The sequence below is a fragment of the Syngnathus scovelli genome, chromosome 17 (assembly GCF_024217435.2).
Source record: "Syngnathus scovelli strain Florida chromosome 17, RoL_Ssco_1.2, whole genome shotgun sequence".
Taxonomy (NCBI): Eukaryota; Metazoa; Chordata; class Actinopteri; order Syngnathiformes; family Syngnathidae; genus Syngnathus; species Syngnathus scovelli.
Window position 1 is genome coordinate 6,253,334 of NC_090863.1, and position 102,178 is coordinate 6,355,511.

The window sequence follows — 102,178 nt, forward strand, 5'->3', positions numbered from 1 at the left end:
TCTTAACCAGCGACCAGCGCAACTCTGTTGTTAATCTTATGTCTCCATGGCACGCAAGGGCTTCATTATTTCTGAAATCCGGTTAAAGGAAAAAATGTGCAACTCATTTGGGAATGTATGCTATTATCGTTCTCAATTCAAACAGTCAATATTTCAGAAATATTGCGATAAGATCAAAAAGCAAACGGTTAACGATGCCAATAATGTGTTCCATCCAACCGGTATGCTAATCATCCATTTCTGCCATTTCTAAGAGCGAGTCCTATTAATGCCATACAGTCATCCATCTGTTTTTTTTTTTTTGCCGATGCACTTTTCAAAGGCGCATTTAATAATCTTGCTTACATCTGTTTCAATTAAACAGTGGCATCATTAGCGCAACAAGGGCACAAAGCTTGATTAGCATTAATGACTTGGCACAAAATGAACAACGGCAAGAGAAAGCCGAAGTTTTCCCAGCATGCTGTGGAAAAAAAAACGCAACAAGCCAAAGAAGCTGATGAGGAAAATGAAGTACTATGTGCGTACGTCTTTTCCAGCCAAATGAGCTGCGCAGCATGTGAAAACAAGACCTGCTGTTACACACTTATACAAACATGGCCGTCATGCTGCGCCCACAAAATCCTATATTTGGTCATGAAAATGTCCTATTTTGCTATCATTTAAAAGCATTCGGCGGGGATCTGCCAAGTCTAGTTTCATCAAATCTACCATAGTAACCAGACAGCCAGTTTGCTGTGATTTATATTTGAGTTTTTGCAATAATATCAAATGTAAATAGGAAACCTATCAAATCAAGTCAAACAAATCTCCTCAAGTCGACATATTGAGCCCATTTGAAGACTGTTGCTAATCAAAACAGCAGCACAGAAGAATTTAAACGGTTTTAGATCATTAATATGTGAAGACTTTCCTTATAGTGCAAATGAGTTCCGTGTGGGAATATTGTGAGAAATCATTAACATAATCATGTTCTTCATTTTAATTAATATAATTAATTGTTAATAATGACTACATATAAAGTCAGCATATGTGTAATTTCAGAATTGTATCAAACTGGAAGCCCTTCACAAAAAGCCACTCATTTGCAAAGAAGTTGTTGACACCTTTGCTACACTAAATTGAGTGTAATTAGTTAGCGTGGCAATGAAGTGCTGCATTCATGAGTGAAAATACAGTCCATGCTTTAAATTTCTATTTGGGGGTTGCGTCACAAGCCACACGTTTTACGATTTAGCGCTCCACGAATATTGCCGTTGTCCCCTCAAAATGGGCTGATTTCAGCGAGGCTCAAAGCAAAGGGGGAAAGTGTGCTGTAATATGTGATATTTGACAGAACAATGTTGAACTGATTAAGACACTGGGAACTGTTTGCAGTACCATCAACTGAAAGATTCCGCTCTATCAATACAATAATTTATCATTGGTATTTGTGCAGAGGCCAGAGGAAGACTTGGCTCAAAGTCCCAGTTTTGTGGTAAGGTTTTTTTTTTTTTGGTTTTAGTTGGGGTGAGTTTGCGTCGGCGTCATCCAGCAGTGGCCTCAGTCTGTCGTTTTCCCGGCAGTGCATCCTGTGGGAGCGAAAGCTTTGGAGTCGAGCAGCATGGCCACATCAAACAATGGCTTTTTGTTGTAAACAAAGCCAGGGCAGCCTGCCTTGGAGGGAGGGGGGAGCTCTGTCACTCGACCCCCCCCCCCCCCCCCCCTCCCTCCAACTCCACTTTCTCTCCTCCGGATGCTGTCTGCCTCCTACAATTTTGGACTGTCAGATAAATGTGTGCCAACGCATCTCAAGTCTCCTCATATTTGCACTCAAACATGAATCTGGCAGTCCAAAGGTGTTTGAAGAGCCCTGGCGCGAAACACGACGATATCCTGCTGTTTAACTGCCGCCGAATACGACACGCGCATATGCATGTAGGCAACACGTGTACATACATGAGCTTCAAATGTTGCCCGAGGTTGATTATTTTGCGTAATAGCGACGAGGAGACGGCACGCTCTCATCGCAGACTGTTGGCGCAAACAGCCAGAGTCTATAAATAAAATGCAGCAGCAGACGCTAGCTGCATTTCAAAGTTTGCCAAAGCTATAGGAGAAAAGATCTCTGCAACGCATGGCTTATGACTTCAAAATATTAGTCTGTGCTGAGTCGAACGCTCGACTTTATTTCATTTCTTGTTAGCCTGCGATTTATGGGCGTCTGGACTTGGACATATTGTAATATTCATGTTATCGTGAGATAAAAGGGAGCTTGGAATATGTCAGCTGATGAAGTGATGAGATCTTGTAGCGTAGAAATTGAGCTTCAGGTTTGATAAGCCAGATGGAGGTGACCTTAAACAGCATGTTACTTTTTTTTTGTACTAATGGCCGGCAGCAGGAAATTGTTAGCATTCCAAAAAAACGGGATGGCTTCTCAGATAAGCACACTGGATGGTTCAAGCGACATGATTGTGATTTTCTGCTCCCAAACGGAGGAGGGGAGAAAATGAAACCGGTGCAAATTGGTACTAATCTGGATTAACGTGCACATATTGGAACATGGGTCTATTAAAATTGTGAGGTATTGTTTTTTTTTTTTTTTACTCCATTCTCATCAAGGATTGAAGACTTGTGTTTTGCATCACCATAATACATTTGATTTCAATTTGAAATGTTTACTTCAAGCAGTAAAGTTACAAGAAAAAGCTGGGAAGTCGATTATAAGTTACATGCTTTTCTGAAAATCCCCAGACTGCGACCGTTCAACAACTCCCAGGTCAGTGGAATGTTTGTAGGGATGCTTTATGGGCTTGTAAATGTTACAAAGACATCTCACTAGTGGCATGTTTATAAGAAAAAAAGAATAGTGGCGATCCAAGCACTAAGGTGTACCGCATACCAGGAAAAGTACACAACTGTGTTTTTAGGATGCCCGTTCATCTTCCAACAACGTTATGAATCACGTAGACAACAAGAATCCCTTTTGACCCGTTAGAAGTAACAAACATGAAAAGCACAGCACCGTAACGGTGATTGGGCACATGCTTTCTAATTTTATTCCGCCCTATAAATACAATTGAGTCGAGCCTGTTAGCCGGTTAGCCGTTAGCTATATTGAAGGACATTGGTCCCCACTGGGGACCAATGTACAATGATCAGCCTGTTTGTCAAAATGTAAAGCAGTCCATGTGACTACTGCCGAAGGTCCCCCAATGGCACCATTGCGACAATGTTAGCTGCCAATGACGACCATAGCCGTCAATTTGTAACTGGGCTGGCAGTGAATAAATTAAACAGCATAAATACAACAACAAAAAAAATTTCAAACATTTTATCATGGAAGGGAATGCATTTTATTTCCAATTTTTTAGGCCCCCCTAAAAATGTTGTTGACCAAGATGGCACAGTTTTTTTCTGTTTTCAATCAGGATGTATATAAAAAAATAATAATAATAATTTAACTATCGGGAGAAATTGAATGTCGATTATTCACGTCTCCAAGCAATTAAGCCAATTTGGAGCGCTCTAATTGGCTGTAACCAGCACCGGCACTGTTGATTCGCTTTCGATTCCTGAGAGAGAAATCGAGTCTTGAAGACTGTCTTCCGATTAGCATGCTTGCAGTTAGCATATTGGATCTTAGCTTTGATTAATCGTAATACAGACTTGCTAACTCAAGTCGTCCTCTTGACACTTTTGTTCGAATGTACTCGCAAATACGTTTGAACGTACTTGTAGCTAAATGCTACAAACCTAGCATTTTAATACTTTTGCAAGCATGAGTAAAAAAGCTAGTTTATTTTGAATTATTTGGCCTTCATTGTAGTTGCGAGTAAACGTACTTGCCAATCCAAAATTTTCAACTCTGCAACACCAGGTTTTTGTCGAGAAAAGAGCGACCTCACATGTTTGTTGTTATTGTTTTTGTCTCGCACTTAAGTTCAGACATTGTTTACCATCACCCACCGAAGGCTGTAAACGTGAAAATGTTCTTGAGCTTAATTGAAATGCTGCTGCAAGCTGCAGCTGCGATCAACACTCGGCTATTAACACCAAGAATACTTTGGATTGAAAGGGAAGTGAAGGGTGGAGGGGGGGGGGGGGGGGGGGGGACGTGACCCCCCAGAGACTGGAGCCATGTGTCTCATGTATGTATATTTTCCCCATGCGAATCTTCAAGCAACAAGGCCGAATTTGAATAGCTGCTTATTTATGAGTCTTGCAAACAATTGTTTCATTAATTCCATCTGGTTGCCATTGTAGCCGGCCAGGCAGATGGGCCCGCCGAGCCCTCTCCGCTAGGATGGCAGACGGTTTTTAAACAAGCGGATATGGAACAACCTGCTTCACTGCCCCAAATGATCCCTCGGGTTTTTAGAGCGCTTTTCCCCTTTTTTTTTCCCTGACTCCTCTCATACCAAGCGAGTCAAGGGCACTCTTCTGTTTCCTGGCTTCTGGAAACTTGCAGAGGTCAATCACTCTCAAAGCCGGTGGAAATGCGCAGCAGGGGAGCAGATTTATGTACTCCCCTCGTATTTGATGAAACCATCGCCACATTCGTTTTCAATAAGAAGTGTGACGTCGTCCGGCGAAAAACTCTCCTTCGAAGAAAAAAAAAAAAAACTTCTGTTTGATTTGTGACAGAAAAAAGGGGGATTATCATCTTGTTAACATTATTTTTAGTGGCTCTGTTTCAGATGGAGTGGAAATTATAATGGAACCAATTCAAGTATGCGCCTGCTAATCACACACCGGTTTCCCATTTGAGCTCCACATGTCCGCTGAAAGGAACGAAAGGGGGTGCTCGGATCAATTGGTGAGCACATGCTCCAACGCCCAAGTGCGGCGATGGGAAGTACGCACGTATGAACCAGGGCAGAGGCCTGGTGGCTTTAATTAGGCTTGCTTCGGCACATCTGCACGAGGCTGACTTCAAGCCTCGGCCGCGTGGCCCCAACAGTCACGGACGGACGCGAGCCTTTAAACTCACTCCCGCAAAATGGAGTCTGTAAAACGTCATGTGCCACTGGAGCAGGAGGCTTATCTGCTGGCCATCAAGCGCAAGAATGCAACCACATGCGCCGATCCTGCAGATAAAAATCTATTCTTGCTTTTTTTTTCATGTCAGAGAATTGACTCAGCATATAAGTCCTTTTGGGTGTCTTTTGAAGAGGAACAAAACAGGATGGAGCTTTTCTATTCATGTGCAGTTGCAGGAAATATTTTTTGAAAACAAGAAATGGTGACTTTTGGTGTGATTCTTTTTGGGGAAATTCTGCGTGGGCAGACATCCTCAATAGTCTGTAATTGTTTTTTTTACGGTAGTCCCATATGAAGGAAGCAGTACAGCGTTTCTGGCCAATTACAATTGCACAGCACAATTACAGGTGTTATAACTCCTCCCACGTGACACGATTCAGCCAATCAAACAAGTTTATTCACAACAGCTTTGTGAGTGCAACAATTGGATGTCAAAGAAATGTGAAGAAAAAAAATGAAAGGTGAAAAGTTTAATAGATTATAATGTCTTACATGTTTTCTTTTTAAGACGGTAAAATATTTGTCCTTTTAAGAAATAGACATTTGGAATGACATGCTAAAAACAGCAATGAAATTTGTCATAGCTTTGGCATCATATGAAGAGCATGTTTCGATGCCTCCAGGAGACGCTATTTATTTTTATTCCTCCTAATACTGTAGTCACGTTGTCGTGGTGCCAGTTCAAATGCATTAACCGCTTTGACGTAGCGCCAAAAATCGTGTCAGCGAGCCAGAGGCTGAGCTGCGCTGTTTTTGGTTACGTGTGGCTCGAGCCAGCTCCGACATCAAAAGAAAGTTTTCTCCGTGAGACAAACAATGCACAAAGTTGAAATATGAAAGAATTGTATTTTGACATTGGATTGCTGGAGACAATATTTGGGAACGCCAGCTATATATTTTCCATATACTTCAGACCACAGCTTGAAAACATTTGCTTGAAGTGGATCTCTTTAACATTTAATTAAAGTCTTTTCCTTGAGCTGTTTTGATGTGTAAGAAGGCCAAGTATTTTTTTCTTTTTGAAGAAAAAAAAAAAACCCTTGTCATTTATTATTTAAATGAAATGAGGTCCAGCAGATGGATGTGGGAAAAGAGATTGTGGTCTTTTTGCATTGCTGCTGCTCTCTCTCTCTCTTCAGTTTCCACCTCTTCGATTCCTCTCAAGCCGTGACTAAATAAAAGTTCAAAGAGAATCAGTGACAGCATCTCATTTGCATATTTCCAATGAGCAACAGTGGAAGCCGCAATCTGGGGAGGGTGGTGGTGCTTGTTGGGCTACTGATGTGGCTTGGGATGGATGGCGTGGGTCATCAAGGAGGTTTGTTGTCTCCCGTCCACACGGGAGATAATCAATGCATGCTGTGTACACACAATGCTACTTTTAAGGAACAACAATAAGCCACCATTTGGAAGTCAGTCTTGCGTGAAGCACCGTTTACACAAGGCTGCTTTTAACTGGTGGGGGGGAATCGGCTGTTTGTTTATCTGACTAAGTCTTGCAATGCTAATATTTTGAAGCTAAGACTTGCTGAAATATCCCTTTATGTCTCTAAATTAATTAAATAAGACACGAAGGATCCAAAAGCAACTACAGCTCACAACAAAGTCTGACTTAATTTTATTATATTTTACGATAGAGTGCAAAGATACTGTGTCGTTTAAAATGCAAATGAGTTTTGGGGGAGGGGGAAAAAAGTTCAACTTTAAAAACCAAGGTGCTGTAATTAATAGAAACAGAACCTGATTTAATTTTTGGGTTACGTAAAAAAAAAAAAAACTCCCTTTAGAGATTATTAAAGAATGTAATTTGAATAAATTTGAAAATAATACGCCCTCGCTGCTTTGAAATTACGGGGAAAATATACCGTGTTTATCGAAGGAACGTGTTTCAGGATAAGACTCTTTATGCAGGATTGACCTTTTTTGTTGAGGCTTTTCCTGATTGTTAGAAAACAAAACAACACAGTGCTCATTTTCTTCAGTTCACACTTCCAATTGCATTGTCTAAACTTTTTTTCGTATTTTTAAAAAAATATTTAACACAGCCAGCTGACGTGACAGCCAGTGTGTGAACAGAGGCTTCGCGACTGCATGGCCACTTTAGAGCGCCTCGTTGTGGCGGCATGGGAAAGCCCCGCGACTACCCCGTGGGAGAGATTTCAGCCACTAAGAGCTTTAAATGGATATGTTTGTGGCTCAAACATGGAGTCATGTATAGTCACAAAAAAAAAATGGTGGAATTTGCAGTACTGGAATTCAATTTAAAAAAATGGCATCCAAAAACATGAAGTTTACCTTTTTGCATCACCCTCAAATGTTTGGGCTTAATTCAGTCGGCTTGTTCCTTTGACCGACATCCACGACACAATTGTGCACATTTCCCAAAATGTCCTTGTAGCGTGTTATTATGCAGTACAGTGGTGTCATGCCATTTGCCAGCGCGAGTAAGCGAGGCCTGCAAAACGCTGCCATGTGTGTGGTGAACAATCCCAGGCTGAGCTTGTTTAAACAAAAAAAAAAAAAAAATGGAAAGGAACCAGAAAAATCTCAAACTGGCCTTCACCTCAGCACCTGTCAGTGAGGTCACCGAAGTGTCATTTAGTGCCCCTCCCCCCCACCAGCACCCCAATCCCTATCCAATCAAACACGACGATGAAAAATAATGGCACTCCCTCTGCTTTTTATGTTTGAACTAGCGAAAATTCGAGAGTCTTTTTTGTGAAGTTCCCTGTGGTGCTGTTGTGTTGTACCGCAACAGGCCACAAATCTGGCAGCAGACTCTCCAGCTCAAAAAAAAAAAAAAAAAAAAAATTGTACAGAGTGGAACACCACCCAGTAAAAAGCAAGCCGAGGAATTTGGTCAAAGGCGGAATGCGGTGAAACGAATAAGTGGGCCCGCTTTGACTTCACGCAAAGCATCCTGGAATGTCGCACGATCTGACGAGGGGCTCGTAGGAACAAATGGACCCCCCCCATCTTTCATGTACTCGGCGGTCACGTCCCGCCACAGAGTTTTGGTTATCGCATAACATCGGAATGCGCTGTGAAGTGGAAAAACAATCTGTAGCCCATTAAATGATGAACTCCGTGGCGACACGTACGGCATTTTGAGCGTGTTTCTTTCCAAACGTACTTTTGAGTACGCGACATAGCAAGCACCTGGTTGGAGTGAGGGAGCCTCGCTCCTCGAAGCACTTTGCTGCCTTGTAAATTCCTCGCTCGTGCTTTAAAAGGGGCTTTAGTGCTTTGAAGAGGAAGGAAGAGACCACCATGTGTTTAGAGCATACCTTCACTCACAACAGGTTGCTCTTGTACTTTTTTTTTTTTTTTTTTTTTTTTTTTGCTGACCAGAATAGAAGCAGTACGCTGGCCCTTTTGCCGCTCCTGCTGCTGCTAGCTTGAAGGTGGCCCACCCCAGGATGCGACTGGTGAGGGACCACCCCAGCAGGCGACTAAAACGAAAAAGTCAGGGGTGCCTACGGCGGTTTACGACCATCACACAAGAAGGGTTGGGGGGGGGGGGTCATTGTTGACACTTGAAGTTAAATCTCGTGCAGGACCTGTTCCTCTGGCTTCATTTCTAAACCTTTCTCACTGCCTTTTAGCCATAGCGCTGTTCTGTTTAGTGGAGACCCCATAAAATTGCATCATCAGAGAAATCACACAAGATGTTTTTCCCATCGCTGCAATTTTTTTTTTTTACAAAGAACCAAGTCAAATGGAATATAATGAGGAGATATGAAAGAATGAGCTGATATCACCGCCAGCCTCAGATAGGATGTGAAACTGTGTCAAACGCATATCAAAGATAAAGAAAAAAAAATTGACAAAAATCCTGACGTTAAGCTTTCATTGACACTGTCAGCCATGTATTCATGCAACGACGTTATATTGAAAGCGGTTCGGTACTGTAGATCCCATTTGACTTGATTTCGATATATTACCAGGTCAGTTTTTATTTTAGGCTACTCTAAATATAAAGTGAGTCTAGACTATGCTCTTTCTATCGTTGACAATAATAACAGTTAATTGTTATCGTCAATGTGAGCGGAAGACGAAAATGCTACGACAAGCAAAGATAGGGGAGGCCTCCCCGCTTTCCTCTTCAAATGGTGGCATGCTGAGCTTTGCAGGAGAAAAAAGGGGGCGGCAGCCGAGGGGCACCGGGGAGTATTTGAGCCCCCCCCCCCCTCCTTGTCTGTTTTCAACGCGTCTTTCCAGCAGCGCGTGCACGCAAGGCAAGCCAAAATAGATAATGAAGAATGTCAAGCTAGAAAAGAGAAAATCACCTCTACCGAGACCAAGCTGTTCCAGAGGACTGGCTTGCATTCCGCCGCAACTCGGACTGATTTATTGCAACCCCCCCCCGCCCCACTCACTCGAGGAAGAATGAGTCTGTGGAAAAGCTCCACAGCTGGTTCATGCCAACCGCTTGCGACTTGCGATGACGAATGCCGTCCCTTTCTTGAATCGGCTGTTTTGTTCCGCTCCGTCGAAAAGACGGATGTTTCTTTTAAATCCGCTCCACACATGTGCGGATTCCATCATTCCGTATTGAAGCGGACTCTATAAGAAGCAATCGTGTTCTTGCCTTATCACGTTTCCTGCTCGTGTGGTCCCGAGCCACCGCCAATGTCCGCGCTGGGCCTCGGCCGCGTTCATCAACGCTAGATCCGGGGGTCCATGCAAACCCAATTAAGAATCAATTTGAGCTCGTGTCAGACAGCCTGGCGCCCGGAGAGGGATAAATGCTTTTAATATGAGCCCGCTATCATGGTCTCAGCGCCTTCCGTCATCTCTCATGTGCGCTCATGGCGTGCACGTGTGCAAGACGCTAGTCGCTCTCCTCTCAAGTGAAACAATCCCGCCACCGGGGCATAAATCATAAAATATCCCGGGACAAAGAGATTTTTTTTTTCCCCTCTTCTGCCCACTGTACTCATCTCATGAAATAGGCTTTTGAGTGGAGTCGCACGTTTGACAGGGATTGATGTGGCCACCGTGGAGATTTTGAGGGGAAAAAAAAATGGCCACCTTTGCTAGTCTGTCTTGCAAAAAGGTTTAAATCATTCTCAGTTCTTTTCACATCTGCCACAGCTTGCGCGCAGAAGAAAGGCTCACATTGTAGTCGAATTCACAATGGCATCTATTACGAGCTAGGCCCGCAAACCGTACCGCTAAAGATCCGCCATTAGCGCCGTCGTTTGAAAAGATTCGACCCAGTGTTCGGGATAATCCCTCGGACAGGTACAAGTGAGCGTCGGCATTATTGATTTCAAAATTGGGAGCGCTCAATTGGAAGGGAATGGATAAGGTATTGCGTCGGCCATTTTGGCTATCAGCGTCGAAGGGCTACGGTGATATTTTGTAGGAGAACGCCGGCGTGGGTAATGGCTTTGATTACCGGCTGCTGACAGCACACGCTCGAAAAACCAGCTCGCAGCGCAACTCGCACTCGGTTGGACTTCTTTTATCTCTCTCTCCGGGAAAATATACACTTCAGTCTCGGGCTACTTCTGAAAGGCACTCACATCTATTTCAGCTTGCTTTTTTTTTTTTTTTTTTTTTTTTTTTCTCTTCATTTCTTATTTTAACAGGTTTTCTCATGAGCTGCTTCAAAAAAAACATCTTCAAACCAAGCAACCTTGAGAGAGGATAATATCATCCTCTTTGCTAGATTTATTATTTATCGCCTCTGTGTTTGGTGTTAGGTTAGGTTTGTGCTCCGGGGCGCTAAAAATAGTGGCGGTCCCAGGCCGTTTGCTTGAATGACAGCTTTCCTTTCATGGGCATGCAAAGATGACCCTGTTTTCGTTTTTCCTTAAAGTTAAACCGGAAAAAAAAAAAAAAAATATATATATATATATATATATATATATATATATATATATATATATATATATATATATATATATATATATATATATATATACACACACATAATATAATTTAAAAAAAATGTCTTGAGTTCCAAACCCCCCAAAAAAGTGGTATAATAGCTCAAAATTTTTTGTTGTTGTTGTCTTTTATACTTCCTGTAACGTGCCTACTTCCTTTCAACAAAAGAACAATGAGCATTTGTTTCCATTTGTGGAATAGAGTCGACTTGTTGCGTCGGAAGCACTGACACAACGCTTGGATAAAGATAAACATGCGCCACTGGGGTACTGAATTAAAACAAAGTGCTTTAGTAAGCGTTTTAAAATGCTCCAGACTGAATCGCAATCCGTCCTCGCTCTGGATATGTTTATTTCAGGGTTGTTATTCTTCTAACAAAAGCGACAGTGATCCTGTGTCCTGTTTTCCCCAAATTTAAGCAAAGGGGGGGGTGGGGGGAGCTTCATAGCGTTGCTATATGAGCCAAAAAAAGACCTACCGAGTCTGGATCCTTGTTTCTTGTCAGACTTGATGTGCTGTAGTGAGCTGAATTCACCCTCTATATTCTGGATCTAACTTCTAGCTGTCAACTCAAGTCTCATGGGGAAGGGGCTTAGAAGGAAGCAAAAAGAAAAAAAATTTGAGTCTTATATAAAGTCCCGCTCCGGAAGCGAGAACATACTACGGCTGAACCCTCAAACCTCCTCCAAACAACCTCCAAAAAAACTTTAGAAATACACATTTGTACTGTAGGTGACTTCAAATCGTGCAAGCTAGCCGTTTGTGTTTCCCAACCATTTTCATTCTTAATTTAAATTTAAAATGATATTTAATCCTTTAGTGCCAAAGTCTCACGTGTGGCTTTTTGTGTGAGACATGTTTCCACCCCAAAAAATCTTTTGATTGGCTTCCAAATGTGAATGTTGAGGTTCCACTCTACATTTAACACAAAGTTCCGAATGTTTCCCAACTAAATTCCACTCAGTACGTGTTGACCTCAAAGCAAAGAAGAGCATGCTGCAAAAGGCAGATTATAAACATCCTTCAGCTACCGCATGGTGGCTTGGATGGAGGGCAATTGGATTTGATGGGTACCAGGAGATCTTTAATCTGTCATCTGCGGGGCAATTGAGGCCAGTACAGCGTCCACTTTCCACCAGAATCTTCCCAAACAAGCTATGTTTGCTCCTCTGGGCACACTTGTTGTTTCAGCAACCGTGGACGAAACAAGTTGGTAAACAAGCGGCCCGACACACATTTCCGATATTGCAGTTAATGTTTTGTGCTATCGTCAGCCAGGAGGATTTTGTTGGCCGGTAATGTGCCTGAAGTGTCGGTCAATTTGGTCCGGTTTAGCGATTAGCATGCTACCACGCAATTTGGTGATGATTTTGCGTGAACAGTGCATACCCATTATCTAGACATTTTAATTATATTCTATGTCCTGAAGAGATTATCTTTGATTTTTCACCGGTGTGGGCTGTGTTAAGCGTGATTCTTTTTTTTTTTTAACCTTCCTCATAAAATATTTTATACCAATCGCAGATGTTATCTGTTCAGGCGGGCAATGGACTGTCAAAAGGAATTACGGCCATTTTGGGCAAAAATAGAGGAGCAACAATTTGTGTTGAGTGCTTTTACAACACGTCATTCAGTTCATTCATTACAATGAAAATGAGACGATGAGTTTATAGCTGCCAGACAAGCTAACAGTTAAGCTAGCTTCTTGTGTTTTTTTTCTTCCACTATTCCTCATGCATTTTTTTAATTTTTCCACCAAGCTTGAACTTGTTTACATGCCGATGCACTCTTCTTGTTTGGAAGTTCATGAAGACAAATGACCTCCCTTACACTCTCAATAACAACTGAGAAGCAAAACACCAAAATAAAAAAGCTAGAGGAAAATGAATTATGTACAAGGGCAGAGGTGCATAAACAAAAAACTGACAAGGGCTATGATTTCAACTAAATCCTCTGAACTGTTGATGTAACATTAATTTGGATGAAAATAATCTTATCATAAAATATGTCTTTTCCATTCCACCATGGATGTCAAGATCGTGATCAGGTTGACCCTTTTCATCTGCCTCATTGCTGCGGCGAGCTACTCTAAACAAAAAGCCAAGCTACGCATGGAGAATTCCTCTGCAGAGAAGTCTGCATGGAACAAGAGCGTTTATCGAATCATCCTTTGATTCCCTTTCCCCCCCCACCCTCCTCTCTTCAATAAACGACTCCTCTCTTATAGGATGAGATGGCCTTTGAGTTTCAAGCGTTTGATCATAATGAGCAAAACCTCTTAGTAATGACTCGGGATGTATTCGCCGCAGCATTCCCAGCTCTACACTCTCTTCTTCTTCTTCACCACACCCCGCGTTTATTCCGCAGCCCTTGTCCACACAAGATGACAACAGTTTTAAAGGCGTCACGAGTGACTTGACTCCTCCATCTCCCCGCGGGCCTCAAACCCAAAAGATCACAAAGGAGCCCAAAAAAAATGTACTTATGTAATGACGTTCACGTTGTACTTACACGCGAGCTGCTCGTTTGTTCTTTGTCTGCTGATGATTTTACGTGATGTTACTAAGCTTTATTAGGCTTTTTAAATAAATTGATAAACCAGTGTAAAAGGATCCGTATGCTCAAGTCACATGTGACCGTTAAACACATTCCGAGCGCAGCGCAGCGACAAAGTGCGATCTTTATTTTTACCTGCTTTTAATTATTGCACAGAAACGTAATAACTTTGCGATAATGAGCCGTCATAGGTAATCTTATGTGGATGTTCCCCTGGTATTTACTCCCCTCTACTCCTCCCCCCCCCCCTCCCCCTTGCCAGCTATAGTAATTAAAATATATTGGGTGAGCAAAACCAGGAGGCAAATGTGGAAGCTACAGATGTTGGAAAGATGAAATGAAAATATCAAAAAGCAAGCTTACCTTACGTATTACTTGACTGCAGGCATCAGATCCGCTGCTGATTCACTCTCGACCATTTTGAGGTCTAATGTACGATATCAGCTGTAGGAAGTGCTTTAGATAAGCTTCAAGAGGACCTCCGCTACCACACTGGAATGGTGTTCAGAGAATTCAGAAAGCACTTCTCCTTTCCCATGTCATAGTATTTAAAAAGTACATTTATTTCTACACTTTTTATACAGTATGTGTAGCAATCAAGCAATTAATTCACTCTGATTTCCCCCCAAGCTCAATCAAGGAAATTTCACAACACTATCAACTGCCAACAACACCAGACGTGAGATATTCAAATGAGATGTATTGTGCATTCTTTTCTCATAATTCAGAATATTTCACGGGTGTTCTCATAACAGGCGTGGTATATTTTTTATCGAAATGACCCAAGGATCAGGAATTATATTGCCAAGTTCTCAGACAGAAAATATTAGACATGGTACAGGAAGTGCATTTATTTTGACATTTCATTTTCCTGTCTACACAATAAATGAGCAGTTTTGCATTTTGCAATTTGTTCCTAAACGTGACCTTAAAAAGTCTCTACTAATTTGATTGGTGTGATGTTTTTCCGCTTTGCCATTAACAACCACTAGGAGCGCTATTGGTACATTTTGTTTTTGGACACAACATAAAGTGTTCCTCACATTTCTTTCTTTGGCATTTAAATCAGCAGCAGCCTCTCTCAACATTTGCATACACTTTCCAAGGAAACTCCAATTTGGTGTTGTAATGATGAGCTCCTTTAAAACTTGTTATTAACTTGATGGGGCTCCGTTCCTGCGATGACAAGTCTTTCCAACCCACAAATGAGTCGGCAGGAAAAACTCCTTAAATTCTGAGCTGTTATTTTTAGGGGGTTTTCAACACAGGCGAGAATGACATGGTGCCTTGAAACAGCCAAGCTAAGCATTTTATAAAAAAAAAAAAAATCTCATTTTTCTCTGTGCGTGTATTTACATATACAGTGTGGTGACCACAATGAATAAGACAGCCAGCCATCCAGGGAGAGTTCACACTTTTGTTTTCAGGCCATACATAAACATGATTTCTCTCGGTATGATGATGTGAGCTTGTAAATTTAGTCTGCCTCACTCATCTTTTCACTTTCCACCTGGTGAGCATGACCCAAATCTCATGTGTGTGGCTCGACGTCTGTTTTGATACCAAAGCCACGGGTAACAGAGACCACTCACCCCGGCTATGTATTTTGGCTCATGAGAGGGAGCCAAGTGACATTTCAGACGTTAATAGATTCTCATTTTGCGGTTGAGTATTTGTACTTGGACTGACTCCACTTAAGCAAATACATCCTGAATTAAATGTCTGATTTCGCACCAGAGAGGGAGCTCTTATTGTCAATGCCGAGGAGCTAAAAATAGTGGAGAAGCCATTCGTGAGATTTCAAATGAGGACGCGACGTTACAAACCTGAGGAGAGCGTCGCCACAAAAAGGGCCTTCCGTTTCCCTTTGTACCGTCTGACTGCTAAGACAACTTCGCATGGTGTTTGGAGGCCTAATGACAAGGCGTACTAGACAACTCGTGTTGCCGTGACGATGGGGATGCACAGCATTTGTGTGGCGACCCAATAAAATATTTCTCATCCCCATTTTCATATTATTTTGCACCTAGCAGCTGGCGTATTCATAGCTTTGGTTCTTTTATAAGCAAACATTTTGTTGTCCGGTTAGCCATTAAGATTAGATCATATTTGCCCGCAAATGGAATTTTAATGCTCATGTGTTACAGCTTACAGTAATGCGCTCTCAACTTTGGAGTGGTAATTCCAGCAACAGAGCATAATCACGGTCCCAACAGTCAGTTGGGGTTTCAGTTGTAAATCTCATCAGGGACATAAAACAAAGTTAAAAATAAAAACAATCAGCATATCTTCTTTGGAACCACCAGAGGATGTGTGGTGTGGTTAGTAAACAATACATATCTGGGGTATTAATAGAATATATTTATTTAATATTACTATCCGATGGAAACTCAAAACCAAACATCCCCCCAATGTTATGAACGACTATCATGCTAACTAAATAATTTAGAAACGGATATAGTTATAGCTTGAAAACCCTCTGATTACCCTTATATAACGCTTTTACAGCCGTGGCTGTAACAAAGCACTTTACAGAACATATAAAATAATACAACAAGAACACATCAGAAGCATTTTTATTGACAGTCTCCAGTTTTAGTGCTTGAAATTTGCAAATAACAAAATAATTTCCTATCTAGCTTGATAACAACTTCCTGTTTGTCATGCTATCAACTCATCTAGCAAGTTAACAATCAAATTTAGCACATGAGCTAATAATTATAGTCCAGAGCTGTTAAATCCATGCCCAGAAGAAAATAAATAAATAAATATATATATAAAAGTAATTCAGGTCAAGACGCTCGACCCGGTCACGTGACATGTTTCCCCCAGTCGAGCTCGTAAAGCTAGCAAAAATGAGTAAGAATTTATTTTGAAAAATAGTAAAATTCTGCGATTCTCTCCTAATCACATCCGCCGGTGCATCTATGTCTCTTGACGCTCGTTCCTGTCATGTGACGTCACCCCAGTTGAGCCCGCGAAAGTAGCAAAAATGAGCAAGAAACAGACGTTTGGAAAGCTTCTTCAGAAAGGGAAAAAAGCCCAAGAAGAAGAGGCTACGACTTCTAAGTCAAGGTAAACTGAGTTTAAAAGCAAATTTCTGGAGTCCTACTTAAAATATGAATTTATCGATACAGGTGACTGACACCCTCAGCCCACTCGGCATATGTGGCGGCCACAGGCTAGCTAACGAGGCAATGAAAGCTTCAAAACTGCTTCGGAACATGGAGACCAAGCATCCTGCATTAAAAGACAAACCTTTGGAATTTTTTGAAAGAAAAAAAACGAACAAGAATGACAGAACCACAACCACATCAACAAACGTGCGACCATCGTTCTTAGTGGCTAACCGTATTGCTAAGACGAAGAAACCTTTTACCATTGGTGAAGATTTGTGAGAAACAAGCTTTCACTAATTCAACGTAAAGGTGAGTTTTATTTTTTTTATATTTGTTTGTTATATTTGTTATAAAGGCCGGTTCTGACACGTAACCGGTCCATGGCGCTAAAAAGGTTGGGGACCACTGAGTTAAAGCACCTGTGGCTAAAGCTAAACTGTGGCAGTTTTTACTTTCTGGACTTGGAATTGACACCTCTGGAACAACCTGAATTTACCTGAATCCATTCCGTTTCTGACAACACTCCACTCCATGTTAGTGCTGTCATTTTACACAACCTAACGAACTACTTTTCTGTCAAGATAATTAGTTCCTGTTTTGCCAACGAATCATTTCGCTAGAGAATTAATTACCTATGTAGGCTACCACAAGGGTTAATGACAGTTTGAATCCATTCCGAATTCAAAATGGATTTGAGTGAATTCCACTCCGGGATTTCCTCGCGTCTGTGTCCAGCCAGCTGCTGCAAAGCGTCGGTCCAATGCTCCTTGCTCGTCTGCTCGCTGCTCAGTTGTCGTCTTGACAGCGTTCGAGTTGTGTGGATGCGACATGCGCGTGGTGGCGTGCAACTAAATCCCGGAGCTCAGCGAGGATCCCATCTCAACATGACCCTGCTTGAGTGTGCCGCCGTCGGGCTTTAAATACTCTCCAGACCCACTTTGTCACGATCTGCACGGGACTTTTTTTTCTTTCAATTCACCTCCCCACTCCAACCGTTCTCTTTTTAAACGGTGCTCGCGGGGCTTTACTTTTGAACACCCCCGATCCTCTCCTCGCATATGGAGCTATTCGTCCCGACTTGGATGTATCGACGTGTGCGGGAGCGTCTACCCGCCACCGCCGCCTGTCCGCTGTGAGGCCACCCGAACATGCAGCCGAGCTGAGTCCGTTTTTGTGTGACCCGAAGCTCAGTTTGTGGGGGCCTCCTCCTTTGAACCAGGCCAGCCGAGTTGAAAGGGAGCAGGGTGTCGATCTGAAATTTCCACTCCTTCATCCTTCTGCCACAGTAAGTAGCATCTCCTCAATAGACCCAGAACGTTTAATTACAATGCAGGAGAAGTGGCTGACTTTAGAAAATGTTCTATAATCTCAAGAAAATAGCAATGTAGAGTTTATCGCGTTTGTTCTGACATTTGGAAGAACTGAATACACGCGTTTGTGTCTGGCCAAGTGCAATATCGTATTTTGGTAACATCTTTGAAGAGCATCTTTAGTAGCTGGATGTCACTTGCTGTCTCCATTTACCTCCATTTGCAGCTATAAAATAAGATCACTGCTCAGAGCATGTATAATTCACAGAGCTCCATGCCAGTCATGCGAGATGATGGCGCGCACACAGACGCACTACACAGACAGACGCACGCTTGCGCACGCAGACAGATGCAGAGTTTTTACAGGCTAGGGAGCAATAACTGCCAGCCCCCCTCTTGCATTTTTTGGAGGCAGACTCCTGAGAGCAAGGCACTGCTGACACATCAAGGTTAAAACAATTCTGATGAACGGCGTTCAATTTTGAGCTCGCATTGCGGCGTTATATAAGGCAAACCTCGTCAAGTAATTGGACATTAATTTAGAAGAACGTGTTCCGAGAAGATGTTGGAGTGAGCGTTTTTATACAGACCCATGAGGTCACTAGTCAAACTAGTCTTACAAGGTGATATCCTTGGTGGTCTTCCACGGCAAACTCATCCAATCATGCCTTTATTTGCTGTGGGGCTCCAAAGGGAAGCATGCGATTGTCCAAAATGTCTCGGTGGTGGACCATTAATAAGACGAATGTGCTCATAGTTAGTAATTGATGGAGCCCTGACTGCCTAGTTGTTTTTGGAACCAGAATTGGTATCTTGGACTTCATAAGTCCTACTAGAACAGGAAAAATAGAACCAGTAAATAAATGTAATAATGAAAAAAAAAAGCAATCTAAGTGAAGCTGGGAAAATTATGTTGGCAGTAATCATAAAAGATAAAAAAAAGAAGTGGCACAAAACGTCATGCCATTTTCTATAAAAAATTATTTTCACTGCAACTAATGTTCACATAGTTCATATTAATGCCTATAATAATTGCATAGTTGATTTTGTTGTTTGCTACCTTGAGTGGAAATGGACATCATGTGCCTGATTAGAAATGCAATAATAATAATGAAAAAAATATAATGTTCATGATTATTTATGAAGAAATTGATTTATTTGATCTAAGTAGCTTCATATGTGCAGGAGGGAAGTCAGTTTCTTTGAAGCTGTGTTGCTGTTTTTTTTTTTATTACTATATATGTGTTTATACAGTCACTGCGTAAGGATGTATCGTCCTTGGCTCAATTATTAATGCATTGTTTCATATGTGTAGATTTCAGTTTTGTTCAAGTCGTCTGAGTGCAAATTTGGGAAGAAATGTGAATGTGAGGTGAAATGCAAAATGGTGGAACAATTATTGATTCTTCTCTTTAAAGAGGATTTGTGTTTTTTTTTCTATGTTAGTCCCTCTGAGGTTTTGTTTGTTAGAATTCCATGGTTAGCCGTTTTAAATGCGCCAGTGGACCATTAATGGCCCAAGGTTCCCTCACCCACCCGGTGGTTCAATGATATCGACCTACTCATTTTAAGTAATCGATTTAAGATTTGGGAGGACTAAATGGTGTCTTATATACGAGGCCGCCATGGATCAATCCATTGATTAAGAGGTGTGTCCCAATACTTTCCAAGCGTGAAATGTATCCAGCAGCTGTCAGGGTATGTAAAAGAGGAGCGCTTGTACTTTTCTGGCCGATGCCAAGCCAGCTCATGCTTTTGTGTGACGTCATCTGCATGTCGAGAGATGACAAATTCGGGTTTATTTTTGAACTTTGACGTTTTGGTGTGAACCTAAAGTCCTCTTGGCCTGGTGGAAGAAAGGGAGGGAGGAGGCAGGTCCTCTGTTCTTTGACGATTGTGTGAAAAAAAATCCCTGCTTTTCAGCTTGCACTGTAGGCATTGAAAGAGAGCGAGCGGGAGGAGGACAAATGTTCTGCCCCCCCCCCCCCCCCCCCCCCCCCCCCACACACACACACACACACACATACACTCTCTACCTCCACTCCATCTCTCACCCGAGCCAGGCATGCTGCTCGAGTCCATTTGTCGGCGTCGTCCCGGGAAGGAAGTGCCATCTCATGTCGCCTGGCTGGCGCAAATGGTTCCAATGCGGACGAGTGTGAATTCTAACGGCTTTTTCTAACTTTCCATTTCCATATCAAAGTGCTTGCATTTCAATAGGGAGAACATGAGCCAGCAGCACCGCCCGCTCTCCTCATTCCTTTCTCCCTCCTCTTCCTCTCAAGCAGCCTCATCCTGCTGCTGGTTGACGATACAGCCGGCGTTTTTTTTTTTTTTTTTGAACAGTTTGTTTGTGATTATGATTCAGCGAGAGAATTTGCCGGCCGTAATCTAAATCATCAAACGCCTTTTATAGTCTTTTAGTGGGAACATTGGCCACCTTGGATCACCTCCACCCCCCCCCCCCCCCCCCCCCAATCCCCTCCAGCCCTGTAGCACACATTGACAAAGATCTGATCTTAAAGGGACAGAATAAAGCATCCAGTGTATGCGTACGGACTGTAAGCTGATGGAAATGTGTTTACTCACTTTGGCTGCTCGTTTGGCCACAGACATCTAAAATAGCTGGAGGGAATTTTCTCCTCACGCTGTAAAGCTTTGGAACTAGATGTGACACTGAGCAAGCGATTGTGTGCAGCAGAAATAATATTGCTTACACTTTGCGTGCAGCTATTGTGAAGAAAAAGACTCTGACAAGACTGTTTTTGTTTTCCCATGCTCATCATTCTTTTTTTTTTTCTCGTAGTTGGCTGAAGAGGAAAGTGATAACTCTTATTAGTTTCACAATGGGGATTTTTTTTTTTACTTTTACACGAGGCTCACAATGGAGGACTTGGAATTGGTTTTGATCTTTTTGTTTTTTTTCTTTTGGTTAGTGACACCACAGAAGTAAACCACTGATTTTCGTCATACAACCAAAAAGTGACACTTAAGTCTCGACCAATTTGAAAGTCAACCCATAATGCAGAACACGCATTTTAGTTTGTGTCTTTGGACTCCAGATGTGCAACTCTGCAGATTACCCGAGGGCCAAAAATCTCTTAACATCAAACGGCGACTTAAAGAACTAGAACATGTCCTTAGGTTTAATGCGGCTAAGCGTGTGTTGCTGTAGTCGCGAGAGCTCAGGCCTGCAGTCTTTTTGTTCGAAGCAGTTTGAGAAGTAGGTAGGGGAGGGTAGGGGAGAGGGGGAAGTGACAGATGCTCACCTGCCATCTTCACTCACCGGGCGTGGGCTTTGACAGCTGTCTTGTCTCATTCCCTTTGATGCTCTCGCACTGAAACGTCGGACAACAAATGGAGAAGAAGGCAAAGAGAAGGATGGCCCGCCATGAATCATCGCTGCCGGTCAAGACGGGACGCTTCCGTTCCGATCACAGGATGAGCAGTCACCCACAAAGCCATCCCCGGTTGAATTTATGTGTTAAAATGTTTTCCCTACTAGTTGTTGTGAATTGAATGGAGCTTTTTCACCTTCAAAGTGGCACTGTTGTAAAATGTTTTCCCCTCTTCTCATCTCTGGTATTGCAAAAAAAAAAAAAAAAGCCAAAGGTTTAAAACAGTTTGTGGTTGAGATACTACTGAAGATGAAGTCTCAAAAACTGTTTTGAATTGCATCTGAGTTGCGAAATGTCTAGCATGGTATGATTATAAAGGTTGTTCTTGAGGTTACACTCACGGTTTATTCACCCCACTTGTCCGCCATAAACGAACCCTGAGTGCGCAATTATCCACGACGACTTTTGACTTAACTCGCGTAGGCTAGCGTTCTGTCTTGTTTGTGTGGGAAGGTTGCAGTGCTAACAGTACAGAAAAGCATGGTCAGGTCATCGCTACTTGATTGTTTTCTTTTTTAAAAGGTTGCTGCTGAGCTACCGCTACGCTTCACGCCTTTTGCTAGCCCCACCCAGCGTCGTGAACCGGCAAGACAAAAACAACCTAGCAACATTTGTCACTTCCAAAATCAATGACAGCAGTGTTGGCAGAAGGTATTGTGGCCCAGGATTAAATTGTAAGTCCCGTAAACTATTTAGATCCCACTTAAGCACAGTAAATGTTACCTGGTGGCATTTTGCAAAAATCTCAGGAGGCGTGATTGGCAGCTAGCTTGATGGGAAGACAGATGTAAACACGCGCACCTTGGCGGAGGCCATTTTGTTTATTCACCAAAGTGCTGCCGGGCGAGCTTTCCATCGAACTGTGAATCCCCAGCACGGCTGTTATGTGACTCCCGTAGCCAAATACAAGGAGACAAATGAGCGGAGTGATTACGCGTGTGTGTGTGTGGGTAGTTAACTTGATGGATGTGCGCGTGGTGGCGAGGACATCGACGGCGGCAGGGGGAGGAAATCCTCTCCTGTACTACCTACCACCTTCCGTGTTCCAAACGACGGTTAACTTTCCCCCACTGCTTCTAAAATGGATATTTAATGATCAACAGAGCCTTAAAGGTCTTAAATCGGAGCGCCCCCGTGTACTCCCCCCACAACCCCCCTCGGTGTTGTCAAAGAAGGCGATACGCTTTAAAAACAAAAAAAGAAAAAGGAGCTTGTTGCCTTGAGTGATGGATGATCAGAGGTCCGTTTGGGCTGCGCTTTAACCCTTTGCTGTTTGCAAATCTCTCCCAGTTGGGGAGCCGTCGGTGGTGCGTGATGGATGTGTCCTGGGTCTTTAGGCTCCATCTATCACAAGATTAGCACTGACCTGAGAGTTGTCCGGGCCGCCCTCGCTTCTCCGTTTGTCCAACTCTCTCCCTCCTGCCATTAGCACATGTTGCTTTTGTCCCAAGGCGGGAGTTGCCAACGTGGGTCACATGAAGCGTGCGCGCATTTAAAAAAAGGGCGCACCGACGCACCATCCATCTTCCTGTGCTTTGTCTCGTCCCCCAAATTCCTAAATAATTTCTTGTAATTACCCAAGAAATTGACATTTCAGTTCATGCTCCACTGCAGAGGAATGTCTCCCAATGAGCTCCCTCCCTCCACCTAGCCCACCCGACCCCGCACCCTTCCCGCGGCATTCACCATATCATATAAAAATGTAAATCACTCGGCTGATGTAGTGTGACGGTATTATTTCTCATTTGGCGCAGAAAAGTGGGAAAAAATGGAAGCTGGTACAGTGTCTTTCATTTCCCACATGTGCAGTCCGCAGCTCGCTTCGACTTTGATTGACAGCCGGTATTCTTCTCTCGGAGCCTTTCGTGCGCAAAAGTTACTCAGTCGAATTAATAGCAAAAAATAATTCGACTGGTATCGCTCCTTTGCTTCCATATTTAGCGCACCGGTGCTGCCGTGCTTGAATGTCACCTCCCACGATATGTCATTGCTGACATTTTTAAATACTTTTGCAAATATAGAACGAATACTCGCATTGTTTTTATGCTGGTGCAAGAGAAGTCTTTTCGAGGTAATCCTCATAGAAGATACAGATGAGAATTTAGCTTTCAGTTCCTTGACATGAAGTGCTTTTTATTTTTTTTATTTTTTTTTTAAAAACTAAAGTGCAGCGTGGAATGGAGTGGAATGCCGAGGCTTCCAGCTAATCCTTTTCACATTCAAACCCGAAGGCCATTTGGAACAAACCAAAGTACCTCCATCTTCATCTTCTGAAGCTAGTCAACATGTGAATGTAGTCCATGAGCCCAAAAAGAAAGTTGCTAACTTTCTGTTTTAATTTCTTTAGCAGCCTGTTTAGGCTAGCGAATTCCAGTTTGAATAATAGCGCCCTCTGTTGGTAGCTGCAAAATAACTGTACGGCGAGCAATCAGTGAAATTTCACATGATCCTCCAAATTTTTTAACCATAAAATGAAGTCACAGGCCAGTTTATCACACCACATTTGACCTTCAATGTTATGTCAGATTTAAAGGTGCATGTTTTGTATGACATTCGAGTTACGGGTCTTATCTTGGCTTGGTGCTAGCAGGTTTTTCAAGGTGAGGGGTTATCTCCCAATCCCTTGACAGTTCTCGGGGGGGCCGTGATTGTCAGGTGTTGTCACGTAGGATGGGAAACTACGGCCCGGAATGGCACGGCTTGCTTTCACAACGCGTCAGCTCACTCAGCCGTCTTGCTAGCGCGACGTGTCGACGCAGTCGTCCATCCTCTGCGCCACAGGGGAGCAGCTTTCAAGGGTAATTTTGGCGGCTGCTGTAAGACAACTTTTAAATCTAGGTTTCAACCTATGAAGCATTAAGGCGACAACCCCCTCGAAAATAAACCAATGATTATGTGGAATCGGAATTTGGCCGCGCTAGCTGGGCTAATTTGTGATAACTTTGTAGCGGCTAAGGGGCACCGATGATCGGCATCTTGAGTTCTGATGAAGTTCTGTCTGCTAATTAGTTCACGGCGGGAGTTTTAATTAGGGGACATAATCATCCTGTCATTCAGTAGCTGTCATAAAAGATGTTTTGAAAAGTATGTATTCTTGTTATCAGGGCTGAACACAAGCTTTTCTTTTAAATTAGCGTGTTTTGTGGAATAGCCGAGAAGAGATTTCAGCGAATAAAAAAAAAAAAAGTGTGAAATTGGGGGCGGTTTCCCTGCTATTGATGTCTTTTCTGGACTTTTCTAAGCCAGAATACTGCATGGAGACAGTTCCAGTGATGGGAGCCTTGCTTGTTTTCAATAGGAAGGTGCTTCCAAGACCTTTGTTAGAGCGTTTTAATTACAGCAGCGCTGGCTGTAATTGATCCGGGCTTAGAGGGATTTAACTGTCAATGAGAGCGAGCCCGGGCGTTAATACAGCCCAGCCAACGCTTCCACCTTTGTGTGCTCTTTTTTTTTTTTTTTCATTCTCCTTCACGTCGTTGACTCGCATCTGTCGGCCTAGCGGTTAAACGGGCCTCACCGGAGCGCCCGTCGCCTGTTTCCACTCGAACATGTCTGTTGCCGGGGGTCGCCGCCGCCCTGCTTGGTCTTCTGGCAGAGCATTCACGGCTCCTTATGTTGTCACCCAGAAGCTTTAAACTTTCATAAGGCTGTTAGATAATGCTTCCCGATGAAGGTGAATTATTGATGGCCTTGTATGAGTGGGACTGGGCAGGCAAGCTTTTAACTCTCCAAAGCTGCTGCTGCTGCTGCTGCTGCTGTTGGCTCGCTTATCCGGTAACTAAGGGACACAGCACAAACACTCAAGGAATGATGTAGTGGGGAAGAGTGAGGCGAGAATAAAGCAAAGCAGGCAAAGAGGCTGAAAATAAAGGGGGGGGCTTGCATTCCTTACATTGACTGTTTGGTTGCGCCCCAGCTTGGCAACACTGAAAAGCTTTACATCAACGCAACTAGCCTGGGCCATTTTTCTAAAGAACAGAGAAGCAGTATGGTCGCCACCTTCCGCTTCTATTTGTTGATTTCACAGTCGTCTCTGGAACGACAAATGTTTCCAGTCGGGCACCTGAATTAAAACAAGAAGTGTGAGTTATGTCAGTTGTTGGTGCTAGAATGGGCATTTGTCAAAGAGGCCTTGTAAATGTTTGTACGTTCGGCCGCTTTAGGTTTGAAACGACTATTTAATCAAGTGCCTTAAGGAAGGTGCACATATACTGACAATCAAATGTGAACATTTGTCTTGCCTTGAAATCAAAGTCAACAAGTTCTACATGTCTTGGAAAAACTGTCCCGTGGTGTGGGTCCATTATACGTTGGATTCGATGCGCATTGTTCCACGGTTGTGGCGGCGCATGTTCGCTCTCAGGTCGCCCGATTTGATGCTTTACAAGATTCGATAGTGCTGACGCTAGAATCCGAAGTTATTTTCACGTCTTTCAACTACGCATTAGTTCTGAGTTTTCCTTTGTTGTTCGGTGTAATGCAGGTAGCCTTGGTGCCCTCCTAATGGGGAAAAATGGAGAAATCTTTTTTTTCTCTTCAATGTAATGGTGTGAGTCATTTGCTTTTGGATGAAGGTGCCATTCTGTGTGCCTTTAGTGTCATAATCTGATTTTAAAAAGAGAACTAATGCATTTTCTCAAACATTCTCCAATAGCGCATCATCGACCTGAAGAAAACTTGTAATTATCTCGGTTCATCGACGCTATAGCTTGTTGTTACAGTTCCAAAAACAGCACCACCCACATGGTAACATATTGCTAAATTAAAACAGATTTTGGGTTAAGTACACTGTTCCATGTAATACTTAGTACCTCTTTGTTTCTCCAAAAGATTTCCATTCATTTTGGTTTTATACTTCAGATTCACTTGATGAAAATTGTAACACACCAGGAACATTGTTTCCTATTGTTCCAAACAATTATAATAATTAAAAAACCTCCCCCGAGTTGAATAAATAAATGCCCCCAGCCACCATTTATGGAGATATCATGATTATTGTGATGAAGCTTCACATGTATTTGTCTAAAGTCATGCCACGTTATTAGCCGCTCGCTACCTGATCCTAATAAGCTCGTAGTTAGCGTTATCTCTCGTTGCTATTTCAACAAGTGACAGATTGTGTGATTACTCAACGCACCGGGGTCGTAATTAACACCGAGTACAACTCCCGAGATGCCGAGCGACGTCGTCGAAACGCGCTCACCATTTGGCTGAGAGCTTCCAGCCGAGCAAACAAAGTCAGGAATTGTGTTTTCAGCTGTTTCTCCTTTGCACAAACCAGTTAAATTGGCATGGAGTCAGAGACACGGTAGATAAATCTGCTCAGGGTCACCTTTGAAGAAGAAAATAAAGCAGTTTTAGACGACAGCTAGGGTACAAGGTGGTAATTTTGGTGCATTGGAAGGCAAAACAAAAAAAAAAAGGAGTCCGACTTGTTCAATTTCCCTGTGCTAATGCACCAGATTGATTGTCTGTGTCTGGTTTCCAAAGAAACGGCGAGCCGTTTGCCAAATTAATAGCCCATCAATGTCCAGACTAGCAGCATGTGTTTGGCTGCATATATTAAGTTTGTGCATCATTTCCGAAATACAAGCAAACTGTAGAGGCGGGCAATATGGCCAAAACAGTAATAGCTGCTTCTTGTGATTAAACACTAATGCATCTTTAAAAAGACCAGAGTCGTAATTCAGAATAATCACACAAATTAAATGCTATTAAATTGTAACACGCGGGTATAAATTTTGCCAAATATAATTACAAGGCACGTTTGGATGATGGGTTAATTTATCGTAATTTAATATGAGCAAAAATGATGAACTGAGCCCATTTATGTCGTCATGGTATGTTTTTGGGGGGTTGGAATTCTAATTATATTTCATGTGCAATCTAAAATTAAAAAAATAACTGAATTATAGTGGAATCGTTTTATCGCGGATGATTTTAAAGAAAAATAAGCATGAACCAGTAATTCTATTTGGAAAAGTCATTCAAGTGTAGTATTTATTTTACATATGCAATGCCGAAATAATTTTGAAATGTAATTAGATTAAATTTATACTAAGCCTTTTTAAACGAGGATTATTATTTTATGCATCGTTAATTTCATTAAAAAAAACCTTTTTGTTTCATCTTTGAGTCAATTGTACTATTGAATTATTCCATTGATTACTCAAAATATTTGATTGAAGTTCAATCCAACCAAACGATATACGTATGTATATATTAGTGTTGAACTTCGACCTGTAGTAATTTAATCTACATCATTTCTCACAGTGTTCAAACACTAGAAGACTGTCAAGTGTTAAAAAGCTCCATAATAGTCTTGGCAGCTGTCCCACGGGACTCACTGGGCCCGACGATTACTCCACACGGCCTCGTGATATGAGGCAATTTTTACATGACGACACCTCAACGCCTTGGTCCTGTGAATTAAATCCAATTCCGAGTGTGGTTTTCTCTCGTTAAATATCACGGGGAATCCTGTCAAGACTCACGAAGCGAGCGCGCCAATAATTTTCTCATGGGAAAAACCACACGCCTCAGGTCTTGTAGTTGTTCTACAGATATCGCTGTTTTTATTAGCAGGTGTTTTATGTGTTCGCTACCCATTGCTTTTGTGCGCAATACCCGCTGGAAACAAAACGATAATACGACTAAATTAACCCATTAATTATAGCTTATTTCTATCAGTTTTTAGCCAAAGCCGTTTTCGTAATTGAGTCGACATCACAGCCATTTCGGAGACTCTGGTTTTAACTGCTGATTAAATTGCGAGCGGACCGTCTCAAAAGACCCCAGCCCCCACCTTTGCGAAAAGTGCAATCGTGATTCGTACTGCGGCACTGCCGTGTTTAGACCTCAAATGTAATTGCGTGTTGATTTTCCAGGAACGCAGCGGCGTTACTAATTAGCTCGAGAGCGCCGAAATAAGGTGTGCGAAAGCACTGAAGACGCTTAATGAGCAGAGACCACACGTAGCCGCTCAATAAACTCCGTGAAGCTGATTGGCTCGAGCAGTAGGGGAAAAAAAACCATGGTACCCTCGGGTGAAACTGAACTTTGAATGTTGAACGAAGGCGCTGTCCGTCGAGGTGATGAAACTGGGCTGTAACTGAGATTGAGCGGCACGGTCGTCGTTAAATCATAACAAATTGCGCAAGAGGACATTTTGCAGAAACCTGATGAAATAGGAAAGGATAATCCAAACTCGCTAGCTGCTAGCTAGCCCATGTGGTCTGACCTTTCGCTTACTACTTTCCTCTACGGGCGTTCATACTCATTTTTCGCTTGTCTGCTGCAGAGGCGGAAAAATGTTATCGGGTCTGTCATGTCGGCGTGCGCTCTCGATTCTTCCTGGCTTGGATTCAAATTTCAGTTTGTTAGTGTTTTTTAACCTTCGCAAGTCAAGACTTTGTAAGTAAATCGGTGTGAGCGTGATCTGTTCGCTGATGGAGTTGAGGAGTTTCTTCATGTTGTTATTTTAGGCGAGGGAGGGAGGGAGGGGCAAGGGGCGGTCACATATTCCTTTTAATAATGCAATTTAACATCAGAGCGAAATGGAGGTGAGCCATTTGTATGCCCGAGAGGGAAGACCTTGATGTGGTGGAGAGGCAGATTGCTTCATGATGATTTGAGGTCATGATTTTTGGTAAAAAAAAAAATTGTCAATGATTTTTAAGACATCCTGCAGATAGATTTGTCCCCATTTTCAGCATAAAGTGAGCTGCTTATGGAAGCATGTGGCTGATGAGCACAGCAAAGCTTTTTAAGAAAGAAGTGTGGAGGAGGTGACAAATGCTTTTTTTTTTCTTCCATAAATATTCAATTGAAAAACAGTCTCCACTTTGTTATCCCCATGATGGCGAGGAGCAGCTCGACGCTTGTCTGCGGTGACCCTGCGGCGCTTCCAAGGTCAGCGCATTCACGTCGAGCGCGGCTACGGAGATCAGCGTGACTGGCCTGCGAATGTTTGTCAACCAACCTGACATTGGCTTTTATGAAAGGACTTGTTCAACTGCGGGCTTTCAAAAGTCTCTTCTGTCCGCATCACTTTACAACATCAAAATGATTCCTAATTTTTAAATAAAGTGGTAAGACTTTTCAAATAGTTTTGCTGGCTAATTAGAAGAAACCTTCTGCCTCTTTTTTTTTCGTCTTTGTTTGCTTGACTTTTTTTTTTGGTCACCCTTACTGTGTTTCTCATTGTCCATCTGGCCCGGCAGCTCTCACTTTGTCTTATCTCGGCCTCCATCATTTGGCTCAAAGCCTCAAAGGCACCAACTGTTGTGTGTGCTTTCAATAAACCAACGCGACTCCGCAGGCTTCAGGGGCTCAGCATTCTGGCCTTCGTCGAGCCACATTGGAGAACTTTTGACCGCCATCTCCCTTTCTTTGTGTGGAGGAAAAAAAAAAAAAAAAAGCACAATAGCTGCGAGTGTTTTTGATTTGCGTTGGAATAATGTCAGAACAATGTTGTGAATAATCAGCATTTTCCTGGAACATCCTAAAAACACCTGTTGGAATGTAATTTACTGCATTTTTGAGTGATCCATCAAAAGATCGCTTCAGATAGATTAGGTTCAAAGTAAAATTCACTTTGAATTCATATTTTGATTTATGTGCCGTGGCGTTTGTTTACTCAACTGAAGATTGGTGGAGTAAGTTTTTGATTACTTTTTGGATCCCGATTTAAGTGGCTTTTTTTGCTCACTTTTTATTTTTAATATTTTGTGGGTCCCAATTTTAGTGGCTTTTTTTTTTTTGCAACAATTTTTGCTCACATTTTATTTTTAATATTTTGTGGGAACATTTTTCAGTTTTTTTGAAATCACAATTGTAAACAATTTTGTCTACCTAATAAACAATATTACATGATAACGTGTATATTTTTCAACCCTTGAATAACAAGTCAAATTTATGTTTTGCAAAACTAGCCGGCAAGAACTTGCAGCGGAGTAGGCGGAACTAATTAAATGCATAGCTCCCCATAACATAAACATTGTGGAGCTACCAGATGTCAGTTGTGAAAGACGCCGTCTCCACAAAATGTAAAAATATCTTTAATACTGCGAGGGGAACACTTTCACAACATTAGCACCGCAATCCATATGAGGGATGATTACATTTAGATAGGTGCTGCTGTTTTGGTTCGCAAAAGAGTTCAGTTAGGTTCAGCAGTTTGCAAGACCCTCGGGGGTCTTTTTGCATCCAACCAAAAATCCAAAAGGCATTCGTCAATGTTAAAGTCAGCTGTTTTCAGTTTTGGGGTTTTTATTGTTTTATTATTCCAATGTGAGCAACGCTACACCGCCATCTACAGCGTTTGCTGTTGTTACGGCTCCTCCCTTACATAGACAGTATATCTTAGCAGCTGCCATGAGGAAATGCAAATTGACTTAGGTTTCTGGAAAAGTTGCTTTTGCTGGTGGAGACGAGAACATGAAAACCGCATCTCAGATGGCGCCGTTACATTCGTGACGTCATACGAGGAAAACTATCTAAGAGCTGTTTTTGCTTTTTTTCCGCCCAGTTTTAATATTTGGAGAAAATTTTCGGTGAATTTTTTTAAGACCTTTTTGGTGTCTTTGGTAATTTTTCATAATTTATGGTTTTGTGAATTTCTGTGCCCTAATTTTGTTTACCATTTAGATGAGTTTTTTTTAACAATTGTTACTTTTGGGTAATTTGTTGTCAATTTAGGGAAAGATATTTTGGTTGAATTTTTCTTCACAAAGATTACAATTTTTGGCATTTTGGGCAAACATGTTGATTTCTTGTTCACAAATTTTGATTTTTTTTGGGTTTGTTTGAAAAGTTTTGTTCCCAATTTTTTCAGCAACACTTTTTTAAACTTTTTTTTTAAGAATATAAATGAAGAGTCGTGAAAGACAGAACATCTGCCCATAAGTGCCAGCTGCATTCAGTTTACTTTTTCTTTTACTGTTGCGACGCTAGCAACCCTACACCGCCATTTACAACTGCGGCTCCTCCTCTGTAACATATATCTTATCAACCGCGATGAGGAAATGGAAACTGACGCCTGATGTTTCTGGCAAGTTCTCGGGTGGAGACGAGGAAATGACACCGCATCCCCCGTGGGGCTTGGAAGCTGCGGTCCTGACAGTCGTAACATGACAAAGGACTGTCACGGGAGCGTCGGGAAAAGAATCCAGGGGGTGTTCGTCAACCGTTTTCTGATGTTCCAGCTCTCATGTGTTACATGTAGGGCATTGGGGGAGGGGGTAGAATGTTATTCAAAGAGTGGAAGTTGAATCCGTCTGGTTTGTCTATTTCAACTGGTGTGAGAGCTGCACTTGGACTTGCACATTAGTTTTGGGCCTGGTCCCACTCGATTATGTATGTATGTGCTTTTTATCTGCCCCCCCCTCCCTGCTTGGTGCTGACAATTGAAAATAAATTAACATTCCCCAGGCTTTATTTTGGTCTCCTCTAAGCCTTTGGAGAAAAACTCTGAGGCGAAGCCAGGAGGGTCAGGCCGTACTCACAGGCTGTCAATCCTCCTCGGCGACCCTTCCGCCCCTTTTCTTTTCGCACCCTCCCGCCTCCGTTTTTCGGCATTCCCTCTCCCACCGCTAAGCCTCCTTCCCTCCTTTCACCGGACGCCTCTCCAGCTCAAGTGAGGCCAGGCTTTGTCTCTCACGTTAAGACATGCGGGGCCGTCTCCCCCGTCCAGGCAGTTGTTTTAATTATCGTTTTAAGCGCCCACCATTCCTCTTTTTTAAACGTTGATCTTATTATTCCTATCAGGTGGACGTGAAAAATTCACCACACGCTGCGACGTTTACCATTTATCTCAAGCGATGATAGATCCCCCTGCTCGGATTACAACTGGAGACAAAAGGAAAACAGATGTCGGGAATGTTTGCGTATCATTACTCATTTTGTTGGTGGGTTTTTTTTCTTTTCTATTTTGTGGTGTCATTTTTAGACAAATATGCTGTTAATTGAAATCTCAAGGGGCTTAATACAGTACAGTATGCACTTCTTTATTGAGGGAACATAAAAAATTGAATTACTTTTTATTTCATTGGTCATGTTATTGAATTTATTATAGTTAGGCAGAAGGCACTGATAGTAACTCATAAATCTTTGTTAGCTTCAGCTGTCCGGATAGCGATTAGCAACAATATGAAACTTTGGAGTCATATTGATGAGCTGCTCGTTTGTAATAAGTAGATTAGCATTTTCTATTAATCATGGTCTTGGCAACTCCAAAATACTACTTTAGAGATTTAGAGATTTATAGCACAAGTGGACAGACAGGAAATCGCCTGGAATTGATTGACGGATTTATCACATCTAGAAATAGTCAAACAAAATGAAGTGCACTACTTCTTTCGGTCCCTTTTTGGTGTAAAATTTTACCAAATTTTGGAGGGTTGCTAACGAAATTGATTACGAACGAAAAACTCTTCCTTTGTGTTAGCATTTAGCATGTACACTCATTAGCTTAATATCCATTATGTCTTACCTATAACAGACTAGTACTGTTAGTATTCATTATCTTAGCCTTATTAGCTTTTTCTATTTTCTCTTTAGTGGCTGATAAATTTTGTTGCCAACTTTACAAGTTTTCAGTGCAAATTTCCAAAATTTAACATAAAACACTGACTAGTTCTGTTAGCATTTACTTGTTCATTCGTAAACCTGGTATGTTTAGCTCAATTCCATTTCCTTTGAAGTGAGCAAGACATTAGCTTTTCAACACGCTTTGCTGATTCACATTTCAGGCAGAAATTAAAAAATCTTTTGCGGCAGGGTGAACATGGCAGCCACCGGCTCAATTACCTCTCGCTTTGCTTTGAATAACTCCAGTCTGGAATGAACCTCAGGTATGATGCTCACTCCTCATCCCCCTTTTTGATGTGAAATGATGTCACTCGGTGCTTTATGAATAGCATCACGATGTTAATCATCTAATCCCATTTCCTCGAGTCCTGCTGAAACCCCAGCAAACAAACAGTATTTTATTTAAATGCACTTCGGCCGGCTTAAAAGGGAGAAAGCAGACATGTTACGCAGCAGGGTGATGTTGCATGCGCCGGATAATCGGGAGGAAAAGGACCCCGGGGTGGCGAGAGCAAGCCTGCATTGGCTGGCTCTCACCCCCTGGTGTCTGGAGGGGCTCCTGGGCTCAGCAGGCCGGAAGGAATGGGGGACGGCCCCTCGACAACTTCCCCTCTCCTCCTGTCAGCTACCATTAAAGTAAGCACGTGGCTCCCAGCGGGGGGCCTCATACTTGGAGATAAATGGGCATGTGCATATGTAGGAGGGAGAATTGGTGCCCTGCCCGCCGCTGAACTGTTGGTTTACCGCTACGATTTGACAGTTGAGCAGCCAACGCGGATGGCAAATGAAACCATAACCACCCGAGTTGAAGAGATGCCTTGGCTGGAAGTGGGCTGCCTTGCTACCGGGGCATGATCAAAACCAAATATCAATAAATGAGCCCTCTGTGTCATGCTAGTATGGCGATCCAGCTGGCAGTTGGACCTTGATCACTTAGGATGACTTCAGTGGTGACCTAAAATGTGCTAATTTGAGGTTTTATTGGGCTTTAGTTTGAGGTGCCAAAAGAATTTGGCATTAAGGCGTAGAGAGTCTTATGATGGAAATGTAGAAGGTTGGAGTTGACTGTAGTGTATACCACCCAAAATTTCTCATGCATCCCTTTGGAAAATCTGATGAAAGCCCTGCCTTGGTACGATATTTTGTTGAAGTTGTTCCTGGGTGTGTGTAGCGCTTGACACGTCTTTCCAACACTTTTGTTACCAACTGTTGCCTCCAACATCAAGGCGTCATCCATGAAATTATGTTCAATCGCTAATTGAAGATGCTACAAAACCTTCAATTAATTACGTAGACATCGTACAATACGGCGCCTGCTGCCAGTGTTAGCGGCTAACTGCTAGCAAGATTTGTCAGACTATTTTTTTTTTTTTCGTCCCAAGACTATTTTTCAAACTCGGTTGAATTGACTCAGTAAATTTAAATGCTGACGGCCATTTCCTACTTATCAATTTTTAACAAATGTACCTTCAAAATCGCTATCATGGTCCCAGATTTACCAGGCAAACATATTTTTTTTATTGATACGAATACTCATTTTGGGGGAGATAGAGAGGCTCCCGTAATCAAATTCTGCTTAAATAAAATCTTATGCTGGCACTGTTTGCAAATACACCAAATGCGTCCCATTGTGATTCAAGTTGCACATCAATAAATTTTGTCAGATGAGTAATTTGACATCCAAAGGCGACACTCGGGGGGGTAAGAAATAATCACGAAGGTCGATGGGGCTTTGACAACTCGGATGTAGCTTGCTGCGTTGGATGGCAACCACACGGGAATAAACAATACACAAAATGTAAATACATTTATGTATCCCTGGAACGGGATGCGTCTGTGTGTGGCATTTGACTGCTTCTTGCTGTTTGACTCCAGTAAGCAGCTTATCGGTTTGTTGTGTTAGCTTGTCACAAGCTGCAACCTTTTGCTGCTTCTGCAGACAAAGGCCTGTTTTTTTTTTTTGGTACCCGCTCGCACTACCCTCGATAAGGAAGAAGACAAAAAAAGTAAGCTCACAAAGCAGTCGTGTCTGGGTTGCCGGAGCGACAGCCATGTTTTTTGTTTTTTTTTTCACTCATCTTCGTCAGGAAAACGAAGGGGAACGAAGAATGAAGCATTCATTTGTGATGCGTTGGCGTGTCTCATAAAGGTGCCAAGAACACCATCTACTTTGTCTTGGCGCTGGCTGGTTTTCAAGTGTGAAATGCAAAAGTTTTCAACTTCATTCCTCAGTCTTTTTTATTCAGCCGAGCAGCAGGTGAGGGGAAGGTGTTGCTAGGATGAAGGAGATGCGCAGTTAGAACGCTGAGAGCCCAATAGCCCCATTAATGAGTCGTACAAATTGGAGCTCTTTATTTGAACCCTCCTCTTCTTCATCGATAGAACCTGACATTTTCTTTTGGCCTTTCCCAGGAGTGCTTCAGAAACTAACTTTGCTGGATTGCTACCAAATTTTGAATCTGAACAATCAATCAGATGGTCGAATTTCAGTCTAGCAGCGATGACACAAACATGAAATTATTAAGGCGATATGGTTGGTTAATTCGTAAGATGTAATTGAGCTTATTATCTAGGCATTCAATGGCAAGAAAGATAATCTTCCTAAAATGAGCCTACGTACCTAAAAGCAGATCAATCCAGACTTTGGAGATGTTTGGAAGCACCGCCGCCGAGTGTACAGCTGACAGCCGAGCGGACGTAACACCATTAAGAGGCGTCAAGTGTGCAAATGTTAAATCCTGATTAGTGTTCTGCGATTAATGCGGACAAGGCATCCGCGTTCAAGTAAAGCCCGATGAAACATGGCACCGCACACGGCATCGTAAATCCGCGGCTGGGATTTTAATTATGACATCACTGGCCAATTTACTCCATTTCAGCACTGACTTTTCCTTTTTTGTATTCCTGCAGATGCAAAGATGACCGGTGATGCTTTGCAGAGCACCACCACCCGTCGTTGACTTTGCTCCAGCTTCCTGATCCCGCCTCGGAAAACGCAAATTTTATTGGACGGCTTGCCCAACGGGGTGGGGGGGACACAATGGCCTCTTCGCCGTGGAAGCGTCCGGCCTTTTCATGCCTTCTGCTTCTTCTCTACTGCTGTCACTGTTCACAAGGTGAGTTACCATGGTGTACAGTGTAATAACAATTCAGCTAACATTTCCAGAAGTGTTTTTATTTATTTATTTATTTATTCATTTATTTTTAATAGAAATGCGTTGAATTTGTAAAGGCTGCACACAAATAAGGGACTGAAGAGCTGTTCAGCAGCAAGGTTGCGTTTGAGTTCTACCTGAAATGCTTTCATCCTTGAAGATGAAAAGGTGTTTCAAATGTGTTGCGTTGAACTCATTAAAAGAGACCTATGCAAGATTTACTGCAGAATGTGTTTGAACATTTATTTTATATTGCCACTGAATTACTGGGCTTGTTTTGCCCGGGTGTTTTTGTCTCGTGAAATTAGCCCGTCCCTCCAAATTGGGGGGTGGGGCTTGTGTTGCCGTGACCACCAAAGATAAAGTTAGCAGTATGTAACCAGGCAAGTAAGCCCCTTTGTATTTTAACGGACGTCGTTAGCTAACGCTAACCTAGCACCCCCCCTCCCTTCCCCACTCCAGCCATTTTGAGAAGCCAAACCCCCCCCCCCTGAGGAAATATTTCTTTGACTGCCGCCCCAATCAAATTCCTCGCCGGATGTATACCTGTCACCATCAAAAGCGAGACCCTTGATTTGGTGCCAGAGCCATGAAAGGAACGCCTCTGTGTTTTTTAATTGTTCTCGGCAACATCCAAAGCCTTCGTTTCTGCCTCCTTGCTTCACTTTTTTGATGGCAACATTTGGCTGTAATTACAAGGATTGTCACAAAACACTCCCGTCTGCTACATGGCCATCAAAACCACCGATGCCGCCGCTCGGGCCGCTTGATGACGATCATTACACCTCCCCCACCCCTTTTTGTTCCCATTGTACCGGCAACAAAGTCAGGCAAAATCACACGCTTGCGTGCCGAGCATTGATTGCGGGTTATATCGTGCCTTCTCTTTGAGGCAGCTTGCTTTTCGATTTGAATTCAGTCATTGTCTTTTTTTTTTTTTCCTTCTTTTGATGGATTTATCGCTGGATGCGATGATAAACCAGCCGCCGGAGCGGTCTTTCATTGATTTGTGGATTTATTGACGGCAATACGTCTTACACACAAATACCGTGGCGGCTCTCGAAGAAAAGACGTCAGCGTTTGGCTTCAAGGTTGAGTCGAGCAGACCTGGAGAAACGTTTAAAAAGACAGAAAAGCGCTTGGGTATGCAAAAGGACCCGGTTTTGGATTACGTACGTCCGACGGCCCCTCGGTGCAAAGAACGCACATTAACCGTCGGTCGATAGGGAAGGAAAACAATATCGGAATCTATCTGCTTTGTGTTCACCTCCAGCTGGTTGTAGCCTAAAGATTCCCATGCTGAGCTGAGAGCCCCTTCAGTGTTTGCTAATGACCTCCTGCCCCTTGAAAGCAAAGACGATAATCAGCTTCTCACCCAAAACTAAGCTCACACATATCACTTGTATTATTCTCTTTGACTAGCCAGAAAATGGAGGCTAGCTTGAACTCACTGTTGCACACACACATGAGCTTTTAGAACGATCAAGCCGATTACAACAATTGAAGAAAAAAAAAAAAAAATATATATATCCTGGGCTTATTAAAGTCAGCTCAAGATCATCTTTTAGAAACAAGCAATAATTAATTCATTGCCGACTTTGATCCAAAGACGCTCAATACTTGGTTCTTGTTAACGTGCGTCCAGGTTCTGACACTAACCTAAGTGGAAAATTGCTAGGTGCCGCCTCCCCCCTTCCACACGCATTCCACGTCAGTCCATTTCTATAGAACCTGAAAAAAGCTGCCAAAGTGGTGTCTTTTTATTGGAGCCACTTTTCATGCTCGTGCTAGTACAGTGTCTAAACAAACATTTGCCCTTTCCTCCACCGTTATGGCACAACAATCAAACCGTTTGTTATTTAAACACCGGAGCCGAGCAAGAATGTGAACAAAGCCCGCAGGAAGTAATCCCCCCTAAATCTGCCCTTTCTTTACTCGTAAGACTCCGATTTCAACATTCATTGGCTCACAATGGCTGCGTGCTGGTGCACTTGTGGCCGCCGCCGCCGCCGCCCTGCCGTCTTTCATCTGCGGACCCAAACAGACCTGGTACCAAAGTTGGCGTTCGCTATATAACAAACGGCACAAGAATGCGGCAGAGTGTAAATAACGAGAGTACTCGAAAGGAATTTAAACAGACGTCTCCATAAAGTCACGGTTCTCCAAAGTCGTAAGCGCAAAAGTACCTATACTTAACATTTAATAGACTCTCGTGGCTGTAATAAATGTGATGGGGCAAAGATGACGTCCATATATTTAGTATGAGAGCAGGCCGCCGTTTGGTTTCTGGGTCCGACCCCGAGCGAGTCCGCTTTAAAAGAAAGTACTGTATCCAAAATCCAAAAGTATTGCTTTGAAACTTCTGCATTTGTATTCAGCTTGCTTTTTTTGTGGCTGTATTAAATATACATGAAAGCTAAATCCAGCTGCTTTTTGCTGTCCTGTTTTTTCCGCCCCATTGTTTGTCAGCGCTTTAAAACCAAACTACAATTACAGGAAATAAAATGCCATGTGGCGGTTGAACCTGATATTATGTTTTTATTTTATTATTTCGGATTTATTTCCTCCGGATGTAGTTTGCAAGACAGGATGAATTTTGCAATGCTGGGACCAGGCGTGTGAAGTTTAAGTACCGCTATATCTTTTTTATTTATTTTTTTATCTTTTTTTAATTAACAGGAAGCAAAAGTTTTTCAGCCTTTTTTCTCACTGCCTTTGTACGTCCCACGTTTATATCTTGCTGGCTTGTCACCAGCTCGCAGGCATTTCATCCCCCAAAAAGGTGGTAAAGGTTAACAAGACTTTTTTTTGTCTCAAGCGGTGCCACGCATTGTGCCCATTGAAGAGCCTCCCTTGTGCCACGCTGGTATTTCCAGTTCCCGGGCCTCCTCTTGATGGGTGGTGGGGGACTATTGTGCGCTAAGTCCGCTCTGGCTCGAGGCCATACGTAGCCAGTCTGTCGTCCATTGATATGCTTGGCTTGCCATTTTCTAATACATATTGAGCGTCGTCGGCGCCGCTCCGTGGCGGGGCGATCATGAATTATCGGCCAAACCATGGGAGAGTCACAGATGAGCGGTCAATCTGTGCGCTGTGATACATCATGCAACTGGCCGCTTTTCAAGACAGGAGGCGGAGCTTCATCGTGCAGATTTAGTACCATGTTGAGACGTTTAATGATTGTATTTTTACCCTTCTTTTATTTACTCGTACGATTTTGTCAGACCGCCAGCCAACACGCAGCAATAACAAGTAGCCGTTTTAATAATAGCCGAGCCAGACGGGAAAGTTTTGAATCAAAACACCACGGCCGATTGAAATGAGGCGGAGAAGAATCTCCGGGAGGAGGCTTTCGCTCCGACTCGGAAGGAAATGAAATACGCCATCCACGATGGGGTCGCCCGACTTTTACGGCAGCAATTTGTTTGCGTTTAAGCAGGCGCAAGGAGCAATCATATTTCAATCCGGAATTTAAAATCGAGGCTCTTTGCCCCAGACCTCTGCTTTTATTATGTTTACACCATTTCTTGTTGCGAGGCCTTCGTCTATCAGGGTCGAAATTACATTCTGTGACAGTTTGATTCCCTCTTAATATCACACGATCCGTCTCGTAACAAGTTGCACAAACATCCGAGCGGATGCCTGCTTCAATCTGTTTGGTCTCCTAAAAGCTACCCGGTGCTTGTTTTTCTCCCCAGGCAGTCTAATTCAAATAATAGATGAGTCCGGCTTACAAGTCGAAAAGTAGTTTACTTGGGAATTTTTGTATTTGTGAGTCGCTGCAGGGTTCAGCTGTCATAACACGGCCACGCATTCAACCAAGAAGGAAGAAGAGATTTAAATATCTTTTTTTTTTTTTTTTTTTTTTTTTTTGCGGCGCAGGCAAACCTTTTGCTGCTGGATTTCGATTTTTTATATGTATATTTAATACAGGCAGAGTTAAAGAAAATAAAGATTAACATTGCAGTACTCATTACCTGTGTGAAGAAATAATGCCCCGCGAAATCCGCCTAGTAACAAGCAAACACCTGGCTACAGAATCGCAACGGTTCTCTTTTTCAGCTCGCTAGCTGAATCGCTTCTCGAGCACTAATGCAGAGTCGCGTTCTTATTCTGTAGCCTCCCACCTTATTTTCCAACGTACGTAAAAATGTCACCTGCGGAGGAGGAGGAAATGCCATAAATAGAAGATCAAGATGACTTTTATGCATCTACATCTGCTTTCCTTTCACTCCTTTCTTGTAATTGGTGTGTGCCGCTACGCGTACTTAGATATGAATCTAAAAAATGCAAGTCGGTTTCTTTCTCCGTCCGTCTCCAGCAGCTCGTTGCGTTGCCCCGCCAGCAATGAATGCAGCACTGTTGCATTCACTGTATTAGTAATCTCCTCAGGCCGGGAGAAGCCTGTGCCTTGGAGCATGGCTGGACTTTTTTTCTTTTTCGCCCAGGAATTAAATGTCACCTCAGGGGTGGGTCACCTACAAACAAAGGCCACCAGCCGATTTGCAGGTCTAAACAGTCTTAGATAAGGAAGCCCCCTCCTGCCGTGGAGGAAATTGAATAAGTATGCCTGCTGCATGGAAGAAAAAGTGCAGCACAAAGAGCAGTTTTGTTTGCCCGACGCTATCGCTGTTGACCCTCTCGTGTAGCGTCTAGCCCCATTGAGGCACAATGGCCTCATCCAGGTTGAGGGGCAGGAAACTAGCCGTCATCAATACAAGATCCTCCCTCAAATGTGAATCTCCTTATCAACGCTTCCGTATCTGGAGCGGAATGCCGGCGGAAGGGAAGCGGGGCAAGGTCATTGCGCTCATGTCAGTCAAAGTGGGCAGCGGCTCACAGATAGTGGGAGGGGTGGGAGGAATGTGTTGTCCCCTCCTCCCCTCCCCACCTGGCTGAGACTGAGCGAAGTAAAATATAATTTGTGTTAGGAGATTTTTATGCACTATGCAGTCTTAAGTACCGTATTTTCCGCACTATAAGGCGCACCGGATTATAAGGCGCACCTTCAATGAATGGGCCATTTTAAAACTTTGTCCATATATAAGATATATACATTTTTCCCGCGCGCCGGACTTTGGACACGCCTGCTGTAGTGGCTCAATATTGGTCCATATATAAGGCACACCTGATTATAAGGCGCACTGTCGGCTTTTGAGAAAATTTGAGGTTTTTAGGTGTGCCTTATAGTGCGGAAAATACGCTATTATGAGTTTTGGCCCCAAGCGTTTTCTATGCAGATCGCTAAGGGACATCCGTAAATGTGTCCGCCCATAAACCAAAGTGTAGAGCAGGTCCCAGCGGCAAATGAACACAGGCAAGGATGGATAGACACTTAACAGGTCAGTGACATTTACTTGAGTCCAGATGTCCCCCCAAAGCGGGCCGAGCTGTGAAAAAAGGCAGCACGCATTTCAATTGTGACTCATGAAGTGACGACGGAAAAGCCGCCGGCCCAATGTGTACTACATGTGTTGTTGCTTTGCCCTTTTGCGCTCTCGATCTGCATTCAATTTGTGACGTGTGCCGACACCCCGGCGAGGAGGAGGCCGGCTGAAGCGTGAAGACTGCGCCATGAAGTCAAACTCAACCACCCCGCCTTCCCCATTCCTACATCTTCCCGCTCCATCCTCCGCCCTCCGGGAAGTTACCTTGAGCGGAAAATCCAGCTGGGTTTTAAGTGGCGGGGCAAAAAAACACAAGCTTGAAAGGGAGTGGAGGCCCCGATCAAGCCTGTAAGAGTATATCCACGCCGTACTCGGGGGAGTTTGCATGAACTCACCTCTTTCGGTGCGTTTCATCAACTCCCCGCACAAAAAAAAAATAACGGCACGGATGTCGAGCGAGCAATGAACTAATTCTGTCAGGATGGCATTCGCCTCAGAGCATGTGAGCTTTTCATCTACTGAGCTTTGTTTCCCTTTCAGCTGCTTAGCCTCTGTGACAGTTATTTGTCTCCGTGAAAAGGTTTGTTTTTTTCCGCAGACAGTAACACGCCGTTGAATTACCGTCGACTTTTTCCTCCGCTCGACTGACGTGTCAACGGACCGCACGGCGGAAAAAAACGAATCGTATCCGGGTTGACTCCCGGACAGAAATATTCTTGCGTTAGAAATTAGGTTTTCGGGGACCAAGTTTTTAAAAAATATATATTTTTTTCATTTATTTATCTTTTTTAGGATTTTGACCCATAATTTTGGTAGAATATTATCACTTTTTTTTTATTAAGGATTTTGACTCTTAATTTAGGTAGAATTTTATCACTCATTATTTTACTTTACAATTACCTTGACCAAAATGATCATGTTTATTGAACATACAGTAGTAACAAACAAATATTAGATTTTGATCAGCCGTTCCTGATTGGTGTTGATGTTCAATCCCCGCCATATATGTATGTAGAGTATCAGAGCAAAACAAACACAAAATGATATTGTGGAAAAAGTGCAGTGTCTCCTTGCGTCATTTTGGAAGGGACTGGAAAAATAGCATCACTCTTAAATGATCATAAAATTCTTACTTCACCAGGCGTGTTTTCCCTAACTCTGAATCAAATGTTTTATGATCATGATCCATGGTGTCATTGCTTGGCCTGGCTTCCTGCTCCAAAACCATAAAATTGGTGTCATTGTAGAGCTGTGCTGTAATATCCCATCATGTGGTATTAAAAACACATTTTATTATTTTTTTTGCCTGAGTCATTGTCAAACTTTGACTTTGAATGTCTCACTGGTAATAGGAGCAACGAGGCTCGACTCGTGCAGCTGCTTGGACCGCTTTAACGCTTATTTTCTGCCTCAACAACCGCAAGTGCCCCCAAACACAAAACACCCGCCCGTCCGCTCGCCCCCTCCCTCCCTGAAACTCTCTTACAGCTCAGCGTCTTGGTTCTCTTCACCAGCATTCCCCAACAGCATTTGAATTAGGAAACGTCACGATGTAAAACATCATAGAAGGCAGCGTTGCACGGAAGCCCAAATGGACAGGATGGATTTGCAAATAGCAGGTTTCTATTTTGGAATCCTATCGCAATCTAGAGTGCCTGATAGTGGCCGTCTGGGAAAGGGCGGGTGCGGCTGCGGCTATTGCGGTCTTGTCTGACACCGTCTTTAGAAACAATTCCCAACAAGACGAGCCCGGAGCAGATGGATTGAAGTGGCACTGCAAACGCGTGCAAAATGTCTGCCACTTGAAATATTGTGTTGTCGGTATTCGAAAAGCAGGTGTTGTTTTTGCCCCAAATCTCCTGGCTCATCTCACACCTTGCCACCGGGCGTCATTCACAACATGGCTATGGCGGGAGAATCCTCACAAAAATACACATTGTCTGGAAATACAAAACCTGAATTGAAAAATGTACCAAATCAAGTTTAATCCCCACCGCTAATTGATGTTAGCTTATCCTGTTAACCACCGGTAGCCAGATTGCCTGCCACTTGTAAACAAAATATCTTTTCCACATTTTACATTCCATTAGTGCTTTTCTCATTATCTTGGTTTGAGAGTAGACATTTTTTTTCGGATAGTGTTTTCACTTTGATGTACCGACGCACATTTCAGTTGCCGCTACTTTGTGCCCCTACTAGCAAGAATTCAATCATGTTTGTGCTACTTTTTAAATTCCCCTTGGAAATCTCCATTCCAAAAGAAAAAAAAAAAGTTACTCCCTGACCACTCCGGATATAGGATTATGGAGGCATTGCTGGGCCGTTGGAGGCCAAGCTTGACTCTCAGATCTCCTCTTGGGCTGCCAGAATTATTGTGAAGCAAACAACATAAAAAGACAAACAATCTTCAAGTGCCCCCGCTGTGACCACGGCGGGGGCGCTCTTATTTGACTAAAGGCTACACCCTCCTTTATGGGCGCACAAGAGAGTGTCTCCGTCAAAGGAACAATGGGGGCCAGACGCAGGGGGAAACGGGGCCCATTTGCATGCAGCTGTTTGCCGTTTCCAAGACCACAAAGGCCAATCAAAGGAAGCTTAATGGGGGATGACAAGCGTCAAGCCATTCTTCTGCACTCCGTCTGCGTTAGTCCTCGCCGCTCTGTCTAACTTCCAAAAACTGTCCCCTTTTTTTTTTCTAAAACAAAAAAAACTTTCCACTCGTTCTTACATATCCGTAGGCGGTTCGGCTGAAAAGGTCGGCCATGACTCCACCCAAGATGAACTTCCCCAGATAGTTGCGCGTCACAGTCCGGCGGCCTCGCTAGCCAAATGGCAACATTTCGACATTCATTATCATTTCATTTCACCTTCGGGGCTTTTAAAAGCACCACGGTGCATGCGGGATGTTTCCGATGCGCTCATCTGAGCTGCCGAGCCGCTTCCAATTTCAAGGGTGTTGATAGAAAACAAAATATGAATTAGGAGGGGGGATTTTTTTCGGCAGTGAATTATAGTCTGTCAATTGAAGAAGTAAGGGGGGGGTGGAAAGAAATCCCTGAATGCAACATATTGAGGAGCGTTCCCGGGCCTGGCTTGGCTCTCTGTTGAGCTCAATAGAAGGCTTAGCAGGCAGGTCAGAGGGAGGAATCTGAAAAGCTACTTTGCTCAAGTCACTCACTGACCAGAATGCATGATAAGGCTTCATGTCAACAAGGCCACCAATCGGGATCACAGCCAATTATAGCCAGGGCAAAATGGTTACCATGGAGATTTGACAAAAGCCAGAATTCAATTCCCTCGCTGAATGTGTAAATTTGTGTTAATACAGTACAATACAACTTTATTTATGTGGCGCATTTCACAATAGCTGCATGCTCTGGATGGTTTCCCTTTGTGACCTTCTGTCACCTGCCATCAGCCAACGTCTCCAAAATTGAGTCGTTAAACAAAACGCCAGACAAAAAGATGTTCATACGTCAGTGGGATGCCGGAATTTTGCGTGCATCACCCTGCTCGCCTTTTTTAAAGTCTCGGTGAACTGGAACGCAAACAACCGGGAACCTGCCAGGACTCGAGGTAACTATTGATTCCACAACTAGAATGACTGCGAAGGTACAAAATCTTTTTCCAAGTCACCTTGGAAGCTGTTCATTATCTTGACACGTTTTTACTCTAGATTTGCACCAAAAGATTCATTAAATACCGTTGTGGTTTTATTTGCCGTAATCTTGACATCCAACCAACCAATCAAATGAGGTGAAAATGACACCCACTGTTTTAGTGCTGCTGTTTTGGGTAGTAACAGTTAACTCCTGCATGTCCACGGGTGAACAATAGCGTCTATAAAATGTGACAGTTACAGTTAGGAAATGGAGCGCGTCCATTTATCCACATGAACGCACCCAGTCGACTAATTAGGGACAGTATTGTCCAACCTTTTACTGAGACATATTATGCACCGTATATTGTTAAGCCAAATCTGTCCCTACTCGGTCAAGTACAGGTCAACAAGAAAGTCGTTCATGAAACAGAGATGAGGGAGAATCAATTTGTCCTTTGGATGGCGAGTAACCTCCCCCTAATTGATGCGGCCTTAGCCTCTGTCCAGTATGATTCACGTGGGTAAGGAGGGAAGAGGGCAGCCGAGGCGAGGCAAGGCACTGAACTAATCAATAGCCGGGCCTCCGTTGACGACGGCGTTGCCATCCGAGCTCTGATAGATGTGTCGAATCGTTAGCGTAGAGCCCCGAGAAAAGAGGTCACAAAGGCAGGTGACGTAGGTTCCCTCGTGCCGCGGATCCCCTTTCGAATTTTAATACCCTGTGAAATGCATTCCTTCCTCGGCTACTGTGATAAAGCCGTCAGTCCCTCCGTGAGGAATGGCAGACGTGGTGATCATTAGTCTGGCCGCTTAAGCCGCTGACTCCACTCTGTGTTTTATCAGCCGCCATCCTGCTCGGGTTCTGCGGATGCTGCGGGTAATTGTGGTTGTTATTTGGATAGATGGACTGACCCCGCAGCTCCCCACGCACTGTTCGGCTCGACCGATGTCTGCTAATGAGGTGATAAACAGCGGAGCTAAGCACAATCCACTTGCACCCGACGCACATGGTGTTATTTTTAAAGAAGGAACCATTGGCCGAATTCTCGGCGGGATCGACGCCTTTGGTTAGGTTAGGACTTTGCTGCAAAACGCAAGGTCTGTTTTGGGAGAAATGCAGCCGAAGCGTAAATAGAACTTGTTGACAACGTTTTGACGGCCATTTTGAATGAGATTCCTAACCCCTATATAAATATACCTCCATAGATGCTGCTGTTTTGGTTAGCAAGCAAGTCAGCAAATGGACACTGCTGTTAACTCACATTCTCTCAAATGATAAATAGAATCCTCTCGCCTTAATGTTACTTTCAAGAAATGCTGGCCGCCTTCCACCCAGTTCCCTCCATCGTCTCTCCGGCTTTTTGTTTTCCACCGTCTACGTTTTGCAGACATACGTTTTTGTCACGGCGACCGACGAAATAACGCCTGGGCTTTTCGAGAGGAATTTCAAGTAGGAATCACTCGGAAACTTTGAGCGTTTCAAGCGACGCTAATTGCGTCGGTCGGGCTGCCGCTGTCAAAAGCGTGAGGGTAATTAGAGTGAGGGGGCAAAATGAACCCGAGGTGGTAAGTGTTGCTGCGTGACAAAGCCGGGGTTAGCCAATGGGGCTGCGCCAGAGGTAGCAGACTGAAGGAAGGGCTAATTAGGAGCGAGAGAAAATACCGACGCCGGCTGCCCCCTCGGGGGCCCACCATTCTCGCAAACAGCGGCGATTATTGACACTCCACGCAGCTCTCTGCTTGCATTCCGTAAGTGGAACACATTTACATGTTCTACTTACGTAGACTCTACCTAATTGTTTTTTGTTTTTTTTTCCCTTCAAATCTTCTCAGAGTTGCAGGCAGCTGCATTTTTTAAAAACTTCAAATCATTTCAACCCCTGATAATAGATTCCCTTTTTTCCCTCTCTTCTTTCTCTGTCTCTCTTCCTCCCTCCATAGCCCAGTCGGTCTTTGTGAAATGGCATTTTATTATTCAGACAAGAGAATACTCCATAATAGCCTATTTCACTCTAATGTCCTGGAAGGAGGGTCATTTTTGCAATGAAAAAGCTCATTTTCTCCCCCGCTTGGTGCACTTATTTGGCCACACTCACATCCTGGCTTTTTCCCTCGTGTAGATTATCCGTCACGTGGACTCCACTTTTATCTGACAAAGCTGTTTGGATGTTTGTTTTTACAGTTTGTTCTGCTCTTTTCTCTTCATCCAAAACAAAGCCTCCCTCTTGATGTGAAATGTTAAGTCATCGATGTTTTTTTGCGTCGTGTGTCCTCTCAGGATTCAGCCGCGCCGCCCTGCCCTTCGGCCTGGTCCGGCGGGAGCTATCATGCGAGGGCTACGCCATCGACCTGCGCTGCCCCGGCAGCGACGTCATCATGATCGAGACGGCCAACTACGGGCGGACAGACGACAAGATCTGCGACGCTGACCCGTTCCAGATGGAGAACGTCAACTGCTACCTCCCCGACGCCTACAAGATTATATCACAAAGGTTTGTGAGAGGAGACGAGTGGAGTTTGTTTGACATGAAATGCATGAAACGTTTTTTCCACCCCCCTCTCGGTATAGCGGATGTTTTAACACGATACTTTCTTCCATCAACGAGTTGGATCTCGACAGGATACATGAAGTCGCCTCTCTCGTCCTGTCTTTTGTTTTCATTGACATTGAAACTCTTTTACACAGAGATCCTGCAAAACACAATTGAGAGATGCTGTGTTGTTAACACAGAACCCAACAAAGTTCTTTCATGGACCTGCATGTAATTCCAGCCTTCCATATCCAGTGGTAAACATTGCAGTCATTCATTTGTGGTTGCATTGAAATTCTTTCCTCCACCAAAACTGATGGGATTAATTCTCGACAGGCAGGAATATATGCGAGTTATTAAAATTAGTGCAACTCCCACAGACTGTGAGTCACCCCAAAGCCTCCTAATTCCCCATCTGGGGCGGCGAGTTTGCTTTGTTCAAACACTTGTACGCCATTGAAGTGGCTGTGCCTCAGGTAGCAGGCAACGCTCATCACGGCGCCTTTCATCCCGTTTAGCCTCTCACAGGATGTTGCCTTGCTGTCAAGCAGCGGCGGCAAGACTTCACTGCGCCTCTCCCCCTCCCCCTCTATTTTTAAAGGCCAACGGATGAAGTATTCATAAATAGTAACCAGCAAAGTTCAGCTTGCACGCACCGAGCTCTGTCCTCTTTAGCCGTCTTCTCGCTATCTCCCCGCCTTTATACGTGACGCCGCATGGGAGTAGAACCGAGCCCCGACGTCTCAACCCTGTCCTTCAGAATGGACACCTCCAGTGCCCGTTTTCTTACGGCATCTGCGCCTCGGTACACACCTCATCTGTCGACGAGTTACACTCTCGACCGCGCTTCAAAAACAATATCCCTGACAAAGTCTCCCTCGGGAGCTCGGGCGAGAAGCAACCATTCGGATTCACCCCGACGATCAGATTATCGAGATCAAAGGGTGTGACCGTCATCACGATGGCAACAGCCCAAAAAGCTTGGCTCCATTTTACTCTGTCTTCCTCTGAGCTTTGCAGAAACTAAAAACATGCTGTGGCCCGGCACTAAAATGATCAAGTACTCCAAATAGTGTGTGTGCTCGTTTTGTAATGCCGTCTGGTATTTGCTACCTCTTCGCTGACCCGCTCATAAAGCAGCTGAATGAATCCTTTCCCTGCCTGGTCAGAGGTGTAAAAGGACAACTGAGATTGAAAAGGTATTTTTTTTTCTCTCCTCTCTCTCTCTCTCTCCACCACGAGAATGAGCTCAGTGCAATTTAGCCGCAATCACATGCAATAGTAGCCAAGTAGGAAGAGCTGAGTTTGATAAAGCGTGAAGATTTTTTTTCCCACCTTAAAAAGAACATTTAATATTCTTTAAGTAAGCCATCGAGCTGTGTAACACTGGCGAGGGTATTACAAGTGACGTGCCTAACGTATAGGAAGTCTCGGCACGTAGTCAAGCGGCTCCATAGTGGCGCCGTGTTTCTATTTGCATCAGACAAGATGTTCTCGAAAGAAAGTGGCCACTGGACCTAAGTTTCATCAGCAGATTGCAAGCGAGAGACTAGATGAATCACAGAAAGGCGTAGAAGTTGAAAAATGATGCTGAAAAGTTATGTTTTGACTTTCACATGCATCCTGGCCCTGTTGTCCCAAACAATCCCATTTGTTAGGCCTCCTGAATGACTAATGGCTCTTTTAAACATTCCCTCCAATGTTTAAATGTACATGCGTGACAGCTGCTGACCTTGTGAAATATTCATGTCGGCCTCCTATTCCTATATCCCCCCCCCCCCCCCCCCCCTGTGTGTGCGCCTCAGTTACACTTGCCCGCATTATCCCCCTTTACCATCACTCTGCCTCAAATGAACTCGTTTGAAGTGCAAACGTCGCCCCCATCCTCACTTTTCCTCCCTCTCTAACTCCCTTTTCCTCTTAACTTGAACTTTACTTGCACCTAAAAACATTTGCAAAAAAAAAAAAAGGCAAAGTTTTACAATTGGCACGGCGCGCCGTTGCCGATCTCTTCTCCCATTGATGAGTTTTCTGCACGCGAGCATGGGGGAGCGTCTCTTGTCTGTTACATGTCGCAGCCACCTGCCGTGTGATGCTTTAACCAATCTCTTCCCTCTCCATAGACGCAGAGGAAATGCCACCGTTAATACTCGACATGCCTTGAGCTGCTGTTTTTCATGAGCTGCTATCTATATCGTGTGCACACGACAGCCCTTCTGCTGTGCTGCCTCCAAGTTTCCCCATCAGTCATAACACATTTAAAACTGATTAAATACCATTATGTTTAATTACTATATGTGCAAGAACACAAATTCTACACAAGGCCAGATTCTTAGATTAGAACACACAAATTAGAAAACATATATAACACTTGCTAGCTACTAGCTAAAACAGGATGCTGATAATTCTTATTAATCAACACCAAACTGATGAAATTCATAAATGCTGTCGCATAAAATCTGAATCAAAGTCTCTTGTTCTTACCAAAAGTTGCTTGATACATGAGAACAAACTTTTAGATTAAAGGTTTGGCAGGAAACTAGCTAGCAAGCAGCTATTACTTGACTTAACATCTACACTCCTTGATTATAATCAACAAACAGACTCACTCAAATGTACAACAACAGTCGGAATATCTAATCGCTCTTTTATTAATGCAACTGCTCGGTGCCAAGGAACAAAACTTTCAGAAAAAAAAAGTTTAGCTAGCGAGTGGGTATAAGAAAAGATAATGTAGCAACCTTCACTCAGTGTTCAACAAACTGACTCATGTATGACAACCACTCACAGAATATCCACTCACAGAATCTTTTATTTACGCTACATTCCTCAGCACCAGGAAAGCATTCGTGGAAAAAAAAAAAAATTGCAGAAAGCTAATGCGAGAGCACTCAAACTAACTCAACTCAAATCCTTTGTTTACAAAAAGCGACTTGCTACCTGACCGAGAATCCTCTCAGTCAATTCTTAGGGTGCCGATGTTGAAGGTCTAGCACCCCACATCATCGTAACGCCGCTCACGACCGCCATTTGTGCCTACTGATCTCTCTGCGGGTGATGACATCTGTGGTCAATCTTGTCTTATTCCCTCTAGGTGCAACAACCGTACGCAGTGTGTGGTTGTCACTGGCTCCGATGTCTTTCCCGATCCATGCCCCGGCACCTACAAGTACTTAGAGGTCCAGTATGAGTGTGTTCCCTATAGTAAGTATCACCTCCACGATGAATGACGAATGATGTTACTGATGTTGTTGTTGCTACTTTGTATTAGACGCTTGTCGGAGAGCGCGCCGTGTCAATTTGTGTTTGGGTGCCAACGTGTCAAGCTGCACTGCGCTGATGTAATTTTAAGGCAGTTATTGGCAATGGCTCACCAAGGACGACACTGGTAAAATATAATAATGAGGGAGTGGAGGGGGAAAAAAAAATCCACTTGGGTCACAGCTCGTGATGGATATAACGTAACTTAATTTCAGGTTGAAACTGCTACTTTCTGGTGGGTTCAAATATGTATCTGAAATTATAGGTGTATTAATAGCACCAAAAAAAAGATAGTTTTAAAAGTATTTTTTCATTTTTCATTGATGATCTTTCAATCTGGGACAGTTCTGATTATCTGTGAATTAAATCAGCCGATGTAATTACTATTACATGGCTTAGTTGTGCATTTTTCATTTTTAAAGCTGGTCACTAACAATCATTTTAATAATCGGTAAATCTGTAAATTTTTTTCACTTAATTTAGGAATCAGATAAAAAAACAAAACAGAAACGGGACATTATTTTCAATTAATGGTGCAGAAAATGAATGTTGCCATTAATTTCAGCCTAGAACGCTACCGTGCAAACATCTACTCTGTCGTTTAAGGATCGAAATAAGCAATAATTCCTTATCTTGGTAAATATAATGACGCGCTATATTCATAGTGTCACTTGTATTTTGCCAAATTTCCATTTCATACGTCCCCATTCAATTGATTTTAGTGGACCTTCGAGTTGCAAACGGCATCTGCGTTTATGACGAGAGTAAATCCCGCTTGAAAGCTTGTCTGAGACGAGTTTATTAGAGCATAGCCGAGGTTCATGCGCGCCCCTGTGAAAGTGCTTAGCGTTGATGAATTGTAAACACTTGTACGAAATATCCATTTTTTTTTTTCCTGTGTGCGTGTGTGTGTCCCCTTCTTTCAAACAGACCTCCCTTTCACCTTCTGCCGCTAACCTCCTCTGCTGTCTAACCTGTAATTTTTCACGCAGCCTTTCCTTCTGTCCAGCAGTTCTGCCTTGGCGTTATTATAACATTGTGCGCCGTGGCCCCATATTTTTTTTTCAAAGTTTGCATCATTAGTTTTTTTTAGACGCGTGAATGTCGAATCGCTTTCGCCAGTTTAAGACATAAGGGAATATGTGCATGACTGTTCATTAACTAACATCTTGCGTTTTTCTCCCCCCCCCACCCTTAGCTCCTCGTTCCCCAGTTCATGTCACGGTCGCATCCACCCGCAGCTAATTCTCTCCTTGTACCTGCCAGATGACTCATGATAACTTTTCTCTCCCTATTTTACTTTTTTTTTTTTTTTTCTCTCCTTTTCACCGCCCAAAAATAGAAGTGGAGCAAAAAGGTAACTAAGTGGCTCAGTCCACCGCTACTAACGTCCTTCCCTCTGTCTTCTTGTTCTGTGGTGTCGAGTACAAGCACCCCCACCCCCACAGCTCACCCACACACTGACAAATCCTAAACCCATAGGAGGATTGTTTGCACATATGGACTCCCAAATTTTTCACTGATGAATCAATGGAGCTTTTTCTAGTGACTTGAAAGACGCTCAGAAAAACAGATGGTTGGGTGCTGATTTTTCCAGGGTCTCTGACTTTTGTACCCTTGAAAAATGCATTTGCTACTATTTACAGGGTTCACATGGTGTTTGGAATGCGGACAAATGTCTAATGAATATTCAAGTCGCGATAAATGAACCCACGTTTCTTTGGAATAAATCCCAGATCATAAAAGGTTTTGTGATTTAGATTCGGATTGACTTTGTCAAAGTACAGCAACGGCTGACTTCCTTCCTATCATGAGAAATTTTGATGTCGGAGGACCCGCTTTATTTGCTATGAAGGCATTCAAAGTTGATTTTGAAAGGAGTGTGAACCCTTTATTTAGTGTGCTTGGCACCGTGATGTGAATAAAGCACATGGTGCTAATCCTGTGCCGCTCTTTTATGCCCTCTGCCTCCATTTTCATCTGCTTTGCTGCCATTGACGGAATAGTGTTTGTTCTTTTTTTCCTCACCAAAAAAACGTAACGGCTTTTTATTTTTGCATGTGTCGACGTACGCCAAATGAACTCTTGATTTGACGTCAGACACCTCAGCCCCTTTCACACAGCACATTCCATGGCCGGTTTGAAAGGGGCTGATATTAGAGATGGAATGTCAATATCCATTTGTGCTGTCCTTCATTTACAGGATTCGTAACTTTTTCCACGTTATTTTGTCCCCCCCTTCCCCCCCACCCAAATTCTCCTGACTGATTCCTGACTTGCGCCTCTTTCCTCTTCTCTCTTTCGCTTAGTCTTCATTTGTCCCGGGACTCTGAAAGGCATCGGCGACGCCACCTTCTTGTACGAGGCGGAGCAGCAAGCGGGCTCCTGGTGCAAAGACCCGCTGCAAGCCGGCGACAAGGTCTTCTTCATGCCCTGGACGCCGTATCGCACGGACACTCTCATCGAGTACGCCTCCTTGGAGGACTTCCAAAACAACCGGCAGACCACCACGTATAAATTGCCCCACCGGGTGGACGGCACGGGTTTCGTGGCCTACGACGGCGCCATCTTCTTCAACAAAGAGCGCACCCGAAATATCGTCAAGTTCGACCTGCGCACGCGGATCAAAAGCGGCGAGGCCATCGTCAACAACGCCAACTACCACGACACGTCGCCGTACCGCTGGGGCGGCAAGACAGACATCGACCTGGCGGTGGACGAGAGGGGCCTGTGGGTCATCTACGCCACGGAGCAGAACAACGGGCGCATTGTGGTGAGCCAGCTCAACCCGTACACGCTTCGCTTCGAGGCCACGTGGGACACGGCCTACGACAAGCGCTCGGCCTCCAACGCCTTCATGGCGTGCGGCGTGCTCCACGTGGTGCGCTCCACCTACGAGGAGGGCGAAAACGACGGCGCAGCGAGCCAGATCGACTACATCTACAACACCAAGCTGAGCCAAGGCGAGTACACGGACATCGGCTTCCCCAACCAGTACCAGTACATCACGGCCGTGGATTACAACCCCAGGGACAACCAGCTCTACGTGTGGAATAACTTTTACATCCTCCGCTACGATCTCCACTTCACACCGCCGGATCCCGTTGAAGGTGAGATTTCCTACAAAATGTTACCCACCAATCGGGGATGAGTAAATAATCGTTAGCTTCCTTCCCCTGAAAGCAGTTTGTGTCGGTCAACAAGAAGCTTCAGGCGGCATCTGACTCGGCTGTCATTTCGTTTCATGTCACAATCACGGGAGCCTGCGTCTCGACTCATTTGAGTGCTGACCACGCGCGTACGAGGATGTGTGATTGTAAATATTGAGCCGTATCAGAAATCCAATCAGAAATGACAGATTCACCTTGCAATGAGAGCGGTATTTCTCCCAGGGCGATTGCATGGCCACCAAAAAGCCTCTTCTTGATTACCATGAGGGACGCCGAGGCACTCATCCCAGCTGGGGCTCGGCCGGTCCCTATCGCATTCCATAATCCCCAAAACTATTACTGTCACTGGCCTCTCCAACCTTGCCTGACGTGCGGGTAATATATCTGAGAGGTATTGGCGAACAGCGTGACACGGGTTGTTTGCGCCTCCTTCTACCTCAAATTTGGTTGCCATGCCAGCGTCAGTGGCACCACAGGAACCTTTTTTGTATTTCTGCGCCAGGCTTTGATTTCAGATTCGCTCAGTGATGAATTTTGTCTGATTTGTTGGATTTTTTTCTTTTTTGAACTTGACATCTCAGGAGAAATTACGTGCGAGTATTGAAAAGCTGATTGGGGACAAAATATGGATTGAATGATATCAAATCATGTGGAATGGGAATGAATGAGGTATTTTTGGTGGGACAACGACGTGACATTGACGTGAATCTGTTGTCATTAGTAATGACTAGGGACGTTTGAAAATTTTGGGTTAACTTTTGTCAACTTGAACATTTTTCCCAAGGTGAATCGAACGAGCGTAATGTTTTGAATTGCAAATGGAAATGATGTGAATGTGATAGGGTCCATTTTTGAAGCGCTGAGAGGTGACATAAGTGACTTGCCATCAAACCGCTAATGTCCGCAATTATCTGTCCTCACTGAGCTGAGCTAAGCCTGCTTGGCGGAGAAACATCTTGACCCAACTTGAGTTCATCGCAGCACAGACTTATCAAAAATGATTCAGTGATTTTTAAATCGGACATTTTTTGGGGCATTTTAGGCTAATTTACCGAACCGAGAACTAACTTTACACCTGTTCGATTACGGCCACAGTTATCTGTACTCGTTGAACCGGGCGAAGTCTGCTTGGTGGGGGGGAAAAAAAAAAACTCTTGACCCAACTTGACGTCATGCTGGCGTATCAGGTTGCGCTTCCACATGACCAAGCGGCACCTCTGGATGCCAGCTGGAAATGCGATTGCCGACGCGGCCTTGTCGAAGGGACTTGTCGTCGACGACGCCTCAATGGGGGCTGTGTACTCCTGAACTCTGGCCTCTTGTCAACACGTCTGTTTGTTTTCCCGCTGGAGCCTGGAATCTGTCCAGCACCATAACTCCACACTCCAAGGGAGGGAAGGGGAGGCGGGGAGCTCCACCCCCCCCACACTCACAAGTATGGATCTGCTTTTGTTGAGGCTTCCATTATGAGTTTGATAAGGTGCATATTGTGAAGAACACTTTTAATGAGGTCTTGTACCTCCTCCACTGTTAACAACGTATATGAATGTAATTAACAAGTGAGTGATCATAATTGCCCTCTTTGTCTCGAAAGAGGCTGCGAGAAGGAAGAAACTGGCCATGGCGGAGCTTTTCCAATGCCTTTATGTGCTCTCTCAGCTACTGTTATGCTTCGCTAAACATAAATACCACATTACCTCGAAGCAGCAGGAACGGCTGCATTCCGTCAGAGAAGCCGACCGAACGCGCTTCATTATTTTATTCTTCGGTTTAAGTAGTAGCGCCACGTTTTATCGTGACTCTTTGCTTTTCATTCTTGAAATGTCGTGAGGGAAAATCTTGGCCTGGTTGGACCGTCGCTTGGAAATAATTGGCCCGTCACGTTTACACCTTCTTTTGGATTTATGGCAGCCGACAGCGTTCCCTTTACATGGGACGACCTATCCTGCACGACCATCTAATGGCTGTGAAATAATGTCAGTGCGTGGAACCAGGGGGCCAGTCCAGATGTAAAGGAAATTAATTGCAATCGTTGAGATTCACCGACCAATGAATCTCCAAAGTGTATTTCTCATTTTTTATTTCTACGCGACAAGTGTGTCATTTTATGGCACAAAATACAAAAGAAGATTCAAGGCAACTAGTTTGTGTCTGCTTTACCAAATTGGGGTACTTTTTCTAGTTCTTGGGCAACTGGAGTTCCAAATAAGAGCGCAGACCTTCACCAAGGCCAAACATGGATAATTTCAATGACCACCTTCAACAATATAAGTATTAGTCTTTTGTCAAGGAAAGGGAAAAAAACTTTAGATTCTCAACCAATTTGAATTCATGGCCATTACTTTCTTGTTCATTCTCCGCCTTTAACAAAATTAAATAGCTTTCGCCTAATCTGCTCGGTGATGACAGCAAAGCCTCCTTGGCTGAGTTAATCATTGTTCACCTTGTTGTTATTGCTTTGTTTGCGCTCGTGTTCGTCTTTCTAATTCCGCACTTGATTGATGTGATTAGCAAACATCCCTGTCGTTATTGATGATTCCGCTGATTGTTTCGGGCCACTTCGCACGTCATTAGAAGAAAACGTCTCTAAATGAATTGCAAACAGAGCATTGTTGATCCATCGATTGAGCTTCTTCAAAAGCACGCCGATAAACACCAAAGGCAGACGGCACCTGCGAGGCCACCTCACTGCTTTAGGAATAGTTCAGGAGAGCCAATAATTGCCAGGATCGTTTCAAACTAACAAGGAGCGAAAGGGGAGAATGACTTTGTCTTCCAGGTAACATTTGATCCGGGTCTTCAAAACAAGCAGTTTTAAGCCGCCGCCGTGTCGTAAGCATGAAATGGGTGTCCACTGTGAATTGAAATGTCAAACTAAGCCCGACTTTCCTTGCGTGCTTCTCCCAGCTGATTTTTGTGCGTGCGTGCCACTTCAGCGCGTTCTCATTTACTTGCGCATCCCTGAATGATGGTAAGCCTTCAAGTTGCCTGAATGCATTCAACTTTGAGACAATTGTACACGTACTATTTGACAGCAGCGGCATATAGAGTACAGAATACGCCGTGTCCCAATTAGTCAGCCAATTAGAATGGATGTCATGTCAAAAGATTTCTTTACAGTAATATGTCTATGCTAGCCCGCTAGACTAAACATGACATTCTGATATGTGTTGTGTTTGTGAAATATGAATTAAGCAGAAAAAAAACCCACCTATTTTAATCCATCTCAGAGGGCGGCCATTTTGCCACGACATCATAGTTGCTCAGGGTTCACAAAATGACAGCAAACGCCAAAAACAGGTGAGCCATGTGTGACGCAACTGCGATGTCATCTTCAGTTGACATCGAGTGGCAAAATGGCCGCCCTCTGAGGTAGCTAAAAACACTATTACTTATTTTGCTGCTTAATTCATACTCCAATTAATCAGAGAACCCTTAATGGACTCGTAGAGCAGCATAGAACAAATTCACTCCACCCTTCTGTAGTTGAATAAATACTCAGCCACTATTTGTAGACATGTACTTTTGCTCCTTTGTATGCATTTTTGTTGTGGCCGGTTAGCCTGTTTTCCTTGAATGTGCTATGTCTGCATCGCCACCAAATTCACTTCCAGGCCTCATAAATTACATGCGCGAGACACAAGCTTTTTCTGTCTGCTGCTCTTTAAAGAAGTGTCATGACCGTTGGACAGGCTGCTTTTTCATCTCCAGAAATAATATTCCGAAGTTAGCAACGGCACATGAATCGTCGCGTTTCTTTCTGCCTTCCACGCCGCAAAACCTCGACTGAAAAGCGGAACGGCGTTGAAGAAAGAGAAAGGCCTGATGTAAAATTCATGTCTTGTGGGATTTGTTTCACTGTCATTAATTACCAGCTCTTGCTTGAGGTGAAAAAGGCAAAAGGAGCAACTGTACTTGCTGTTTTTATCCGCGAATGAAAGCTAACCAACAAACCGTCTTTACTACCTTCTGTGGTTTCAAACAGAGCCACTTATCTCTCATTTTGGATGGAAAGTCGAGTTATAAGGACAAATTACATTCTATTGTAGATTTACACTCTACTACTTTAGGTCTAATGTATATAAATCCAAAGCAAGCAGCCTGTCAGCTTGGCTTCAATGTCGGTGGCTTTAGCGTCAAGCTAGCATTAGCTAGGAAAGAAAAAAAAGTCGAAATTGACTGTTCTGACACTAGTTTTCATGTGTCCGACCTACCGATTTTGCATTTTGTATTGTCAAAGCAAAGAAGGAAGGAGGCGTATCCAGGAATGTGTGCCTTTAATTTGCATTTACACCAAGAGGATTATTCTTGTCAGGCATTTTTTTTCCAAAATGTAAAACAATTAGAGGGAATTGTTGGGCTTAAAGTTGTCATTTGCTGACACTAAATAACTGGTATTAGGCAGCTTACGAGTCTTTTGGTTTTCTGGTGAAAGCGGTTGCCAATGTTGGCAGTGTTCGCATTTAGGGAAAATTAATATGTATATATTTTAGCACATCCACCGCACAAAAACTGAAACGTGGAACATGATGACTAAAATATTTTGTCATCGTAAATGACTCTGGGGAGCTCTGGGTGATTTCTTCTTATTTGTATTTCCCAAGATTGTCCAGGAGTTTTTTTTTTATTATTCTTTTTTACAGGCAGTTTGCAATTATACCTTGCTCTTCTACAGGCCTACTTTCAGGAAATCATTTACGCTATCAAAAGAGAGTACAGGAAGAAGTCTTTCATAAAACTCTGCAGTATAAAAATAAAGAGCATTTTGGAGGACTAATCGATCTGTGCCGTAAATAGCTTTGGGCAACTGTTGGGCTTGTGCGGGATACGCACGCGAGGCAGCCTGCTGCTTACGTCTGCCGTGGCGGTAAAAGAATGCCAAGTATTGACTTCTTGAGGAGCGGCGGGCGGGTGGGCGGCACGTTCACTCATCTCAATCATTACCTCGCTCATCAAGAGGATGCGCACGCATTTCTGCTTGGCTTGCACAAATGGAAAACTGACTCAACAGACAGGAACACAAAATAGAATAAGTGCAAATGAAGGCTTGACGCTTCATTTGCACAACAACCTAGCAATGTTGGAAGGCTTTTTCACATAACGTGGGCAACTATTCAGAGAGTCGTGCAAGATGAGCTGAAAATGCTGTATTGAGCACACCGAGTGGAAGAGCTGGCAATCATTTTGGAGCAAAAGACAAAAATTAAAGTTGTCGTCATGGAAACCAATACCAGACCGTTTTGAACCCTTTTCAGTCTTTTATATAGATTGACGTACGTAGAAATGGCATGGTTACAATTTATTACCTCCCACCAGTAGCATTATGATTTTTAAGCTTTTGCTCAATTCGAATTGATATGGTATTAACCTTCCCTGTCGACCATCCGTAGCCGACATTGGTCACAACCTAATTAATCAATCAACGAATCAGCTTCAAGTCAGCCCTTCCGATTTGCACGAGTGCGGCTGACACGCTGGAGCGTTGGGTAATTAGACACAGCTCGCGCCAAACAGAAAAATCGCTGTGGGGAAATGTGACAATTGCTCCTCTCTGTGGCGTGGTCCAGGCCTTACCGTATTTTCCGCACTATAAGTCGCACCTGAAAACCTCCAATTTTCTCAGAAGCCGACAGTGCGCCTTTTAATCAGGTGCGCCTTGTATATGGACCAATATTGAGCCACTACAGCAGGCGTGTCCAAAGTCCTGCCCGCGGGCCAAATGTTATATGGACAAAGTTTTAAAATGGGCCATTCATTGAAGGTGCGCCTTATAATCTGGTGTGCCTTATAGTACGGAAAATACGGTATATTTTTATTTTACTCACAGCAAACAGCTGTGGCCTACCGCCGCCGTGCAATCGGCTTTGTGTAATAAACTCATATATTCCACTTTGAAGGAAAAAGCAAATATTCCCCCGCCTGGCTGATTAGTGTGAATGCGACAGCGGGCCTCGTCCCCCAGGAAATGGAGATATGTGTGTGATAATGGAGTGTCAGATAGCATGAGATTGCATTTTCACACAATCGCCCTGGGAACCCGAAGACGGCACCGTCGCCAGACCTCATTGTCGAAAGCTGCTTTTATCTACCAATACAATCGGCTTGTTGTGGGTAGAAAAAAGACAAGTGACCATCCACACGCCTCTTCTCTTCATATTGGCCAATCCAAACGCTTTCCAGCCTTTTCCCGCCTGATTTCTGCTCTCATTTCCTGTTTATCTCGAGGCACTCAGCGGGAGATAACATCTCGTCTTGAATCACCTGCGTCGTGCCGCAAACAGCGAGCGCCTTCGCAAGCGTGATGTGCATTAGTAAAGCACAGGTTGACTTTGTAGACTCAATACTGGGTAATCATGTTGTTGCTGATGGTTGAGAATTTTTTTCCCCCCCAGAAATTGTGTTCGCCTACCAAGCGGCAAAAAGGCAAAAGTAAGCACGCTTTGTCTTCACTGCTGACATTTAATCAATCAGAGGTAGCAAATTTTGTTGGGAATTTTTTTTAAATTTATGGATTTAAGGAGGGGTCAAATGATGGATAGAAGATATTTACCTTCCGTCAAATAAAAGCCCGTTTGAAATCTTTTGCATTCAAAACTACAGCACCGACAAGGCATAAAAAATAAAAAATAGTAACATGGACCATTATTCAGCTGTGGTTTATTACAACATAACTCAACATAAGCTAATTGGTTTGGTTTGCTAAAAACATCCGGTTTATTAAAACCAAAATAATAAGTGTTTGTCCTGGTTTATTTAAAGTCTCACCAATTGGCCGTGGTTTATTTTAAAAAGTAATCAAGAGTTGATCATGGTTTATTAAAACACAGTTTCAACAATAGACCTCCGTTGGTTTATTACAACAATCTGCCCAGGTTTATTAAAACAAAGCATCCGGAGCCCGCTCTGTTTTTATTAGAAGCGAGTTAGACCAATTGGCCTTAATTTTTTACAACACAAGAATAGCAATAACAATCGGCCTGCTTTGTTTGATCACAAAGCAACAACAATTGGCCCTGGTTTAGGGCAACAAAGTGACAACAATAGTTTCCTTGGTTTATTCAACAAAAAACTCCAGATATGTAAACAACCCCCACCCCCATTTGCAGGTGAGTAAAAACAAAAAAAAATCTGCTATTTATTTTCACTAACATCTCCATTTCAGTGGCACCAGTTGGCGAACTTCCCGTCTCTTTACCGCCACCAAGAACAACCACCGTTATGGCAGCCACAGCGGCGCCCACCGCTAAAAAACAAGGTGACCCCTCAGCGGGCGGAGGAGCAGACCCGAGGGACGGCAGGGATCCGTTCGAGGACACCCGAGGGTCGTCGACGGCAGAGCCCATCTTGCCGGAGCTGCCGCCCACGCCCAGACGCTTCTGCGAGGCCGTCCAGCAGCGGGCCATCGACTGGCCCCAGACCCACACGGGATCCACCGTGGAGAGGCCCTGCCCTAAAGGCACCAGAGGTGAGTCCGCCACTTGTGTGATGATTGTTGAACCAATTGTAGACTTTTCAATGTTAGTGCCTTTTCTTGTTCATAGTGTATTTTGTGTTTTGACCACCAAAAAATTGTCACCAACGTTTTGATTTTGTGGCATTTTTGTCCAACATGTATTCCGAAAGAGCTAGCTTTAAAAAACTGGTTATTTCAACACTATGCTAACACGTTACTTTAAAAAAAAAAAAATCCCTGGACCGTTAAAACATTTTTTTCTGTTGGCGACAGTTTTACCGCATTCGTTTTTCCAGTGGGGCAAAATGTAAATCTGAAAAAAGCAGCAGCGCGTGGACAGTCAAGCAACCGTCTTGCGATAAGCACCATTAATTCTACTATCTCGGAGTCGTAATTGCGGGAGTGTATCCGCACGGTCATATTAGATAAGAATTAGTTCCAGTTGCTAAAAGTGTTGGACATCAAAGCCGGCCGGCAGCGTCGGCGCGCTGATGGCCATTATGCGGCTGGGCTGACAATTGTTAGCCGCGCATAGCGTCACCTTAGCACCCTCGTCTCATACGCGCGCACACCGACAGCACTGTCAAATTAAAAAGCGTCGGATCAAAGCCCGATTCAGACTTGTTTTGACTGAGGAGGGTTAAAAAGGGAAAAAGGACTACACGTGTTGTCATTGTTGTCAGAAAATAGGCATTCATTAGCCATAATCTGCTGTTTTTATTCCGGTCTTGAAGTGTTTCAAAAGTGTCTCGTCGGGGTTTTCTCTCCCCTTGAAGCTAACTGTGTTAAAAAAAAAAAATCCCCCTCTATGATTATTTTCCCTTATACCTTACAAAGCTGCCTTGGCTTAAGCAATGTTTGGAAATGAACACTTAGTTTCCTGCAGCGAAGTGTGTGAGTGAAATCTAAGCGAGAATATCCGAGCGCCGCTATTTTGGCCTCCTTCCAACGTGTGTTTGCCCGCTGCTACCGCAGGCGTCGCCTCCTTCCTGTGCACAGTGGCAGGGAGCTGGTGCTCCAAGGGCCCGGATCTCAGCAACTGCACTTCCCACTGGGTGACTCAAGTAGCACAAAAGGTAAGGGGAAAAAAAAAGACGTCGGTTGCGAAACTAAATGAAATGACGTGAAAATTGTATCGTGGAAATAGAATCCAAACTTGAGTCTAGAATACAACCGGTTCGGATTGAACCGAATGCTTAACCAAATTATTTTGGTCCCATTAAGTCACAGGTGTTAAACTTAAGGCCCGGGGTCCAGATACGGCCCGCCACATCATTTTATGTGGCCCGCGAAGACAAATTGTGCATCAAATTCGTGTGTCATTGCTAGAATTGCAAATTTTCTTCATTTTTAATATCTTTTTTTAAATATTTGACCAGTTTTTACTCGTCTGATTTGAAAATGAGTTATTTGTCAGTTTGTTTTGTAATTTTACTGTATATAATATGAGGTGCTCCTACATTTATTTGGGTTGACGGTCATAATGGCCCTCCGAAAGAAGCTATCACTACAATGCGGCCCGCGAAAAAAATTAGTTTGACACCTGCATTAAGTCTACTGATACTTGTTTGTGCTTACCTAAAGATGCTAAATTAGCATAAAAATGCTACTAGGATTTTTCCATTGAGACTCTGTCCCAACCTGTCTCATTGCATCTATTGGTGTTTAAGTTTAAATGAGACTTAATACTTTAAAGTCACTTTGATATCTAGGGTGCCAACATCAAAAACATTATTTCTGACCCGTTAAGGCCACCATACTTGAAAAACATCTGAGAACAATAAATTCACGAGCTCGCCACTTAAGAGTGTGGTTGTCTCGAGTTAAGGCGACAGTCGTTTGGCGGCGACAATCAAAGGCCGACAGCTTATTTCTTCAGTGATTTGTCCACTTTGATTTTCGACAAAACAATGCGCCACGTATCTGATGCAAGCCACGATGGGGAAAAACACATCCCAGACGTAGCGAGTTCAGACAGAGTTCCTGGGTGCTGTCAGGAAACATTTTGGCAAATACATCAAATGGGAACCGAGCTCCTGTCCCAAACTACGTGTCAGATTTAAGGACAAAAAAAAAAAAAGAGAGAGCGAGTCATAAAAATACGTTTGTATCTTAAAAACATTTCTGACTCCAACTTCTTTTCATGTTGCAGAGAGTTTAGCAGCTGCAAAATAAATCGTGAACGCTGACGACAGCTTCAAAGCTGACTTGGAGCAACAACAAACACTTTTAATTGCCTGAGAAATTTTGTTTTTATTCCATAGTGAGGACTATTTGCATGTGAAAAGCATCCTTGTAGTTTTTTTTTATTTTTTTGGTCTGATCGTTTTGTAATAGACCGGGATTAATCTCTGTTTTGCCGCTTAATTAATATTTTTCTGAATGGCGATATAGCCCTGTTTATTCAAGAATTGAGGAGGGGGGGGCAAAATATGGCAATAATTGATAGCTGTAATAATTTTATTGGGTAAAAATCTTTTTTTTTTTCAGTCATGATAAATTGACTAAGTGCAGATGTGGGAAAGCTTCATTTGTGATGCAGCACAACTCATGCGAGCGCCCCCACCGCTAATAGTTTAAACTCTGCCCCCTCTCTACTACCACCCAACCCCCCCGCCGCCACATCCAGATCCGAAGCGGCGAGAACGCAGCCAACCTAGCCAATGAGCTGGCATTCAACACACGTGGCCCCGTCTTCGCTGGTGATGTCAGTTCCTCTGTGCGCCTCATGGAGCAGCTTGTAGACATCCTGGACGCTCAGCTGCAGGAGCTCAGGCCCAGCGAGAAGGACTCGGCAGGACGCAGCTTCAACAAGGTACTGTGACGCGTGATCCTTTTTAGGGCCCATTGTGATCATCTCGTCTTACCCCAGCGGGGTTAAACGGCAGGACGCCGGCTGGGCGAGGCGGCGCGTGCCCTTGTTTTACATATAAGCAAGAATCACAGCGACCCCTTTTTGTTTGCTTGAAATTGACCCAAAATGGGAACGCTGTGAGAATTCAACACGGCTCTATTTTAAGAACAGCCACTCGGCGAACGATACCGAGCGGCAGACGAACGAGGAGATGCGCTCCGCATCAAACGTTGAGCGAACGCCCGTGATGTTCCAACACCTCCGCCGCATGGCTAGGTGATTGACGGTTGTGAAGCCGCGCATTGTTATTCAGACGGCGCCTAATCTGTAAACAAAATGTTTTGCACCCAAAGACGCCCGTTTGTTCGCAGGATCGCAGCTAGTGGGCGTCTTCTAATTTTATCCCTTGAGTAGGCAGGATGTGCTTTTTAATGCATGGAACAAGTCGTTTGGTTATTATTAGGGATGGGCGAGTATCGGCATCTGTGCCAATACTTGCCTTAATTTCTAGTCGAAATTACAGGGATAGGAAATTGATATAAATGTTGCTCTATTTGGGATATATAGGTCTTTAAAAGTATCTGTCATTCTCTTAGAAGGGAATTTTATGTATCAAAAGTATTATAGTATCGTTTCATGGTATCGGTATGGTGAGAAAAAGTGGTATCGAACATCTACAACAGTTATTATTATCATTAAATGCTAAATAAATGTGATTATTATACTGTGTTGCAAATTATTATGCAAATGGGATTTTTTCTAATTGTAGACTATCCAAATGGAACTCACTCAGCATCATTTTTAAGTCATTAATTGTTAGAGAGTAACTTAAGGAACACATAAGTAGTCTCAAAAAATGAAAAAAAAAAATGGCTGCCTCCATAAGATATCATTTTATTCCTCTTTGGTCCATTCTGTCCATTCTGCTCTGATTATATTACCCACGTTTTACCAAGCATGCTGATAAAGCAGAATTAATAACTTTTAGACATCAACCTCGAAAAGAACATTTTTATCTCGTTGTTGTGAGAGTGCCGTCGTTTGTGATTGGACTCAGTTGGGTGAAAGCAAGAGGGAGTCATTCAAGAGCCACAAAAGGAGTTTGTCGTTTATTATTCTCTCCTTGGCAGAAGGTACAAATAATCTCGTGGTACATTGTTTATCATCCTCTGGCTTGCGATGCCAAAGGGAGAATCCCCACATCCAAACGACAGCTTTTTTTTTTCCCTCCCTCGTTTCTCACATCTCGGTGTGAAGAGGTGTCGCATCGGTTTGAGACGATCCCTCTAAAGACTTTCTCTTTCCGCCCTTCTTCTTCTCATTAGCACTTGTAATTTATGGTAAGTGGCCTGACTTGGCACTTCCTTTTTCTCACTACTGTCTTTCTTTATTTTTCGTGTTTGTGTGGAAAGCTTCAAAAGCGGGAGAAGACATGCAGGGCGTACATGAAGGTACAATCGGAGAGCCTTTAACATGACGTTTTTGTTCCGAGTCTTGGAAGCATGCAAATTATTATTATTATTTTTTTAACAGCATCTCTGCATAATGTCCTTGATTGTTTTACACTCTGTGTGCTTGGCTGCCTCCCCATGAAACCCGTTCCATCTGCGAGTGTCAATAGCGTTCCATCTTTGTGCTATCGCTCCATCTTCTTTTCATTTCTGTCCACACTCCCGCTCACACCCTAATACGTCCTTTCTCGCTGCGTCTTCTTCTGGACTCGCTATACATCGTGTGAATAATTGCCTTCCCACGGCGGTAATTGCACCTCCCTGTCAGCCAGAAGTGTGATCAAAGTGGCATTATGCGTCACTTTTCACATTCTACAATTCATTTCATCTCCTGTGCCGTCTTCTCTATAGCATCAAATAAAATGAAAAATTGTCCCCCTCTTGCAATGGCGTTTTATCTCTGGAATTAATTTCGGACTGTCATTAGCATTTTTCTGCTAACAAAAAAAAAAAGATTTAAATTCAAATCAAATTCAAATCCAGCCATCAGTCAGGTGTTTCTTCTCCAAAATAAAGCCAGGATGTAATGATCTCCTCCGTAGACAAATACAATGCTGCTCAGCCTCTGGCTAGTGATATACTTTTGGCGGTATGTCAAACTGGTTGAGTGGTTTGAAACAGCATCACATGAATGTAAATATTAGTGCAGCATGGGGGGAAAAACAACTTGTAATAACACAACTTCCAACTGCTTTCAAGCAGCCTCTCACGGGCTCTTCAAATGGAGCCAAGGCTGTACAAAATTCCGTTTATAGTCTTTTTTAAAAAATAATAATATAATATATATATATAATAGTTCAGTACTTGTTATATTTGCAGTTTCCAGCGTGAGTTAGAGCCCTAAAAATCCTTCTATGCAAGTAAATTTTTTAGGTCTTCATTACTCGAAATGTCACTTCAAAAGAAAAGAGCTACCCTTTTTTTTTTTTTTTTTTTTTACAAATCTGTTTTGTTTCTGTTCCCATCCTGGTTCTCAATGTGAACCAATTATTAACCTTAAAAACAAACCCAATTGTGATTTTGGACTCACTATTAAAAAGCATCAAGCCATGATATAATATAGCGACTGAAAATATATTCTCAGCCAAACATGGCAATTTTTGGCACGGGGCTTTTTTTTTTTTTTTTTTATTCAAATGCTCTGTTCTCTATCATTACCTTCAGTTTTACTTTCGATAAAATATTCCACAGCACCCTCGGTCACATGAACAATAATAATACACACAATCCAAAAAAGTAAACATAATATATGTCATATAAACGATGTTATTCATGGTTAACCACCATCTTGCGCAATAGAAATAAACAATACGACGGAGTCCTGAACTAGCGCTGGCAAGGTCGGCGTTGTTTTACCAACATACGATACTCGCGTGGAATGTTTAGCTTACTTGCAACTTATCATAAAGCAGGAAATGAAAGGATTGACATTGAAAACAAGGCAATTTCTTTCCACCATTTTGCTTCAGACTGCCACTTTGGACACAGATTTGATGATAATGCCCCGTCTTCCTTGGGGGGGGTGAATTCAAGGTCACGACAGGCTCAAGATTATTCTTTGCTGGATTTTTTTTTTTTTTTTTGGGGGGGGTTGCTCTCTCCCTGTGGCCTTTTGTCATTCTTCTTCTTCAATAAATTAGATGAGCGAAGGTGAAAAAAGATGCTTCCTTTTTGTCTTCCTTTAAGTTCTCCTTTCTCCTGAGCTTACTTGGGTCATAATTTTGTCGATATATCAGTTGTTGTCACTGTCGGCCATGCATGCCCTTTTTATCGTTCACCCCGGCTCGCTCCCTCCCCCCCATTTTGTTATTAAAACCCAAAATGTGCGTGGCTGACATTTGACGTGTGGTTACAGGCCATCGTGGACACGGTGAACAATCTCCTGAAGCCCGAGGCTCTGAAGTCGTGGCGCGACATGAACTCCACAGAGCAGACGCACGTCGCCACTATGATGCTGGACACCCTGGAGGAAGGAGCCTTCGTCTTTGCCGAGAACCTCATCGAGCCGTCCATCGTCAAAGTGCCCGCCGAGAACATCGGTAAGTGGCCCGTCACTCACAATGCTCGCCCTATTACTCGTCTCGCCGGCTGGCCCGCCGCCATCTTAAAGTAAAAGGAAATGTCTCAGCCGCTCCAAGACGAGCGTAATCCTCCACGGGTGCTTTTCTTTCTTTGCTTTTTTTTTTCTTTCTTTTTCTTCAAGGTGGTATCAGTCAGGTTAGCTTTCTACCTCATTGATTTTCCATCAGGCAAGTCACCTCATCGAGCAGCGGATGAACTAGGAACACACTCCCGGAGCTCGAAACAAAGACGCCATGTGAAGGACATTGTTCCACTGGCGTGGCCTTGGCTTTCCTAACTGCCATTTACCCGAGCTGATCGCCAACTTTGTTCCTTGTCCGAGCGCTGATTAATACTTTTTTTTAATGAGCTGTGGGCAGTTCTTAGGTTTCTCTGAAGTAATGAGGGACCTCGGTAGACAAAAGCAGAATTTCAGAGTCAAAGGACCATTTCTCTCACGCTTTAAAGGGGGAACGATTATTCAAAAGGTGCTTTTTAATTGCCTAATTGTTGGGTCCCTTGAGTGCCTCCCAGAATTTATATTCAAGTCAGAAGTAGTAGTCTGCCAATTTGCAATACCTTGGAGATGTAAAATAAATAAATAAATAAATGCAATCGCTGAAATAAACGAATAAATTAAAAAAAAACTGAATCGCTGAAATAAACGAATAAATAAATTAAAAAAAAAACTGAATTGCTGAAATAATAAATGAATAAATCAAATCGCTGAAATCAACAGGTTATACTGCAATCATAATGCAAACCAATCTGTGGCTTTATCACTTCAATTTTTAACGTTACACAAAACAAATTGTGCTGTCGTCGGCAGAATTGTCAAGATATTTACTTGAATAGATGACGCGAGGCTCTCGAGTCACTTCACTACTCCCAGGTGTCACTCGGTGAGCTGAAGTGAAAGTATCATATCCGACCTCCTTTCACGAGGTGAGAAGAAGCCAGTGCTGCCGTTCGGATCCAATTAGCAGGTGACCCAAACAACACCTCCGGCTGAGCGTCAGCAACACACACTGGAGCCCGGTTGCAAACGCAGCGCTTGAAGTAACAAAAAATAAAATCAAGACAGACAGCCAAGACCGGAGAGGGCAATCCCTCATCTTTGTCTGTCAGGAGCCATCTATCTACGGAAAGCCAGGCCATTTTCTGGTGCGAGCCAGCGAGCGGCGGCGTCGTCCTCCTGACCCCGTCGGTAATTTCGTACATCAAAGGCAGCGCCACCCGGCAGCTGGCGCGGCGGCGGAGAGGAGGGGCTGTGGGAATTTGGAGGATTTTCACAGAGATTTGCTCATGGAGCCCAGAGTCATCTAAAGCCACAGGGGGTGGGGGGGGGGGTTGAGGACGTCAAAGTAAAAGCTCAATGATATTTTTGATCCTCTGAATATTTGACATTCATGCGGCAGGAAGGCTGCACGCTCATCCTTTTGCAAGCACAATGCCTTGTTGTTATTTATTTCTTTTCTATCCAGCAGCCTCCAAACGTATTTGGCGGTAAGTAAATGGCACTGCATGGGGTCTTGTTTTCTCACCGCTACAATGAACCTCAACAAGCACCTGACGGTTGCTTTTCTTCTTTGTTTTTGCTCTATTAACCATTCTTGTCTTGTTTTTTTTTTTCTCCCTCCCGTAACTGATGCATTGCCCCTCTCAGTGATGGATGTGTACGTGGTGAGCACAGACGGCCAGGTGCAGGACTTCAGGTTCCCACAGACCAGCAGGGGCGGATCCACTCTCCAGCTCTCCTCCAACACGGTCAAAGTCAACAGTAAAAATGGTGAGAAAAAAGTCAATTGCAAGTCAGCCTTTCTAGATGAACCTGCCCTCATTTTTTGTGGCGCATCAAGTTTTAATAATAATAATACCATAACAAATATGCTATGACAATGATTGATGTAATCAGTTCACGAAATAAAAAAAATTAAATAAAAAAATCATATATTAAAAAAATATTCTCATTATTTTTATTAATTAATTAAAAACAAATTTAAATTAAAAAAATAATCTTAAAAAAATAACCTCTACATTAAATTATGGCAAATAAAAAAAGTATCAGACCCTATGTAAACTGTGACCCCACTCACTCCCACAAAAAGAAATAACGCAAATCCCTCAAGTGTCATCTTTCTTCTGCTCCGAGGTTGATTTCATGCCTGCGTGTGTGTTCTCCTCCCCCGCCACTCTCATGTGCGTGATGTGTTGCAGGTGTGGCCAAGCTGGTCTTTGTGCTGTACAAACACCTGGGTCAGTTCCTCAGCACGGAGAACGCCACGCTGCGGGGCCTCGGGGACGGCGGCGCGCATAACCTCTCGCTCACGGTCAACTCCCACATCCTCTCCGCCTCCATCACCAAGGAGTCCAGCCGCGTGTTTGTGGCCGACCCCGTGATCTTCACGCTGGAGCACCTGGACGTAAGACCGCAGCTGCGCGCAAATCCGCCGACGCCCGACGCAAGCCATTAGAGGGAAAACGTCAATGTTGCACTTTTGTCACACATAGCAATTAGCCCAGAACACAGCGGAGAATCGCAAAAGTCGAATTCCATCCGCGCGTCGCTATAGTAACCCTCGTTGCATCTCGTCTTTCTTTTATTCCCTAATTTGGATCTCTTTCATGCACTTCCTTCCCACCTTGGCGCGCACTCAAAGAATATAAATTGACACTTATTTGTACAACGCACTCCCCTCCTCGCCGGCGCAGTCAGAGGCCTGAAAATGTACAAGGTGCGGCCATGCATATTGCAGCGCGCCCGCCGCTCATGTATGATTCATTTTTTTTCCCCTTCCTCTTCCATGCAGAAGGAGAACTACTACAATCCCAACTGTTCCTTCTGGAATTATTCCGAGCGGAGCATGATGGGATACTGGTCCACTCAGGGCTGCAAGTTGTTGGACACTAACAAGAGTCACACCACCTGCTCCTGCAACCACCTCACCAACTTTGCCATCCTCATGGCCCACCGGGGGAACGTGGTAAGTGGGGGGGAGGAGCTTATTCTATTTCACTGTGGTCACCATCTAATATTTCACACATACGTGGTGGAGAATCGCTGAAAACGGGACGGCCGCAGCTTCGACTTCCTTCCTGCGTTTTGCTCACCAAATACAATTTAACGACATGACGAATTGTAAACGTAGCGAGGACGGGGCGCCGTCGTAAATGCGGGGGGGATGGCTTTGCGGCTGATTGAATAATGCGTCCCCTGCTCGTGAACCCGTCCCCCCCCTCGTCATCTGTCTTAACCTCAACCTTAACCGCAGCTTGAAAGCGGAGCCCCCCGAGGAAGGGCTTAGCCTCTCGCCAATTGCCTTCGCAGCACCTCCGCCGCAGCCCTCGCCTTCAATAAAAGTGCAAATATCATAGGAGGATTTGCCCGACTTGCAGGAGTGATATTTTGCGAGCGGCACTCTGCTATTTTCACTTTTGTGTGAAACGGGCTTACTTTTTAGATCTTTGACCTCAGAAAGATGAAAGCGCCACAAGTAGCTCCGCATTACAGCTCTCTCCAAATGGCACTCGGTGGGCCGCAGATCTCCGGCAAGGCCAAACAAGCATGAACAGATTGCGCAACATTTTTTTTTTTCCCCCATTCATGTTGCCACCTTTTATGTCTCTACCTACAGAGCAAAGGGAGCGTCCACGAACTCCTCCTCACCGTCATCACTCGGATGGGCATCGCCGTGTCGCTGGTGTGCCTGGCCATCAGCCTGTACACCTTCTGCTTCTTCAAGGGCCTGCAGAGCGACCACAACACCATCCACAAGAACCTCTGCCTCAACCTCTTTGTCGGCGAGCTCATCTTCCTGGTGGGCATCAACATGACCGAACCCAAGGTAACCAAGGTTTTTTTTTTTTCCTCCTCGTCTTCAACTCCCCATTTAAGGTCTGACGGAAATGCCACCTCGATTCAACTTCTCTTTCTCCCGTCAGCTGGTGTGCTCCATCATCGCCGGCGTCCTGCACTTTTGTTTCCTGGCGGCCTTCGCCTGGATGTGCTTGGAGGGCGTGGAGCTGCACCTAATGCTGGTGGAGGTGTTTGAGAGCGAGTTCTCACGCCGCAAGTACTACTACCTGGCCGGCTACCTTTTCCCGGCGGCCGTGGTGGGCTTCTCGGCGGCCGTCGACTACCGCAGATACGGCACGCCGCGAGCGTAAGTTCGCCAATCCTACTCCGTCACTTCCGTAATGATGGCGATGACCTCTCTCTGGCCCGCTGGAAAATTTACACCCTGGCTAAGTGTAAAGCCGCAACACTAATGAATGCACCGGTTTTTTTTTTTTTTATTCTTTGCACGCTGGTAATTGCCGACCTTGTCATTTAAAAGGTTGATGTGCTTCTCTTTTGCCGGCTAGCAAAAAGAATTATTTATTTATTTTCATTTTGCGTCTTCATTCCTATGGCACATTTGACGCTTGTCACCAAAAGTATTGGGACAGTGAGGGCGAATCTATTTCGGCTTGACAACTCGAGATGAATCTGAGACAAATATCAGCATCTGATTTGAAATCCAAAACATTTATCTCAATGCCGAGGAACAGCAACTCGACTCTGAGCCTTTCCCCGCCGAGCAAGTTTCTCATCCTCAGATGTGTCCTGTTCCATTAATTATTCAAACAAGAAATGCCGCCCCACTTTCGGATTTGGTTTTCATCTTTGAAGACGAGTTGCCTTCTGTGGATGAAAAGCTGAATTGGGATCCTCCCAAATCCAAAAGTGACTCAGTTCCAGAGCGTCTGATCCAAATTAGTGGAGTCAACCTGCTGTATGTTCACCTTGAGCTGAGCGTAGGCATGACCACAACAACAAAAAAAAAAATCAATGGATCCCCAATATCTCAATTCACCATGGCAACAGCGAGAAAAATGTCAAGTTACATACTTCCTACTCCCTCGGTAGTGAAGATGCTACTGTGAGTGTTTGGTATCTATGGAAATATATCCCAAAAACAAAACTGCCGCGGCCGAGAAACCGCGTGAAAGCAAAGTGATGGCGAAGATGCATAACGTTGCGTAACGTTTCACCGCACTTTCAAATCATAGCATATAAGCGAAAAGGCATTTTGTTGAATAACATCTGATTTTCATCAAGCAGCAACTGAGATGCGTACTTGGAAGCAGATTCAAATGGAATAGTGGATCAAAACATCATTCAGGAAGCCATGATTGGACTTCAATTTGATTTTATTCATACGGTACTAATTGATCGTTGATTAAGTAAGCATTCATTTAATATTTGACACATCTCCATTTGTGGCAATTTTATTCACATATTTGTGCTATTGATTTGTGACCGTTTATATAAACTAATTGTAAAAAAAAAAAAGGATTACCGTTTCAGTTCCGCTCAGCCAAAAAAGGGACACTCCCATCCATACTATTGTTCACAAGCTAAAATTATATCTGCTGTAATTAGACAGCATTTGTAAATGTAAAATTATTGAAACCTCTTGAACCTTATTTAGGCTTTTTAATGACCTTTTTTGTCCTCTGCAGGTGCTGGGTGCGGGTGGACAACCATTTCCTCTCGAGCTTCGTCGGCCCAGTTACTTTCTTAATCGTGGTAAGTCGAAAAAACTATGAACTCAGGTTATGGATTTTTTTTTTTTTTTGTGGTAATGCAAGCCGCCTCCGGATCAATTTGCATGAAAGCCAAGTGGTGCCATTAGCGCCGCTGACACGAGGACATCTGCGGCATCCACTCGGCCATGAAAAATCCTTTGGAATCAGAAACAACTTAAAGGCTTGCTCCGAGGAGGAGGAGGAGGAGGAGGATGATGGTGGTCTCATCTAGAGTTGTCACGGGCATGAAGGTCATTTGCTCAGTCGGAAAACAAGATGGAAGAAACGAGTGGGTGGGCAATATGACCTTTGGCGGAGGATCGTGTCTTGTCTCCCTGCCGGATACACAATTTAAAAGACATTTTGTTTGAACCCAATCATTTGAGCAAAAGTATTGGAACAAGATACGTAAAAATTACACCAGCTTGACGTATACCTTCCAGGAAGGAGCCATGATGTCAGACATGACTGCAAATTATGCCTTGCACCATTGAGAGACTTTTAAATGAACAAGTATCGGTTCTTGGTATCGGCGACGACTCAGTTGTATGTGATTCTACTTGAAATTGCAATAACCTCAGTTCACTAAAATACCATTTCCTCAAATAGTGGCCCCAAAATTAATCCACAGCATGTATCGATAAGTGCCTTCTCCAAAATGAACAAGCAGATGTCCCTTTTGACGACCCCGTCCACAAAACCGCCATGTCCGTAGCTTGTAAAATCAAGCTCGGAATTGCCTGAGAGTACCTTTTTTATAGATGAATTTGGCAGGCGAGTAAGAAAGACCTTCAGAGCCCGAAAAGGCTTTCTCCTCCTGTAAATTTGATCGGCTGTTGTCGTTACTGCCTTAAATGCATCATGCAGACAGAAGTCAAGTGCAGCAGACCGGCACAAAGCATCCGGAAGACGGTGGCCTCACCTTCTGATCGTTAACGTTCCCCGCAAGCTTTCCTTTTGTTTCGTCAGGAAATAACCTTTTGAGGAGATTTCAGGAGCTCTGGACACATTTTGGAAATTAGGTCGTTGGGCGTTGTTAAAGCATTTCAACCAAGCATATATTTTTAAAAGTTCAATAAAGGCCTCCACCCTAATCGAGTCATCCCCAAATTGGAGGCCTCCCCCTTTCTCTGCTTGAAGATACAGAATACAGTTGTTGGAGTATATTCCTGTCACGCCAGGCACTTCATCACATTTTGAATCGTTTCTTTTAGTCGATACTGCACGCTGGAATTCATTTCAAAGGTGTTATGCGAAATTGAAGCCCGTCTCTTTCCTTTTCCGCACGCTGGCTCTGAGCCCTCCGGTGCTTCCCGGGACACCAGGAATGTTGGAAAACATGACGGGATGAATGGCTCGAAAAAATATGGCACCTCACCTTCATTCTTTTCCCCTCAAGTGCTTGTCTGGAGCCTTTCAGATCATTTTCGCTGCCTCCATATGAAGCATGTTGCCGCCTGAGGTCGAGCGCTGGCGTTAACCTCTTATTAACCCTCCCCCCCCTCGAGAAAATCTGCTGAAGTATTTAATTTTTCGCTCGGTAACCTTTCCGCCACCGTGCTCGAAAGTCAGTCTGACTCTAAGTGCACCGCGTTTCAGCGTGACACGTGTTTGTTTTGACAGGTCAACGTCCTCTTCCTGGTGGTGACCATGTACAAGATGGTGAAGAAATCCACCTCCATTCCACCCGATTCCTCCAGGCTAGGGGGGATCAGGTGAGAGTCATCCCTCGGGGACGATCAGGTGTTGCTCAGTCTAAAAACAGACAGTACCGCACTGCTACTGAAAGATGCATTTAAAATATGGACCGTGAAGGCATCGCGGCCATTTCATGTCGAGGTCGTGCTGAGGGGATGTATGAAACGTAGCCCGGCAGATCTCTCTGACTGCCGTGGCAGCTCCTGTCAAACTGCGACCACAAAGTACAAAATATCACATTGGACTTGAAAATTGTTCGAATAGACGTATAATGTTAATTGAAACTTACATGAAAGCTTCGAGTCGACTCGCATTGAATATTTTTAATTCCAAGGTCAGTGCGGTAGTGCGTAAAGGCCAAAATCATAAAAAAAATAAAAAATGTCTCCAGGTCGTATATTTTATTTTTGCTCATGACAGCATCACGAGATTTGCTTTCTTTCTATCGGAGTTGTTAGAAAACGGGTTGAACCGCACACGTCGAGGAAGCAAAAGCGATCATCACAACAAGCCGACGTGATTAATGACCCAATTTCTCTCATTTTGCACATTTTCCTTTTTATAGGTTTCCTAATCAAAGCTTGTTTGGCTCACATTTGACTTTTCATCCCCAGCTGTCACATCTCATTAAGCGCCTCTAATTCGGGCGCTAACTCAAATCAGTCGCGCGTGTACAAAAGTTAAACGGAAGGTTACATCCTGTGTGATTATGAGCTCAAATGCGGTCGCGAGCACGCAATCGGCCGTCTTTCTCCATTCCGCCTCTCGTTTTTCCTACTAAGATTTCCCGGAGTCGCGCGCTCTCTCCGGGGGCGTCTCACTTGTCGACAGTCGTCATCCAAACTGACTCGCGAGCGATCGCGTTTCCTCCGGGCTTTTCCTGGAAGCAGCACAAGCAAAACCTTTACCGTGTCTCATTATTTTTTTTTTTCATCTGCTCCTTTGGGACAGGTCCTGGGTGTTGGGAACGTTTGTCTTGCTTTGTCTTTTGGGCCTGACGTGGTCCTTTGGCCTGTTTTTCCTCAACGAATCCTCAGTGGTGATGGCGTACCTCTTCACCATCTTCAACACCCTTCAAGGAATGTTCATCTTCATCTTCCACTGCCTCCTGCAGAAGAAGGTAACGCTTGTGTCAATGACACCCAATGTCGACGTTCGATCTTTAATTTGAGGGGAAGAAAAATACTTTTGCACATGTTGATGGCACTCGGAGTTGTACCGCCAATTACCCCAGTTAATTTCACATTTAAAGTCTGACACGTTTGGCAAATGGAATTCACATCTCACGACAGGTCAATGAGGCGGAAATCAGGGCCACCTTCAAACTTCATTGAATCTTGAAATTTCCAAGTTACGCTCGGTGGATGTGTCACAAGCTGAGAAAGGAGAATATTTTTTATTGTTTAATAAAATGCTGGTTAAAGATTTGGCACTGAATCAACACTTGGTTGAAGTTTTTTTTTTTTTAAAACAACCCATAATCATCGTCTGGGTAAATGTATGTTTTAATTATTGCTTCATTTTAAACTACAAGGTGGCATTTAAGGAGCTATGGGTGACATTTGATAAAAGCTTCTGAAGGCTCTCAACCTTTTTCCTGCGCAGGTCCGCAAAGAGTACAGCAAATGTTTCCGTCAATCTCGATGCTGCGGCGCCCTGCCGCCCAAGGGCCCCCACAGCTCCGTAAAGACGGCCACGTCTCGGACCACGGCGCGCTACTCTTCCGCTACCCAGGTCAGTCGTGGCAAAAAAAAGTGCCCACTTAAGTGCGTAGCCATGCAGAAAGAATTTATATCATTTAACACCTAGCGCCCCTGTGTGGTGCAGCCAAGACCAAGAAAAAACATTCTCAAGACTAGAGCATTCATCTCATGGACTAAATTACTCCGAGTTAACCCAACTTTATTGAGCCAAGGCACCATTTTTTATCAAATAAAAGTGTCACAAAAGGTTTATATACTGAAGTAATGATAGTTTAGTTTCAATTTACTCGCTCTGTGTGAAACCAAAAAGCTTCTTCTGTCCCGTGAATGGTAACAAGTGGGAATCTACCATCGAGCGGAAGAGCACTTCATTGTCACTAATACATGACTTGTCGTTTATGAATAATCATTTTTAAACCATTTAAGTACAATTCCATAATTCCCTTCTGCACATTTGAGCTTTCACAAAATTGATTTAACTCCATTTGAAGATTTCCTATGGGAATTGCTGCGGAATATAAAGACAATCTTTCAGTTATCCATTTTTAGATGAGACGCAAAGTTGGAGACGCTAAAGCACTTAAACGCTGACGGCGACACACTGTTGATCGGCGTCTCCCTTTCTCGTTGTGCACGCAGAGCCGCATCAGGCGCATGTGGAACGACACGGTGAGGAAGCAGTCGGAGTCCTCCTTCATCTCGGGAGACATAAACAGCACTTCCACGCTCAACCAGGGTAAGCAAGCCGCTAGGTGTTATTCTCTTTGAGATCCCGTTTGTCGCTTTAATGGCGGCGGCGGCGGGAAGGATGCAGACTTTAAAAGCTCTTTTTTCCCCGCCTCTTTCGCTTAAGCGTTCAAAAATAGCACACAATAGCATATCACAAAGTCTGGAGCTGTCTGCTGTTCTCTCCTGCTGCCTTTTGGATCATCTTTTAAGAAAAAAAAAAAGTAGTAGTGATATTTCAGGCCTGATGGGTTGAAATGGCGGCACTGGTGACAGGAGAGGCCTCACTCATTTGGAGCCTACAGAGCTTGTCAGGGGGAAGGGGAGGGATGAGATGAGTGAGTCAGGCGGAGGTCAGAACGTGTTTGGGGATGAATGCCGACACTGCCAAAGCTCCCCGCTGCGCGGCTGCAGATTTTGGAGCGTAATTAGAAATCTCAAGCTTTTTTTTTTTCGTCTTTCTAAAAAAGGACACCAGCGCAGCGAAAGCAAGCTCACCGACCTAAATCTAAATGAGCGAGATGATTCGTCATATTCTTTACACAGACGGCATGCGGCGGGTGATAAGAATGCAGTGTTTTTTGTCTTGCGTCTCGGCTGGATGATTTTTGTATGGAGGAATTTGTTACACATAAACGCTGCGGATGATCGTGTTGTCAACACGTGTCGCGCTAATATTGTTTGACTGCTTGTTAGGGGGATGTCTCGCGAATGGCGACGTCTTTATGCTTCCCGAGTGTGGGCTCCTTTTTTGGAAGCGTATGTGTTGATTTCAAAGTTTTTAGAAAGGTTCTTTTTTTTTGGGGTAGATTTAACAAGCAGCTTGAAGCCGTTTTTTGTGGGTTGCCTGATTTCACGCTTTGAGAATATTGTGAGAGAAATGAACATCGATGTATGCTAAGCGGACTTGATTTTGAATTTGGATGTTTTGCCAGGGTGAGGCCTGAAAAAGTTTTAGAAAGTCTCTTCTAAAACATCAATGTAGCTGCATGCTAAATGGGATTTGCTTGCTAGCAGTGCACTAACTTGATTTGGTGTGTTGAAGTGGGTGAAATTGCTCTTGTTTTTGATTTCAGGCATGACGGGCAACTACCTCCTCACTAACCCCCTCCTCCGTACCCACGACATTAACCCTTATAACAACCTGCTGGCAGAGACGGTGGTGTGCAACACTCCTTCTCCACCGACCTTTCACTCTCCAGGTGTGCATCTCCTGCCTTCACTGCCTGCTTGCGCTTTTCATTTGTTTGCACGCTAACGTGTTGAAGACAAAAAGACCCACTTATTATAACACTCGTCAAAAGCTATTTTTAATCAGGGATGGCCTTATGTGTCCCTAAAAGTATTTTTAATATATAATTTCCAAAATGTTTTTTAATTTTTTTTATAATAATAATATGAGGAGCACAATCCATTTAAAACACTTAAATCATATATGTTAAATTTATTATTAAAAAGAAATATTTTAGAAAATATAAGACGGGATAACTTGTAAGAATTGCATTTTATTTTACTTGTAAGAATTGAGTCTATAATGTTACAAGAATATCCGATTTTTCTTTTTTCTTAAAAAGTCTTTTAATAGCATTTTCTTTTGTTTTGTTTCTCCATTGGCTCGTCATACACTTTTGATTTATCCTGTGGCACCGAAAAAAAGCTGTTTACATCTTTCTTCCATGTAGTATCGAGAGTCAGAGAAACAAGTAATGATGGATGTGTGCGAGATCAAAGCAAAGTCCAGTCTTGGTGATGGACTAAAACTTTTTTTTTTTCCCTCCCATCTCAAGCAAAGCATTACCTGCAGGAATAAGGCACTAAGACCTATCCTGTTGCTCGTTAGTGGAGCAGACGAACAGCGCACAATGCTGTGAAATCTCATTTTCTACTTTTGGGATTTAAAATATATTATTATTTAAAGCTACCGAGTAAAAAACAAAATCTGAAAATTCAGAATTGGCGCCAAAAATTATCAATTTTGTCGTAAATATTTTTTGAACAATGTGATTGAAAACAGACGTGAAAAAGTGTGATTGTTAATGCATCTGGTGGGGGGGTCATCATTTGCGCCACTGATCGTTAGTCGGCGGCGAAAAACACTATGTAAAAGTTATATTTTATTTAGTCGATGTTGACTTGTATCCACGCTGACCTATTTGCACGTTGCCGCAGTTGAGGGGAAGGGGGGGGGCAGTCAGAGGGAAGAAAAGACATGCACGATGCAGCGGCGGCGCACGGTCGTAGGCCTTAGATATTCTCCCCATTTGATGTTAAAAGAGAATAGAGAAAAGCAACAGCAGCATGATGAAAGTCCAGCAGTGGAACAAATGCCTTCAACTCAGCACAACCTTTGTTTTGGTCTGCTGTTCGGTCATTTGCTTGCTGCGGAGCAAAGTCAGAAAGCTACAAAAGCAGCATTGGAAATTAAACGCGTTGCTTATAACCATAATGTCCAAAATTTGTGCTGTCAGACAATCTTTTTTGGAACAAAATGTCTTCCATAGCATTCAAGTGAGGTATATATATTTTTAATTTTTATTTTTCTTTTGTAAATCAATTGACGACTAATATTGCTAAGTTAGCTAATCATTAAAGTTAGCTAATCATTTTTACGTTGTTAAAGTTAGCTAATAATTATTAGATTATTTCAAAAATATTTTTAGTTCTTCTTTTTAGGATATTTTTGTGTTTTTAAGTTCTAGCCTGAGTCAGCCAACCAATTATTACATCCTGCATTATCGTAACATAACACGCTAACGCTGTAGTAAAGTCATATATATGTACGTACATGTCGTCTTTTGCTGCGGCTCTCGTAAATTGAAAACCCGATGTATTTCATTTAATTACCTACATTTAAATAGCAACGGTTGATTTAGATCCAACATTTCCACGTTAGCTGTGGCTCAGTCCTGCCTCTAGAGGAACGTTAGCCACATTTACAATCCTATTTATGAGTCGATCAAGAAGCAATCTAACATATGGACCGGTGTTTTCCTGGAAACCCAATGACGGATTCCCAAGCAGGAAAGGTCGCAGCGGGAGAAGCGAGCTTCTTTTCACATTTGGCCTGCTATAATCGTTACATTTAGCGCTTTGGGGAGAGGAAAAAAAAAGTCCGATCGTCATGTCTTATGAGTGTATTAATACTAAGTAATGCTCGGCAGATGTTCCTCCTCGCGCCCTACAAGTATCGCAAACATCTTGGATGAATTTTCCTCTGGATGGATTCCCAGAGTGCAGCTGTCCACACTGATTCAGTTCCCCATCTTTCCCAAGCACTCTCCCAACTGTAAAGCTCCCAGCAGACAATACCTGTCCGTGCATGAACACATGCAAATTTCGATTCGTCCAATAATCACCCGATTTCTTTCCACCTCTGTGCTCCTTTTTTCATCCCTTAGCTGTCCTTCGAAGAAATCCCTTTCATGTTTGCTTGCTGTCATCTTTTCATATATTTCTTTGATTTTCTTTGATTTTTTTTTCCGCCGGGCTAGCCGCCGCTAAAATGTCAGCTCCTCGCAAAAAAAAAAAAAAAAAAAAAAGGCCGCATCGCCGCCTCATAAAATCCTCTCGTGAAATCAAAGTACATCAAACTAAAGCGAACGTATGAAGGTTAGCTCAAGTGCTCGGGAAAACAACAGCAGCAACAAACAAAACAATCAAGCTGCCGTCTCAAGGTCGGATTTTTTTTATATTTAAATGTGTGTTGGTTATACGGCTCACTGAATAGTCTACTCGCGTATGTCAAATTAAACCTCCACTTGGTTTGCCGCTTTGATTGTATTTTGTTAATTATTGCAATTGTATATTTTTACTTTTTTTTTTTGTGCTATAGATAAAAACTTACAAGAACATTTTTGGGTAGAAAAAAAATCATTTGTGTTAACAAATTTTTCTTCAATAAGAGCTAGCATCCTTTTAATGTAAACAAAGTTTTAAAAAGTCATATTTTATATAAAAGAACAGTGAGTTGCCATGTTACATAGCTGGAGTTACCGTTTCCTGCCAAAATGACTGCTGCAGTGTTGTATGTTCTATAAATATAAAGCTCTCAAACCGGCTCGAGAAGGTGCTTGAATTTGACATTGGAAAAGGCGAATGAACTCCGTCTGTGCGCGCGTGTGTACGTGTGTGTGTGCGCACATGTGTGTCTTATATAAAGCAAGGCAAAAGTCATGTGTCAATCAAAAGTAAGAGTTTGGAGCTTGGAATAATTGACGCTAGCAGACGTGTGCTTGCCGCTGAGCTTTTTCCTTCACCTGCTGAGTCTAGGATTCAGTCGTCCTTGCTTTTGTCCTCCTCTAAAAGTGTCCATCACACGCACACGCAGAAAAATCCGAACAAAGCTTTTTATATCTTTTATTCAAAGGACGCAAGCCGACTGAATTGGACTTTTCTTGCTTTTTGGTGTCTGATTTGAGTAATTTTGTTGTTTCTGCTGCAATTTTAAAAAACGGCATCTTTTTGTTTTCCCCACTTTCTTTTTTTTTGTTTTTTTGTTGTTGCACATCAGCTGTGCTTAGGCCCCATAGCCTGAGCAGACACACTTGATGTGAGTGGTGGCGAAGTGAGTCATTGCACCGTGCCTGCGTGTGTGTCGTAACGTGTGTGTGTGTATGTGTGTGTGTTTATTGTGGAGGGGTGCGCAGAGGTGGGGGGCCATCTGTGTTCCACATCGCTCATTTTTTTTTTTTTTTTTTTGTCTTCTTGGAAGAGGTGGAATGTTTTATTCATTGTTAATGTTCAACTCACTTGTGCTCTTTCTCTTTCTTTGTTCAGCGTGCCTGTGGCTGCTTTGTATGCTGCTGTGTTGTTCTCGTAGCGCTGCTTTTTGTTTCTTCTCGTCATGCCACCTCTCGTCATGACACAGATATTGTTCGGGATCAACTTTTAGCTCATGTCCACAAATACATGGGTATTTTTTTCCCCTCCTGATGTATTTTATGATTCTGTTTTTGTATGCTTATGTTTATATGATAATAATACAAAATGCTGACTAAATTTATTAGAAGCCAAAGAACACCTCAAAGATCTTAAATAATTATGCACATCAATATCCGTACATGTCAAATTAAATATTATATGATCAATTAGTTTCATTTTTTATCAGGTGTTATTAAATTTAATTTACATATTTTTCTAATGCGCTGTACGTGATATTTTTAAGTACTTTTAGAAATACCCTTGATTTTGTGGATGTGGCAATAGACTGGCTCTCGCCATAGTGGAAACCTGTTTTGGAGCTAATCGGGTCGTCATGAAAATAAGCGAGCAAGTGTCCTGAGCAGTATCAAGTCCATGCCGATGGTCTATTTATAAACTGTCGTTAGTTAGAAGGCAGAAAATGTCATCTTGCGTGTTCCCTCCTGTCATTTGTTGCAGGACAGCAGTCTCTGAGCAACAGCAGGGACATCAGCGCCATGGACACCCTCCCCCTCAACGGCAACTTCAACAACAGCTACTCCCTGCGAGAGGACGACTATGAAACCGTTGGCGTGCGCGCCCCCCCGCCCGACATGAGGGGGCTCAACCTGGACGACGTCGCCTTTGAGAAGATGATCATATCCGAGATCGTGCACAACAACCTGCGGCCTCGCGTTGTCCCGAGAGTCCGCGGCGACGTCCAGCGGAACACGACCCCGCCGCTGGCCCCGCAGACCAGGGCGGCCGTGGACCGAGGCGGAAGCGGCAGCGAGGACGACGCCATCGAGGTGGATCACGTCGAGGCGTCGTCCCCGCAGAGAGGAATCGGGCGGGAAGGCCACGCACCCTTGGAGGTTCTCCTGCACCACCACCACAAGGAGGCCCTCGAGGCCCCGCTCTTGCCCCAGAGGACTCACTCCCTGCTCTACAATGCCCAGAAGGCTCCCCGGCAGCTGGAGGACCAGGTGGAGACCTCCGCGCCAGGTGAGGACGCGAGCAATAACAACAGAGACTCGCTCTACACCAGCATGCCCAACCTGAGGGACTCGCCCTCCGCTTCACCGTACCCGCCCGAGGAGGAGGAAGAGGACAAGCTCTCCCCCTCCACCCGGAGCGACGGCGAGGACGCGTACCATAAAAGCATGCCCGAGCTCGCCGACGCGCCCCCGCTGTCCTACTACCACATAAACCGAGTGCCCAGTGACGGCTTCGTCCCCCCGCCGCCCGCCGCCCAAGAGGGGGACGGCGACGGACAGATGCAGATCATCACCAGCCTCTGAGGTCAAACCCTGAGTGGGCAGGTCTTATCAGTTGATGTCAGGTGAGCGGCAGAGCCCGGCTCCGCACTCCACAAGCGCCCCGGGAAGCTGAGACGTTGTCGGGGTGGGTAAAGGAATGAGTCGCTGACCTTTTTCTTGTTTGCACATGGAACTCGTTGACACTCGAAGTTCTTCTGAGGCCTAAAGGTGAACTGTGAACACCTCGCTGACAGACTATGGAGATGCACAGACACCGATTTGGCAAATCTTGCAAGATTGTTTTTTCAGTTACAAACCACACACATTAAAAAAAAAAAAATTGTTTGCTCTTACTGTGTGCGGTGTGTGCCGATAATCACGACACAGGACACCATGCACATCAAGCTTCTGCTCCACCACGCGATCTACAACCTGGTCCTCCAAGACAGAAACGTTGCAAGATCCATCGTGATGGGCGGATGTTCATGTTCTCAAGAAAGACCTGCGCTGGAAACTACGTCTGGCGAACCTGTTTTATACAAAATGTGACATCTGGTTTGTTTTTATTTGTGGATGCTTCCTTGTTCCTCAGTCAGGGTAGTTCTCGGTTGGCTACATACCATTCCACGTCACAGTTCAAGGAGTCATGACTCAGGAGTAGTTGGCTTTCATAGTTGGCTCTTTCTAGACCAGTGGTTCTTAACCTGGGTTCGATCGAACCCTAGTCGGTCTCAGGGGTTCGGCAGAGCCTCCACTGCGGGGGTCCGAACACACATTTATCGTGTAAAATCGTGATAATGCATATCTGAACTGGTCTCGCAAAGGCACACTGATTTGCAGGTATGTCATTTGTTGAGTTCATGCATTGTGTTGGTTTTATTCTTTGAACAAGGTGATGATAATGCAAGGCTCATTTTGTGCACCAGTAAAAAACATCTGTCTTGAATTTTTTTTTTTTTTTTTTTCGCTAAAGAGGGGTTCTGTGAATGCGCAGGTTCGGTACCTCCAACAAGGTTAAGAACCACTGTTCTAGACAAACTCCACAGTTGCGATTGTAAAGTAATGAACCCACTAATTCAGACTCAGGCCTTACTATATTTTCTCTATTGCACAATTAACTTGTCAAAGTAACAGCTAAAGAATTTATATTTTGCTGTACCACTCGTGTAAAAGATAGGAAAATGTTTTAAAAAAGTAGTTTAAAAAAAAAAAAGGCAACCATTCATAAGTTAACACCTCTTTCATGTTAATAGATGTCTTCATGTAGGGTTAATAAAAACTGAGAAAATGTGCTTTTATTGCCTTTCACACTTGACCTGTTGTATGATCAAATATGTTTTAAAAGAAGAAAAAAAAAAGTATTTGGGGAGAGATTTGAATCCATACGCTCACGTCTCTGCTTGTGAAGTGCTTTTGCTTTCATGGACAACTCTGAAGGAAATGTGTCACCCAGACTTTTTGTTTGTGGACACTTATCTTTCTTTAACGCTTGTTAATTTATTAATGGAACTATTTGTTTGGAAAAAAAAAATTCAAAGGTTGTTGCGGCACTGATTAGGTTCATGTTATTTCTTTTGTAAGAGCCCTTTGTCAGCTGATATTTAATTCAACTCTGGTTTGATATCAATCAATTAAATGTGAATTTTTTTTCTTGTTCACAAATGTCCCAATGCTTATTTTGACAATCATTTCTGTCTTTGTGTGTGTCGTAACCAGCCTCCGTAAGATCCTACAGAGGTTATTTTGATGTTTGTGGCGTAGTAGAAAAACATTCCTCAGAAAATTCTCAGGAATGTTCCCTTGGTATTAGGTCATACTTTTGGGCCTACTGGAATCTTACATCGTCGCTATCCGCCACATATCAGTCTGGTGACCTCTGGGGAGTATCCCCATGCATTTGGATGCATGATTGATGCAATAAAGCGCATCCTGACCAAAATTTGTATCATCTTATCTTTAGTGGCCAGATGTGTACAAGCAGAGGCAATTTGCGAATCCCCTCCAAAGGCGTCTTGTAACTGGGTTTGATTCATGAACCATCCAGCAGACACGGCGCTGCATTGCAGAATCATTTGTTTGTTTCTGTACAACACAAATCCTACAATCATTTGTTTTACTCATCAAACCCCGGAGGGAAATAAGTGTCTCTTTATGCGCTAAGTGCTCAGCTGTGTTCATTGGCATTCGCTAACTAGGTCTCTTTATGCAGCTAGTTAGGCGGCCGATTGTTTGCAATTTTTTTCCTGGGAAAAGATAAGCGAGCCGCCAAGAATGGTCCGAAATAGTAATGATACTGTGGGAGCCCTAAACAATGAACTGAAACTTGGAAGTAATTTCCCACAGGATGAACTGGGAAAAATGTAACAGACGTCTGATTAGCAGCCAAGAAAATTGCTTTAGTGCTGGCAAAAACGACCCGAATGCATCATGGACTAGGTGACCGTAGGTGTCTTTGAAAATCATTTATTATACCATTTTCTATAATATTCAGTCACATAACAGGGATGGATTAAATAATGTGTATTGTATCTACAGGTCTACCAAACAAGCAGTAAAGATAAGTGAAGATGAATAATGGCTTGCTAGCTAGCGTTTAGATAAGTCACTCTTTACATTATAGCTTGTTAGCTAGTGTTCATTATTTATGGTAATTGTAGAATGTTTTATTTTATAGTCTATTTATATATTTTAAAGAGTTTTCCTCCAGAACTAATATATTTTAAAATACAGCTATCTGTCTTAGTAGCAGGATAGCCCATAGCTAAAGTGCAGTAATTTTTTCCCTCTTGTTTTTTTTTACATGGATTAACAAGTCTTGCAAGCTAACGACAGTGGTGGTAAGTGTTTTTTGTTTGGTTTCATTGTTTTTGGGCACAGAGACTAATATTTCAAGTTACATTTTACGGGTTTGTCTTGCAAAAAAATTTAGGAAAAGAGCTGTGTTAGAAAGATTTCTATGTTGTTGAAAATCAATGTATATTTTTGGGTTGAATGTTGCTTTGGAACGTTACGTCACCACGCCTTAAGTCTCGCGTGAGTTATATCAACTTAGCGCGATTGTTGCAGTCGGCGCGCAGTGGTTAATTACAGACGGCGGGAGTTTAAGTGGCTAGTATCGTGTGCGTATTTGCCAAAAAGTGAGTATATACATTTAAGTGTTTCTCTTGTTTACTGTTGTGCTGTTTGTCTGTTCGAAGAGTGTTTCGTGTGTGCGCCATTTGGTTGGTAGCTTCGGCACGCTCCTTTAAGTTTTCCTCGCATCATACGAGTAGCTGTTCCGTAGCTCCACGGCGGCTAACGGTCGCCAGCAAGTGTTTTTTCTTCTCTCTATGACTTATGTTTGGTGTGTGGTCTAGAATACTTCATTTATATTTAGTATGGCGGAACCGTTACGCGCAGTTAGTTATGCGATGTGTGCCGTCTATTAGTGTTGTGTGACGTCAGAAGTTGAGCATTAACTTGTATTTCTGTTTGTTGCAGAACCACATACTCTCACACACACATACACACACCTTTCACAAGAAATACACACAACACATAAACATACACAATCACATTCACACACCCAGACACTCACCCATGTACATTACACACACCTGTTCTCACATCCTTACGACCAACGTGTGCCTATACCTTTTGCCCATAAGTCAGTGAAGCAACCAAAACTGAACCACGTCTCCCTCCTGTGTTCTGACCGGGGGCGAAAAGAGCATAACATTCCGAGCCAACCCCTTATACACATAGGGGTCAAACTCAAGGCCCGGGGACCAGATGCGGCCCGCCATATAATTTTATGCGGCCCGCAAAGACAGATTTTGTGTCATTACTAAAACTACAAATTGTCTTCACATTTAATTTTTTTTAAAAAAAATAGAGATATCACTTGCAATTCGTCTTTTTAAAATATTTGAACAGTTTTTCCTAGTCTCTGATTTGAAAATTAGTTCATCACTTTGTTTTGTAGCCTATATAGAAGACGTATAGAAGGGAAACTATGACTACGATGCGGCCCGTGACAAAAATTAGTTTGACCCCCCTGCCCTATACAGTCTTTCAGGCTCCGCAACAAGCTGAGTTATTTAGTTTGCCAGCTAAATAACCCACAGATTTATTAAACTTTTTTGAAACTATTTTTTTCTCCTCTTGCAGGGACCGAAGAATCGAGCCAGATGTGGTAAGTGTATTTCATTTTGTTTTATTTGTACCGCACCTAATACTGTATCTGGCTAACTAGCTAGCTTGCTTATAAAGTTACTGTAGTTCTAAGTAGTATTCACTGCCTTTCAAACACATTACCAGCCAATAAAAATAAAAAAATTTAATCAGTCAGGCGGTAGGCGGTGAGCGAATGGCCTATAGCTAGCACGTAGCATATCTTTTGGCTGCTGCGGCTCCCAATGACCACACACGAGCTCAGCGGGAGCTCTTGCTATGTGCACATGTTGCGGCTGGCGTATTTTATGAGTTTTGAAGTTAAGAGACCAGCGCAGAGGCCAAAGATGCAGACGTGCGAGTCGTCAGTGGCTCTCTGCCTCCCTGCGAAAGCTTTTTATTCGCTTATAAATCACATTAAAAGCACAAAGACAGACGCCTTGTTCTAAAACATAGTGACCTCGCACAAAAAGGCTTTGTATTATGTGATGTCGTTTTCATCAAGTGTTTGCATGATGCATATATAGTGGTTCATTATCACTCAGTCACCTGTGCTCCGTTTTATCTCCTCAAGCACACTGAATTGTCTCATGGAAGAATATAATATACATAGGCAAGTGCTTTCCTCAATGTGATAAAAAGCTGGTTGTCTTTAAAGTTGCCCTAATTTCAAGTGTATAGGAAAAAATATTTGCTGCAAAAAAATGTCGATTACATTTTTTCGTTTCTCTATTGTCATCTTGAAGTGGTTAACTTATTTTTGCATTGTATAACAGTAAAGAATGTTCAAGATTTTCTTTTGCCATTAATTCCTCTGGGAAAAAATGGAGGGGTATCTTCCTCAGAAAGAATTATATTCGACTTGGAGATTCCATAGTATCCCAAACTCTTTTTTTGTTTACTTTTTGACCTCCTTCACCAAGGTCTTGCTGGGAAAAATAATAGTAACATTATTATTAAAGTAAAAACGAGGCGTTTTTGGAGACATTATATTGCCGGATAGGAATCTTTCCTTTCGCCTCAGCAGGACCTACGCATAATTACATTAGGACAAGCACAATGCAGAAAGGCTATTCTATTTCCTCGGGGCCTGTGTAGATGTACAGCTTACATTCCTCCACATTTCCCTCTGCACAAACAAGATAAAGAGTCTCCAACGCTCGCTCGCCGCCGCCGCCGCCGTCCCACGGTGCAACACTGCACTGAAGTCGGCGGCCCACTTGGCTGCTCTGGTTCGAATTTGCAGCTCAGGCAAAGAGTCAAAACAGCCCTGCAAGCACGATAATCTTTCATACCTGGGGCGTATCCCTCTGCATCGGGCTTAAGGAGTGGATGTACAGTCAATATATATATATTTGCAAGTTGGATGAAAATTGGAATTAGATAACAGTCCTGAGTTTTGCTGTACATTAAAATCACAAAACAAAGTGCTACATGCTAAGTTCTGTTAGCATGTAGCACTGTTAGCATTTTCTAACTTATCATATTCAGAGTTTTCGATAAAACGTATGTCTTGTTTTATTGATTCCTTCTCACAAGTCTTTTAAGAGAGGCCATTGAGCAAATAGCTTCTTTTTTTTTTTTTTCTCTCCGCTCTCCGCTTTGAGTCTGATTATACCAGTAGGCTGCCAAACAGAGGTAAAGCTGTCTCCGCCATTATACAATAAACACATACTGAGGCTGGATGTGTTTTTGTTGGGTTGTCTACATTGAAATAATAGCAACACATTCTCCTCCTTCCACCCTGTGACACAACATATGACTGCCATTAGCCCAAAAGCTCCAGGGGGGAGGAATTTTCCGATATTTAAGCAATTGTTCCCACAGTCTGTGGCCGTTTGGAAGCAGATGTAATGATTGTAATTTTTTTAACACGCAGCAGAGTGATTGAAAAAAGGGAAAAAAAAACGGCAATATCTGACTACACCACACGACTCCCTGTGAAGTATAAGCAGCACTTCCAACTCGTGAAATTAAATATGAGCATTGTATTTTCTTGCTCTTGTCACTTCAAAGTGCCGTTTGATATGTCAATTTGCACGGAAAGTTAATGTCAAAAAACATTCATTACAGAACTGTGTTTGATAGCATTGAATAATACATGACATCATTTCCAAGTGTATTTGTTTACTTTGTTGTATGCATGGCACAAGCATTTGGACAAAACAAGAAAAAGAAGGAACGATAACACTAAACACCACAAGAAATTGGCACAGGATCATTTTTTCAGTTAATCATACCTTTTGCTGATTTCAACGTAAAGGAATGGCAGATGCAACAATGTAATCAGCGTGCTGACTCCCCAGCGTTAGCATTACACAGTTGGGTTCTGATCGATGCTGTATTTAAAAGTTTAATTCACAGCTAATGTATTTACACTATATTAGCAGCGAGCACACCCCAGTGGCGCCGGGCCGGTCTCATTTTTGCACCGAGAAGTGTAGCATGTGGAGATAATTAGGAGGAGAATCAATGTCACGCTCGCACACAAAGCAAATGTTTTCCCGCGCCGCCGCTTTGAAAATAAAAGTCACATATGATGCTTTTAGGGCAGACTGCATCAACAAGGGCTCCGATTTCACCCAAATATTTGGCATCAAAAAATGAAAACACGGAACTCAAAACTAGAAAATAAATGTTTCATTGTGGCCTTTGTTTTGGAATGCTGCTGCTATAAACTTCCTAGGGAAATAAATACTGTAAGACTTCTTTTTTGGACTTTGACTGACTGACAAGAACTTCCTCATTGAAAGGAAAAACTTCATATTATTTGTTCACTTTTATTAGACATGGGAATTTGACAGAAAGAGCTGTCATTCCAACTTTCCTACATGAAATGAGGAATAGATGTAACTGCAGGAGGCCCAAGAAAACTGTGATCAATTTATGGAAGGATTTTTCTTTAAGTTCTTGTGTAGGCGATCAGCCTTAAATAAAAATTACGATTTCAGGAACGCAAGTTGAGCAGCGTTTATTCCCATTGCGACCACTTTGCTTTTGCTTTCATTGCGACTTACTGCAGGAGTGCATCTGAAATGATATGCTGCTCCTCAGAAAGTCACATTCATTAATAAAAGAGAATTTTTCAGTATTAAAATTGGGTTTTGAGTAACACGTACTAAAATCTTGAGTGAAGATTGTGCTGAATACGGGTATTCCCTATTGTACAGATTTGAGACGCTAGTGCCAAGCCTGATGGTAGCAGTAGTGACACACAGGTAGAAGGATTTGAAGCAAAAGAGTTAAATCTCAAGGGGGCCAATTTCGTGTCCAGCGCAAAGTGCAGTCTAACTGCGCGTGAGTGGAGTTTTTCTTTTGACACATAGGCGCAATTAGAAATGGGTGTTTGCGCCATTGTGGGGCTGAACAGCCCAAAATAAGGACCCAGCTATGCTAATTGTTTTCACAAATAGAGCAGAGACAATTTGTACTGTTTCTGTTGAAATACATTTTTAAGATGGTTTGAAATTTCTGCTATGAGGAGCAGCAGCAGCACTTTTTGTTAACGTGTCGATGGTGCCTTTCATTTTGTTAGCCTCAAGCTGTCAAGCTTATGTTTAGCTAATATGTGGTTTAGTTAGACTCTTTGGTGCTATAACATCTGATGTTTTAATCCGTTTTTGTTTTGTCTTTATGTCACATGTTGGCAAGACAAAAGCTTGAAGCAAGAAGATTTTACCTCTAATTTGTTTGCTTTGTGAGGTTTCTGCCTGACAAAACAGGTGCGTGTTCAAAAAGGGCAGAATAGCTAACGGCACCAAAACCAAACAAGTCTTTTTTTGGAAAATAGACTCAATTTGTTTAAAAATCCTTGAAGATATTCGTGAGAATAGACTGCTGAGAGTCCCATTTTGAATTGACATGCCAAAGCGTGTCCACTTTGAGGATTCAAATTGACGCACAGGTTTTTTTTTTTTTTTTTTGAAGCATGTGTGACAGAGATACGCATGGCGTCCGCTATCATGTCGAAGGACAAGAAAGATTTCATTCTCATGATATGCACATTATGACCTAGCGGAATCCGAAGGCTCAAGCGGACTTGTTTACGTTGACGATAGCTTCTATGCCGTGATTTGTCATCCCTACGGGAAATGCGCACTATACTATGTGGGACGAATCCCTCTTCACCCCCTGCGGAAATGAGCAAACGCAGAAAAGCTTAGTCCGTGCCGATTTTCGATGGCCGCCCTGAAGGTCTCACCGCCGTATCTTAGGCGAGCCGCTTTCAAATTTGAATTATGCTGATTAGAACAGCTGTGGTCAGAAGATTGCTCACTACAAATCAATGCCTGATGAACTTGGCCTTTAAAACAAATTCAATTAAAATTGCAGACTGGCACGCGGGTTTTGGTAATGGCGGGTCGAGTGTCTGTTTCCTTGTGTGCGTGAGCTGGTCAGCTCTGGATTTGGGCTTTGGGGGCTTTGTGAGCTTGTTAAAAACGACTCCTGTTCACTTTTCCAGCTGGAGCCTTTTTCAACGGCGCATTAAACCAACGATAACCTTGAAAAGACACGACGGGGGAATCAAGACGTTCTGCTGATTTTTTTTCTTTTTTTTTTTATATATATCCTGCGGTGACATTTGGATGTGTACAGAGATGGTAAAAAAAGATAAAAGTGGTTTATTAAGTCGTCATGGGCCTTTCTTTTCGTTTTAACAAAATATCTTTGACACTATTAAGATGGATATATACTCGCATTTTTTTGTATTTTTTTCCCCACACCAACAACAGTATCAAAATTTAACTGTATAGCTAAATCTATTTTATTTGTATTATATTATTTCAATTTTCAGTGTTCATCATTCTTCAGAAACAAAAAAGTTAACTTTCCAAATTCCAATCCAGCACGAAAATGGCCCTGCTGTGTGTTGTCCATCACTTGCTCACATTTCCGCTGTCAGTCTGTCTGGAAAAGGACAAACGCTGAACAAATGAGAAAAAGGTTTCGAATTTCAGCGTCGCCTTTTCTATTCGAGACCCACAATATGAAGCGAGCTCAACTCGGATGCCTCGCAAGCGCCACATCCATCTTCTCTGACGTTGTCCAGGCAAGACAGGAGAGGAACTTTGGCCATCAGCTTTCCTCTCCGGACTTGTCCATCAATGTCAGTGTGGATCAGCCACGCAGAACCCATCTTTCCACTCAGACTGGCCGAGCTCAGTTTCATGAAATGTTGCATCTGATCCGAGCAATGTGGGCCATGGTAGTGGGTGGCCACGGAAAAGGAGCAATGATGATTGCGTGAAAAAAAAGAAATGGTGCTCGGGACAGATTTGGACAAGTCCCTCAAGTCAGGTGGGACCCCCCCTCCCCTTACCCCTCACACCAGTTGGGTGTCACTCCAGTGCATGTTCAGGCCCACACACTCTCGCTCGTGCCGTCTGCGCCACATGTGCGAATTCTATCATGACGAGCGGGACTCTTTCAAATAAAAACCACAACAGGCAGCAAAGCCCGGCTTCGCAAGCTCCCACAGAGACACGGCGGAGGGGGGGCAGTCTGTGGAGAAGTGAGAGGCAGGGGATTGGAATTTAATTAAAGCCTTAAAGCCCTCCCCGAGTCAAATATGAGACAAAGGGATGAGGCGCAAATGGAAAAAGGGTGCCTTTGTTTGTCCGGTGGCTACCACGAAAAGATCATTGGCGGCGACGTCTCTGGAAGAGCCGGGGTTCAAAGTTTTTGATGGATGAACAAGTGACTGAGGCATTGGCTCTTTCATCCCAGCTTCTTTTAATTATGTATGGAAAGCTCGGCCTTCAATAACAGACTGCAAGCGACACTGACAAATATAGATGCGATGACACGTCCCGGGCGCCTGTCCAATCGATACACGGGCGGCTGACAAATTAAAAGAAAAGACAAAACAACAGCCTTTAATCTGACAAGGAGAATCACTTGATCACTTGAGAGAAGTGTGTGATCTCTCTCTACCAACCAATCAGTGAGAAAAGAAAGCACATGTAAAGAAATGACTGTTTGGATTTTTTACCTTGGACTTGGGCCTGAAAAAAAGAAGCACAGCAAATCGTCACATTAGCATTAGCTTGCTAACTAGCAAATTCATATGAAACAGTGTCACTCTCCTGTTTGGACATATGTTTCATATTTTTTTGCCCGATTTGCATATTCCTTGCGTCGTATTAATAAAACATGCTGATATATTTTGGTAACTTCAACTCCTTTTGACCCGATTTGGGTTAATACTTTTAAATCAGCATATTTAAGAATGTGATTTTGCTATCTAAAATATGCCCCCCCATCACCTCCATTTTTTTCTTTTGCAATGTGAGTGGGTCATTAAAGTCACTTCCCAAAAATCCATCTGTGTGTTTTCACATTGCCGACCATAAACGCAATTGTGCAATTCCCCCATTACAAAGTATATGGCCTTGTGATGGCATTCAAAGCTGCTTTTGCTAGTCAAACATCAAGGGAATTTTGGGGGGGGAATCTGCAGAGTGAGTTAAGAGTTCTAGGCCTGCTCCCCATCCATTGTATTCCAGTCAAGGTGGGGCACCCGGGATGGAAACCAGATCCAACGCTCCGCTTACTTTTCCACCTACAGCAAGGACACGTCAATGCCCTCAGGAAAGGTTTTGCTGCTCATTTGTAAAAACGAAACGACTTTAAGCGGAGTAGCAGGAAGTTTTTCGGATGACACCCGGACTTTGTATCCACGGTACCCTGGGAAACATATTGGCTTGTGGCTTCACAAGAGACTTGTGGGAGGGGGAGGGGAGGGGCACCTTCAAGTGCAGAAATCCAGATGTGGGTCAATGCCAAAAAAATTCCACAATCTCGACTCGCCGAGCCGGGAGGGAGGGAGGCAGCGAAACCATGGTCGTGTAAATAACGTCAGCGAATCAAACCCCCACCCGTTGCAATCCTTTTCCATGAAGAAATTGGAGACATTTCAGGCCAGGAGTACAAACCGCATGTCAAGAAAATAATTTGACAGCAACAAGAACGAGGGAAGGGGGGTGGCATTGGCCGCGTCAGCCATGATTGTTTTGGGCGTCCGCATGATGCTAATAAAGCGTTTCCAAATTGGTTCGGAGCTCTGCAAATTGTTCCATAATGACGCAGTCAAAAAGTCAAGATGTCTTGAATGGGCCCTCTTTTTAAGCTGTAACTGACACGGAGTCCGGGTAAACACAAAGGTCTCAATCTTCTCTACGGCGTGGGAAAATGAAAAATCCGTTCATCACGCCTCCGATTGTCCTCCCCAAAAATGTGTTCGAGAATACACCCCGCCTATATAAAATAACTTTGTCAGTCCCTCTCGCTACAAACGTGATGACCTTACTCCCGACGGAGAGCGCCGAGGTGTTACGCCGGCCAGATGTTTCATACTTCCACGATCATCTAATAAGAGATGATGCATCACTCAAAGGGGAGAGCAGATTTGAGCACAAACTGCGGCCGGGTGGTGGTGGGAAATGTGAGCCACATAAATGTTAATGTCGCACTGTGGACTTCATATCTGGCCGCCACCCTGAAGCTTGGCGTTTTCGCTTCGTAAAATAGCGGGAGGGCGACATCTGGGCTCTTTGTAGAAGCATCATGAAATTGGTCGACCAAAGACCCAATAATAAGTAATAATTACAGTTAGGTCTGGAAAATGTGTCTTGAAAGTTGCACAAAATGTGGTGGTTGATTGTCGTCAGTTGGGCAAGAAATAGAACAAGCTAGGCTAACTGTTAGCTTATCTGTTATGACGTCATTTGCATACTTTGCTCATATCACACATTGGTACTGAGGTCTGGAAAATGTGTCTTGAAAGTTGCACAAAATGTGGTGGAAGGCAAGAAAGAAGAATCAGAACAAGCTAAGCTAGCTGTTAGCTTATGTGCTAAGACATGTCATTTGAATACTTTGCTCATATCACACATTAGCTGATTGGGTTCTGTCTTATTTTCAATATTCTGCTTATTGGAGTTAAATTTTGGTAGTAAAGTATACGTATTTGCTAGTCATAGTGCATTTTTGTCTCGCATGCAAAAACACTGCATTTTCTAAAACTTTTAGACAAGTTTTGATTGAAAAGGGGCCCCTTGTAAAATGTCTTATGTGTCCCCGTCAGTGTCAAGCTATGAAGCGATGGACCCTCGAAATGAATGAATTCACTTTACATTATTTCCTATGGGACAAATTGTTTTGAATTCTTGAGTAATTAGGGGTCCACCGGTCCCAACACGGGATTATGGTTTCACTCGGCCGCTTTCGTTTCCCTTATCAGTTTTCTCATTAAATGTGTTATTTGACATCCTCTACATCCAATTAATATGTCGTTTTTCACGCTTGAGAGAATTATATGTTGATGTTGGAAAGTAGTCACTCTAAAACTATGCAATATTTCACTTTGTTGCGCCCCAAAATGACGAAACATACTTTTCTTGTTACTTCTTCACATTTTATGGAGCCAAGCAGTCCCAGAGAGCAGTTTGCAGATGCTGAACCGTTCCGACTCAAATCTGAGCCAAGAGATTAGTTATTATTTTGTATATTTTTTACATAAATGTTTTTCTTGTTAAGTCAGCACAAGTGGATCCCCACACCAGTAAAAATGTGGAAAGCCAGAACCAGGCATGACTGCCGATTGCTAATAAAAGTGAGCTGCAAGTATTTGGCCAGCAATTGATCCGTTGTTTTAGCAATGGCCATATAGAAATATGATCATAATTATGAATATATAATATATCTAAAACTATAAAGCATTCAGTTCCAACTGAAGAACATATTGCATAACAGCATGAATTTGTATTGTTATAATAATACAGAATCATGAATTCATAAAATCAAAAAATATAAAATACGTACTTTCATTGAGTTTTTATCTTCTTTGCTGTTACCTAAACTCAAAAATATGACTAACCAAAAATTCAATTCCATCGTTACCTTGTTTTGCCTCTCTAATTCAAAAATCCACTTTTGTGGTACCACCTAACAATAAAGTATTTATTTAAATAAGTTTCTAAAAAGTCAAGGTCATTGTACAAAACAGGTACAGCAAATTAAAAGTTGCAAAGAACCCAAGGACTAATAAAATTACAAATAAAATGAAATTAACTGCAAATAAAACTGGTAGTAAAATCACAAAGCAATCAGGAAACTGCCTCTCGAGAAGCTAATGGAATGGATCTTTAATGTTAGTGTTAGAGTGTTCGCTTAACATCATAAACACACTGACACACAAAGTGTATTTCATGCACACGCCACACGGAAACCCAGGTTTCGAACCCGGAACCTGAGACCCGTGAAGCACATGTGCTGTAACGACTTCACCGTACATCAACGTCATTTTTATCAAGCGCTTGAGAGTTAATTACAGAGTGCCTCTTGGACGCAAATAGCTGCCAAATTGAGGCCTAAACAAAGCCTGGCAGGCCAGGCAACACATGTGACATGTATGAAGTGTCAACATGACTGCTTGTATTCATCCCTCCCACCGCAGGTTGAGGAACTTCCTGGAAAGTGTCGCGGCCCCTGCCAAGTTTATGTCACCTTCAGGTACGTCTCCGTTGAACGTCCGGTAGGCTTAAGTGAACTTGGCTGGCTCGTGCCGCCTTCACATACGTGTGGAATTGAAATGACAGGAGAAGGAATGCAGTCAATGCGAAGCAGGCGACTAAAAATGCCAGCCTGGGCCCCTGCGCCGTTTTTTGCATTAGCCATGTAATTGCATGTTACTTGTGTTACCGCCGCCTATTCAAATATTTATAACTTTAAAACCATAAACACGGGGAATTGTAATGACTCGATTGCATGCACGAGCGCGACGCAGTATGTTTACATGGTGGCTGCACTGACTTTTTCAAAAGCAAGCACACGGAGCACAACAGGAGTCTCAAAGCGGTTCAAAAGAGCCCATCATCCCTTCTGAGCTCTTATTTAAAAGTTTGCAAGTTGAAAGGAAATGTCAATATTCGTTTGATTAATAACGTCCCTTCCCGTAGGGTGTCAAAGATCAAACACCAGCTATTGAAATCTCGTCGGCGTCTGACTTATTTGATTTGCAGATCAGTACAATCAAATACTGCATGACTCATGGATCGCTCTTAAGTCTTGATCTCATGTTGTTGTCACCACTTGGTTATTGCAGCGGAGCAATCAAAATATATAGTTGGGGGTGCTTGGCTCATGTGCAAGTCCACTCCATTGCTACTCCAGAGCCTATGCGCCCACACGAATAGCATTCAACCATAAAAAGGCTCATGTTTTGCAAAGTCTACTGTAATTCCTCGAAATGGCGCCAACCTCCATAAACAACCAGTCGGAATACAATCCAAAAAGAAGGAAAACATTTCTTTTGTGTTTTTCTGTGGAATGATTTATTATGTGTTAAACATGCAAGAAGGTTTGTCAGGGGGGTCCATTGAAATTGTGGAGCTTGGTTACTTCCAGACAATTCCCCTGTATTATTTTTTTTTTTGTTTAATAAAACATTAAGTGCTCGCAGAGGCGTTAGTTACCCCAACCGCAGAGTCATAAATAATATTTTACTGAGCGTATCTGATATAGCTAGCCTTTTAATTCTCCCAGCAAAATCCCATATCTGCATGATCCCGCAGACGTAAGCCAAGTGGGGAGAATACAGATGAGATGAATCGCGTCTCCTCCGACAACATGGAAACGCACAGTGACCTTGGCTGATTAAACATTCGGAGAGAACGTACACAAAGGTGCTACGCTATATTGTTGCTTTGGTTTATTAAATGAAATATTCCATTGTTGTTTTGGTTTATTAAATTAAATATTCTTTATAGAGTGATATGTATGCATACGAAGCGTAGGATTTATAGATCAATGCCGTTTCATTGCATGTCGCCCGTGGGATTTAATGTCATCATTCATTTTAATGAGTGGGGGAGGGAGGAGGGGGGCAAAGATCACGAGTGAAGTGCAAAGACTACCACCACATGGCTTGCTCAGGGACAGCAAGCATAAACTTGGAGCTTGTTGACAAAAAGTATCGCCAGAGGCTGTTTCTTGTCTTGCGCTTCCCGAACGTCACTCTTGACATCACCTTTTGGAACTGTCAAAATGCAAAAGTTGGATGATATGAAACAAAACTGCAAGCTAGTGTGAAATCCTTTCACTTGCTGCATGGTCAGGAAATGATGTGAGAGAAGATTTTTTTGGGGGTAGGGAGGGGAGGAGACTGCGCTGGGAGTGAGATGAAAGTGGTGTTTACTTGGAATGATTGGAAATTTAATAAGATCAGAATCAGATCATGGAACATCAGCAATATAAGTAGGAATTAAGTTTAAAAGTTTTTTTTAAGTAAACCCAGTAGGCTTTAAGTTCTGGGGCTACATTGGGTCTTGTTCAGGCTCAAGTAAAATCTGAAGTTACTTTTTTCACTTTGAAATAGTTCTTTGTAGATCATTTGTAAGGACTTGGAGGGCTTTGTACGCTATTTAAAAGAAAAATCATTGCAAATTATTGCTTTGAAGCCTTTGCTTACCACATGGTGTCGGTGGGAAAAGGCTCCGTTAATACCTGAAATATCTTCCCGTTGTGGCTCCTGCAGCCCATCAACGAGATTGGCCAGGAACAAAGAACGAAGTGTGTAAGCGAACCGGTGCCTGGCATACGTCTTCTGTATTCAGCGGGGCTTTATGAGCCTTTCATCCGACTCCGCTCTGATCCTTCTTGGCCTTAATTGCGATGGCGGGGGGACACAGGAAGCTCAGCTATAGGGAGAATAAAAATAAATGGCACTCGTATTTTGGAGATTTTGTCCAAAGTTAAGGATGGATGCAGAGCGGCAAGCCCCCCACGCTAACTGGTAATCTCCCACGTCGTCGAAAAGTGTAATAACGGCAATTCGGTTGCAATCGCATCACGTTAAAAGGCACCCAAGCGTATGCGCTGGATAAATATTTGGAGCAGAGGCGTTTTCATTCGCTCGGTTGACCGCAGCCTGTCTTGTGGATGCTTTGTCATGCACTCAGACAAATAAGGGGGCAAGGCACAAAGAAATGCCTGAAAATCTTACTCAAAACTCACAATGGAGATTAAAAAAAGTCCTCTGACAGGATGTAACCTTCACAAAATAAACTTATTTTATGATTGGAGTGACTTGATTGGATCAGACGTTGCCCCCCTTGTGATAACGCTCTGCTTTTTTGGCAGTTGTTTTTAAAGAAAAATTAAAAGCACATCCAAAGTTCTAATAACCCGCATAATGAGACCTTAAAAACTGAAAAATAAATAAGAGTCGACATTGGATCCAGATTAGTCAGAATAGGGATGACATGAAAGTCATGTTGAAGTAGGCAAACTATTTATTGGGGATTCAGAATTCAACTTGAATAAATTTGGTCTTTTAAACATGCAAAAATTTTGTCTGACTTCCTTTGTAGACATCAGGGTAACAATTTTTTTACATTAATTTGTGTTTTTTGTGGTAAAGACAATTCAGGCTTCTGATTGGCTAAAATAATCTTTCAGTGAGGGGTTTTGGCGCTACCTGCTGCTTTGGCATGCACTACACATCCTGTGTGGACACTGGACAGAGGAAATAAATACTTGATTTCAAAAATCTTTTATTAATGTGTAACTGTGGCGACACTGTGACTCGCTGCCATGTTTTATCACCTTTGGCTAGACGTGTTCAAGGACATGACGCAAATCTTTCCTTAAAAAAATGAAATTTTTCGCAAACAGCGTGGAAATGAGAATTTCCATCGAGATAACTCTCGCGCGTATTATCGAGACACCAGAGGAAGTCGGCATATTTGATCTGAGGCTTGGTGATTCTGTTGCTGGTGATTGATGGCGCCAGCGGGTCCATGTGATGCAATTCTGTCTGAAGTTAGGTTATCCCTGGGAGAGGTCTGTCTACCTGTGGCCTCCGTCCCCGAGGCAAAAGCAAAACACCTCGGGCGGGAGGTTGTTTTCCTGCTTCCGACCCCCACTGCCAACTTGCAGGGAATGAAACTTTTTTGTTGTTTGAAATGATCCATTTCTGATTTACGGCGTTGTAATTATGCCCAATGTGTTTTGTGGTTGGCTCAGATCTAAATATGGAAGGGGAAAAAAAGGTATTTCCGGTGTTAACCTTGAAGGAACTCTTGGTACTTGAACAAGATTCTCGCTCCTTAATGAGTTGGGTTTGTTTTGATCTGCTTCGTCTATTGTTGGCTTTTAATAAGGCGCAGGTACAGAAAGTCTGAAATGAAAAAGGTCAAAAGATGAACAATCCTAATTTTTGCACATTGTGCTCTTTGATGCTGGAAGGTTTTTGGAGTTTTGAATGATTTTGGCACCACAATGGATTTGCAATAAGACAAGATAGGTTTGGAAATAACAAACGAAGGAATGAAGCCATTTGAATGGAAACTACTTTCCATGTGCTCAAAAGTGTTTGGACAAAGTGAGCACATTTTGATGACTGCATCAAGTTTGACATCATTGGAAATCCATTGAAAGACAAAATCAAAGACTTGTGCATTACTCCAAGTGGCAGCGAGAGAAAAAGTGATGAATGAGCTGTCTCATGTCCATTTCCATATTTGTGACGCGAGTGCAGCAGTTGTCCACAAGGATGAAAAAATACATTCATCAAGTCGCAAACACACGAGTTCAAAGTTCACCAAGTCACAATGCATTGCTGACTGCTATTTATTTATTTTTTTTAACTTCCTTATACAAGGAACCAGGCCTCGTTTGGAAGTCTCAGACCGTGCCAGGCTTTTCATTGTCACAACAGTGTTGTTGGTCTCAATGTGGCTTTCTAAACTATTGTGACCAGTGTCGCATCTTATCAGCCTTGGCCTTGCATGGAGACACACACACGCACAGGCATGGTGCAGGTTTTAATATTCTCATGGGTCACCGGCGGGGCTGTTTGCATTCACTTTGAAGGATTTATGTCAGTTCGCTGACTGTCCTGGACTCCAGAGGAAGGCCGGCGGATAGATGGAAAAGAGCAGAGGCGAACCCGAGCGCCCCCGAGCTCGAGGCGGCCGTTTAAAAGAGCTTACTGCTGTAGCTTTCGCTCTGGCTTTGATTGTCTCGGCTTTGATCTGGCTTGGGCGGCCATGTTGCGCGGCGGCGTCATCCTCATATAATCTCTGTCATCTTTTTCCCGAAAAGAAGTGAGAAATGATACCAGGCCAGGCCGTCTGGGTCGCTTGGCCGGATAGTTTCATCGCTGAAATGTGAATCACCTTATCTGCGGATAAAGCACGCATCGCTAAAAAACATTAGAGAATAATGACATCCTTGGAATATACTGCTCCCGGACGACTTCCTCACTATAATTTGCTTGACTTGGAGTT

At 43.2% G+C, this 102,178-nt stretch overlaps 1 protein-coding gene across 11 annotated transcripts; it reads left to right on the forward strand.

The window, feature by feature from the left end:
• The first annotated feature begins 16,415 nt into the window (after window positions 1-16,415).
• LOC125985293 (adhesion G protein-coupled receptor L2) lies at window positions 16,416-85,397 on the forward strand. 11 transcript variants are annotated; one of them, XM_049747966.2, is made up of 24 exons: window positions 16,416-16,554; window positions 16,617-16,907; window positions 35,806-36,011; window positions 47,317-47,530; window positions 50,664-50,773; window positions 52,173-52,187; window positions 53,140-53,940; window positions 61,163-61,465; window positions 62,429-62,529; window positions 64,083-64,268; window positions 65,720-65,758; window positions 67,674-67,857; window positions 69,546-69,668; window positions 70,097-70,302; window positions 70,690-70,863; window positions 71,515-71,724; window positions 71,822-72,042; window positions 73,385-73,451; window positions 75,074-75,165; window positions 76,100-76,268; window positions 76,754-76,882; window positions 77,491-77,587; window positions 78,654-78,779; window positions 82,957-85,397. In XM_049747966.2, exons 3-24 carry the CDS (start codon window positions 35,936-35,938, stop codon window positions 83,775-83,777), a joined length of 4,464 nt encoding a protein of 1,487 aa, XP_049603923.1. In that variant the 5' UTR covers window positions 16,416-16,554; window positions 16,617-16,907; window positions 35,806-35,935; the 3' UTR covers window positions 83,778-85,397. The 11 variants fall into 11 exon arrangements, with proteins under 11 accessions (XP_049603923.1, XP_049603929.1, XP_049603922.1 ...); XM_049747972.1 differs by lacking the exons at window positions 16,416-16,554; window positions 16,617-16,907 and adding exons at window positions 17,392-17,883; window positions 82,088-82,141 and having other exon boundaries at window positions 82,957-83,090; XM_049747965.1 differs by lacking the exons at window positions 16,416-16,554; window positions 16,617-16,907 and adding an exon at window positions 17,392-17,883.
• The last annotated feature ends 16,781 nt before the right edge of the window (window positions 85,398-102,178 follow it).

What these genes read in the sequence shown, in the direction of transcription:
- LOC125985293 (XM_049747966.2), top strand. Translation starts at nt 35,936, where the DNA reads ATGGCCTCTTCGCCGTGGAAGCGTCCGGCCTTTTCATGCCTTCTGCTT. An exon ending in AGTGCCCGCCGAGAACATCG is followed by an intron (nt 67,858 to 69,545) that starts GTAAGTGGCCCG and finishes TGCCCCTCTCAG; the next exon opens with TGATGGATGTGTACGTGGTG. An exon ending in TGGCCCACCGGGGGAACGTG is followed by an intron (nt 70,864 to 71,514) that starts GTAAGTGGGGGG and finishes CTCTACCTACAG; the next exon opens with AGCAAAGGGAGCGTCCACGA.